Source organism: Carcharodon carcharias, chromosome 9, assembly GCF_017639515.1.
Source record: "Carcharodon carcharias isolate sCarCar2 chromosome 9, sCarCar2.pri, whole genome shotgun sequence".
In the NCBI taxonomy this organism is placed as follows: domain Eukaryota; kingdom Metazoa; phylum Chordata; class Chondrichthyes; order Lamniformes; family Lamnidae; genus Carcharodon; species Carcharodon carcharias.
Genome location: NC_054475.1, coordinates 19591099 through 19735277, shown reverse-complemented (window position 1 = coordinate 19735277; position 144179 = coordinate 19591099). Strand labels below are relative to the sequence as shown.

Below are 144179 nucleotides of genomic sequence, written 5' to 3'. Positions count from 1 at the left end.
CTTGCTTTGTCTGGTCTCGTTCTGTTCAGTCTCACTCTCAGATCATTACATTATAGAAGGAGGCCATTCAATCCATTGCCAACCCTCTCTAGAACAATCAAGTCGAGCAGTCCCATTCTCCCACTCTATCCCTGTAGACCCGCAAGTTTATTTCCTTCAAGTGTCGAACCAATTTCCTTTTGAAATCATTCAACATCTCCATGGCACCCACCTCATCTCCACTCCACCCACCTCATCTCCGCTCCAACCCCCTCATCACCACTCTAACCCCTCATCTCCACTTCACCCCATCATCTCCACTTCCACTACCGTCATCTCCACCACCCCCCTCATCTCCACTTCCACTACCCTCATCTCCACCACCCCCCTCATCTCCACTTCACTCCATCATCTCCACTTCCACTACCCTCATCTCCACTCCACCTCTTCATCTCCACTCCACCCCCTCATCTGCACTCCACCCCCCTCATTTCCACTCCACCCGCTTCATTTCTACTTTCAATCCCTCATCTCCACTCCACCCCTCAACTCCACCCTACCCCCTCATGTCAACCCCACTCTCCACTGCCCCCAACCCCCCCCCCCCCCCCCCCCCCCCCCCGCACTGCCCCATCTCTACTTCCACCCCCCTTATCTTTTTTTTAATTAATTCATGGGATATGGGCTGGGACGGCATTTATTGCCCATCCCTAGTTGCCCTTGAGAAGGCAGTGGTGAGCTGCCTTCTTGAACCGCTCCAGTCTATGTGGTGTAGGTATACCCTCAGTGCTATTAGGGAGGGAGTTCCAGGATTTTGACCCAGTGACAGTGAAGGAACGACGATATATTTCCAAGTCAGGCTGGTGAGTGACTTAGAGGGGAACCTCCAGGTGATGGTTTCCCATCTATCTGCTGCCCTTGTCCTTCTAGATGGTAGTGGTTATGGGTTTGGAAGATGCTATCTAAGGAGCCTTGGTGAGTTCCTGCAGTGCATCTTGTGGATGGTACACACTGCTGCTACTGTGAGTTGATGGTGGAGGGAGTGAATGTTTGTGGATGTGGTGCCAATCAAGTGAGCTCCTTTGTCACGGACAGAGTCAAGTTTCTTGACTGTTGTGGGAGCTGCACTTATCCAGGCAAGTGGGGAGTATTTCATTACACTCCTGACTTGTGTATGGATGGGGAGGCGGAGTGGAGATGAGAGATGGACAGGCTTCGGGGAAACAGGAGATGAGTTACTTGTCACATGATTCCTAGCCTTTGACCTGCTCCTGTAGAAACAGTGTTTATATGGCTAGTCCAGTTCAGTTTCTGGTCAATGGTAACCCCCCAGGATGTTGATAGTGGGGGATTCAGTGATAGTAATGCCATTATCAAGCAGCGATGGTTAGATTCTGTCTTGTTGGAGATGGTTATTGCCTGGCATTTGTGTGCTGTGAATGTTACTTGCCACTTGTCAACTCAAGCCTGGATATTGTCCAGGTCTTGCTGCATTTGGACATGGACTGCTTCAGTATCTGAGGATCATAAATGGTGCTGGACATTGTGCAATCATCAGCGAACATCCCCACTTCTGATCTTATGATAGAAGGAAGGTCATTGATGAAGCAGCTGAAAATGGTTGGGCTGAGGACACTACCCTGAGTAACTCCTGCAGGAAGCCCTGGAACTGAGATGACTGATCTCCAACAACCAAAACCATCTTCCTTTGTGCTAGGTATGACCCCAACCAGTGGAGAGTTTTACCTCTGATTCCTATTGACTCCAGTTTTGCTACAGCTCCTTGGTGCCACACTTAGTCAAATGATTCCTTGATGTCAAGGGCAGTCACTCTCACCTCACCTTAGGAGTTCAGCTCTTTGTCTATGTTTGAACCAAGGCTGTAATGAGGTCAGGAACTGAGTGGTTCTGGCAGAACCCAAACTGGGCGTCAGTGAGCAGGTTTATTGCTAAGAAAGTGCCGCTTGATAGCACTGTTGATGACCCCTTCCATCACTTTGCTAATGATTGAGAGTAGACTGATGGGGCGGTAATTGGCCGGGTTGGATTTGTCCTGCTTTTTGTATACAGGACATACCTGGGAAATTTTCCACATAGCCGGGTAGATATCAGTGTTTTAGCTGTACTGGAATACCTTGCCTAGGGGCGCGGCTCGTTCTGGAGCAAAAGTCTTCAGTACTATTGCCAGAATATTGTCAGGGCCTTTGCCATATCCAGTGCCTTCAGCTATTTCTTGATATCATGTGGAGTGAATCAAATTGGCTGAAGACTGGCATCTGTGATGCTGGGGCCCTCCAGAGGAGGCCGAGATGGGTCATCCACTCGGCCCTTCTGGCTGAAGATTGTAACAATTGCTCCAGTCTTATTTTTGCACTGATGTGCTGGGCTCCTCCATCGTTGAGGATGGGGATATTTGTGGAGCCTCCTCCTCAAGTGAGTTGCTTAATTGTCCACCAGATTCACGGCTGGATGTGACTGGACTGCAGAGCTTAGATCTGATCAGGTTGGTTATGGGATCGTTTAGCTCTGTCTATCACTATCTGCTTATGCTGTTTGGCATGCACGACAGAACTTGGTTCTTTGAAGGGTCATGAGGACTCGAAACGTCAACTCTTTTCTTCTCCGCCGATGCTGCCAGACCTGCTGAGTTTTTCCAGGTAATTCTGTTTTTGTTTTTGTATTATATCAGGCTGTTGGTTGACCAGTCTGTGAGACTAGAAAAGACGCACTGTTGGACCAGGTTCTTGGAAATGAGGTGGGCTATGTAGATCAAGTGTCGGGGTGGGGGGAGCCTTTAGGAGACAGTGATCATTGTATTTTACATTTTGGGATGATGATAGAAAAGAACCATAGGCAATCCAGGGTAAGAATAATTAACTGCAAAAGGGATGACTTCGATGGGGCAAGAATGGAGCTGGGCCAGATAGATTGGAATGAAAGATTGGCAGGAAAAATTATAGCTGAACAATGGGCTCCCTCAAACAAGAATTGGTTCGGGTACAGTTAAGGTATATTCTGTCGAAAGGGAAAGTTGGGCAAACAAATCCAGACTCCCTGGATGAAAAAGGAGATTGAAATTAGGATAAAGAATAAAAAGTGCACTTATGACAGGTGTCAGGTAGAAAATACAATTGAGAACTAAGAGGAATATAGAAGTTTCAGGGAGGAGATGATAACGCATATTAGAGAAGTGGTGAGGGATTATGGGAAAAGACTGGCAGCCAACATAAACGGGAATCCCAAAGTCTTCTATAGACATAAATAGTAAAAGGGTAGTCAAAGGAGTAAGGCCGATTAGGAACCTAAAAGGGAATTTACACGTGGACGAAGGGGCCATGGCTGAGGTATTAAATAAATACTTTGCATCCGTCTTTACCAAGAAAGTAGATGCTACTCTGACCATGGTGATAGATGAGGAAACTCTGTCACTAGAAGGGTTCATATCTTACAAGGAGGAAGTGTTGAATAGACTGTCAGTACTTAAAGTTGACAAGGCACTGGGACTGGATGAGATGCAATCAAGGATATTAAAGGAAGTGAGAATAGAAATTGCAGCAGCACTGGCCATAATCTTTCAGTCTTCCCTAGATGCAGGTGGTGCCAGAGGACTGGAGAATTGCAAACATTACACCCTTGTTCACAAAAGCTTGTAGGATAAGTCCAGCAAGGCTAGCCAGTTTAACTTCAGTGGTGGGCAATATTCTAGAAACAATTATTCGTGAGAGAATTAGTAGTGACATGGGAAATTATGGGTTGATAAGGAAGAGCCTACATGGATTTCTAAAGGGGAAATAGTGTTTAACTAACTTGCTGGAGCTTTTTGAAGAGATAACAGAAAAGGCTGATGAGGGTAACGCTGTTGATGTGGTGTGCATGACTTTCAAAAGGCACTTGATAGAGTGCCACACAACAGACTTCAGAAAAGTTATTGCTCATGGAATGAAAGGTACAGTAGGAACATGGATTCAAAATTAGCTGAATAATAGGAAGCAGAGAATAATGGTCAAAGGATATTTTTCTGGCTGGAGGAAGGTTTGTAGTGGAGTTCCCCAGGTGTTGATATTGGGACCCTTGCTTTTCCTGATATATATTAATGATCTAGATCTTGGTGTGCAGGGGACAATTTCAAAATTTGGGGATGATACGAAGCTTGGGAGTGTTGTGAACTGCGAGGAGGATGGTATGAAACTTCAAGCGGACATAGACAAGTTGGTGGAGTGGGCAGATAGTTGGCAGACGAAGCTCAATGTGGAAAAGTGTGAGGTGATGCATTTTGGTAGAAAGCACGTGGACAGACAGTATAAAATAAGGGGTGAAATTTTGATGGGGATGGAGGAGCAAAAAGACTTGGGTATATATGTGCATAGATTATTGAAGGGGACAGTACAGGTGGAGAGAGCAGTTAATAAAGCATATAGTATCCTGGCTTTACTAATAGGGGCATAGAGTACAAGATCGGGGAAGTTATGCTGAATTTATATAAGACACTCATTGGACCTCAGCTGGAATATTGTGCACAGTTCTGGGCATCATATTATAGGAAGGATGTTAACACATTGGAGAGAGTGCAGAAGAGGTTTACAAGAATGGTTCCAGGGTTGAGAACTTTGGCTATGTGGATAGACTGCAGAGGTTGGGACTGTTCTCCTTGGAGAGAAGTAGGCTAAGAGGAGATTTGATAGAGATGTTCAAAATCCTGAGGGGGCTGGACAGAGTAGATAGGGAGAAACTGTTCCTGCTTGTAAAAGGATCAAGAATGAGAGGGCACAGATTTAAAGATATTTGTAAAAGAAGCAAGTGTGATGTGAGAAAAGACTTTTTCACACAACGAATGGTTCGGGTTTGGAATGCACTGCCTGGAAGTGTAGTGGAGCCAGGTTCAATTGAGGCATTCAAGAGGGCATTGGGTGATTATTTAAATAGAAACAATGTGCAGGGTTATGGGGAAAAAGGTGGGAGATTGGCACTAAGTTGACACTCAGCGAGCCGGTGCAGACACAATGGGCTGTATGGCCTCCCTCTACACTAACAATTCTGTGTTGGCTTGGCTGGAATGTTTACACAAGTCACATTCCAGGAGGATGATGAGATAGATTTTGTCCATTGGAACATCTTCCAAAACTACCATCATGTGGTCAGTTGCAGCCATGTTATCAGTCCAGCCATTGTTCCATTTTTTTAAAAGTAATAAGTTTAATAAAGTAGCCATATAGATTTTGCTTCTTGTCTTCTGATCATGACACAAGAGATTGATATTGGGTAAACACTGCTAGAAATAAAGTATATTAACAAATGCTTAGAGACAGGTGGTGGTCTCATCAGGAAGCCGTCTTCTTCCTAGAATCAAAAAGTGATAGGCACAGAAAGAGGCAGGGAAAAGAGTTACTGGACTGTAGTTACTAGGAACATCCTTACACCCTCTCTTGAATGAGGATGTCATATTTGCCACTCTCCAATCCTCAGGCAGCTCTCCCATATTTGGGGTTGAATTGAAGATTATGACAAGCCCTTCTGCTATATTGACATCCACTTCCTTCAGCAACCTGGAATGCAAGACATCCAGACAAGGCAACCTATCCACCCTAAGTAGAGCCAGCCTTTCCAGTACATCCTGCCTCTTAGTTTTCACCCCATACTATTTCTGCTTCTACTAAGATTTTATCTGTAATAACGGCTGATGCAATGTATTCATTGGCTGGAATTTTTCTGCCCTCCCTGGGTAGGTTAGCAGCTGTGGTTTGTAAAAATGGGCATCCTGGCAAGGTGCTGTGCCTTCCACCTACCCACCCACCCCTAATCTGCTGGGATTTTGCCTGAGGTGGGTGAGGCTAGCATTAATTGTCCAGGTCACTAGGTGAAACCTGGCAAATCTTGTGGCTGGGCTAGGGTTGTTGCCTTCCAGTTGGGCATCCTGTGCCCATTGGAGACCCCCTACAACCCCCACCCTCATGTTTCCTTCCCTTGCCCTGTTGACCTCGCCCCCCGCCCAAACCCCATTGTCAGGGCTTGACAGATTATCAATCCAGGCTTCATGGCTGCTCGTCTTCCTCTGGGATCATGTGCAGTCCCACCAGTGGCCACCTCTCCTGGTGGTGCTGCTGGGTCAAGAGAACTGCCAGCCCTCCCTCTGATTGGCCTGCAGCTCCCTGAGGTGGGACTTCCTCTTGGAAGGAGGCAAAAGTCCTGCCTCAAGTTAAATAAATGCCTGACAGCAAAACACAGGTGGGTTTGCCACCAAATATTACACCGGAGAGTGGGGACCCTGGTCCAAGTGTAAAATTCAGCTATTACCTATTCCAGCCATGCCCTGCACATCTCTGTATATATCACCCTCTTTTCTCTGATAAATCCCACTCTGGCTCTTATTACTCTCTTACCATTTAAATGCTGATAGTATATTTTGGGGTTCCCTTTTATGTTAACTGCCATTCTATTTTCATATTGTCTTTTGTCAGTCTCATTTTCCTCTCCACTTCCCCTCTCAACTAATTGTATTTGACCTGTTTCTCACTTGAAGAGTTCACCTGACATGTGTTTTTTCTATCTCCCTCGTCATCCAAAGAGTCCTGGCTTTGGTTCCCCTACCTTTCCCTCTTTCCCTCTGTCTGTGCTCACACTGTCCTACTCTGTCTGGTCTCACTCTGCCCAAAATCGCTCTGTCCAAGATTGCTTTGGCTGAGATCATTCTGTCCAGTCTCACTCCATTCAAAATTGCTCTGACTGGGCTCCCTCTGTCCACCTTGCTCTGGAGTGCTAACACCCATTACAACTAAATCCCATCACAAGTCAGCTCCTTCTAGGAAAGCTGAGATGACTGTTCAATCCTGAGAGGCATCACACATGGCCCATGTTCTCACCAAAGAGGCTCAAGCCTGTACTGTCTAGTAACGACACAGTGAATGGCCACTCTGAGTGCAAACATTGCCTGATCTTTCCCCTCTCTAGCCTAAAGGCATTGTGCCCAACTATATTGCACCAATCTGTGTCCTGGCAGAACACTGGCAAAGATTAAATTGGAGACTTTCCTAGTTAGTGTGGGCCTCAGCACTGGACCAGGTGGCACTGAATATCAGAGAAGCATGCCTAGAGCTTCAGGAGATTTATGACACAGCATTCTGGTGCTAACAATCCTGCAAAGTGGTCAAGGTGGAGTCCTGAGTTGCAATGCAGGTTTAGCTGGCATTTTGTGTAAGACACAATCTGGGTAAGGAGTTGAAGTGTACATTAGGAACAACTGAGCAGCAGTTACTGTTACTGAGCAGAAGGCATTAACATCACCTGTCTGCTGAGGACCCTGTGATGTTTAAAATGTAACCAAGAAATCCAGGGGCCTAAATTCATTTCCATGTCTTCACAGAATGGGCACCAGAGCACACTGGATCTCTGGGTCCTGGACTGTTCCCTGGAGGATGCTCTGCACCAGTGCTGGGATGGTGGGGGAGGCTGGAATGGTAAAGACCCTGTGCCATGGAGGGAACACAATCTGCTCGGGACAAGGAGGCGCTCTCTGTCCAGGGTCGGCGGTGGGGTGGGGTTGGGTGGGGTGGTGGGTGGGGTATTGTGAGCTGTGGCAGTGGAAATATTCTGCGCTTTGTGAGGTAGGAAACTGCCAGAACATCATGGAAGGGGTGTGGTGAGGGAAGACACTATGCCAGGGACAGACAATCTGTGCGAGGACACTGAAGGGGAGTGCAGTTGAAGGGGCTGGGGTGGGTTGCGACTGTGGCCAGTAGTAATCACCACAGGACACAAGTAATATTATCCTTTGAGTTCAAAGGTTTCCTTTGTTGCCTGTATTGTTCCTTATTGTTTGTGCTCCTCATAGGGACAATTTAGCTTGTTTTTGGTATCTCAGTGTGCTGTTGTGAATTCTTGTAGCTCCAGAGGGATAAAACTTCCAGCTCACTGATTGAGGTCAATCTTTGCCTGATTCTACTTTTCCCCTTTCTCTTCGTTTCTCACGCTTTCTGTTTATCTCTCTCACTCTTTCTGTTTGCCTTCACATTTACTCTTTGTGTCTCACTGTCTTACTGCTGCTCGCACCATCACTGATTGAACATTTCTCTGAAGCTGTGGGCAGAATTCTCCCTTTGGCGAGTGGGGGCGGGGCCCACTCGCCGACACATAAAATGACGCGGGGGTGACATTGGGTGGGCGTCCCGACCTCATTTAGATTTTCAGTTCGGTTCGGCTGCGCGCCCGCCGAACTGTTAAAATTCTATTAAGTTCTATTAAGGCCGGTTAATGAGCAATTAAAACAATCAACTGATTGTTCTGTCGAAGGGTAATGAGGACTCGAAACGTCAACTCTTTTCTTCTCCACCGATGCTGCCAGACCTGCTGAGTTTTTCCAGGTAATTCTGTTTTTGTTTTGGATTTCCAGCATCCGCAGTTTTTTTGTTTTTTTGTTTTTATCAACTGACCTGCCTGTCCAACCTTAAGGTCATCCACGGGCGGGAAGAGGTTTCATGAGGCTTTTAAAATTTGTATAAAATGTTTAAATAAAAGAAATTGACATGTCCCAGCTCATGTGACAATGTCACTTGAGGCGACATGTCAGGGATATTTTTTTTCTGCCTTTGATGAAATTTTGAATCTTGAGCTGATCTCTCTGAGGCAGCGCTTTGCCTCAGGGAGACCTGTGCGCTCTTTCATGCGCATCTGGGACCCGCCCGTTCGTGCCTGCTCCCACACAACCCCCCTGACAGGGGGGAAATGCTACCCTGTGCACACGCAGATATCCTGCTAACCCAGACTGAGTCACTATGTGATGTACCAGATTCAGCTGGAGTCTGGTTAGTAATAGCTAGCATGAGTCAGTGCCACAGTGAGCCACTGGCCTCCAATCAAAGATGCCGTACCTGGACACAAAATCAGAAACTACATTTTGCTCCTTACTGTCATCAGCTCAATCCCCTAGTCAAGTAAAATCAGAAAGCTGCCCTTTGGTTTGCAGCTGGTGTTAGAGTACTTCCACATTTACTGCTCCCAATCAGGTGGTATATTCAGCATCAGCCTAACCTCTTCTCTATTTTAAGAAACCCCAGATTGCATGCAGCTCCCATTGTTCTATTGATTTTTGAAGATTCTAACATTTCAGATCAATCTGATTGTGAATTTGGACAAAAATTCTGTCGACACCAAAGTTATTTTTGATTAATGTTTCCAGAATCCCTGTGGGAATCTTTAAGAAACTAAGATTAGGAATCAGGAAGGACTGATACTCCCTTTATTCACATCAGCACACTTGTACTGATCCACAGCTAACTCTTTATTCACATCATGTTATGATCCCAGTTGAGGTTACCCCTGGACAAGCCTGATCCCCAGAGTGGAACCCGGCTTGGTAGATCCTAACTTTTATTTGTTTGTTTAGATACATGGAGAGTAGCTACTGAACAGAGTCACCGGAGACAGCTGATAAGCTTTAACAAAAGAATAAAACATTTATTAAACAAGATAAGATGAACTATATTACAATACTCATTCACCCACAACTATACCTTCACAAATATATACAGATTTGTAAGGATAACACAAGTTATAAAAGCTACCTTATACTTTAATGTTCACAGTAAATACACAGTCCATGTAAACCTATGGCACTCTGTGGTCAGACACACCACATTCTAAAACCAAGTGATAGATGTCACTTCAAACAGGTACTATGGTTCTCTCCTTAACTCCCCCTCACGGCTTGTCACGCCATGAGCCAACCAGTCTCACTGAATTTGTCCTTCACATGAGGGATTCTAATCTCCACTCTCCAAGACCTCGCCTTGGAATCTTTTCCCAAACTGATGTTTTTGCTGAGACAACTTCCACAAGGGTTCACCTCCTTCTGATGTTCCTCTCCCTTGGGTCACCACATGCATTCAAGCTGTCTTCCATGCACTCTCTCTCACCAACTCACCCTTAACAGTACTCCACTGCTTCATAGCAAAGAATTACAGACCTTCAGCTGTCTCTTTGAACCTTCTTGCTTCTTGCAAGCTGTACTCATTTTAAATCTGAAGCTTGGAGCCTTTCTCTCTGCTCTTCACTCTTAATTTCACTTAACAGGACCTTTTCCAAGGTTCCTGTCCTTCCTTTGACTACAAAGTCTTCTTTGGACTTCCCCTCTTCCACTCTCTTGGATTTTTGAGGTTTTTCCTCACTTGGGACCTTTTTGTTCTTTTGGGAAATCTACAGTTCCCTCTCCCAGTGTCCAGTCTCTCTGGGGTCCTGACTTCAATTGAATTTAAAACTGCTGTTTCTTTAGTTGTGTGTCTAAGTGAGGAACCTGCCTATCTGGCCCCTCTGTTGCTAGGCAATAGCACTATTCTTTCTACTCATGTGTTTACTTTATAGGGGTCGTAAACTCATTAGAAATGCAAGCCGCCTTTTAAAGCGAAACAAAAACTTAATTTGACCTTTCTTAACACACAGATACAGAAATAGAAATCAAACTTAAACTTTAAAAATAAAACCCATTCCTAACACCCACAAATACAAATATAACATACTTAAACTATCTCTATTTCCTAACAATCAGCACACTCATACATACACAGCTAATTCTTCACCCTTGGGAGCCTTCCTGATGGCTAATTCATTAGGGAAACTGAAACAGACAGAGAGGCAAGGACAGCTCAGGGTTGATTCAAGGTCTCAAATGAGTTAACTCCTTTTAGCTGCAGTGTTTCTGTCCAGAGTTGTGAGGGAATCAGTCCCAATTCCTGTCATGATTGCTGGACCATTGAGTGGGAATGGAGATTGGGATGATTCATTATTCCTTCCTCGCTTGGGCCTGAAACTTTGTGCAGCTGGAGAGGCAGGAGAAGGAATGGGGTTGGATTTTAAATGGTACATCCATGATTCCTGGTGGTAGTTGCCTATATAAATCAACAGTTGCCTCCATTCATGTGTGATTTTAGTGAGATGGGTGCCTGCAACACAAAGGTTGGACCTGATAGGAGCAGATCTGAACCTTGTGGATTCATCTGGATAGCTAGGTTACCCCTCTGGAGAGATAAAGTACATCTTTGGATATGGTCCTGGGAGAACTTTGGGAGAGGGAAGACACTCTTTGTGGTAGGTCAAGTGCCCTTTGGAGTTTTTAAAAGTAGGTATGATTGTGCTTAAAATGCATGTGTACTCGCTGGAACTGTCAAGCTGTCAAAGAAATGTCAAAGCTCATTGGAACTGTCAAAGTTGTCATGGGATTTCACTCTGCTGGGCTTTAAAGTTTTAAAAGAATGTGTGAAGTTTTAAAAAAAAGTGCCTGACGTTTTACTTTGTCTGTTGACACAAGCCCAAAGTTTAGCATTATAGGATTTGTGCTATAAGACTGATTTCACAACCTAACATTATCACAGTGGGGTGCCTGTTAAGTTAGGAGTTAGATTGACAATTGGTTATACAATAGAAATGTTTGTTTTCATTAGAGATTAGTTGAAGCAGTTTATTTTTAATTAATTATGTTTTTATTTATGAAAGTTCTTTTTAAAAATACTGACATCAATAGACATATTATTTTATGTCAGCTTGGCTCTTGAGGTTTGCCCATGGTAGATACTGGTTGTATTGGCATGGGAGGAGTAAGGGTAAAGGGTGTTGGGTGGGAGTATGAGATGACATGAGTTGGCATTAAGTTGGCATTTAAAGGACCATGGGGGTGAGTGGGTCATGGATTGGCATGGGGGTATGAGGAGTCATGAGGAACTTGGTAGAGGGGCATAGGGTGGTATGGAGAGTATGAGGGGTTATGGGGGTATGAGGAGGGGCACGAGGAGGCATGGATTGGCAAGATTGAGCATGGGGAGTGTGTGGGGATGTGAGAGGTGAGGGCTGTTTTTTGTTCTGATCATTTTTTTAACTTCAACGAAGTGGTGGAGCAGGCCTTCCATCCAGGCCTTCTTCTCAGGCCTTCTGCCCAGACTTTCTGCCCAGGCTTTCTATCTAGACCTTCCATCCAGGCCTTGTGTCCATACCTTCTGCCTAGGCTTCTGCTCAGACCTTGTGCCGAGGCTTTGTGTCCAGACCCTCCATCCAGGCTTCTGCTCAGGCCTTGTGCCCAGGACTTCTGCCCAGGCCTCCTGCCCAGGCCTCCCACTCAGGCCTTCCGCCATCCTGTCTTTGCACCTGAAAGCCTCTGCAGGTGTTCTAGCCCTGACGGAAAAAACAGTTCGGCTCAGTATTCTTATTTCCCAGTTTTTCCTGTTTTTTTTCCTTCTTGCAGGGGTGGGGGTGGTGGCAGGAGGTCTGACTTCTAATGCAGCCAGTCCACTCCCAAAATGAAAATCCAATTTTCTGGGCCTCTTTTTCCCAGGTTGGGTTCACCGAGTTGAGAAAAGACCTGACTCTGTGCACCCGACTTGGGAGAAAAATCTGGGCCTCAGTATCTCCGCACAGGAAGAATGGCTGCTCAGGTGAGGTAGAGGAGTGCATCCTTTGAGGGTGACATGAGTTGAGGAGCGTGAGGGAGGGGCCGTGTTTCGGTGTGGCTGGTAGCGCAGTTGGAGGACAGGGGCCGGCCATACAGTTCGGGATGGGGTGGGGAGGAGGGTGGGGGCGGGGTTTGGGCAGTGAGGGATAGGTGGGGCACCCAGATTTTGGAAGAGGATGCGGGGGCACTGGTGCAGGTTGCCTGGGTTAACATTCCACCAGGCCCAGATATAAGAGCCCCTATTTATATTCATGAATGAGGTTCCTGCTCATCAAACATAATTACCAACACAGCAAAAACGATAGCTTGTAGAAACATTGCCAGCCCATTTCCCTCGCTCCCCCCCACAACCCTGCTGCCCTGCCCCCTCCCCCAGCGCTCGCCCCAACCTGCTGCTCCTGCCTCTCGGAGAGAGTTCAGATTTTCCTTTTAATGTTCCTCAGTGGTTTTTAGCTCTGGCCAAATCCTATTGAAGCTGAGGCTTCTTACTGCTGCAATATATGGCACTGGCAATTCACTGCCACCCACAGGTCACATGCTGCTGCCTGGAGCCACAACTTTATTTTTAGATTGCCGGTTTCTCAGTAATTTAGAGGTGGTTTGCATGGCGTCTTGGAACAGTGTGAGATCTGTTTCTCAGAATAAGCTGTCCATTATTCACTTCAGATAAAATAAGCTATGCATTCAAACTGTTTTCTGGAACATGTGATGAGTAGCTATCACAAAAGAGATACAAATCAGTGAGCCTATTCAGTCCATTTAAGGCCATCCTTGCAGAGCATAAGAAAAAGTGACAAACCCTCAATGCACGCTCGAACTTTCTCTGAAACGAATTTGGGACTTTGACCTTCATGAACTTATCTGAAGATATCCCGAGTGTTGAGGCTTCTTTATATAAAGTTATTCCTGACATTTCTCCTAAACTATCCTTTCACCACATTTAACTAATGCTTCCTGTTCAGTACTTAATCAAGATTGAAGTAGTGTTCCAGATGAATCTTATCTGCATCATTTAGTATCTTCTGCTTCTCTTCAAGGTCCCATCAGTCACACCCTCTCAAGACTTATGCTTACCAGTTTCTCCAATCAGTCCCATACCCTGAAATCAGAGAGAACCATGCTGACTATTCTTGAAACCTCCTCTGGGAATTAAATCTGTCTCTTATGCTGCTGGGACTACAACTGAACACAATACACAGGCACCACCCAGCCAATACCAGACCTTTAGTTCTTCACAACTGCTCGCTAGAAATTTCCATCCCGATAGTTTTAGAAGAAGAGGAGAGAAAAGGGAGAAGGGAAAAAGCATTCAACTAACACCCAGAATGCTCAGTGTTGGGATGATTGTAATGCACAGTATATAAATATATAATTGTGACTTGATTAAAGGGGTCACAATACCAAAATTTGTAGATAATACAAAAATAGAAAATATGGTTAATCATGAAAAGGGCTGTAAGCAGTTTCAGGAGGGCATGGAGAGGTTTAATTGGCTAAATAGATGCCAGATGTAGTTTAAGGCAGAGAATGTGAGGTGGAACATTTGGGAGGAAGAATAAGAGAGGACTTTGTATTCACCACGCAGTAAAACTTTGAAAGGAGGTGAGGAGAGAGATATGGATATGGATACAGGAAGTGGGTAAATGTGAAAAGTAATGGTTATCTCAGTTTTGTAAACGGGGGTATAGAGCAAAGAGGTGACACTAAACCTGTGCAAATCAGTGCTAAGGCCACTGCTAGAATATTGTACTAGGGAGGATGCTAAGGCCATTAGATGATCTCAGGGATCAGAGGACAGAGCAGACAAACTGGGATAAATATCATTGAAGCAGGAATGATCAAAAGGAGAAATGAAAGAAGGGCTCAAAATGACGAGCGGCTTTGAGAAGAAAGTTCAGGAAAAATCATTTCCATTGTGCAATGAATCAGTAACTAGAGAGTAAAATTGAAATTGCTATTAAAAGAATAAAGCAGTTTACAATGAGAATGTTTGCACAGATAGTTCTTAAAACAAGGGGGTTTATTTTAGCCAAAGGGTGATAACAAGACATGCATGTTTGAAAATCTGGATTTAGCTCACAATTTTGAGCCTAATTACAGATTGCCATTATCTGAAGTTGTGTGGAAACATCAAAGCAGAAACCTGCAATATTGGGGAGCAGAAAATGTGGGTCCCTCGCATTCACTTCCACTGAAGGTGCAGGGTGCTCTGGCTCACTCACAGCAACATAATGCAAGATAACTCAGGGACCATGGGAGAGGGCACAGAGGGGAGAAGGAGACCATCTTACACCTCCCCCACCCCCACCACCCCATCCCTCTCCCCTGCATCAGCTGGTCCTGCTTTGCCTGGCTTCATGTCCTCCTCCCATTCCTAATCCAGAGTAAGGGGGACCATATTGACTCTATTAAGGTGAATTTCAGCAATAATGTTTGCTTGGGTATAGGTGAAGCCTCGACAAAGTGTCACAGAAAATCTCCTGATGTGTTTCAGAAAGTCCACTCCCCAGATCCAGCTACAATGAGTATGAAATGGTGAATAACCTTTTAAGAACATAAGAAATAGGAACAGGAGTAGACCACTCAGCCCCTCGAGCCTTCTCCGCCATTCATTAAGATCATAGCTGATCTGTTTGTATTTCGATTTCCACGTTCCCATCTAACCCTGATAACCTTTGATTCCCATGTCTAACAAGCCTTAACAACCTCTGCTTTAAAAATATTCAATGACCCCGCCTCCACCACCTTCTGAGGCAGAGAGTTCCAAAGTCGCGCAACCCTCTGAGAGAAAAAATTTCTCCTCATCTCTGTCCTAAACGAGCGAGCCCTAATTTTAAACAGTGCCCCCTAGTCCTGGACTCACCCACAAGAGGAAACATCCTTTCGATGTCCATCTTGTCAAGGCCATTCAGGATCTTGTAAATTTCAATCAAGTCACCCCTCACTCTTCTAAACTCCAGTGGGAACAAGCCAACTCTGTCCAACCTTTCCTCATAAGACAACCCACTCATTCCATTCAAGGTATCAATCTAGCAAACCTCCTCTGAACCACCTCCAATGTTTTTACACCCTTCCTTAAATGAGGAGACCAAAACTGTACACAATATTCGAGGTGCAGTCTCACCAATGCCCTGTATAACTGAAGCATAACATTCTTAACTTTTATAAAAGCAAAATATTGTGGATGCTGGAAATCTGAAACAAAAACAAAATGCCGGACAAACTCAGCGGGTCTAACAGCATCTGTGGAGAGAAAAAAGCAGAGTTAACATTTCAGGTCCTTCTGACTCTTCTTCAGATTCTTACTTTTATGTTCGATCCCTTTCATAATAAAGGATAACATTCCATTAGCCTTCTTAATTACTTGCTGTATCTGCACACTAACTTTTTGTGACTCATGTATTAGAACACCTAGATCCCTCTGCACCTCAGAATTATGCAGTTGTTCTCCATTTAAGTAATACTCTGTTCTGCCTGCCAAAGTGAACAACTTCACATTTTCCCACATTAAACTCCATTTGCCAGATTTTTTACCGCTCACTCAACCTATCTATATCCATCTGCAACGTCCTCATGTCCTCTTCACAACATACTTTCCTACTTATCTTTGTGTCATCTGCAAATTTAGCTGCCATGTCTTCACTCCCCTCATCTATGTCATTGATGTCAATTGTAAACATTGAGGCCCCAGTGGAGACCCCTGTGGGACTCCACTCGACACATCCTGCCAATCAGAAAAGGACCCATTTATGCATACTTTCTGCCAGCCAGCCAAGGAAGCCAAGGGTGGGGCAGGGGGATGGAGTCCAAGGGTGGAGGAGGGGGAAGGAGGCTGAGAGTGGAGCAGGGGGAAGGAGGCTGAGAGTGGAGCAGGGGGAAGGAGGCCAAGGGTGGAGCAGGGGGATGAAGGGTGGGATGGGAGTGGGGGAAGGAGGGTGGGAGGGGAATGGGGGAAGCTGGGTGAGAGTGGAGCAGGGGGAAGGAGGGTGGGGGAAGGTGGTCGAGAGTGGAGCAGGGGGAAGGAGGCTGAGGGTGGGGCAGGATGAAGGAGACCAAGAGTGGAGCAGGGGGAAGGAGAGCAAGAGTGGAGCAGGGGTAAGGAGCATGCGAGTGGAGCAGGGGGAAGGAGGGCGAGAGTGGAGCAGGGTGAAGGAGGGTGAGGATGGAGGAGGATGAAGGAGGGCGAGGGTGGAGCAGGGTGAAGGAGGGTGAGGATGGAGGAGGATGAAGGAGGGTGAGGGTGGAGCAGGGGGAAGGAGGCTGAGAATGGGGCAGGGGGGAGGATGGCGAGAGTGAAGGAGGACGAGGGTGGAGCAGGGTGAAGGAGGGCGGGGGTAGAACAGAGAGAAGAAGGCCAAGAGTGGGGCAGGGTGAAGGGGGTGCGGGCAGGTTAAGTGATTGGGAAAAAACATGGCAGATGGAGTATATTGTGGGAAAGTGTGAGGTTATGCACTTTGGCAGGAAGAATAGAGGAGCTGAATATTACTTAAATGGAGAAAGACTGAAGAAACCTGCAGCACAGAGGGATTTGAGGGTCCTCGTGCATGAATCCTGAAAAGCTAACATACAAGTTCAGCAGGTAATATGGAAGGCAAATTGGATGTTGGCTTTTGTTTCAAAGGGAATGGAGTATAAAAACACGAAAGACCTGCTAAAACTATACAAGTCACTAGTTAGACCATACCCAAAATACTGTGAACAGTTTTGGTCCCCTTATCTAAGGAAGGATACACTGGCATTGGAGACAGTCCGGAGAAAGTTCACTAGTTTGATCCCGTATAGGGAGGGATTTTCTTATGAGAGGTTGAGCAGGTTGAGTTTGTACTCATTGGAGTTTAGAAGCATGAGAGGCGACCTTATTGAAACATATAAGATTCTTAGGGGGCTTGACAGGGTAGATGTTGAGAGGTTGTTTCCCCTTGTGGGAGAGTCTAGGACCAGAGGGCATAATCTCAGAGTAAGGGGTCACCCATTTAAAACAGAGATGAGGAGGAATGTCTTTTATCAGAAGATAGTGAATCTGTGGAATTCTTCACTGCAAAGGGCTGGAGAGGCTGGGTTGTTAGTCAAGGCTGAGAGAGACAGATTTTAGTAAGGGAATCAAGGGTTATGGGGAAAAAGCAGGAAAGTGGAGTTGAGGATTATCAGGTCAGCCATGATCTCATTGGATGGCAGAGCAGACTTGATGAGCCGAATGGCCTATTACTGCTCTTACATCTTATAGTCTTATGGTGGAGCACGAGGAAGGAGGACAGGAGTGGAGCAAGGGAAAGGAGGGCAAGAGTGGATCAGGGGGAAAGAGAGCGAGGGTGGGATAGAGGGAAGGGGGGCGAAGGTGGGGCAGGGGGAAGGAGGGTGAGGGTGGAGGAAGGGGAAGGAGGGTGAGGGTGGAGGAAGAGGAAGGAGGGTGAGTGTGGAGGAAGGTGAAGGAAGGTTAGAGTGGGGCAGGGGGAAGGAGGGCGAAGGTGGGGCAGGGGGAAGGAGGGTGAGGGCGGAGGAAGGGGAAGGAGGGTGAGTGTGGAGCAGGGTAAAGGAGGGTGAGGGTGGAGGAAGAGGAAGGAGGGTGAGTGTGGAGGAAGGTGAAGGAAGGTTAGAGTAGGGCAGGGGGAAGGAAGGCGAGGGTGGGGCAGGATGAAGGAGGCCGAGGGTGGGGTAGAGGGGATGAGGGCAAGGGTGGAGCAGTGGGATCAAGGGCAGGCCTGGAGCAGGATGAAGGAGGGCAGGAGTGGAGCAAGGGGAAGGAGTCTGAGGGTGGAGCAGGGGGAAGGAGGGTGAGGGAGCAGGGTGGAGTTGGGCTAGAGTGGGGCAGAGCAAAGAAGGCGAAGGGGGAAGGAGGGCCTATTAATTATGGTTTTATTTAGTGTGTAATCTACCTTTAAGAATAATGCTTATTTGAAAAATCACATGATCTGTGGTAACCAATAGGAGAGTAGCTTGTGCTACCTCAGCAGTTATTGTAGAGATAGAGTTGGAGTTGAAAGCACATGTGTAGTTGCTGCTCAGTATATTGTAAATAAACTTACTGTTTCCACCCAAGAAGTGTCTGCAGATCAACTCTATCATTAATAGCATTACTCCACCAGCCTAGAACAAACTGGCAATGAGGATAAAACAGGATTGAACAGAAAAAATTCTGTTAGAAAGAAATTGGCACTGTACCTCACCCAGTGATTGTAAGTAGCAAGCTCTGTTCGAATTGAAGATGTTATCCTCTCTCAGAATGCCACAGTTTGGGAGAATTGATCCTTTTGAACCAGCCTCAGATGATTGGTCTTAATACATAGAATGCCTCACGTTCTTTTTTCAAGTGAATGAGATTACGGGGAAGAGAAGTGGCAAGCAATCCTCTTGAGTGCTTGTGGGAGCAAAACCTACAGTCTGATTCGAAGTTTAACAGCACCCAGTGCCCCAGAGTCAAAAACATTTCGATGAATTGGTGGACCCCGTGAAGGTTCATTTTCAATCAAAGCCCTCAGTCACGATGCAGATGTTCCGGTTTAATTCGCGAAATAGAGCCCCGGGTGAGACAATTGTGTGCTACGTGGCAAATTTGAAGGAGCTAATAGAACATTGTGAGTTCAGTACGACTCTGAACAATATGCTCAGAGATTGTTTAGTGTGTGGTGTGAAAGAGGACACTATTCAGAAAAGATTATTGTCCAAAGTGAGTCTGGATTTCAAGAAGACACTGGAGATAGTGTTGGCCATGGAAAGCACTGTAAGAGATTCAAAAGCAATACAGGGTTCTCAAAATGGCACCGTCCCCCACATTGGGCAGAAACCTCAGCCGAAAGAGGCACGAAAAAGCGAAATTCCGCCGAGAAGCGGGAAATAGTCCCCGCAAGCAGAAGAATAAGGAAAAATAGCCTAGCAGCAAAATCAAAGAATCATTTTAATAGGAGTGGAAACAATCAGTCTTTTAGCGATTGGCAATTTAAAAAAATTGAATGCTAAGTGTTGCCACAGAAACGGACATATGATGAGGCAGTGCAAGGAAAGATTCAAGCAGGCTTGTAAACAAAAGAAGAAGCCCAATGAAATCTACAATGTAGAAGAGCCCTAAACAACAAATTCAGACATTTACTTGTTGGTTAATCAGACAGAACCAATGTTTGTCACAGTGAAAGTAAATGGCAAACCTGTTAGAATGGAAGTGGACACAGGAGCTTCCACTACAATAATTGGGGAACATACTTTCAGATATTTGATTAATGGTGAACTTTAGTTAAGTTTACAAGAAACAGCTGCCAAGCTAAAAACATATACAGGCGAAGACATTCAAGTAAAAGACATAAGCAGCATAACTGTCCATTATGGAAGCTAATCAGCACAGCTACCCGTGATGGTGGTAGCAGGTGAAGGGCCAAACCTATGCTCGGGCGAAATTGGTTAAAGGAGGTCAGGTTAGAATGGTCTGAAATTTTCCAGTTGAGAGCAAGTGGGCTACCAGAGCTACTTAGAAAGTACGCCACCATCTTCAAGGACAAACTGGGGAAAATCTAGGGCCTGCAGGCCAAGATTCATGTGAATCTGGAAGCAACCCCTCGCTTCATGGAGGCGAGAACAGTACCGTATGCCCTCCGTGAAAAAGTTGACATTGAACTAAACAAACTAGAGAAACTGGGTGTTATACAGCCTGTTCAGTTCTCAGAATGAGCAGCACCCATAGTCCCCATCCTTAAACCCGACCAAAGTGTCTGAATTTCTGGAGATTACAAACTGCCGGCTAATAAAGTAACTAAGCTGGACAGGCACCGCGATCCAAAAATCAAAGACCTGTATGCCAAGATGCGAGGAGGGACAATGTACACAAAGCTTGGCATGTGTCATGCTTATCAACAACTAGATTTGGATAATGCCTCCTGGGAATTTGTCACAATTAATACCCACAAAAGGTTGTACCAATATACACAATTGCCTTTCGGTGTCTCCTCAGCTTGAGTCATCTTTCAGAGAACAATGGAAACCTTACTGCAGGGACTGTCCCAGGTTGCAGTCTATTTAGACAATGTATTGGTGACAGGATTCATTGAAAAAGAGCATTTTGCAAACTTAGAAGCTTTAAATGTTTCTTGCAACTTAGATTAAAGGGGCTTCCACAATGTTGAGGAGAAAGTGAGAGCCATAAGAGAGGCACCTGTGCCAAAGAAATCCTTAGAGGTCAAATGTGCTGGGACCATTGTTGTTTGTTGTCTGTATCAATGATCTGGATGATAATGTGGTAAATTGGATCAGCAAGTTTGCTGATGACACTAAGATTGGAGGCGTTGTGGACAGCAAGGAAGGCTTTCAAAGCTTGCAGAGGGATCTGGACCAACTGGAAAAATGGGCCAGAAAATGGCAGATGGAATTTAATGCAGAAAAATGTGAGGTGTTGCATTTTGGAAGGACAAACCAAGGTAGGACATACACAGTAAATGGTAGGGCACTGAGGAATGCGGAGGAACAAAGGGATCTGGGAGTTCAGATACATAATTCCCTGAAAGTGGCGTCACAGGTAGACAGGGTTGTAAAGAAAGCTTTTGGCATACTGGCCTTCATAAATCAAAGTATTGAGTATAGGAGTTGGGATGTTATGGTGAGGTTATATAAGACATTGGTGAGGCCAACTTTGGAGTATTGTGTGCAGTTCTGGTCGCCTAACTACAGGAAGGATATCAATAAGATTGAAAGATTTACTAGGATGTTGCCGGGTCTTCAGGAGTTGAGTTACAGGGAAAGATTAAACTGGTTAGGCCTTTATTTCATGGAGCGTAGAAGAATGAGGGGAGATTTGATAGAAGTTTACAAAATTATGAGGGGTATAGATGGAGTAAATGCGTGTAGGCTCTTTCCACTTAGATTAGGAGAGATAAACACGAGAGGACATGGCTTTAGGGTGAAAGGGGAAAGGTTTAGGGGGAACATTAGGGGGAACTTCTTCACTCAGAGAGTGGTGAGAGTGTGGAACGAGCTGCCATCTGATGTGGTAAATGCAGGTTTACTCTTAAGTTTTAAGAATAAATTGGATAGATACATGGATGGGAGAGGTCTGGAGGGTTATGGACTGGGTGCAGGTCAGTGGGACGAGCGGAATAATATTTTGGCACAGACCAGAAGGGCCGAATGGCTTGTTTCTCAGTGCTGTAGTGTTCTATGGTTCTATGGTTCTAAATCATTCCTAGGAATGATCAATTATTATGGGCAGTTCTTATCCAATTTGTCTACAGTGCTGGCCCCCCTGCATTCTTTACTCAAAAACAACCAACGTTGGTCTTGGAAGGTGCCCCAGAAAGAATCTTTCATAAAGTGAAACAATTGTTGCATTTGTCCAATCTATTAGTGCATTATGATCAGATGAAAGAATTGGTGCTGACATGTGAAGCATCTCCTTACGGAGTGGGAGCAATGCTTTCTCATCGTTTGGACGAAGGCACGGAATGGTCAATGGGTTACGTATCAAGAACGATCACCACAGCGGAAAAGGGATAGTTGCAGATAGAGAAGGAAGGCCTGTCCATCATCTTTGGTGTCAAGAAATTTCACCAGTACCATATACAACTACCATTTTGCAATTGTTTCAGACCACAAACCATTGCTAGGATTGTTTAGTGAGAACAAGGCTATACCACTCATAGCCTCAGCAAGAATACAACGATGGGTTTTAATGCTGGCAGCATACGAACATGGGCCTGGTTATCAAATCGCAAATGCTGACGCCTTTAGATGTTTGCCTTTACAAGAAAATGATGAGCACATGCCAGTTCCTCAGGAACTTGTTTTATTGTTAAATTTCTTAGATTCCTTGCCAGTATGTACTCGACAGATCGGAGACTGGACAAGTCAGGACCCAGTCCTATCTCAGGTACAAGAACAAATGCTCTATGGTTGGTCACAGGAGTCCGTATCTGATGAAATGAAACTGTAATTCAACAGTCAGGATGGCATCTTATTGTGGGGAGCACAAGTGATCGTTCCTCCAAAGGAAAGGGAGCCACTTTTAATTGAACCACACAGTGCCCATCCAGGAATTTCCCGAATGAAGACCATAGCTCACAGTTACCTATGGCAGCCTGGGATGGATAGAGAAATAGAGAGTTTAGTAAAGCACTGTATGCAACATCAGCAACTGCAAATGTGGCCAGTGACAGCTCTGTTACACCCATGGGAGTGACCAGGTAGACCCTGGGTGTGGTTACACATTGACTTCGTTGAACCTTTCCTGGGAACAATGTTTTTGCTTGTTATCGATGCCCATTCAAAATGGTTGGACATATATGAGGTGAAGTCACCAACGTTGGCCGCTACAATTGAGAAACTACATCAGAGTTTGCCATTCACAGACTACTACAAGTAGTCGTTTCCGATAATGGCACGACATTTACGAGTGCTGGTAAACACACTAGCCGAAAGGGCGGTTCAAATGTTCAAGACAGGCATGAAAAAGCTGGCGATACCTTGACAACCAAGCTAGCGTTTTCTTTTTCATTATAGGACGACTCCTCACACAACAACAGGTGTCACACGAGATTGAGATTAATAGCGCCAAATTTAGGGGGGAAGGTGGAAATGAGTCAGGGAAGGCAGAAAACTAGACACAACTGGCATAGTCGTGAGGAGATTTACCGTGGGAGAGCCGGTATATGTGAAAAACTTCGGGGAGGGACCAAAGTGGTTACCGGGTGAAATAAGTGCGGTGTCTATCTTACCATGTGGAGGTGAAAGGCTGGATCATTCGTAAACATGTGGACCATTTAAGGAAGAGAGAGACAAATCACTGAGATGAGGTTCCACCAGTGATCTTGACCGGGTCTGCATTTCCTGCTGAGGGTACACAACCCAGGACTGACACGTCTGATGTTCCTGTAAGAGTTGAAGATACAGAACTGCAAGTGCCCAAAAAGCACCTCAGGTTCAGACAACTCTGGAAAAGGAGGTTCCTGTTTGTTAGTGATTAGTTGTGAACATTTCCATTTCATTCACTCTGCCATTAAAGGAATTTAAAAAATGTCCATTGCAGGCCTTAACCAGCCTTAGTTTAACATGTTTCAATATTATTTAATACAGATAAGAATGTTTTGAATGATTCAGGTAAAGTGATAAATCACCCTCCCAGCTCAACCCCTTGCCTGTTCAAGTATGGCACAATCTTAGCATGTGGAATCACATCCAGGGATACTGTTTGCATATTGATGGTTGCCATGACAATGCATGGAATCATACAGGCAGCTGACTTAACCCGTGAGAACTGAAAGCCCTTCTCAGCTTCTATAATTCAGCTGTGGGGGTCAGAATGTTCTGGCTTTGTTTCTTTCTGTACAATCTTCAATCCAGCTGTGAAAATGCTCCAAGTCAGCTCAGCATCTTAACTTGTGGCGGAGAACATTCCAATCATTGTTCTCTGAACCCTGCTGCCTATTTGGGGTTTGTATTTTATCGCAGTAACCCGCTCAACCTTTTACTCTGGTTAATTTACAATGAATGGTTAACAGCACTGCTAAAACAAGGGTGAGAGAAATTTCAGACAAATATTAAGCATTCGTTGCCTGGGATCCCACAGAGTTAGTTCAGGGTTTTATCACAAAGAACTGTTACTGGGTGAAGGTATGAACACGTTTGTTATCATTTGATTGTAAATGAGGAGAGCTGAGAGATATGTTTTTATTAATTTGTGGAATGTAATTGTTGGCAAGGCCAGCATTTATTGCCCATCCCTATTTTTCCTTGAGAGGGTGGAGCTGATAATTAAGAGGAAGAAGGATAAAAAGCAAAGTATAAACAGCAATTGAAAACATTGAGAGAGATATAAACCAAGGATGTTGGTTTCTGATAGTGTTCTGGTGCCTGTTTGTGTGTTAATGGTGTAGGGGGTGGAGGGGTAGACAGATTGTTTAGAGGGGACAGAGGGAGAGAGGGGCAATGAAGTTGGATATTGAGTGCATTAGCTGGAGCACTGATCAAGTGAACTGCTGTGCCAGAGATTGATGAACATTCATCACTGTGCTGCATTGTGATGGTGGAGGTGCCCATTGCACAGGAACCAGTCTCTGAGTCTGCACAATAGACACAGTGACTGGTCCAGTACAGGTTTTGCTCAGTCAGCACTGAGGCCAGATTGGCTCCCTCCCAATAGACCAGGATTAAACTGGAACTTGCCAGCTGGGTCACTGAGCTACATTGAGCTTAGCAGCTGGAGCCCAAGATGTGGCTGCACCTTCCCTAATTGTGAAGCAGGAATATCTCTGGATGTGCAATATGTGGATGATGTGATGTTAAATATTCACCATCCCTTCTTTTGATTCTCGCCCCCATTTGAAGGATGAAAAGATAAAAATTTGCATATCATATTAGAACATCACTCATACCTCATACAGTGAGCTACTTTCTCAGGCAATTTATTGCTAAATATTCAAAGCAAGACACCACAAACAGCAATGCGATGATTGGCTTTTGCTGGCATTGCTTAGGGGAGGAATGTTGACCAGTTGAGAGGAGAATGTCTCCCTCATCAGATTGGGCCATTAGAGTTTTAATATCCTTGTTAATCACTGGAGTAGCATCTCAACTGAAAGACATTTTGAACAATGCATCAGCACTGGCACTCGAACACACAACCACTTACTCAGAGGCAAGTGTTTTACAGACTGAGCCAAGCTGGGCCTTGGAAACTGGTTTCATCAAAGTGGTATGGCTCCATCCTCAGATGGGGTGTAAGGAAGGGGTATCACCTCTCCCAGGTGGGCTCTGCGCATACTTTGGAGTGGCTGAACCTATATTTGCCCTCACCTTCACTCAGCTCTCACCTGTGGCTCCAAGTGGTTGTTGACAGTGATCACACCCCAGTAAACCGCTTCCACGGGTGGGTCAAACCAGGTGAGGGGAGCTGTCAGGTCTCCTATCTGCAGCAACTGAAGGGTTTGTCTCCCCTGGTGTGTGAAGACTGATTCCAGCAGACTGGGTAGATGAGAGCAATCCAAGGTCCAATGGTCTAGAAGTTGGGTCAGCACTGTGCTGTGAAATGTGTTGAGCTCAACAAGATACAGGAGACGTCCTGTCACCCACTGCATCTGAATTCATCTCCAATCGTCTAGGCTCATCTTGTCACTGGACTATGATAGATCAGGATGACAGAGTGAGACTGACAATGCACAACTCCCCCTCACCATAATCCAATTCACATGCAAGTCATGTTCATCACCTTCCTATCGTCTGTCATCCAGCATCCATCTTCACAAGTCCTGTGGCGATGGACAAGTGATGCAGCAACAGGTGTGATTTCACTAGGAGCTGCGGCCTCAAACCTGACACTGGGTGGCTCAGGCCGCAGGGCTGTCTTTCACTGGAATGAAGCAGAAGTGGAACTTGGTTGCTCCCTGAGCAACTGAGCAGCTCTTTTCAGGGCCACACTGCTCAGCTCCTTAGTATGAGGAAGGGGTTAGAAAAGGTGCCCCCAGCACTGTCTGCCCCACCACCCTGGCCAGCAGGCCACAGCAGATCCCATAGGGATCCCATCAACACGGTTGTAAGTCAATCGCTAAAAAGAAAGTAAAAGTGACACCGGTCACCATTGGCACAGGGAATGTGTCGCACCCTCATGAACAACTTCACAGCTGACAGACCTGAGAGAAATGCTGCTCTCGTTGGTAGAGAGCTGACCAGGTACAACATCCAGATCACTGTCCCCAGCGAGACTCGGCTACCTGAGGAGTGTCAGCTCAAGGAAATCGGTGCAGTTGAATTTCAGTGTCAGTGTGATGCTAGGTATGTAGGCCGTACGTCCCAAAGACTAGTGGCTCGTATATAACAGCATGTTCCAGCTGCTGTTCATGATGGACAGGGTACAGACCGTATCTAACTAGCCTATGCTTGCAAAACTCAGAACGCAGTGTTCAACATTAGATGTGATCCTGTGGTTGGATAACATTTGCTAAATAATGCTCAGTGTGTAAGAATTACACTGACATCCAATTTAAGATTGTCAGTCAGGCTCTCGGTGTGGTGCGTTTGCGAGTACTGGAAGCTACATATATTAATACACAGGGCCCTGTTCTGTGCAGACAGAAAGAACATGTACACACATTGCGCCTATTTCAGCTAAACAAAATAAGTGACTGGTTCATTCACTGATTCATTCCCCAGAACAATGCCTTAACCAATCAGGGTCAAGCTGCCTGATTTATATTTCAAACAATGCTTGTCAATTAACTGTCAGTCACCATCAGTGGTGCATTGCTGCACTGCCAGAGGGTCAATACTGATAGAGCATTGCATTGTAGAGGGACAGTACTGAGGGAACACAGCATGGCCATTGGATCTGTGATACTGACCCTCCAACAGTGCAGTGCTCCTTCATTACTGATCCTTAGACTGTGCAGCACTCCGTCAGTACAGATCCAATGACCATGCTGTGTTCCCCCAGTACTGTCCCTCTACAATGCAATGTTCCATCAGTATTTACCCTCTGGCAGTGCAGCAGTCCCTCAATGCTAACCCTCTGACAGTGCAGCATCCCCTCAGTGCTGACCCTCCAACAGAGCAGCACTCCCTCACTACTGCTCCTCCAACAGAGCAGCACTCATTTAGTACTGACCCTCCGACAGTGCAGCACTCCCTCAGTACTGACCCTCCAACAGCACAGCACTCCCTCAATGCTTATCCTCTGACAATGCAGCACTCCCTCAGTGCTGACCCTCTGACAGTGCAGCACCCCCTTGGTGCTGACCCTCCAACAGAGTAACACTCCCTTACTACTGCCCCTCCAATAGAGCAGCACTGTCTCAGTACTGCCCCTCTGAGAGTGCGGCACTCCCTCAGTGCAGCATTGGGATGACACTTTAAATCTTGTACTCAAGTCTTATGTTAGATTTCAAAGCAGTATTTACTGACACAAAGGTGGGAGTTCTGCCAATTTAGCAAAACTGCCACCAGAAGGACCTAGGTTTGATTACTGGTCCTTGCTGGGTTGATCGGGTTGCTTCAGATTGTTACAAGGATGGTGGACCTGATCTCAGCAGCTCTGTTCAAAGGAGAGGAAAAATCAAACAGGCTTCTTGTTTCTGATTGGTGGTCAGTTATCCCAGCTGTAAGATAGTCATGGGCACATAAGACTGTGCTCACTGTGATGCACTCTGTGGTTGCATACCTTGATGCCATTCACAGAAGAACAGCCACTTGGAGGCTGTGTTGGTTCTCAGATACTGCACTCAGAGTTAGTGCTCATAGGAGAGACTGAACAGAATGCCTTTTAAATCCAGATCTTATTTACAAGGGTGAGTGTAACACAGTGAAAATGCGCTTCAGTCCTTATCGATATAAATACAGCAGGAGAAATGGGGAAGCTGTGGAGAAGTCAAGGTGATCCTGCTGTCAGAGAGGCAGGGTATAGTCCCCAGGGGGCAGTGACGTCAACCAAGTTTCCATTGCCGTCTGTTTAGAGTCATGTGACTGCTGAGGTCATATCACAATATGTGTGGTTGGTTTGTTACGAGCTCGAGAGACAGAGATCCAGTCTGTTTGTGAAATAGCACTGTACATGAATGAGAAATGTATCCAATCATCCAAGAATTTTCAAAGCTTGTTTCATATAATCATTCAGCCTACTCTCCTCTTAAAGGGGCACCCTATTCAAGAGGAAATGTTTGCTATCTCCCCATAGGTCAATTGTAACACTTTGTGGTACCAATCATGGGACCTGAAGGTCACCGGATCAGTCCTGCTTGCACACACCCCAAGTGTCAGCCTAGAGAGTGAACATCAATGAGCTGTAAGATGTGACCAGCGCCATAACTCGAATCCTGTCCTGATTTACTACAAATCATAATGCTGATTATTGAAGGAAATTGCTGTAGTAACTATTCTGGTAACCCTACCCTGTAAGAACTCTATTAATAGGCTCTACCTAGGGAATACTACTGATCAGTGGATTCAGCAGACTGCTGTAAGCAAACCTGACATCTTCTCTCTGTGTCTCAGTGGTACATTGGGAGGGGAATATATTCATAAATCATCAGAGTTGAAAACCTTTCTCTCCCTCAGACTAACACCAAACTGGGCAATTGATTTAACACCTGTGAGTTTATCAACAGCACAGAGATTGTGATACAAAGTTAACCTGCAGCCATTGCTTCTAATATAGGCAGCATGCAAACTTTGTGGTGGCTGCTATTTTAAATGATTGAAGTGTGCAGCCTGCACGACGCAAACTGTTGAATGGCTTAATGCCTGGGCTTTGTGGGAGCCTAGCACAAGTTAAAACTAGCCATAAAGCACACCTTAAAGGCATGATGCATTCTGGCTGGAAGAGCTGTTGAGAGGAATTCTAATCTAGAAAAACAGATAGATGCCACACCTTGCAGTGAGTGAGTGTGCTCTAGGATTTTACCACACTGCCATTGGAAGCCTTGGTACTGGAGATGGGGAGGTGGAGCAAGATCATTTATCCATAGCTACAGCGCCAAAAGAAGTTCAATGACCTCACATGAATGGCCAAGGTCAGTGAATGCATCTTCAAATGCCACATCCCAGCATGTGCAGCACTAGCCTCATACACTGATCCACGCACCAGACCCCCATCACTCACCTACCAACTATCACTATCAGGCCTCAAACCTCACAGTTATATCTTCAACTCACATTTACACACTTAGCATTGATGCAAGCCTCACATCCACAGCTGCCAGCTATTCACCCACGACAGCCACATCTCTGAAACACATTGCACACATTAATTCACTTCTCTCTCTCTTCCAGGACAAGGTGGCACACAATTGGAGGCTCAACCACAGGAGACAGGCATGGCTGCATGCCCAAACCCCAAATTTAGACACCATTCCTTTGGTCCTTTCATCCAAGTCATTTACATAAATTGTAAAAAGTTGAGGCCCCAGCACTGATCCTTGTGGCACACCACTCATTACATCCTGCCAACCAGAAAAAGACCCATTTATTCAAACTCTGTTTCCTGTTAGCCAGCCAATCTTCTATCCTTGCCAATATGTTACCCCCTACACCATAAGCTTTTATTTTCTGTAATAACCTTTGATATGGCACCTTATCAAACACCCACTGGAAATCTAAGTACAGCCTATCCACCGGTTCCCCTTTATCCACAGCACATGTGACTCCTTCAAAAAACGCCAATAAATTGGTGAAACATGATTTCCCTTTCACAAAACCATGTTGACTCTGCCTGGTTGCCTTGAATTTTTCTAGGTGCCCTGCTACAACATCTTTAATAATAGCTTCTAAAACTTTCCCTATGACAAATGTTAGGCTGAAAGGCCTATAGTTTCCTGCTTTCTGTCTCCCTCCCTCTTTGGATGAAGGAGTTATATTTACTATTTTCCCTAGATTCGGGGAAGGTTCCATTAGACTAATACCAGGAATGGTCAGGTTGTCTTATGAAGAGAGGGTGGAAGGTTAGACTTGTATCCATTGGAATTTAGAAGAGTAAGAGGCGACTTAATTGAAACCTTTAAGATCCTGAGGGGCCTTGAAAGGATGGATGTGGAGACGATGCTTCCTCATGGGAGAATCTAGAACTAGGGGTCACTGTTTAAAAATAAGGGGTCACTTATTTAAGACAGAGATGAGGAGAACTTTTTTCTCTGAGGGTGCTGAGTCTTTGGAACTCTCTTCCTCAAAGGTGGTGGAAACAGAGTCTTTGAATATTTTTAAGGCAGAGCTAGATAGATTCTTAATTAACAAGGGGGTGAAAGGTTATTGGGGGTAGGCAGGAATGTGGGGTGAGATTACATTCAGATCAGTCATGATCTTATTGAATAGTGGAACAGGCTCGAGGGGCTGAGTGGCCTACTCCAGCTCCTAATTAGTATGTTCCATATGAAATGGAGGAGACAGTGCTGCCCAAAGCTGGACTGGCCATGATTGAGGCTGTGGCCAGTGGTTGGGCTGAAACTTGATGATGACATCCTCATAACTATTCCCCCTTCTCAAATCACACTTCAACCTCAGCCCACATTCTCTTCTGATATAAAAGCTGCTGATAGCCTAACCATGAACATCTTACTTTCCCCACACCTCCTCCCCTCACCACAAACCTCCCCTTAGGTCCTTCTCCTTTCAGATGCCCAAGAACTGCCACCTGGCCAAGCCATGTAGGAGTACAGAAAGGTGAAAAGGCAGGAAGATAGTGATGAAGAAACACCGTTACTCGTTTGCAGCCTCCAGCTCAGATACTGGCACTGCATGGACATTTGAGGATTGTTTCAGGGAGGGGGGTAGATCTGAGCTGTGTGACAACGTTGGCTGTGATTTCAGTCAAACAGGTTTCCCTAACTCTGTCTCTATTCCACATTTTTTTAGCACAGCTCACAAGGGCTAGTAATGATCTTCAAAGGCTGAAATGCATTCTCAAATTGCATCTGTCTTCAAAACTTTCTTTTAGGAAACGCAGGTATTTTTTTTTCCTTTATTGGAATGTAGGCATCACTGGCAAGGCGAGAAGTTATTACCCATCCCTAACTGCTCTTGAACTGAGTGGCTTGCTAGGCTATTTCAGGGGACAATTAAAGGTCTAGACTCAAATATAGGCCAGATTTCCTTCCCTAAAGGGCATTAGTGAACTACATGGATTTTTACAGCAATCGGTGGTTGTTGTCATGGTCGCCATTACTGATTCTAACTTTCAATCCTAGATTTATTCATTGAATGTGAATTCCACCAGCTACCATGGTGGGATTTGAATCCATGTCCCCAGAGCATTAGGCTGGGCATCTAGATTATTATTGCAGTGGCATGACCATGAGGCAACCATCTCCCCCAGTAAACACAAGACTTCCTGCTCTCTGTGGTATTTAGATTTCTGAATTGGCCATTTTTGTTTGTTGGAGTAAAATCTGTGCAACATATAGAAAGTGAATCAAAGAACCTTCCATATTGTCAATGACTTTAATCATTTGTGGTAAAACAGCGAACAGTTAATGAAAGGAACAGCATGCACCTTATAAACCTGGCATGTTTCCCATGCACCCTCCCCACACCAACATTTCATAGCAAGAATGCTGAACCTAGAAACATCTCTGATTGTAGAAAATGGTAGTAACTCTAAATAGGAGCTTCCTGCAGCTACCCAATTGGCAAGTGCTCTGTCTAATGTGGTACTGAGGTACTCAGAAGAATTACCAATCTGTCCTAAATTAGCTGAATTCAGCTTCAGGCTGACACCCGGTAATGGCCTTAGGCTGGGAAACATCGGCTATACTTCTTGATGCTAGTCGATATTCAGTGGCCTCAACTGAAATGTGTATGAACGGACTGGGTGAAGGCTGGTTCCAGTGTAATGCTCCCAACATTGAACAATCTCTGTACTCACGGCTCAAACATGATGAACATATGGGGTCTCGAAGGGTAGATGACAACCTTAAATCATGGTGCAACTTGAAATTGCACTATCTGTCTGTCTATCTCTCTACCTGTCTGTCTGTCTGTCTATCTATCTATCCATCTGCCTATCTGTCTGTCTGTCTGCCTGTCTGTGTGTCTGCCTGTTTGTCTATCTGTCTGTCTCTCTATCTCTGTCCATTTGCCTGTCTGTCTCTCTATCTCTCTGGCTGTAATATGTCTGTCTATCTATCATACGTTGATGGTTGATCATTGCTAACTTAAAATCTGAGATTGATGGATTTTTAAAAAGCATTACAGTATCTAAGGCAAAGATAGATATATGAATTGTCATCTGCAGTATAAAGACTGCTGCAAAACTTTGATTTCAGCACTCTGGAGAGCTCCCTGAAGCCAGCTGAAACACAATCAATGGACTGTTACAGACTAGTTACACTGTAGTGTGTCGTGATATGGAGGAGTCTCGGCTTTGAACCAATATAAAATATTTGAGCAAATAAGTGGCTAAATCATCTTTCACACATTTGACAAGGGGTGTGAGGAAATCTTCAGGAAATTGCCCCATTTTGTGTGTCCACTGCAGTATGACTACAAAAACTAAATGTAGAAAGTTATCATTGTGCCAACATTCAAAGTTAGCACCATTTGGTGAATGGAGTGTGTGCAGAGATCCACTTTTCCCAGATAAGTATCAATAGAGTTCTCGTAGTAAAACTCACATCACTCACAGCAGGTACTGATCTCAAAGTGCTGACTCTAGAATTATGAAGTCATGTGCTCCCTGAGAGATGACATGGGAGTATTTATCAGAAACTGTCTAAAAGAAGCAGCCCAGGCCGGTCAATAATGAAACATGCACTCTCATTTTATATCATTTTATACTTAAGTCATCCATCTATTAAAGACCTATTGAGTATTGGGAGAGGGATCTTATGCTTTTCAGATAAGCAATAAACAACCAGAACCACAAAATCAACCAAGTCCTGAAACAACTCTCAGCTAGTCCAAATAGCTGAAAGTCTGATATGAATGTCAGCAAGTTACAGCTACAGCTGGCCTGTTGGATCACTTCATGCTTCACTTCATCATAATGGAGATGGACTATGAGCTATAAACTAATTATAAATTATTGCAAAACACAGGGACACAAATCAAAATAAAATATTTATTTTACACAAAGGGTGATAAAGATGTGGAATAAGATACAAGAGGAGAAGCCTTAATTACAACCCAATGTGTTTCTGGAGCGACAAGTTTTCAGAGATACAGCAAGAAAGTGGGCAGGTGAAAATGTTTATGAATATTCTGGTGTTTTTACAAACCTGCTAAATTGTCACCAAACCGCACTTGTCAACTCTCATTTGTAAATAGCTATTTATATTATTTTATGAAGTTAGAGAGAAACTGTTCACTCTTGAGCCAGAGAGTGGAGATTCCAGAACAAGAGGGAGTAAGCTTAAAATGAGAGCCAGGCCATTCAGAGGTGATGCCAGGAAGCTTCACACAAAGGAGAGCGGAAATCTGGAATTCTTTCCCCAAAATGCAGTTGAAGCTAGGTGTCAATTGAAAATGTCAAAACTGAGTTTGATAGATTTTTATTAGACAAGAATAATAAGGTTTAGGGAACTAAGACAGGAAGATAGAATTAAGATAAAGATAAACCATAATCTAGTTGAATGACAGAAAAAAAACTTGAAAGGCTGAATGGCCTCCTCCTTCATTTTACAAAAGAAATGACTGAACATTAATCTCTGTGTACCTCACCAAGATTGCACTTCACCAGGTGTAGAACATGGACTGGATAAAGAAGTTACTAAGGGCAAAAAAACTAAAGGAAACCGGGTCAGGATCACTCAAGGGCATGTTTGGATGGCTCTTTATTATAAAGGATGACTGGCGCCTGACACACTGGACATTAAGAAGCACCTGGAACATTGAGATCAAAGGGACTGAAGGATGTGTTCATCGAATGATCCCATAGAAAGGATATTATCTGAGGGACCTGTTGAATTCTCACTGAGTCAAACAAATGAGTTATGCACTGTGCCGTGCAAATAGGAACATTTCCTCACATTGTGTATGTACAGATGTTCAGACACTGACATCTCCTGCTCTAAAAGTACATAGATTTGCCTTCTGGTTCAGTCTCTACAGGATGATGAGATTGCTACCTGTGCTGTGATATTCATTAGTATTTTGGATATTACTTATGAAGCAATAGATCAAGACTTCTCACTAACAAACCACTGAGATTTAAAAACCAGCAGCATCACAAGGAATAGATTTTTTTTTAGGGACCAGCTACTTGGGGAAACAGCACTCCAGCTCCTCTCTCAAATCTCACTGCTCCTTGCACTATTTCTTTCTGTCCTTCATACATTCTGTCCTTCCCACCACTCTCTTATACACAATCTTACCTGCTCCCTCTCTCACACACTCTCCCTCTTCTCTCTCTCTCTCTCTCTCTCACACACACACGTTCTCCAATCACTATCTAATCTCATGTGAACCACTGCCTGGATAGTTTTCCATGACAACCCTGAATCACATGACAGCCTTTCCTCAAAGGTGAAATTGAATGTGGTTTATTTTATACTTGTGATGTAATTTCAGAAATAAACTGTGAAATGAAACATTAGAAATCAATTTAAAATTCAATAAAACACAAATATATATAAATAACCAGGAAACACTGCACCATTGAGCTAAAATAGGTGAATGTAGATGGGGAAGGGAACAGCAGCAGCTATCATACAATAGTGACCTGATGTATAGGAAAGTCTCAGAGATCCTTGAAGGGCAGGAAGGAGAATAACAACAGATAGCAGGAATGATTGAGGTGAAGAGAAATGAAATAATAAAAGAGATGTTCTTCAAGGAGCTTTGAACAACTAAGAGAGGTAAAAGGTGTGTTAGTTTGTGAGAGGGCTTCTAGTGTATTTGGATTTCCAAAAGTTTATGTTATTAAGCTTTTATGTTTAGTAACAGAAAAGGTTACTGCACAAAATAAGAGCTCATAGTGTTAGGAGTAATATATTAGCATGCATAGAGGATTGGTTACTAATGGAAACAGAGTTGAGATAAATGAGTCATTTTCAGATTGGCAAACTGTAAGTAGTGGAGTGTGTCATAGGGATCGGCACTGGGGCCTCAACTATTTACGATCTATTTAATATTAATGACTAATGATGAAGGCACAGGCTGTAATGTAGCCAAATCTGCTAATGATACAAGGATAGGTAGGAAGGCAAGTTGTAAAGGGGATACAAACAGTCGGCAAAGGGATATGGATAGGTTAAGTGAGTGGCCAAAATTTTGGCAAATGGAGTATAATGTGGGAAATGTGAACTTGTCCAGTTTGGTGGGAAGAACAGAAAAGCAGAATATTATTTAAAAGGAGAGAGATTGCAAAATGCTGCAGTCCACAGGGATCGGGGTGTCCTGTTACATGAACCATAAATAGGTAATATGCAGGTAAGGCAGGTAGTTATGAAGGCAAATGGAATGTTGACCTTTACTGCAAGGGGAATGAAATAGAAAAGTAGGGAAGTCTTGCTACGACGAACTCGCCAAATTTTTTGCAACTTACCATCTTGGGATTTGAACCCATCTGCTTTTGGATTGCCTGTCCAGTACCATATCACTTGGGGCTGTACTCCTGTGTTAATTTACTATTAATACAGGTATGGGTATGAATTGATTATGTGATATTTATGGTCCTAGAGTCATGAGACCATGAGTTTAAATCCTACCTGGGCAAATTGTGAAATTTCAATAAATCTGTTCATTTATAGGTTGGAACCAGGAAAATGACCATGAAGCTGTGGTTGTAAAAAGCCAACTTCCTTCCGAAAAAAGGAATCTACAACCCTTGCTCTGCATGTGGTTCCAGTCTCACACCATGTGATAACTCTTGCTGCCCATTGTGATGTTCTAAAAAACTATTTAGTTGTAAAACCAATTCCTGGAGGAGCAAGTCCATCATCTTTCAGGGCATTTAGCGATGGGAAATAAATTAATGGGGCTGAAAACTGATAAATTCCCAGGGCTGGATAATCTACATCCCAGGGTACTAAAGGAGGTGGCCGTGGAAATAGTGGATGTGTCAGTTGTCATCTTCCAAAATTCAGTAGATTCTAAAACAGTCCCGGCAGATTGAGGGTGGCAAATGTAACCCCAATATTTAAGAAGGGAAGGAGAAAACAGCAATTTACTGACTGGTTAGCCTAACATCAGTAGTAGGGAAAATGCCAGAGTCTGTTATAAAGGATGTGATAACAGGACACATAGGAAATACCATTGGGATTAGACAAAGTCAACATGGATTTATGAAAGGAAAATCATGTTTGACAAACCTATTGGAGTTTTTTGAGGATGTAACTAGCAGGATAGATAAGGGAGAACTGATGGATGTGGTGTATTTGGATTTTTAGGAAGCTTTTGATAAAGTCCCACATAAGAGGTTAGTGTGTAAAGTTAAAACAGATGGGATTGGGGGTAATATGTTGGCATGGATTGAGAATTTGCTAGCAGGCAGGAAAGAGAGAGTAGGAATAAATGGGTCTTTTTTGGAGTGGCAGGTGTTAACTAGTGGGGTACCGCAGGGATCAGTCCTTCAGCCCCAGCTATTCACAATATACATCAGTGATTTGGATGAGGGAACCAAATGTAATATTTCCAAGTTTGCTGATGGCACAAAACTAGCTGTGAGCAATCAAGAGGGTGTTAAGAGGCTTCAAAGTGATTTAGACAAATTGAGTAAGTGGGCAAATACATAGCACGTGCAGTATAATGTGGATAATTGTGAAGTTATCCATTTTGGTAGGAAAAACAGAATGGCAAAGTATTATTTAAATGGTGATAGATTGGGAAATATTGATATACAAAGGGAACTGGGTGGCCTTGTACACCAGCCACTGAAAGCAAGCATGCAGGTGCAGCAACCAGCTAAGAAGGCAAATGGTATGTTGGCCTTCATTGCAAAAGGACCTGAGTACAGGAGCAAGGATGTCTTACTGCAGCTGTACAAGGCTGTGGTGAGCCCGCACCTGGAATATTGTGTGCAGTTTTGGTCTCCTTACCTGAGAAAGGATATACTTGCCACAGAGGGAGTTCAGCGAAGGTTGACCAAACTGATTCCTGGGATGGCAGGACTGTCGTATGACGAGAGATTAGACTAACTAGGCCTGTATTCACTGGAGTTTAGAAGAATGAGAGGGATCTCAGTGAAACATATAAAATTCTGACAGGGCTGGACAGACTGGATGCAGGCAGGATGTTTCCTCTGGCTGGGGGGTCTAGAACAAGGGGTCACAGTTTCAAGATATGGGGTAGGCCATTTAGGACTGAGATGAGGAGAAACCTCTTCACTCAGAGGGTGGTGAACCTGCGGAATTCTCTACCACAGAGGACTGTGGAGGCCAAGTCACTGAATATATTTAAGAAGGAATTAGATAGATTTCTAGACTCTAAAGGCGTCAAGAGGTGTGGAGGAATATGATGTTGTGATAGAAGATCAGCTATGATCATTTTGAATGGTGGAGCATTCAAGGGCTAAATGACCTACTCCTGCTCCTATTTTCTACATTTCTATGCCTCTTTGCCCATATCCTAAAAACTAATAATTAAATTGAGATAATGAAAATATCTCTCTCTTCAAAGTTTGCAAGTTTTAGGACAGCTACACAGATTTCAGAGGATGTGGTTAGTCAATTTCAGGAGGCAGCACTGAATGTGTCAGAGTGGCAGAATGAGTGGGAGCAGGAAGTGCTCACACTTATGCCATGGGCCTCAGTGCTTTCGGAATGTAGCCAACAAACTTCTGTCAATATTCAGTGGGGATGGAAACTTGACAATCATCTGTTTAATAAATATATGGACAGCACATTTACGGATGCCACAGTGCCAGTCCAGAAGGAATTGAAAGCAGGGAGGGGTGAAGGTCATAGTGGCCTTGACTGTAACTGGCACTCCTACCACTGTACTGCAGTTGTCTTCAAGTCTTCTTGCAACAGCTGATACTTTATGCAGCTGCCTCCGCCCTGACCCAGAGCCTGCAGCGGCATATCCCATCAGCCAGGATTAAGTCAATGTGCCAGGCATGTAGAACAATTATAGGTGAAAGCTGCAGAGCTCTGAACCAAATTGATCTCAAAATTTTAGTTCATCTAGTACCATTTCACCCCGAGAATACTGCAATCAGAATATTTTCTAATATGTCTGTCTGTAGCTGGTGGTTTGATGTCTTGCCACTCCCAGAGTTGAGTGAATTGCAACAGAATCTCTTATCAAATCTCCTATCCTCTCCACCCCCTTGTTCTTTGAACTTTGCTAAATAATTTTGTTACTGTTGGCATTACTAGTGATTTTTGCAGGTGGCATTTACCTGGTCTGTTCCTTTAGAATTATTCCCTTGTCTGCTAAGGTTAAAAAAGATCAAAATGAAGCAGCAAAGAGATGTGGTAAAAATAGCAGACAAGGTCCTGCCCACTAGTGTACACAGCTTGCTGTCACCCAGTGCAGTTGGGCAAATAGAGCTCCAGACTGGAAAATCATGCCAGGGCCTAGTTACATATTTTACCATATATTATAATATATATTTAATTCAGCATTTTGTGCAAGAGTACTTTATTACAGAATAATACAACACAGAAGGAGGCCACTTGGCCATCATGCCTAAGCTGGTTTTTATAGTTGTCCAATCAGTCAGTTGGAAGATTGTGCTGTGTTAAATGGACAGGGATCCAATGAAGAAGTGCTGCTCATTCTGATCTCACAAGCTAGAAAGTTCTTGTAGCTGTATAGCTGTGCCTGGCTGCTTCTTGCATTTTATCCAAATGTTATTCAGCTGTAATATTCATCATTATTTGTTTAGTTGATGCAACATAATGTGGCCTCTAAGTTGTGTTTAAGGTATTTTCTGGTTTCTCGCCTCGTCCAAAAGGTCGCGTGATTTCAGGTGGAGTGTGGAGTGGATATATTGTGATATACAAGGTCCCATGATTGTGCTGTCAGGTGGGATGGACCAGAGGGTGTTTTGCCATCGGTCATTGTTTGCATGATTGTATCATTGGTAACTGATATGCAAAACTATGGAACCCAGGACGTATAGGCCATGGATGTGGCCTCTGTCATTACAGGATGCTCTGATTGAAAGCAGAATAGCAAAGCAGCTTATCAAGGCTAGGAAAAGAGTAGCTCTCAGTCTTCCTTCACCATCTGTCAGTGACTGGGAGCCCAGCATCCAGCAAGAGATCTACAGATATGAGAGTTCAACAGGCTGCAAGCCTTCTCCACTAGAATGAAAAATGGCCTTGTTCCATGCTTGACATTTCTCTCATTTACAGAACATTAACCCTTTGAGAGCTAAAATTTCTAATTAAGTTCCAATATCTGTCATATCAATAATGAGCCTTTGCTGTGCCAGTAAATCAACACATTTTATAATAAATTCCCGGTTTAGACATTGCTGTAGTTACTCTGAATTGGATGAAATTAAAGCAGACAGTCAGGTTTGGAGGAGGATCTTAGATCTTACCTTTCTACAATCCTAGCTGTCCTGTTTCCCATTTGCATCAAGTGTTTCTTCAATTATTCTAAGAGTCTGATCTCAAACATTTCCCATATAACAATCCCCCCTCACCACCCCAAATCTCACCGTGGAACCCAGTCAAACCACTAACTGCCTCATGTAGAACTTTCCCATCCCAGATAAATACTCCTAACTTCCATCTATCACGGTCTCTCTGATGAGGAAATTGTAAAATGATGGGAACTTTTATGTTACCATAAGTAAGGAGTACCATCTGTGTTCAGAGACATACAGAAATTTCTTGAATTAGTGCCCATTCTGGGCAGATTTTCAAGCCCGGGTTTCATAGCATCAGATTTCTGTATTTGTGGACAGGTTATTTCTGTTGCTGTAAATGTATTTTGCAATGGCAGTACCGTGTGACTTTCCATTCACATGTTAAGGCTGTGTATTCCCAGGAATGCCAGACTCCCAGATAGAAATATTTTCAAATCACTGATTTAATGTATTTGACATAACTTAACTATCTCTCCTTCCTTGTGTTGCCTGCCCTCTACCTCTGGCCTTTGGTAGGCACGCACAATCAGTGGGCCCGGGAGTGGCTGGGAAATGGACTGCCGACCATCAGCCAGCAGGAAACGCACACTGAAAAGCTCAGCGCTGCCGGGGTGGGAGTGGGAAGAGGGTGGGCGATGATGTCACTGTGGGTGCAGGTGAGCGCTGCAAGAGAGCTCCCTGAAGGCAGACAGCTGCCTCAGGGAGCTGCAGACCTGCAAATGATGAAATAAAAGTTCAAAAAGCTGCAAAAATATGTCAATGCATCACAATCAAGCACCTAAAAATGTATCTCATAAAAATGCTGTCCATAGATAATTATCTTTGTTTTATTTCATAATGGAGATTTCATCCCGCCCTTGGATGAGGTTTGATGAAAAATGCAAAGGCCGCCTGGCTGATTCACCCGTCCACTAACTGTAAAGTTGGATGGGCCATGAAAAATCAGAGACAATTTCACCGTTAACGGGCTTAATTGCCCTCTTAATTGTTGGCAGGCGCTCTTCCGACTCTTGCGCCCGCCTGCTGAGTGAAATATCATGTGACTGTGCGATGACATCGGGGCGCACGCCCAACGTCCTCTTGGATGATTTTACGCCCGATTGGGTCGAGCACACACCCACCCATGGGATGTAAAATTTTGCCCTTAATGATTAAAGAGGTTTAGAGAATAAATATTTTTAAATCACTGAATTAATGTATCTGACATTTAGGATTCTATCAGCCCACTCAAATTTCCGCCACCCATGCTATGGTGGTAGTTGGAAGCTGGGCCTTTAAGGCCTATTGCTCTGGATGGTCCTTCCCTTAATAGAAAGTAATTAAAACTAACCTGTAAATTGGGTGATGATGCCCTTAAATAGCACTGGTGGTTGGGGGTGGTGGGGGTGGTGGGGGGGCAGTCCCTCTTACTGCTGAATTTAGGAGAGGACCTTAACAAGAGGGATGAGGTTGAAAATGGCAGATTGGGTGTCAAATTGATGTTCGATGCGGATTGATATCACAACCTGCCTCCTCTGCATCCTTCTGGCACATGGACGCACTACTCATGCTAACACCCACACCAAGATAGAATTTGGTGTGGGTCACACCAAAAGTGTGATTGGTGCAGAAGCCATGGTACCAAATCAATGCCCATAGTGCCAAATGTATGGGCACTACGAAGCAGAATTTTCCAGCTGGTTGTTTTCAGGAGTTCAAGGAATTCAGCCTCAGGACATCCTGAGTTCCTCCTTCAAACCAAAGATTCATACTCAGGTCACCTCAAACAAAGGAAAACCTAATTACCTTGTCTTGACTTTCAACAGCACCACAAATCAACAACATGGCGTTTGGCATGGGCCTCACTGGAAGGGTTGGGAATGGTACAAACCAAATCTTTCACCAAAAATAGCACCCATAGCACTGAATTTTCTTGCCCAATGGAGCTGAAATTTGTGGGCATTATGTGGTATCACCATTCAATTAGTAAATGTCAAATCCCAGTAAAATTGTGGACAATGCATCAATCCATTTATTAACCATTACTAACCAACTTATTCACCCACTTATTAACCTGTTTATTAACTGGCCCAACTATGGTACTGGGTTTGTAACCCCAAGACCAAGAGTTCAAATCTCACACTGGCAAACTATGAAACAATGTAACTTCATCTGAAACAGATGGAAAGGGTTTGTACTTGAAAGAGTTACAGGCTTATTAACCCATTTATTAATCATATTACCTTCCCACTTGTTAACCTAGTAATCTCACCAATTTATTAAACATATCCTCCACTCGTGTAATAGGACAGTGTTAAATATTGGACCTGAATTTCCCTAGTCAGAAAGCATAACTGAAAATATTTTACTCAGGCCGATAAACACACCCTCTAAATGCTGTAAACGCGATTACCATCCGCCTCTCCCCACTTCCATCCAAACTAGCCCCTCCATCCAACCCAGCACCCCAATCTAACCCATCACCCACCCACGCCCATCCAAGCCGTCCCCGCACTATCCATCTAACCTTGCATCCCCATCCAACCCAGGCCCCCTCCATCCAACCCGCACCCCCTCCATCCAACCCAGCCCTCCCCCCACCTGCTCCACAATCAGTCTCAGGACCATTGCTGACGTCATTCCTATTAACTCAATCGTGCGTCAATCTCTTGGTTTGGACAAAGATTGTTTTTCTTTACTATCAGATCACAATGCACGGCCAATTTACACAGCTTTCTGCATGAAATAGTGACGCACTCACATACTGCAGGTTCTAAGGCAGCTTGGTACAGTGTTCTCAAACTCAACCCCTCCCTTCTTATAAATTCCCATTTTTTTCCTCCTTCACAGGGAGTTCTATTCTTAGTCCCAGATGATGTTCTGCTGGCGTCAATGCGTGAGGACGTGTACTCGGATTTTTATTTGGGATTGTTATTTGTTTGCTTTTTTTTATCTTCACACCGAAATCCTTTGCCTCTTCCTGTAAATTAATTTCTGGTCCAGTTCCGCCTCCTCTCCCTGGGTTTCATCTAACGCTTATCATTCGGCGGTAAGTTCCAGAATTGTCTGTTTACTGAGTCTCGGGTTTTTTCTTTCACTTTGCACCTTCATTATATAGGAACCTCGATAAGAGATTCAACCGGTTCCTTACAGAAATAGCGAATAAATAACCCTAAATCTGCCGAGCAGAAATAGCAAATGCTTGAATTATTGATGGTGCTGCTGTCTGAGCGAGGCGCTGGATGGAAGGTTAGTGAATGCTTCATAACTGCCAGTTCTATTTGGCTGAAAGTGGGTTAACTTTATTTGTGTATCACTTTCGAGATTAACATGTTTGAATCATTTACTGGGCATCAGATTCGGGTTTTGGAAAACACGCTGGTCATCAAAATATTTCAAATTGTTGTATGTGTTGGAATTAACCCCGAACATCAATGTGAGTCTGGGCGGGAGGGGGACCGACTCTCCAGTTCGTTAATTTTCGCATTTTAATTTCCGTTTGTTTGGAGAGATGGGGTTTAGATTGGAATGGTGATTTTTTTTTTCTCTGAAGGGCAGACGGTGACTTTCGACTCCAGTGAATGAGGCTCAGAGACTGGAGTCTTCTTATCTAAACTGGCGAGGTGGGGTGGGGGGGTGTTGAGAGCAGAGGAGATTAAAGCGAATTCCGTGTTACATTTATCCCCTGCCCTGAGTGAACGGAACTCGGAAAGGTCACCCCAACACCCGCTGCGCCTTTAGGGCACAGTCTGTCTCGGAAGATACGAAAGGGACATTTCTACTTCGGATTCGATTTCATTTCACAATTCTGGCCATGTCCAGACTCACTTCCGTTGTCTGCAACAATCAACAGACAATGTTGGGAATGGTCGGTAAGTCTGGGAGCAGCGGTGGAGAGAAAGAGAGTTAACGTTTCAGTCTGTGACCATTAACCATCAGTCATTATTATTCTTCAGTGAAGTTTCCAGTTGGTTCTAGTATACCGAATAGACTGGTTTATCAGTGACTGCCAGAACTTTTCCATTTAAAAGACAGGGTTTTTTTATATTCAAACTGGAATTACTGATGGTAAAACAATTCTCACTTTGCATCAATGTGAGAAATCCCAGATGTTGAGTGTTTCATATCCAACTGTTAATCAACCTAAATATAACAGATCCAACTGTTTATCAACCCAAATATAACAGATCCCCCTTTCCCCAGCTCCCCCCCTTTCCCCAGGTCCCCCCACCCTTTCCCCATCTCCCTCCCCTTTCCCCATTCACCATGATGAGTGACTTGGAGGGGAATTTCCAGTTGGTGCTGTTCCCATCTATCTGCTGCCCTTGTCCTTCTAGGTGATAGTGGTCATGGGTTTGGAAGGTGCTGTCTAAGGAGTCTTGGTGAGTTTCAGGCTGGTCCAGTTCAGTTTCTGGTCAATGGTAACCTCTAGGATGTTGATAGTGGGGGATTCAGCGATAGTAATGCCATTGAATGTCAAGGGGCAATGGTTAGATTCTCTCTTGTTGGAGATGTCCATTGCCTGCCACTTGTCAGTCCAAGCCTGGATATTGTCCAGGTCTTGCTGCATTTGGACATGAACTGTTTCAGTATCTGAGGAGTCATGAATAGTGCTGAACATTGTGCAATCATCAGTGAACATCCCCACTTCTGACCTTAGAATGGGAGGAAGGTCATTGATGCAGCTGAAGATGGTTGGGCTGAGGACACTACCCTGAGGAACTCCTGCAGTGAAACCCTGGAACTGAGATGATTGACCTCCAACAGCCCCACAACCTTCTTCCTTTGTGCAAGGCGTAACTCCAACCACTGGATAGTTTTCCCCCTGATTCCATTAGCTCCAATTTTGCTAGGGCTCTTTTAACCGCACTCAGTCAAACGTGGCCTTGATGTTAAGGGCGGTCACTCTCACCTCTGGAGTTAATCATCCATCCTCATCCTAATCCCATTCAACCCTCACACCATCATCATTTGCCATCCAGCCCCCACCCTACCCCACCCCACCCACCCCACACTACACCACAACTCACACCACACCACCACCATCGTCCCTTCCATCCCCCATTTGCCCATCCCACCCCCATCCCCTTCCTTCCCGATCCCCTTCCCTTCCCATCCACACGTCTGCCCTATTCCCCATCCACCCAAACGTCAACTCTTTTCTTCTCTGCCGATGCTGCCAGACCTATTATAGAGCACCTTATCGAGGCCTTTTGAAAGTCCAAATAAATTACATCTACTACATTATCATTTTCTACTCTCCCTGTTACCTCCTCCAAATATTCAGTGAGGTTGGTCAGAAAAGATTTTGCAGCCTTAGGCAGGTAAACACACTCTGCTGAGAGAGTTGAGTAGTTAATTAACTAACTGGTTGAATCTGTTTTTTTCAGCCCCAGTTCAGTTTTCCATGAATTCTGAGTTCTTTAGTGCAGCTGAGGATCTAAATGCATGCCTGTGAGTTTGGTGAGTGGGGGAGTTCAGTGAGGTGGGGGAAAGAAGTGTTTGTTTCCCTTTGCTTTTTCTACCTTTCTCAACCTGTAGGAATTGGTTCTTACTCTACGACAGGGAAAGGAGTTTGGTGAGTACCTGGTAAGTGGTTATAGTCTGCTTCAATCCTAAGGTTTAAAATAGCTGACAAACTGGTGGTAAAGTTATTAAAATATATAAAAAAGCAACATAAATAAATGAATAACATAATTAAGTAATTAATTAAAACACATTAAAGATGGCAGTACAGGCGATGTATCATGGCTTGCAGCATGTGGGAGCTTCTGGATACCAGTGTCATCCAGGGCAAGCACATCTGTAATAAGTGTCTGCGGCTTGAGGAGTAATTGACCTGGAGGCTGAGCTGCGGACACTGTGCCACATCCGCGAGGGGGAAAGGGAGGCGGTCATACCTGTTAAGGTAGGGTCTTCTGATTTGGAAGGTGGTCAGGGGCAGAAGGGTCAGACTGTTGCTGAGGCAGATGAGGGGATCCAGAGGGCAGGAGTGTGAGCCTCTACAATTGTCCAAAAGGTTTGAGGTTCAACAAAAACAGAAAATGATGGAAAAACTCAGCAGGTCTAACAGCATCTGTGGAGAGAAAAACAGACATAATGTTTCGAGTCTATATGACTCTTCTTCTGGTTTGAAGTTCTCTCAGCTTGTTTGGATGAGAATGGGGGCTGCAGGGTGGGAGAACAAACTGGCAATGGTAATGTGGTTGAAGAAGCCATTCAAGTGGGGGGAGTAAAAAGGAACGTAGTGTTAGTAGGGGGCAGTATAGTGAGGGGGATTGAAATTCTTCTCTTTAGCAAAGACTGAGAGTCCAGACAGCTGTGTTGCCTGCCCAGTTCCAGGGTATGGGACATCTGCTCTGGCTGGAGAGGAACTTGCAGTGGGAGAGGGAGGATTCAGTTGTCATGGCCCATGTAGATACCAATGGCATAGGTAGAACTAGGAACAGGTTCTGAATAGAGATTGAGGAGCTAGTTACTAAATTAAAAAGCAGAACCTCAAAGGTTATAAGCTCTATTATTACCTGAACCATGTGCAAATTGGCATAGGGTGCATAAAATTAGAGAGGTGAATACATAGCTTAAAGACTGGCGTGGGAGAAGCGGGTTCCGGTTTGTGGGGCATTGGCACCAGTACTGGGGAAAGTGAGATCTGTACCATTGGCACGGTCTACACCTGAACCATGCTGGGACCAGTGTTCTTGTGAACTGCATGGCTAGAGAAGTAGAATAGGTCTTAAGATAAATAGTAGGGGCAAGGGCTCAAATGTGGGCAGATGTGGTATATCAAAGAGTAGAACCAAGGGAAGAGAGGGAGGTATTGACATGGGAAATGATAAACAGACCGTGACAGAGGGTACATGTCTCAGACTAAATCAACAGATAAGGCTAGAGGTTACAAAATTGATAAAAGGACAAAACTTAAGGCTTTGTATCTGAATGAATGTAGCATTTGAAACAAAACAGATGAACTGATAGATCGCACTTATTAATCTCTATTTGCACTAAAAGCTATTACAGAGACATGGCTGCAGAATGGCATAGATTGGGGCCTGAATATTGAAGGGTACATGACATTTAGGAATGATAGAAAGTTACGAAAGGGTGGATGGGTGGTTCTGTTAATCAAATATGACATTAATGACGTAAGTTCAGGAAACCAGGATATAGAAGCAGTTTGGGTAGAGATGGGGAATGATAAAGGCAAGAAGTCACTTGTGGGAGTGGTGTACGGGCTCCCTGACAGTAACCACATGGTAGGACAGGGTATAAAGGAAGAAATAGAGGGAGCTTGTCAGAAAGATATGGCAATTATCATGGGGATTTTAATCTACATATAGACTGGAATAGCCAAATGGGCAAAGGTAGAGTAGATGAGGAATTCGTAGAATGTTTTTGGGATACTTTCTTAGATCAGCACATTCTGGAGCCAACCAGGGAGCAGGTTATACTAGACCTGGTATTGTGCAATGAAATAGGACTAATTGATAACCTCATAGTGAAGGCACCGCTAGGTAGCAGTCATCATAATATGATTGTATTTTACATTCTGTTTGAGGGAGAGAGGAGCGGGTCTAAGTTTAAAACATTAATCTTAAATAAGGACAATTATGAGGGCATGAAAGCACAGATAGCTAAAGTGAACTGGCAAATGAGATTAAGGGATAGATTAATAGAGCTGCAGTAGTGGACATCTAAGGGGATATTTCAGAATACACAGAATAAATATATTCCAACAAGAAAGAAAGATTCCAAGGGAAAGACGCACCATCTGTGGTTAACTAAAAATTTAAAGATATTATCAAACTTAAAGAAAAAGCATATAATTATGCAAAAAGGTGATAGGTCAAAAAGTTATACTGAATATAAAAAAAAGCAAAGAATGACTAAAAGATAAGGAGGAAAGAATTAGAGTACAAGAGAAAGCTAGCTAGAAATGTAAAGGCAGATAGTATGAGTTTCTATAGATATTTTAAAAAGAAAATGTAACAAAGTGAGCATTGATCCTATAGAAAGTGAGTCTGGGAAGTGATAATGAAAAATAAGGAGATGACAGATGAATTGAACAGGTATTTTGCATTGATTTGCACTATAGAGGATACAAGTAACTTCCCAGAAATTGTAAATCAGGAATTGGAAGGGAAGGAGGAACTCAGGAAAATTACAATCACCAGAGAAGTGGTACTGAGTAAATTGTTGGAGCTGTGGGCTGACAAGTGCCTGGGTCCTGATCAACTTCATCCTAGGGTCCTGAAAGAAGTGACTAGTGAAATGCATTGGTTTTAATTTTCCAAAATTCCCCAGATTTGGGAAGGTTCCATTAGATTTGAAAATAGCAAATGTAACTGCTCGATTCAAAAAGGGAGGGAAACACAAGGCAGGAAACTGCAGGCCAGTTAGCTTAACATCTGTCATAGGGAAAATGTTAAAATTATTATTAAGAACGTTATAGCAGGTCATTTAGAAAAATTCAAGGTAATTGGGCAGAGTAATTGGTTTTTTGAAAGGGAGATCATGTTTAACCATTTTATTAGAGTTCTTTGAAGAAGTAGCAGATGCTTGATAAAGGGGATCTAGTGGATGTACTGTACTTAGATTTTCAGAAAGCATTTGATAAGGTACCTTATTAAAGGTTATTGCACAAAATAAAAGCTCATGGTAGGGGGGTAACATATTGGCAAGAATAGAAGGTCGACTGTCTAACAGGTAACTGGCAGTAGGCATAAAAGGATCATTTCTGGTTGATGGGATGTGATGACTGGTGTATCACAGGGATCAGTGCTGGGACTTCAACTCTTTACAATTTATATAAATGATTTGGATCAAGGGACAAAAGGTATGGTTACTAAATTCGCTGATGACACAAAGATAGGAAGGAAAGTAAGTTGTGAAGAGGCATAAGGAGGCTACAAAGGGATATAGATAGGTGAGTGGGCAAAGACTTGGCAAATTAAATATAATGTGGGGAAAATGTGAAATTGTTCATTTTGGCAGGATGAGTAAAAAAGTAGTATATTATGGAAATGATAAAAAACTGCAGAGCTCTGAGATTCAGAGGGACCTGGGTGTCCTAGTGCATGAATCACAAAAGGTTAGTATGCAGGTGCAGCAAGTAATTAGGAAAGCTAATAGAATGTTATCATTTATTGCAAGGGGAACTGAATACAAGAGTAGGGAGGTCATACTTCAGTTGTACAGGGCTTTGGTGAGATCTGGAGTACTATGTACAGTACTGTTCTCCTTATTTAAGTGAAGATGTAAATGCATTAGAAGCAGTTCAGATAAGGTTTACTAGATTAATACTTGGAATGGATGGGTTGTCTTATGAGGAAAGGTTGGGCAAGTTAGGCTTGTATCTAAACTACTGGAATTTAGAAGAGTAAGAGGCAACTTGATTGAAACATTCAATCAAGATCCTGTGGGGTGTTGCCAGGGTGGATGTGGAAAGGATGTTTCCTCTTGAGGGAGAATCTAGAACTAGGGGTCACTGTTTAATATAAGGGCTCGCTCATTTGAGGCCGGAGTGAGGAGGATTTTTTTCTCTGAGGGTCATGAGTTTTTGGAACTCTTTCTCAAAAGTTGGTTGAGGCAGATTCTTTAAAACAGAAGTAGATAGGTCCTTGATAAGCAAGGGAGTGAAAGGTTCTCAGAGGTAGGCAGGAATATGAAGTTGAGGTTAAAATTAGATCAGCCATGATCTTATTCAATGGTGGAGCAGGCTCGAGGGGCCAAGTGGCCCACTCCTGCTCCTAATTCATATGTGCGCATGTAAATCCATGCTGACTATTGATTATTATATTTTTCTTTCCTAGATGTTTTTCTTTTCTCTCTTTTAGTAAGGATTCAATGACTTTTCCTACCACTGATGTTAAATTGACTGATCTATGATTCTGTGGACATATTCTGTCACCCTTCTTGAGTACAACTATGCACCCATCCTCTGGCACTACATCTTTTGTCTAACAAATGATTAAATTTTGAGTAGTAATGCCCCTGCTAACTCTTCCCTAGATTCTTTTAAAATATGTGAATGCAACAGCCTTTATCCTTTTTGATTTTGATTAGTTTACTCAATATATCCCCTTAATGAGATCATTGCTCATCTCATCACTCAATGTCTTGTTGACCTGTTCTAGCTCCCAGGTGAATACCAAAGCAAAATAATTACTTAATATTTCTGTCATCTACCTATCATGTGATTTGTTATAAACTGCACCATCAATTCAGGAAGGGCAGAGGTCACATTGGAACTTACTTCAGACAGGACCTTTACTTCAAAAAATACCAAATTATATACCTCATAAAAATATAAATTAAGGTTTCTGCTGACTCAGTTGGGAGAACTATGATGTCTGAGTCAGGTGGTGGTGGTTTGGAGCCCTGCTCCGGGGTGAACACGAAATCCTAGTTGACACTTTTGTGCTGGAGATGCTGCCTTTCAGATGCGATGTTAAAACCAAAGGCCGTGTCTACCCACTCAGGTTGATGTAAAAGTTTCCCTGACACTATTTGAGGAGGGAGCAGGGGTGTTCACCCCAGCAGTCAGGCCAATATTTACCCTCAATCAATATCACCAAAACAAAATGATTCATCTCATTGCTCTTGGTGGGAGAAATTTGTGTGCAGAAATTTCTAAAGGGGCCATGCATCCAAAGCACTTAATTGACTGTTGGGCTTTGGAATGTCCTGAGATCATGAAAGGCCCTATAAGAATGTAAGTCTTTTTCTTTATGGCATATCATGAATGAATTACAAGCTGAAATCTAATCATGGATTTATATTTTTTTTATTCATTCATGGGATTTGGGCTTCGCTGGCTGGGCCAGCATTTATTGCCCATCCTTAATTGCCCTTGAGAAGGTGGTGGTGGTGAGCTGCCTTCTTGAACCACTGCAGTCCATATGGTGTAGAAACGCCCACAATGCTATTAAGAAAGGAGTTCCAGGATGTTGACCCAGCAACAGTGAAGGAACGGCCGATATATTTCCAAGTCAGAATGGTGAGTGGCTTGGAGGGGAACTTCCAAATGGTGGTGTTTCCATCTATCTGCTGCCCTTGTCCTTGTAAATTATAGAAGTCAGGGGTTTGGAAGGTGCTGCCTAAGAAGCCTTGGTGGGTTGCTGCAGTGCATCTTGAAGATGGTACACACTGTTGCTAATGTGCGTCAGTGTTGGAGTGAGTGAATGTTTGTGGATGTGGTGCCAATCAAGCAGGCTGCTTTGTCCATGAGGATGCCAAGCTTCTTGAGTGTTGTTGGAGCTGCACTCATCCAGGCAAGTGGGGAGTATTCCATCTCACTCTTGACTTGTGCCTTGTAGATGGTGTATAGGCTTTGGGGAGTCAGGAGGTGAGTTACTCATCGCAGGATTCCTAGCCTCTGACCTGCTCATGTAACCACAGTATTTATGTGGCTAGTCCAGTTTAGTTTCTGGTCAATGGGAACCCCCAAGTTTTGATAGTGACTAGGGAGGTAGGAATTGCTGAATGAAAATAGACCAGGACCATCAGATTCTCCTTCCACAACCCTACTGGCCATATGATACAATAATAATGGAGTTTACAACAGCCCCAGATATGAGGTGAGGAAAACCCCCAGTCAGGCAGAGCTTTGGGAACAATAGGCCCAAAGTCACCTGTTCGTCCCGAGCACATTACACTCACTGTACGTCATGTCTGAAATTATTAACATACTGAATTCCAAAAATACTCCACATGAGCAGTTTGAGACCTAGCAATACGAGTTTCAGGCTGAAATCTAATTGAGGGATTCGAGGGGTTTATAAATCAGTGATTCATAGAAACTTGCAGCAACTTCTTTGAGAGAGCTGACATGCTTAGTTCCACCCACCCTGCCAACCATACCCCCCACCACGTACCCACCCACCTTCCCAACCCCACCTCCCCAAACCCCTTCAGCCACACCCCGCAACCACCCACCGCCCACCTCCCCAACTACCCCAACCACCCACTGCCACATCCCCAACACCCTGAGCCATGCCCCCCCAACCACCCACCACCCACCTCCCCAACCCTCCCAACCACCCACTGCCCACCTCCCCAACATCCCGAACCATGCCCCCCCAACTACCCACCACCCACCTCCCCAACCCTCCCAACCACCCACCGCCCACCTCCCCAACCACCCACCGCCCACCTCCCCAACACCCCCAACCATGCCTGCCCCCCCCCAACCACCCACCTCCCCAACACCCCCAGGCACTCACCGCCACCTCTCCAACACCCCCAACCACACCCCCCACCACCCACCACCCACCTCCCCAACACCCCCAACCACCCACTGCCCATGTCCCCAACCACCCACTGCCCACCTCCCCAACACCCCAACCATGCCCCCCCAACCACCCACCTCCCCAACCCCCCCCAACCAACCACCGCCTACCTCCCCAACCCCCCCAGCCACCCACTGCCCACCTCCCCAACAATGCCCCCCAACCACCCATCTCTCCAACCCCCCCCAACCACCCACCGCCCACCTCCCCAACCCCCCCAACCACCCACCACCCACCTCCCCAACCCCCCACTGCCCACCTCACAACCACGCCCCTCAACCACCCATCATCCACCTCCCCAACCCTCCCAGCCACACACCCCTCACCTCCCCAACCCCCCAACCACCCACCACCACCTCCCCAACTCCCCCAACCATCCACCACCCACCTCCCCAACCCTCCACTGCCCCTCACAACCACGCCCCTCAACCACCCACCATCCACTTCCTCAACCACCCACCTCCCCAACCCCCCCAACCAGACACTCCTCACCTCCCCAATCCCCCAACCACCCACCACCCACTTCCCCAACCCCCCGAACTACCCACCGCCCACCTCCCCAAACCCTCAACCACACCCCCCACCTCCCCAACCACACCCACCGCCCACCTCCCCAACCCCCCAACTACACCCCCCCAACCACCCACCCCCTAACCACCTACCACCCACCCCTTAACCGCCCCACCTTCCCAACCTCCCGCCCACATTTTATCTGTGAACCTGTAATGTTCTCATCCTCAAGTTCCTGTTCAACTCCCTCGAATTTATGAAGTTCCAAGCATTAATTCTTTGATGCTCTGCCTCTATTTATAAATTCTAGCAACCTGTATGCTGTTTAAATCACCTTGTCCTGCCCAGAACAGATACCTAGGAGTGATTAAAAGACTGGACTGTAATTGAGGGGTTTGGGGAGAAGGGTGATGTTTATGTATCAAATAACTGACACCACCTGGGATTGAATTACAGGCTGGAGTCTAATCAAGGGGTTTAAGGTTTTTAAATATGGAATAATGTGATATCTTTGCCCTTTGTTATTAAAGTTGTCTCCTGTCATGCTGATAATCGTGAGTTAATTATATATTGTGCTCTCAGTGCTACTGGTAAAATCCACGCCCATCATATAAGTTTGCATAATTAACCATTAACCTTGGGGTATAAATTTTCAATTATGCCATGTGGTGGCTCAGTTAGTAGCACTCTTGTCTTTGAATTCCACTGGGCTTAAGTCCCATTCCAGGGTTTGGGTAGAAAAATCAAAAAGCTAGTGCTTCAGTGCAGTACTGAGGGAGTGCTACACTGTTGGAGTTGCGTTCTTTTACTGTGTGACTGAGCGATCTAAGGTGCTGGACTAAGGCTCTGGAGGCATGGGTTTGAGTCCTGCCCTTGCCAGAATTTGCATTAATGAAGTGTCCCAAAACATTAATTGTTTATGGGTTCTTCAAAAGAGGTATAATTCAGGGAGTAAAAAACATTGCAATTCAGATAACCCTAAATTCAAAGTGAAAAACTGTTGAAATGGTAAGAACAGTAATGAGCTTTCCATGAAGAACAGAGCAATAAAACAATAATAACTTGCATTTATAATAGTGCTTCACAGGATACAAGGAGCTATTACAACAGCTAACCACAAGCTTGGTCAAAGAGATAGATTAAGGAGGTGCTTTCAATGTCACTGTCTATGCCTGACGACCAGACATAGCGTCGCCCAAGCATTTTCATCTTCGGTATGCCTGGATGTGCACTGTGAAGCTCTTCTCTACTTTGTGAAGGGACAACGACTCTTGATCCCCACAACAAGATTCCATCTTGACAACTTAACTCTGTTTTATGGGAATGAAATGGTCTTATCTCTTCCGACACTGATGAGTTCGACCATCCTTGCAATACCTGGTCTCGGACTTTTGACAAAATTGGATCCCTGTTTGTCCAATTTCTTATTTGCTTTGCACAGACTGGTAAAGAGCCCAAGAAATTCAGCACAAGTACAACTTCTTGTGGCACTGGAGCATGTACAATGCCATCTGGCCATGGAAGATGACTGAGTGTGTCTGAATTGGCAATATGCACACCCGGATGGTGCATAAACATGTAATCATACGCCAATAAAATCAAAGCCCAACATTGGCTGAGGGTATTGGTAGCATGGCATTATCTTCACTAAATAAACCCATTATGGTCTGACACTATGGTGGAATGTCGTCCATGCAGGTACTGATGGAACTTCTTCAATTCAAATATTACTGACCAATCTTCCTTTTCAAGTTGTTAAGGAATTACCCTTCTTGGCTGCAGAGAGATTCTGGAGACATAACATATTGTCCTGTTGGAACCATCTTCCATATTGTGTCATAATGTACTAGGAGACTTGATGAGTGTAAAAGCTTCTTGACCTTCACAAATGCTTCTCCCTGTTGCGCCTTCCATGACCAACAATGGTTCTTTTTCAATAGTAAGTGTAAAGGTGCTAATGCTGTTGACAAGTTTGGCAAGAAGCGGCTATAATAAGTTATCATGCCCAAAAAAGACTTGAGTTCAGTGACACTGGAAGGAGAGGGCACTTCTTTGATTGTCCTGACTCTCTCCTCTACTCGATTCAACCCTTTGGAAGATTGCACAGGCAGATGATACACCAAATGGTAGGTGTGAATATTGATACAGACCCTTGTGCGTGTTGATGGTTACATATCCTCTAGCTGTTGGTATGTATGGCTCATGTCCAGTTTGGTGTAGGATTTTCCTCCAGCTAGCTTAGATCTTCTAGCCTTGGGATTACATATTTATCTAATCTGGCAGCTTTGTTCACAGTTAATTTGTAGTCTCCACAGATGCGAATAGTTTGATCTGGTTTCATTACAGGGATTATGGGCATTGCTTATTCTGAAATTTGGACTGGTTGGACAATGCCCAGCTTCTCTAAGTGGTACAATTTTGTATCCACCTTCTCCTTTAGGGCATAAGGCATAGGTCTGGCCTTAAAGAACCAAGGTGTTACCTCCGAGTCTACATATCTTTTTGCTTGTCGGCCTTTTATCTTTCCCAATTCATCACAAAATATGCTGTCATACTTGGTCAACAGCTCAGGAATTCCTCCTGTTCTCACTTGAAATACTTCTGACCAGTTGAGCTTAATTTTTTGTAACCAGTCGCAGAAGGGCCCAGAAGACTAGGCCCTTCACATGTTACAATGGTCACTGGAATCTGGGCTGTTTGTTGCTTACTGGACACAGGTACTGTGATGATGTCCTTTACCTGTATTGACTCTCCAGTGTAGGCCTACAGCCGAGCAGTGGTTTGCTCCGGATTCAGTGGCCGAGTACCTTCATTTAGGTATTTTAATGTGTGTTCTCCTACCTCTGTGGTTGAGGCTCCCAAGACTAGAGGTTTCACATTCACTTGAAGGGTGACAGTGATTGGTTCAGCTTTTACTGCTTTGACATTGAATAGGGAGTAGATATCAGTATCAGCAACTTCCGGATCAGTTATGTTGTACACTTCAATCATCTTGGTCTGCTGTCTGATTGGCTGTCTCGATTTTGCCCTGCATTGCTTTATTATATGCTCTTTATTGTGGCAGTAATGGCATTCTGCCTCCTTAAAACTGCAAGTTTCCGGTATATGGACACCCCCTCATCGTTACCAGATTAATTTTTGAATTGCTGCAGTGATGCTTCCACTATGCCTTTTCGTTTTTCGAGCAGCAGAGACTGTCTCCTGCTTCGCGGCTGTCTCTCTGGTTTTCACACCACACCTGGCAGTAGGTTCCTGCCCCAACTGAAGAACAGCGATGTGTTGCACACTCTGTAAAGCCTGCGAGTCCGTCTCAGCACTCTCCATTTCTAGCGCTATTTCCATGTCGCGCTTCAAATCAGTGTTAATTTCTGCAAGTAAGCGATGCTGGATGGTGTCATCATGAATGCCACAAGCCAACCAGTCCTGCAATGTGTCATTGAGAATATCTCTGAAATCGCAGTGCTTAGTTAACTGCTTCAACGTCGCTATGTAAGTTGCAATGAACTCTCCCGCAGCCCTCACGCTGGAGTTATACTTAAATCTCTGTGTAATTACCGATGGCTTCGGCTGAAAATGCGTCTTCACCAATTCGTTAAATGATTTAGAATTGGGCACATTTGGGACTGTCAGACTGTGGATGAGGTTATATGTCTTGCTATGCCAGACACTTAAAAGAATTGCTTTCTGCTTCTCCTCCACTGTTATTCCATTCACCACAAAATAAAAACCTCTATATACTGACTCCAGTCTTCCATGGACAAGTCATTATGCTTGATTCTGCCAAAAAGCGACAAGACTGGTGAGCATATTTTTCTTCCTTTCTTTAGGAATTGATGTACTCACATTCACAAAGTGAGGTGCAGCATCGGGGCTATTTGTCCTCGTCGACAAATGTAATGCATTTGATGTAGTGGACAGATTTCTCACTTGAAACAGATAACTTTATTACAGAGCTCTTTTAAATGCTACGTGCTAAGACCAGGTTCACGAGTTAAAAGCTCTGCTTCTAAGCTTACCTGTGCTGAGGGGACATTCGTTAGTACAATCACGAGACCCCTAAAGACAGTAGGAAATGCTACACCTGCAATCACTACAGCTGTGTAAAACAAAAAAGCTTCTCCTTGTATGATTTTTCTTCTTTTACTAATTACTTTAAATCTGTGCCCTCTCATTCTTGATCCTTTCATGACTGGGAACAGTTTCTCCCTCTCTACTCTGTCCAGACCTCTCATGATTTTGATTACCTTTACCAAATCTCCTCTCAGCCTTCTCTTCTCTAAGGAAAATAATCTCAACTTCTCCAATCTGTCTTCATAACTGAAGTTCCTCATCTCCAGGACTATTCTAGTGGATCTTTTCTGCACTCTCTCCAATGCCTTCACGTCCCTCTTAAAGTGCGGTACCCAGAACTGGACAGAATACTCCAGCTGAGGCAGAACTTACGCACGTTCAACATGACCTCCTTGCTCTTGTACTCTATGACCCTATTAATAAAACCTAGGACACTGTATGCATTGTTAACTGCCCTGTCAACCTCTCCTGTCACCTTCAATGACTTAAATACACACACACACGGGCCACTCTGCTCCTGCATTCCTTTTAGGGTTGGGGCCTCTGTTGTATACTGTCTTTCCATGTTCTTCCTACCAAAATAAACCACTTCACATTTCTCTATATTGAACTTCAACTGCCACCTGTCTGTCCATGTCTGTGTCCTTTTGAAGTTCTACGCTGTCCTCCTCATGGTTCACAATGCTTCCAAGCTTTGTATCATTTGCAAATTTTAAAATTGTGCCCTGTACACCAAGATCTAGCTCATTAATATATATTAGGAAAAGCAAGGGTTCCAAGACTGATCCCTGGGGAACTCCACTGCAAATCTTCCTCCAGCCCGAAAAACATAAGTTAACCAATGCTCTCTGTTTCCTGTCGCTCAGTCAATTCCATACCCATGTTGCTACTGCCTCTTTTGTTCCATGAATCAGAACTTTGCTCACAAGTCTGTTGTGCAGCACTGTATCTAATGCCTTTTGGAAGTCCATGTACACCACACCAGCAGCATTGCCCTCATCAACCATCTCCGTTACCTCTTCAAAAACTCAAGCAGGTCAGTTAAACATGATTTTCCCTTCAGAAATCAGTGCTGGCTTTTCTTAGTTAACCTGCATGCCATTATTTATTTTGTCCTGAATTATTGTTTCTAGAACTTTTCCCATCACTGACGTTAAACTGGCCAGCCTGTAGTTGCTGTGTTTACCTTTACACCTTTTTTGAACAAGGATGTAACGTTTGTAATTCTCTAGTCCTCGGGTACCACCCCTGAGTCTAAGGAAAACTGAAAAATTATGGCAGTGCCTTTGCAGTTTCCACTCTCACTTCCCTCAGTATCCTTGGATGCCTCCTATCTGGTCCCGATGCCTTATTAAGTATAAGTACAGATAACTTATCCAATACTTCCTCCTTTTCAATTTTAAACCCATAGTGTCTTAATTACCTCCCCTGTCACCATGGCCTGGATAGCATCATCTTCCTTGGTAAAGACGGATGCAAGTATTCAGTTAGTACCTTAACCCATACCCCTTGCCTTCACATGTAAATTCCCTTTTTGGTCCTTCATTGGCCCTATTCCTTGTTTTACCATCCTTTTACTATTTATGTGCCTATAGAAGACTTTGGGATTCCCTTTTATGTTATCTGCTAGTCTCTTTTTGTGCTCCCTCTTTGCTTCTCTTATTTGCTTCTTCACCTCTCCTCTGGACCTTCTATATTCAGCTTGTATTTTCTGATTGACATCTGTCATAAGCACACTTTTTCTTATTTATGTTAATTTCTACCTCCTTTGCATTGCGGGAACTCTGGATTTGTTTACCCTACCTTTCTCTTTTGAGGGAATATACCTTGTCTGTGCTCAAATCATCACTTTTTTGAAGGTAGCCCATTGATCAGCTATCATTTTTGCTGCCAACCTTTGACTTGAATTTATTTGGCCCAGGTCATTTCTTACCTCATTGAAGTTGACTTTCCCGCAGTTAATAATTCTTATCTTGACTGTCCTTTGTCCTTTTCTGTAGTCAACCTAAAACATATGATACAATGATCACTGTCCCCTGAATATTTCCCTACTGACACTTGATCTACTTGGCCCACTTCAGTCCCAAGAACAAGGTCTAGCAGTGCGTCCTTCCTTATTGGACTGGAAACATACATGCTCTAGGAACTCTTCCCCTCCCTATCCTTTAGAGTACTCTTATTCTAGGCTATATTTGGATAAAGTCCCACATTATGAGTACTCTCTAATTTTTGCAACTCTCTGTAATTTCTTTGCAAATTTGTTCCTCCACATCCTTCCCACTAGTTGGTGGCCTTAACACTACACTAATCAGTGTAACTGTACCTTTTTTGCTCCTTAGTTCTAGCCAAATAGATTGTGTCTTTGACCCCCTCTGGGACATCCCCTTTCTCTAGTACTGCACCATCAATGCCACCACCCCTCCCTTTTTTCTTCCTTTCCTATCTTTCCTGAACACCTCGTATCCAGGAATATTTAACACCCAGTCCTGCCCTTCTTTGAGCCAGTTCTCTGTTATCGCCACAACATCATATTTCCCCATGACAATCCACACCTGTAACTTCCTAATCTTATTTACCACACTCTATGCATTCACATGCACAGTAACCCTGATTTAGACTCTATTACTGTCTCTTTTACTCTGACTCTGCCTATTAAACTTATTATTCCCTACTCTAGTGCTAGCTGTCGCTCTTAGTATTCTGTGTACCTTGGTATTTCTCGCTAATGTTATCTTCTGGTTCCTACACCCCTGACGAGTTAGTTTAACCCTCCCCGACAGCCTGGCAAAACCCTTCACTTAGATATACAACAGTGAAAAATCTAACTTTTTATTCAATAAGAAAGCTAAAGAACCTATTAAGGATTGGAGACATTATGAATCAACTAGTGATTTACTGGGATTGCTTTTAGGGCAAAAGGAGTTTCCTGAGGTGGAAAGTTGAGAATGCAGCATTATAAGAGTGGGTGCATTGTAGAAATGGAGGGAACAGGATGTGGATGTAGTTAGCCGATCAGATTACTGGGCTATGATGAAACACCAAAACTTGAAAAGAAAAGTAGGAAATTCCCAAACTGGAAAATGACCTTGGGTTGGGCTGAGGATGTGTTCACTTTGTCATTTCCAGAAGCTATCAAGATGAATAATGAAGCAGTAAGTAGTGTTTGACTGACTCTTGATATATGGCTGATATATTCTGGCAGCATTGCTGGAAATATTTTAGAAAACAATTTAAGTTACTGAAGAGAAGCACTTTGGACTCTATACTTAGAGATCTAATGGAAGCATTATATTGCATGTCGATATGAGCACGCAGACTCATTAATGTGTGGGCAGATACACATGCACGCACTTGCAATAAATCTTGGGGCTCAAGTTTACAAAGGTATTTGGGGTCCTGCTGGTGAGGCTGAAAGTAAGGGGTTGACTCCATTTCAGTGGGCACTGGGACCCAGGGTGCATTTGACAGCAGCAAATAAACTCCTACCTCCAGGAGTTGCTGGCCAATCAGAGGACTGGTAGCTCAGCACTGCCACCAGGTGTGATGGCTGCTGCTTGAGATGCACCTGTAGGATAATGGAGCATTGATGGCCATGCAGCCTCAGTCAGGTAACTGAATCTGGGGCACCGGCGTCAATCAAGCAGGCCCTGGCGAGTGTGGGGGGAGGTGGATCGCTGACAGCAGCCAGTGCAGTTGCCGTGGGGGGTAGCCATTGCTTCTGGGAGGCTTTTCTGTAGGCCATGGAGTGTCCTGTGTGGTACAGGGCAATTTCCTCCCTACCCCTCTCCCCTCTCCTCCCCACAGCTGGTAAAATGTCAGCAGCAGTGGAAAGAGGCTTGTAATTGGCCACTTAAGTGGCTCAGTTGGGCTTTGGGCTGTCTGGCACCCTGTCTGCTGCTGGCAAACCATCATGAGGGCAGAAATATGTTGGACACACCACGTGACTTCCTACCAGATAAAGTTTAGCCTTGGTCACAGAGTGTGGCTTTGACAAGCTGTTTGTTTTCTTTGACTAGTCTCTATTCACTGATGTACTTGTGTTGTCTGTGAATCAGATGCTTATTGCTCTGTCTTCACCCTATTCGAATGAGATTGGATCTGCTCTGGAAACTCCTTGTGCCAAACAGTTTGACAAACATATAGATAAAAACAAAAAACAGCGGATGCTGGAAATCCAAAACAAAAACAGAATTACCTAGAAAAACTCAGCAAGTCTGGCAGCATCGGCGGAGAAGAAAAGAGTTGACGTTTCGAGTCCTCATGACCCTTCAACAGAACTGGGTGAATCCAAGGAGAGGGGTGAAATATAAGCTGGTTTAAGGTGGGGTCGGGGGTGGGGGTTGGGGGGTGGGTTGGGTGGGGGGAGAGAAGTGGAAGGGGGTGGTGTTGTTGTAGGGACAAGCAAGCAATGATAGGAGCAGATAATCAAAGGATGTCACAGACAAAAGAACAAAGAACACAGAGGTGTTGAAGTTGGTGATATTATCTAAACGAATGTGCTAATTAAGAATGGATTGTACGGCACTCAAGGTACAGCTCTAGTGGGGGTGGGGGGGGCATAAAAGATTTAAAAATAATGGAAATAGGTGGGAAAAGAAAAATCTATATAAATTATTGGAAGAAACAAAAGGAAGGGGGAAGAAACAGAAAGGGGGTGGGGATGGTGGAGGGAGTTCAAGACCTAAAGTTGTTGAATTCAATATTCAGTCCGGAAGGCTGGAAAGTGCCTAGTCGGAAGATGAGGTGTTGTTCCTCCAGTTTGCGTTGGGCTTCACTGGAACAATGCAGCAAGCCAAGGACAGACATGTGGGCAAGAGAGGGTGGAGTGTTAAAATGGCAAGCGACAGGGAGGTTTGGGTCATTCTTGCGGACAGACCGCAGGTGTTCTGCGAAGCGGTCGCCCAGTTTATGTTTGGTCTCTCCAATGTAGAAGAGACCACATTGGGAGCAACGAATGCAGTAGACTAAGTTGGGGGAAATGCAAGTGAAATGCTACTTCACTTGAAAGGAGTGTTTGTGCCCTTGGACGGTGAGGAGAGAGGAAGTGAAGGTGTAGGTGTTGCATCTTTTGCATGGGCATGTGGAGGTGCCATAGGTGGGGGTTGAGGAGTAGGGGGTGATGGAGGAGTGGACTAGGGTGTACCGGAGGGAACGATCCCTACGGAATGCCGCCAGAGGGGTGAAGGGAAGATGTGTTTGGTGGTGGCATCATGCTGGAGTTGGCGGAAATGACGGAACCTCCGTATTCAAAGGATCATCCTTCACCATTTCCTCCAACTCCAGCATGATGCCACCACCAAACACATCTTCCCTTCACCCCCCCCGGCGGCATTCCATAGGGATCGTTCCCTCCGGGACACCCTGGTCCACTCCTCTATCATCCCCTACTCCTCAACCCCCACCATGGCACCTCCACATGCAAACGCAAAATATGCAACTCCTGCCCCTTCACTTCCTCTCTCCTCACTGTCCAAGGGCCCAAACACTCCTTTCAAGTGAAGCAGCATTTCACTTGCATTTCCCCCAACTTAGTCTACTGCATTCGTTGCTCCCAGAGGTGTTGAAGTTGGTGATATTATCTAAATGAAAGTGCTAATTAAGAATGGATGGTACGGCACTCAAGGTACAGCTCTAGTGGGGGTGGGGGCGCATAAAAGATTTAAAAATAATGGAATTAGGTGGGAAAAGAAAAATCTATATAAATGCTGGGGAACTAGGAAGAAACATGCTGCAGTGTTTAAGTCAATGATAATCTCTACAATCAATGACTACCAGAAAACCAACCAGTAACATTCGCTTGCCCTCACCAAATTATTCCACTCCTTCTCGTCACACTAGTTCAGTGGGTCAATGTGCCACCCATGTGATCCTGAGTTGACAGACTTGCTGTGGGGTGGGGGTTGGGGGGGGTGGGGTGGTGGGTGTGGTGGAGGCTGCTGCTGACCACTCTCACTGTGCTGAGTTTTGTCATATCAAACATGTGGCTGGACCCATTGAACAGATAGGTTCAACTGTTTCGGTTTACAGTGCATTAATTCCATTAGAAAAGTGTCCATGCGTGTCTGTGTACTTGTGTCTGCCCATGTGCAGGTCTTCCTGTGTCTGTGTGCATGTCTGCACATGTCAGTGTGTGTGTGCACGCATGATTTCCAAGTGGGTGCCGTGTGTGTGTGGGTGTGTGTGTTTGTGTGTGTGTGGTGTGTGAAGGGGGGCGGCGCGTAGTGTGTGTGAAGGGGGCGGCGCGTAGTGTGCATGAAGGGGTGCGGTGCGTAGTGTGTGTGAAGGGGGCGGCGCGTAGTGTGTGTGAAGGGGGCGGCGCGTAGTGTGTGTGAAGGGGGCGGCGCGTAGTGTGTGTGAAGGGGGCGGCGCGTAGTGTGTGTGAAGGGGGCGACGTGTAGTGTGTGTGAAGGGGGCGGTGCGTAGTGTGTGTGAAGGGGGCGGCGTGTAGTGTGTGTGAAGGGGACGGCGCGTAGTGTGTGTGAAGGGGGCGGCGCGTAGTGTGTGTGAAGGGGGCGACGTGTAGTGTGTGTGAAGGGGGCGGTGCGTAGTGTGTGTGAAGGGGGCGGCGTGTAGTGTGTGTGAAGGGGACGGCGCGTAGTGTGTGTGAAGGGGGTGGTGCGTAGTGTGTGTGAAGGGGGCGGCGCGTTGTGTGTGTGAAGGGGGCGGCGCATAGTGTGTGTGAAGGGGACGGCGCGTAGTGTGCGTGAAGGGGGCGACGTGTAGTGTGTGTGAAGGGGGTGGTGCGTAGTGTGTGTGAAGGGGGCGGCGTGTAGTGTGTGTGAAGGGGGTGGCATGTAGTGTGTGAGAAGGGTGTGGCGCATAGTGTGTGTGAAGGGGGCGGCGTGTAGTGTGTGTGAAGGGGGCGGCGCGTAGTGTGTGTGAAGGGGGCGGCGCGTAGTGTGTGTGAAGGGGGCGGCGCGTAGTGTGTGTGAAGGGGGTGGCGTGTAGTGTGTGTGAAGGGGGCGGCGCATAGTGTGTGTGAAGGGGGTGGCGTGTAGTGTGTGTGAAGGGGGCGGCACGTAATGTGTGTGAAGGGGCAGCGTTTAGTGTGTGAGATGGGGGTGGCGTGTAGTGTGTGTGAACGGGGCAGCGTTTAGTGTGTGAGAAGGGGGCGGCGTGTAGTGTGTGTGAAGGGGGCAGTGTTTAGTGTGTGAGAAGGGGGCGGCGCGTAGTGTGTGAGAAGGGGGTGGCGCGTAGTGTGTGTGAAGGGGGCAGCGTTTAGTGTGTGTGAAGGGGCGGCACGTAGTGTGTGAGAAGGGGGCAGCGTTTAGTGTGTGTGAAGGGGGCAGCGTTTAGTGTGTGTGAAGGGGGCGGCGCGTAGTGTGTGAGAAGGGGGCAGCGTTTAGTGTGTGTGAAGGGGGCGGCGCGTAGTGTGTGTGAAGGGGGCAGCTTTTAGTGTGTGTGAAGGGGGCGGCGCGTAGTGTGTGTGAAGGGGGCGGCGCGTAGTGTGTGTGAAGGGGGTGGCGTGTGTGAGATGAACAGATGAAAACAGGACTGAGCGCAGCTGCTGTGTGTACCACTACAACCAGCATTCAGTTCAGTCATGGAGAAAAGGTCCCTGTTCATAAGAGGTTGGAGCCAGTGCAGTGTTAGCTGGCGCCAGGAATGTATTTATAACAAAGAATAAAAAAGACAATAAGCCTGGTCCGGTTCTTTCTCTCAGATTATCCTCCCACACCCCACCCTCCGCCATTCCAGAGATAGAGGGTGGGTGGAGCAGAATTTGCTACAACTCAAAAGCGAATGTTGCATAGCTTCAGTACAGCACCTGCTGATGTTAGCGTTGCACAGCCTGCACTGTTTGTGTGTCTGTAATGGAGAGAAATCTGTGGTTGTCACAGCCTTGTCCCAGCAGACTGGCCCTTCAGAATCCTCTTTAGTGGAATGTCAGATGATTGCATTGACAGGAGGTCACCTTCACTCACTTGGCTGTGATGGAGTGAAAATTATCAACTCTCACTGTGTCTCTCACCGTCTGCCTTCTTCAACTCTCAGTTCAGAAACAATCTCTCAAGGTGAAACAGAATAATGTTCCACTTTTTTAGAATCAAACACCCCCAGGACAGGTACAGCACAGGGTTAGAGAGAGGGTAAATCTCTCTCTACACTGTCCCCATCAAACACTCCCAGGGTAGGTACAGCGGGGGATTAGATTCAGAGTAAAACTCCCTTGACACTGTCTCCATCAAACACTCCTAGGGCAGGTACAGCACGGGATTAGATGCAGAGTAAAGCTTCCTCTACACTGTCCCCATCAAACACTCATCCCCAATCTGCAGTTACGTACACGCTCACCCATGCTTTGTGGAACCAGAATCCCGATCAGCAGTGTTGCTGTTCGAGGCTTGCCAAAATCCCATGTAAACTCATGCATTGCCATTTCATGGTGCAGTGCTGTCTCTCAATACAAACCACTTCTTATGCACTGGATGATTCTCAGCTTTCTCTTTGTTTGGTTTTCTGAATTACTGGCTGACCTCACACATTCATGATAATCAGAATGAAATATTGCAGAGCTTTGGAAACAGGGGCATTAAATTCAATAACAAGGATGGCTTGCTGAAACCTTTACAAATTTCTGGTTAGGTCTCAGCTGGAATATTGTGCCTAACTTTGGACACCACACTTGGGAAAGGTTTGAAGGGCTTGGACAGGGAGCAGAGTATTTTACCCCAATTGTACCAGGGACAAGGGACTTCAGTGATGTGGAGAGATTGGAAAAGATGGGCTTGTTCTCCTTAGAGCAGAGTTAGAGTTAATGGGATATTTAACTGAGGGGTTCAAAATTATGAAGGGTTTTGATAAGAAGTAACATACATGTGGATTGCAATTTTTGTGTAAATTTTTGAGAATGTGAGCTCTTGGCAGGAGCTTTACAACTTGGAATGCATTTCCGAAGTTATTTGCATGTTTCACACACCTCCTGTTCTTGGGAAACCCCAGGGATTCCAGCTGCCTGTTCCCAGTGTAATCTCCCAATAGCTCTGGCTCCAGGTCAGGGGCTCAGTTTGGGAAGTTTCATCCCCAGTCTGCACACCAACAGGCTCAGTGAAAGCAAAATCCTGGACAGCCGAAGGAAAGGAATAAATGACAAGTGGCAAAACGACTGACAATCGAAAACAAAGGGAATGGATTAAGGAGATGGATAAGAACAATGATTAATTTGGGTAGATTGAGGAAAACTGCTTTGAGAAAATGTCAGAGATTTTGAACTCACCTCCGCCAACATTTTTAACATGTTATTTGATTGGACGTCAAGACAATGACACATGCAGGAAATTCTGAGGAGATAAGAAACCAATGGACTGTATTGTGTTTCTAAAGCAGGATTCCGTTTACAGAGCTTTTGCCTGATTGATGTAATATTTTCAGTGAATGGCTCTAACACAAAGTCTTCAACATTGTCCCACAGCTGGGAGACCTGCTTTTTTCCAGCTGTTTAGTCAGAGATGAGATTAAAACCCCCATAAGGGGAAATGTCCTGTTATTCTGCAGCAATGGCATAAGCATTTCACCCTAGGATTTGTTAAGAATATTTAATGTAAATTAACTTCAATGTGAATATTTGTCAATTTTCTGGTGGAGGGTTTCCATGTTTGAGGAGCTCTTTTTTTCTGATTCACTGTCAAATTCCTTACAAGCATCTACTAGTTCTGCTGTTCCACAATGTATCTGTATTAGGGCATGAGGAAAGCATTGTAGTCTAAAAGCCCATTCTCGTACCCCGACTTTCCTTTGATCCCTATCCTGTTATCCCACTCTCCATTGATCCCCATCCCTATACCCCAACTTCCCATCAGTCCCTATCCCTGTTTCCCCACTGCCTATCAATTTTCATCACTGTACCCTGTCTCCTCATCGAATCCTATCCCTGTGTCCCCACTCCCCATCCCTGTACCCTGACTTTCCATCGATCCCATCCCTGTGCCCTGATTTCCCATTGATCCCCATCCCTGTGCCCCCACTCACCATCCCTGTACCCTGGCTCTCCATCAATCCCCATCCCTGTGCCCCTACTCACCATTTCTGGACCCTGACTTTCCATCGATCCCCATCCCTGTGGCTCCACTCCCCATCCCTGTTCCCTGACTCTCCATTGATCACAATCCCTGTGCCCCGATTCCCCATCATTCCCCATCCCTGTACCTCCACTCCCCGTCATACCCCACCCCTTTACTCTGCCCAATTCTGGACCCCATCCCTTTACCTCCAAACACCATTGAGCCTCATTCCTCTACTCTCCCAACAATGCCCATTACAGGAAATATTCAGACATGAATATTCCTTTTGGAATGCAGATTGGGTGTTTATAGTGGAGTGCGTGTTAGTATTTGTGGGATTCTTGAGATTCTCTGGGATCTTCTGGAGGCAGCATGGGATGCTCTGGGGAGAAGCTGGGATCCACTGGGGAGCAGTGTGGGATCCTCTGGGGGATGTGTGGGACCTTCTGGGGGAAGCGTGGAATTTGTGTTCATCATTAGTTCTAACTTGTAAATATTTTTTGCAATTAGGATTATCCAGCTGAAGACAGTTACTGATTAGAGCAATATCGGGAGGCCCGGAATATTCCAGAACCTCGGCATCCGCCTCTGCTTCTCATTTATGAAGTTTGGCCTGTAGGTCTGCCCAATGCCGAAAAATAGTAAAGTTACGCAGAGAGAGCACAGCAATGACCCGGTCACAGAATCTGTTGCCGACCTACTCGCTGGGGAAGAACCTGTTGACTACAAACACAGTGTACTGAATGTAGGAGGAGTCCCAGTGACGAAGGACAAGGATGGAGAGAAAGCAATAGAGAGTGACGATCGGCCAGTCTGGAACAATAAGCTACAGTACATCCTGGCACAGATTGGCTACTCGGTGGGCCTGGGAAATGTCTGGCGTTTCCCCTACCTGTGTCAGAAAAATGGTGGAGGTAAGGAGAAGATTCTGGAATCCATACACCTTCTGAGGGTTTTTAACTGGAGCCAAGGGCCACAATTCCACACATCGTGGAAATGGAAAGAAGGTTGGGTCAGACTGGGAATAAAAATCTCTGAGCTGGTGTGGGAGGCTGAGGGCGAAGGGAGGTGAGGCTGAGGGAGGTGGGAGGGGACGCTGATAGAGGTGAGGGGGAGATAGGAGGAGGCTGAGGGAGGTGGGAGGAGAGGGGGAAGGGAGGCTGAGGGAGGTGGGAAGGAAGGCAGATGGAGTTGGGAGGAGAGTTGGGAGGGGAGGCTGAGGGAGTTGGGAGGGGAGGCTGAGGGGGGTGGGGAGGAGACTGAGGGAGGTGGAGTCTCCCATGACTTAGAGTCCTAGAGAATGGTTTAGTCTTGGGAGCAATGCAATGAGTCAATTTGAATGAAGTGGGGGAGGTGGAGGGAGGGAGTGTGTTGCCCAGGGGCAGAAAGGGAAGAATTGTGGCTTGAAGAAATAAGAGGAAATTTTGGAGAAGGAATGGTCATAATAATATTGATAAAATAGAGATGCTAGTAAAGAACGAAAGAAGCTGGATCTACGGAGGGTTGTCCATTAGAATGTTGTTAGTTACTATCCACATACGGCTAATTGGTAATCTAGATGTGGCTGATTGCATTTTAATTAGTAAACAAAAATGAGTCATTGTGCTGGTCATTTGATCTCAAAACTCATCTCTCAGTATCTGTGTTTATTGGTAAAATGTTACAGCAATAAATCGGCTGTGGATGTTTTTCATCATCTGTGCTTTACTTACTAGGTTATAGTTTTAGTCATTTGCTAAAATAGTGTGTAACATGGGTGCAAATACTTGACTTAGCTCCATAGAGTCATCAGCAACATTGTCTGGATAGGGTGCCTGTCCTGATCAGCACGCACAATTGAATAACTGCTCCACGACTGCAGAGGAAAGCAAGGTCAACCAATAATGACCAGTTCCAACAGGGCAAAGGGCAAGCAACATCCAGGTACATTTTGTGGGTATGTTTTTGGGTGAGGGGGTGGCAGTGGCATTGGAGAAGGGAAGGAAGCAATGTGTGTTTGGGATGCATTAGTGGGGTATTTTTTTAATGATGGGTGAAACTTGTTGGTCTGGAATAAGCCTTTTCAGTTCTGGGCAGTGACTGCTGAGTTAAATTTCACATTGGATTGCTGCTCAACTCCAGACAAAGAGGGCAAGATTTTTCTGTGAACTTTCGTTAGGATCAGTTGGGGATTAAGAAGGTAGTGTGTGGGGAACATCACTCACCTGTGATTGTCCCTGAATTAACCAACCAAGGATAGTGGCAGGCTCTCAAAATTGGAAGCCTCCTATTGGAAGTAGCCCCAGGTTGTCATAGCAGGTGGGAGAGAGAGGGCACTCCAAGATGAAGTCACCCTCTCCCTCCAACTTATTTCAAATTTAAGATTGAAGAAAACATTCTGGGGGTTGGTGGAGGATGAGCTGGGAGTCCTCTACGGAGCAACCTGCAGCTGTCCTGAACCCAGATGAGCAAGCAGGGCCTCTAACTCTGCCTGGAGTGCTGGGCCCTGGCCTATCACCACCAGGCAGCTGCCCTGTCCCCCTTGTTAGTGGAGACCTGGAGAATGACTGAAAAATCCCAGTTTCTGACAACGCACCTTAATCAGCCCTTAAGCAGCTCAGTTGGCTACCTGCAACTTGTGGGCAGGTAACCCTGCTGCCCCCTCCACCCACACACACCCCCCCGCCCCGCCCATGCACATGGCTACAAATTACTACTATAATAACTTTTTAACAAATCCCCAAATTAATCACCACCATCACTAAGTGGTTAATCTCCACTAAGGCAACAGTAACCCATAGACTTTAAATAGACACGAGGCAAAGCACCTTTGACCTTATGAATTCCAAATGAGGTTTTTTTGCAAATTGGTTGGAGGCTGGTTAGGTCTCAAATGCCCCTACCTTACACACACAAACTCCTTTCTTTATATACCTAGCTTTCCCTTTGAATGTAAATTTTCCATTGCATCACTAGGTCTTGTAAACTTCAGCTCTTCTAACAATAAAACCCCTTTCATAGCACCAATTTTATTAGTAAGCTGAGAAAATAAGCACATTGTTTGGCTTCTTCTAGCAGGTGCAAGATTATACCCGCAGTCTCGAATAGTTTATTCAACAAATGCATATGTACACTTTATCTTACTCTTCTCCTTACTGTTCGCCCAGTTAACATCTCAAAACTACTAAACATCAAACACCCAGACTAAAATAAAAATACCTGGAAAAACTCAGCAGGTCTGACAGAGTTAACATTTCGAGTCTGTATGACTCTTCAACAGAACTAAGTAAAAATAGAAAAGAGGTGAAATATAAGCTGGTTTAAGGTGGGGGGGTGGGGGTGGGGGTAGACCTGGATAGAGGGCCAGTGATAGGTGGAGATTGCCAAAAGATGTCATAGACAAAAGGACAAAGAGGTGTTGAAGGTGGTGATATTATCTAAGGAATGTGCTAATTAAGGGTAGAAAGCAGGACAAGCAAGGTACAGATAGCCCTAGTAGGTGTAGGTGGGGTGTAGGGAAGGGATCGAAATAGGCTAAAAGGTAGAGATAAAACAATGGATAGAAATACATTTAAAAATAATGGAAATTGGTGGGAAAAGAAAAATCTATATAAATTATTGGAAAAGAAAAGGGGAGGATCGGAAAGGGGGTGGGGATGGTGGAGAGAGTTCATGATCTAAAATTGTTGAACTGGATATTCAGTCCGGAAGGCTGTAAAGTGCCTAGTCGGAGGATGAGGTGCTGTTCCTCCAGTTTGCGTTGAGCTTCACTGGAACAATGCAGCAGGCCAAGGATGGACATGTGGGTATGAGAGCAGGGTGGAGTGTTGAAATGGCAAGTGACAGGGAGGTCTGGGTAATGCTTGCGAAGAGACCGAAGGTGTTCTGCAAAGTGGTCACCCAGTCTGCGTTTGGTCTCTCCAATGTATAGGAAACCACATTGGGAGCAACAAATGCAGTAGACTAAATTGAGGGAAGTGCAAGTGAAATGCTGCTTAACTTGAGAGGAGTGTTTGGGCCCTTGGACGGTGAGGAGAGGGGAAGTAAAGGGGCAGGTGTTGCACCTTCTGAAGTTGCATGGGAAGGTGCTATGAGAGGGGGTTGAGGTGTAGGGGGTGATGGAGGAGTGGACCAGGATGTCTCGGAGGGAACGATCCCTGTGGAATGCCGCCCGGGGGTGGTGAAGGGAAGATGTGTTTGGTGGTGGCATCGTGCTGGAGTTGGCGGAAATGGTGGAGGATGATCCTTTGAATGCGGAGGCTGGTGGGGTGATAAGTGAGGACAAGGGGGACCCTATCATGTTTCTGGGAGGGAGAGGAAGGTGTGAGAGCGGATGCGTGGGAGATGGGCCGGACACGGTTGAGGGCCCTGTCAACCACTGTGGGTGGAAAACCTCAGCTAAGGAAGAAGGAAGACATGTCAGAGGAACTGTTTTTGAAAGTGGCATCATCAGAACAGATGCGACAGAGGCAAAGGAACTGAGAGAATGGGATGGAGTCCTTACAGGAAGCGGGGTGTGAGGAGCTGTAGTCGAGGTAGCTGTGGGAGTCTGTGGGATTCGGTAGGCTTGTAATGAATATTGGTGGACAGTCTATCACCAGAAATTGAGACAGAGAGGTCAAGGAAGGGAAGGGAAGTGTCAGAGATGGACCATGTGAAAATGATGGAGGGGTGGAGATTGGAAGCAAAATTAATAAATTTTTCCAGGTCCAGATGAGAGCATGAAGCGGCACCGAAGTAATCATCGATGTACCGGAGAAAGAGTTGTGGGAGGGGGCTGGAGTAGGACTGGAACAAGCAATGTTCCACATACCCCATAAACAGCCAGACTAGCTGGCTTTAATCCAATTAAGACAGACACAGACACGCACCTTAGACACAGATTCCCACTAGAATTCTATTTTAAAAAATAATTTCCAATAACATTATACACATTAATATCTTTACGACACAGCCAGTGGTGTGAAATTCTACATCCACTCACCTGTGTTCCCATACCTGACTCTTAAAATTCCAAGATACTGCGGATGCTGGAGATCTGAAACAAAAACAAAAATAGTTGGAAAAACTCAGCAGGTTTGACAGCATCTGCGGAGAGGGATACAGTTAATGTTTCGAGTCCGTATGACTCTTCATCAGAACTAAGGAAATATAGAAATCAGGTAAAATATAAGCTGGTTGAGGGGGGTGGGGCAGGTAGAGCTGGATAAAGGGCCAGTGATAGGGCAGGGAAAGGTGCACCTTCAAATGGACCCAGCGCTGGCTGGAACTTTGAGGTGATTAGTTTCCGCTACTGGGACAAAGCCCTTGAATCCAGATTCACTGATGAGTCATCGACACAAATAGGCCCTTTGGAGACTGATGCTGACTCATGCCTGTTTCTCACTGATAATCTTTTAAATGAAAACCAAATCAACAAAATTGGGATAAATCAGGCACAGCCCCTAATTCAGGTCAGCTGTAAAACCAAGGACAAAAATTTAAAGGAACCTTACAAACTTAAAATCAAAATGTGATTAAAGGGGTCAACAAAACACCCCAGTCCCCGCGGTGCCCACCGAGCACGGAAGGCCTCGATAGTGCCAGCAGACACCGCGTGCTCCCTCTCCAGGGACATCCGGCAGTGAACATAGCCGCGGAAGAGGGACAAACAATCGGGCGGGACTCCCCTGTCGATCGCCCGCTGCCTGGACCTGTTAATGGCCAACTTGGCCAGGCCCAGGAGCAGGTTCACGAGGAGGTCCTCCTCCTTTGTTCCTCACTGATGCTGCAGACAGGAGCCCAACAGGAAATTGGAGTCTGGATTTATTGCTGCTGCTACAGGCAGGATAGAAGAAGGGGAAGATTGCGATGGAGGCCCCAGGCTCGCCAAAGGGAGGAGCTAAACCCTCAAAACTGGGGCTCCCTGCAGACACACAGGATGAGGTGCACAGAGATGTCGTGTGTAGGTGCCTTACAAGACCAAGGGTGTACAGAAATGACATGTCTTATGTGCAGATGAGTGAGAGATAGTGTCAATGATGCCTCTGTATGTCCGGGGATCTGGTGATTCAAATTTGCCACATTCTCCAGGAATTGGTGCCACTTGGACTGGGGGTTGGGTTGGGGGGGGTGGGGGGGGTGGGGTGGGGTGGGGGGGGGGGAGGTGGGGTTGGGGTGGGGTGGGGCGGTGGTGGGGGGTCCATTGCCAGTGGCTGTGAAAGTAACGGCTGCTCTGAATTTCTACGCCAGTGGCTCTTCCTGGGCTCCATTTGGGATTTCTGTTTGTTCTCTCAAGTGTCCACACACAAATGCATTCATGAGGTCACAAACATTATTTTTACCAAGGCCCACAATTATGTCAACTTTGACAAAGATCAAGCAAGCCAGGGCGCTTGGCGCTGGGCTTTGCTGAGATTTCCGAATTCCCCCGGATGCAGGGTGCCATCGACTGCACTCTTGTGGCTATAAAAGCTCTCTGGCAACAGGAATTCTAATACATCAACAGGAAAGGCTTCCACTCACTCAATGTACAGCCGGTCTGTGACCATAAGAAACTGATCCAGCAGTTTTCTGCCAGATATCCAGGAAGCATCCATGACTCATACACCTTGAGTAGATCACAGATCCCAGACATCTTCAAGGGCCCACACAGGATCCAGGGCTGGCTCCTCAGTGACAAAGCGTACCCACAAAGGACATGGCTGATGATGTCCATGCGGCAAACTCAGAATTCTGCTACCCGAGCATTGGTGGAGCAGACCATTGGCATCTTAAAGATGCAATTCCGATGTCTGCACAGATGTGGTGGAGCACTCCATTACAGTCCCCGGAGGATCTCACGCATCATCCTGTCTCACTGTGCATTGCACAACCTGGCACTGCAAAGTGGGGAGGACTTGCCAGATGCCAACATGGAGGAGCTGCACGTCTCCTCCAATGAAGAGCACGTTGGAGGCAATGAAGGTGATGAGCTCAAGGAAGCCGAGACAGGAGCAGAAGAGGCCATTGCACAGGCCAGGCGAGGCAGGTATGCACGTGGGGCCCTGATAGCCACCAGATTCCATGAGGAGGATGACGGGTTGCATGAGTACCTTCTTGGACCAGAGCACTCCGTCATGGGCCAGTGTGAGCACCAGCATTGCCATTCATCTCATTCCACCCAGGCACTTCAATCTGAGAGTGAGTAATTACACATCAAGCCCACATTTTCCTGATCCTTTGAATAATGATGAAGCCTTGGGAGCGTGTGTCCTTGATGAGATGAGGCACTAACTAGAGTAGGGAGTCTTGGCTTCAAACGTCAAAAGGTCCTCCCTCTTCAAGTGTCTCTTCAACATCTCAGATTTAGCTCCTGGCAGCCTACAAGAGCCAGGAGCTAAAACAAAAAATGCTGTAAAAATTCAGCAGGTCTGACAGCATCTGTGGAGAGAAAGACAGAGTTAACGTTTCGAGTACGTATGACTCTTCTTCAGAACTAAAGGGAAGTAGAAATGTGGTGAAACAGCCAGGAGCTGTTCCACTATCCTCAGTGGGCTCATAGCTATTTGCCTTCAGCCTGACAAAGCCCCTCAAGGAGACCCGTCTCCAGCAATGGAACAACACATTCTGTGTAATCACGATGGTGAAACTGATCGGTGACGCTTGGGCCAAGGCAGCCGAGGGTGGTCCGCAGTTGTGGATCTAATCAGAGATGACTCAGCCCTCTGTGTCACCACCTTCTCCATCACATTAACATCCGGCACTGTCAGTTAGGGAAGCAGGCCTGTGTGGCCACAGTACAAACAATTACAGGATGAGAAACAATCAAGGTTGTAGATTCGAGCACCAGGGCAATACTTTGGCCGAGAGGGTCGGAGCTTCGGCACCTTGAGGTGGCAGGGTCCTCCCACTTATGGTCAGCTTAGCTTGGAAATGCAGTTGGCAGACAGGCGAGTACATGAGCTCTGAGTGTGGGCTCAAGGCATGAAAACCCTGCTGGAAGACAGAGAGCACACGGAGTTGCACGATATATGACCCTTCTCCATGCTTTAACACATCTCTCCTTGTACACTACACTGTCACCTTTCAAGAATGCAGATGAGATGGGAGAATACCTCACTCTCACACAGACCAGAATAAACATGACATGACCCTGCGAAGCATGTGAAGATGTTCCTTCCACAAGCACACTCAACACAGATCATCATAAAAAGGAGGCATACACAAGAGGAGATGTGAAATGGGAGTGATTCTGTTTACACTTGTGAACATTATATACATGTTGTGAACATCCATGCCACCATTGTGCTCCTAAACTTTCTTGATCTTCCTAGCTCTATCGCTACATCTGTGTGCATCCCCGACATCTGCAGCTGTTGTCTGTGATGACTTTGGCAGGCGTCCGCTGGAGCGCCAAGACCTGGAGGGCCTTAGCCTGCTTTGGATGTCCTGCTGTGGGGCCTTTGGACCTGGAGGTAATGGGGTCACAGGAAGAGGGTATTGGGATCGGCTGGGGACTCCTGGAGTCACCTGTGTGGATGGCCCCGGGATGTCCAGCTGCTGGTCCTCCTCCCTCTGGGTCCCCGAGGGCCCCTGGCTGACCCCTGGCTTGAGGAGAAGGGGCAGCTGGAGTGAGATCTAGGTGTCCTGCCTCTCTCTTGCATGACCACTGATGGATGTCACCAAGGGCCTCAATGGAGTGCAGCTACAGGACTGATGTCCTGGACCCTTTGGTGGTTATGGTGGCCGCCAACCTGCCAGTGTTCACCTCGGTGCTATCGATGTCGACACTATCACCTCAGACTGAACACAGAAAGACTCATTCGAAATAGGAGCAGGAGTAGGCCATTCGGCCCTTCGAGCCTGCTCTGCCATTCAATAAGATCATGGCTGATCTGTTTGTGTTTCGATTTCCACATTCCCATCTACTCCCGATAACCATTGATTCCCTTACCTAACAAGGATCTATGTACCTCCCCCTGCCTCCATCATCTGTTGCAATCTGAGGAAAGCAGCTGATATCCCTTCCTGATGTTCCTGTGATTGTGCTGCAGCTCCACCAACTGAATTAGGACCGAGTCAGGAATCAAGTCATCTGACTCAGACTCAGTAGAATCCTGGCTGGTGACCTCAGATGTCCCTGCCTCCACTGACTGTGGACCAAATTGTGTGCTGTGCTCACCAGCTTGTGACCCTGGTCCTACTCTGGAACCAGGTCCCACCAAGGTGTGTGTCTGCACTGGTGGAGCGTGTGGGTGAGCGCTGTGACGCATCTGCTGTCCTCAGGATTCTCATCTGTGGTATCAGCAGGGCTCGAGGTAAGAGTCTGGCTGGCTGAGGCTATTGGGTGTTCGGCTGAGGCTCCTACGAAAGAAAATAGATAAATAATGCATAGCAGGCGACTCTAAAACAGAGCAATGCACTCACAGTTTGGCTGAGGGATGAGCTGGTGCAGGATCCCCACTTGGGTGTTTGCCGCCAACCTCACCATTGCCACAGGCACGGTCCACGACCTCTGGCCAGCTCAATGGCTCGGTTATCGAACTGAGAGAGGGCCTTGAGCTCCGGCATTCCACCCCCAGTCTGGGATCTCTCCCTACGATTGTGTGCCATCCTGTCCTGCGTGAAGACAGATGAGGAGAGTGGGAGCAAGACACATGCCAGGGCAGGTAGAAAGAGGGATGAGGTCCTGCAACAAGAATTTAGGGAGCTAGGTAGCAGATTAAAAAGTAGGACCTCAAAGGTTGTAATCTCTGGATTACTCCCTGTGCCACATGCTAGTGAGTATAGGAATAGGAGGATAGAGAGGATGAATGCGTGGCTGAAGAGATGGTGCAGGAGGGAGAGCTTTAGTTTCCTGGATCATTGGATCAGTTTCTGGCGAAGGTGGGGCCTGTACAAGTCGGACGGGTTGCACCTGAACCAGAACAGGACCAACGTCCTTGCAGGTAGGTTTTGCTAGTGCTGTTAAGGGGGGGTTTAAACTAATTTGGCAAGGGGATGGGATACAGAGTGGAGGTACAGTAGTGGGTGATGCACAGCCAAATATAGAAGAGAAACTAAGTCAGTCTGGAAGGCAGAGCAAATATAGACCTGTTAAGGCACAAGGGAATAATGCAAGACTGGATTGCATCTATTTTGACACAAGGAGCCTGACAAGTCAGGCAGATGAATTAAATATGTTGATTAACACATGGGAATATGATATTGTTGGTTTCACAGAATCATGGTTGAGGGAAGGGCAGGACTGGCAGCTCAATATTCCAGGGTATAGAATCTTAAAGCATGATGGGTCGGTGGGGGTGGGGGGATGTAATAGAGGAGGTGTCATTGCACTATTGATCAAGAAGTCAATTACTGCAGCAAAGAGGGATGGTATCTTAGAAGGTTCCTCAAATGAAACCATATGGGTAGAATTTAACAACAAAAAGGGATCAATCACTTTGCTGGGAGTGTACAATAGGCCTTCAAACAGTCAGGGGAGATAAAGGAGCAGATATGTAGTCAAATCTCAGAGAAGTGTAAAAATAATAGGGTAATAATAGTAGGGGATTTCAACTTCCCCAATATTAATTGGGATAGTCTTAGTTTGAAAGGTTTAGAGGGGGTGCAATTCTTAAAGTGCATCCAGGAGAGCTTTTTGAGCCATCACGTAGAAAGTCCTACAAGAGAAGGGGCGGTACTTGACCTAATCTTACAGAATTAAGTGGTAGAAATGTCAGTGGGAGAGCATTTGGGGGATAGTGACCATAACTCTGTAAGATTTAAGGTAGTTATGGAAAAGAACAAAAATGGACTGGAAATAAAGGTCCTGAATTGGGGGACTGCCGATTTCAATACGATAAGACAGGATCTGGCCAAAGTGGACAGGGAGCTGCTACTTGTAGGAAAGTCTACATCAGAAGTCATTCAAAAAGGAAATAGTGAGAGTTCAGGGCCGACATGTTCCCATAAAGGTGAAGGGTAAGACCAACAAGTCCAGGGAATGCTGGACGTCAAGGGATATAGAGGATTGGATAAGGTAAAAAAAGGACACTTATGGCAGATACAGAGGGCTGAAAACAGCGGAAGCCCTCGAGGAGTATAGAAAGTGTAGGGGGGCACTTAAAAAAGCAATTAGGAGAGCGAAGAGGGGCATGATAAAACACTGGCGGGCAAGATAAAGGAAAATGCCAAGGCATTTTATAAATATATTAAGGGCAAGAGGATAACCAGGGAAAGAGTAGGACCCATTAGGAACCAAAGTGGCAATCTGTGCGTGGAGCCGGAGGACGAAGGTGAGGTTTTGAATGATTACTTTTCATCTGTGTTCACTATGGAGAAGGATGATGTAGGTATAGAAATCAGGGAGGGGATCTGTGATATACTTGAACAAATTAGCATTGAAAGGGAGGAAGTTTTAGCGGGCTTAAAAATGGATAAATCTCCAGACTCAGACTCAGGCTGCTATGTGAGGCAAGGGAGGAGATTGCAGGGGCTCTGACACTAATTTGCAAATCCTCTCTGGCAGATAGTCAGCATGGCTTTGTCAGGGGGAGATCATTCCTAACAAATTTGATTGAATTTTTCAGGAAGATGACTAGTTGTGTAGATGAGGGTAGTGCACTTGAGGTAGTCTACATGGACTTCAGTAAGGCTAATGACACAGTCCCGCATGGGAGAATGGTCAAGAAGGTAAGAGCCCATGGGATCCAGGGCAATTTGGCAAATTGGATCCAAAATTGGCTTAGTGGTAGGAGATAGAAGGTGATGGTCGAAGGTTGTTTTTTGCAATTGGAAGCCTGTGTCGAGTGGTGTACCGCAGGAATCGGTGCTTTCTGTTTGTAGTGTACATTAATTATTTAGATGTGAATGTATGAGGTGTGATTAGTAAGTTTGCAGATGACACGAAAATTGGTGGTGTTGTAAATAGTGAGGAGGAAAGCCTTAGATTACAGGAGAATATAGATGGGCTAGTAAGAATGGCAGAGCAGTGGCAAATGGAATTTAATCCTGAGAAATGATGTATTTCGGGAGGACTAACATGGCAAGGGTATACACAATAAATGGTAGGACCCTAGGAAGTACAAAGGATCAGAGGGACTGTGGTGCACAGATCCCTGAACGCAGCAGCACAGGTAGATAAAGTGGTTAAGAAGGCATATGGGATTCTTTCCTTTATTAGCCGAAGCATAGAATATAAGAGCAGGGAGGTTATGCTGGAGCTGTATAAAATGATAGTTAGACCACAGCTGGAGTACTTGTGTGCGGTTCTGGTCGCCACACTATAGAAAAGATATGATTGCACTGGAGAGGGTACAGTGGAGATTCACCAAGTTGTTGCCTGGGCTGGAGCGTTTCAGCTATGAAGAGAGACTGCATTGTGTGCCTGACCTCTTTTGTGCAGTTTTGGTACTGACCACTGCTGCCACCATCTCCCAAGCTTGATTGCTGAGCTTGCTGGACCTCCTGCGGCCAGAGTGGGGGTAAAGGACATTGTGGCGGGCCTCAACTGCGTCCAGCAGGTGTTCCGGTGAGGGCTGCCGTCTACTTGGCTTTTGGGGCCACGTCTTCAGTGGAGCAGTCCTGGGTGACAGACATTGAGAACGTTGTGCACTTTTTCAATCCCGCCCTACTGGGTTCTCCAGCCAATGGCTGTGCATTGTTTAATGGGGATTGAGGAAACCAAGAGAGCAGATATAGAAAATAAAGGGGAAAATGACAAGGATTCCATAGCTGGGTCAGCTTAATGTCCCAATGCAGCCTGTTTACCCAGCATTGTACCTTGTTCATCACTGTCCCTAACATACAAAGTTGACAGGTCAGCATCTATCTATCCAAGGGTAGGAATCTCATATTGTTCATTTCTTTCGATCTCAGGATGTGAGTGACATGGGCAAGATTGGCATTTATTTAGATTTTTGGTCTGTCAGGGAATCGAAGGATTATGGGGAATGGGCAAGGAAATGGAGTTAAGATCTTGGGCTGGATTTCAGGATCCTGTTGCCGAGCTGAATTCTGGCTCATGCACCAGACTCCCAGCAGCAGGACCCTGGAAGCGATTTTTGAAGAGCTGACCAATTAAGTGTTCACCTGCAGGAGCTCAGTCTGATTAAGCACGGCGGGTGTGCTCCAGAGGCTGGAGGGCCAATAGGAGGCCCATTAATATCGACACATTGGTAGCTCCACTGTCAAAAGGTGAGAGCTGTCAATGTAGGTAAGTGAAAGAGAGAGCACTTTAAAATGGAGCACCCTCTGAAGACTTTTCAAAAGTTTAAGTTACAAAGAGCTCACAGCTTCCAAACCGTTAGCATATAGGGGGAAATGCCTCCACTGGACTGTCAATGGCTGCAGCAGTCACTTCTAGTTTTCATGGGTGTGAGAGGTGGGTGGTGTCTCCAGCTGGACGGATGACTACCCTTGTCCATGTTTCAGCCTCAACAGAGGGCCCGCACACTGACTGGAAAACTCCAATTGGCATTGGCAGAGTGGCTTTGATATTCCCTTTAACTGTCCGTATTGGGTCCTTGCTGCCTGAGGACAGGTAGCCATCACCCCTCCTCCCACCCCGAACCTGCCTTCATAAAAACAGCCAGGAGGCAGGACCATGGTGGCAAACTGGCATGCCGAGCAGTCGTGAGAAAATGTCGTTTTATCCATGTTCAGCCTGCCTTCTGCTGCTGCAGCCGAATGAAAGATTCAAATACACAATTCTCTCAACGCTGATTCAGTGCTTGAATGGGAAAACATTTTCAGGTCAATGGGGATAGAGATTAATTGCATAACTAAAGAGCTGGCCCAGGAAAGACAGGCAATTCTATGAAAATGCAGACGTTAGAAGATCAAACCATGAAAAGGTAAACAGCATTTTGAACTTTTTGTTGAATACCAATAAACAGGCAACGATGAATTGATATAAGGCAAAAGCAATACTGCGGATGCTGGAAATCTAAAATAAAAACAGAAGATGCTGGAAAAACTCAGCAGGTCTGACAGCATTTATGAAGAGAGAAACAGATTTAACGTTTCAAGTCCGTATGACTCTTCAGAGCTGGAGCTGAAGAGGAGTCATACAGACTTGAAACATTAACTCTGTTTCTCGCTCCATAGATGCTGTCAGATCTGCTGAGTTTTTCCATAATTGATATAAGACATTGGCCAGGCACTTGGAATTTCAGTTTTGAGCCCGTGATAGGAAGGACGTGAGCCAGAGAGTGGACAGTGTAGATTCACCAGGGTGATGCCAGGCAATAGAAAACCAGAATTATGAGGAGACATTGGAAACACAAGGGCTATTTCTACTAGAACAAGCAAGAGTGAGGAGATTTAGTTGAGGTGTTAAAATTATGAAGGGTTTCGATAAAGTGAATAGGGATAAAGTATTTTTCTGGGTGGGGATCAGTGACGAGGGCATTAATTTAAAATTATCATTGAGTGAGGAGACAGCGAGTCAGAAAAATGTTTCTACTCTTCTACTCAAAGATATGAAATTCTTTGTTAGAGGGAAAGGTTGAGACAGAGATGAATGGAACTTTTTACTAGAATATTGAATAAATACCTGAAGCAGCACAAGAAACAGGGCTATGGGAGAGTGGGACAGTGGGATAACTTTGAAGTTTACAGGGCAATGGGGAGACGGTAAAAAGAGGGGAAGATTTTAGTAGGAGATGATTGTGGGAGTTGTTCACCATTTTGCCGTTCCTTCCTTTGTTCTCTATTGCAGCTGCTACTACTCTCGTTAAACTAGGTCAACTTCTCATCATATGCTTTTCTGCAACCTGCAATCTGAAACTGAGATTTCCTCACTGTCGGGTGTCTGAAATAATTTCCTAACCTTCTGGAAACAATTTGTGCCCTAGTTGTTCTGCAGCAATACTGTTGAAAGGTTTTGTGCTGATTTCTGTCACTCATCTGTTTGCATGCTCTTGTTGGGGCTGTATTTGCAGCATTACCAGGCTGAAATGTGTGCTCCTGTTCCACTGAATTTAGCTACAGGTGCTCTCTCCCCATATCCTTCCCTATTCTTCATTTTTCTATATTTATCCTGTTCCACTTTTAACTGATGTCACATTTAATAATCACAGATGGAATTTAATCCAGCTCATTGAGTCAGGAAACATGGCACCCAACCCACTTAATGACAGGAGAAGCGCTGCATCAATCTGCCAATGGCAGGTGACTCTCCCACAATTAATTTGGATTAATAATGAATTTAAAGGATCTCACCCTGACGCTGCTGGTATTAACCCAATGGTAGGTGGGGCACTTGCCATGTGAGAGCATGACAGCAGAACCTGGCGTATTTGCTTGTGGGCTCTTGGGTTTGGGAGAGGGGGTGGAGGTGGCGCATCCCTTGTTCAAAGATACTGAGTGCCTGATCAAAGAACCAGGCATCGGGATGGTGGGCCCTTTGAGAGGCAACCACCTGCTAGTGACCCACTTCACTCCCCTTCTTTGTGACCACCACCCTGTGAGACCCCTCCCACCATCACTCACCTGTGCCTGGGTCTCTCCTCAGTTGGAATTCTCTGGTGAGAGTAATGCCAACAGTAGCCACCAGCTGCCCAGAGCAGTGGCAGTGCTGAGTACAGAGGAGCTGTTGGTCTCTTGATTTGCCAGCAGCTCCTGGTAGGCGGGACTTCAGCCCCCAGAGCCCTTGATCCCAGGATGAAGCCTGCCGCTGGCCTGTTAAACGCCTGAGAAGCACAAGATGTGGCAGGCCTTCCTGGAGAGAGGCAATGCAGGGGTCGTGCCAGTGGCGGAGATTCCTGTCGTCCCCGTGAGATTCTGCCCAAGGACACAGGCTGAAGATGAGCAAAGAAGTTAGAAGATGCTCTTAATCCATAAGGGCTATTATTAATAAGGGGAATATTTTACAACATGTGGGCCTGGATTTAATGTGGGCAGTGGTGGGTGGAGTCTCACCCACTGGTTAGGGAACTGATGGGATCCCTACATCGTTTCTGTGGGGGAGGTCCAATCAAATTATGTACCTGTCAGGTGCTTAACTGACGGCGTCTGGCCTTTCCCAGAATTTAGGACCCTGGGGGTGGAAATCCCGCCCATAGTGTTGCCAGCCAATCAGAGACCAGCAGCTCTCCATTGCCAGCAGCGCCACTGGGAGTGGTGGCTGCTATTGGTAATGCTCCAGAGATCTCATCAGGGAACCTCGCTGGATTCCTGGACATGTGTGAGTGAGCACAGGGTGGGATTTGTGGGGAGGGAGTTGTGGATGGGCATCAGAGGCAAAGGCTGGAGTGTGGCTTTCAGTGCCCCCCCCCCCCTTTTCAAAGCATGATCCCTTGATTGGGCACAGAGTGCCTGACTACATGGGACCTCAACCCTCCAAGGGCACAGGCAAACCTGATAGGGGGGCATGGGAGAGCCTTGCAACTCCCATTTAATACCTGAGCCACCACTAACTTCCTGTGGGCTCAGGGATAATTGGTGTCAATTGGCTCATTGAGGAGCCTATTTGACATCCCTCTATGAGGGGGTGAATTTCTCATATTTGCATCAGTTGCCCACTTAAGGGCCTCAATTGGCAGCGTGGTGGGAAGGCTGCCCCGGGCCTTCCCACCCTGGACTTGATCAGGGTGGAGGTGGGAAGGTAACGGTCTCCCCGCCTGCCGCCATCCTGCACAATTAAATGGCCACCAGCCGCCAAACCTAGACTCATAGACGTTTACAGCACAGAAGGAGGCCATTCAGCCCATCGTGGCCGTGCCAGTCAACAAAGATCTGACTACACTAATCCAATTTTCCAGCACTTGGTCCATAGCCCTGGAGGCTACGGCAACATAAGTGAATATCCAAATACTTCTTAAATGTTACGAGAGTTTCTGAGACTTGCCTTGGCGGTGGGCACAGGTTTTCACCCTTTCCTGATTCACCAAGCACTGGAATTAATTTCGCAATGTACTCCTCCTCTACTGGTTCTGTGCCACACTCCGTGCTGTAGTCGTCCAGCACACCCGAAACAGACTGACCATGCAGATCGAGATCCTAATGCCGATTTAGGTCCAGTCACAAAATTGGGCATCTGCCTTGTCAGCTGTGGTCAGTTTTCTGACTGTAGAGCGATCAAAGCAGCAACAGTCATTAAGAGCTGGATTGAGCCTGAGGACAGCTTATCTGAATGTTGAGCCAGAAGAAACAGGCTTAGATTTTACTTTGAACATTTTATCCTAGTGTTGCTGCTCTCAGTCTTGGTGCTCTGTCACTTGGAGCTAATGAACAACTATTAATTTGAACACTAACCTGCTTCATGCTTGTCTGACTTTCTGTTTTAGTGACTCTTTTGCAGTGCCAACAGAAATTGATTTAAATTCGTAAGTTCAAGCACCCCGGCCTCCTGGTTAAGACAGCGGATAATGAAATCCGAGAAATCCTGGATGCACCTGTGTTTGATCCCTGGCCTGTGAATGAGCTAGTCTTCACCTTGGGCCTCATAGTTAGTTCCTGGACCACTTGTTTGGGAAAGGGAAAATTGGACATCATTCCTGCTCCTGAGGCTGTTCAGTAACCCTGGATGAGTGGGTTGTCAGATGAGGGCTGCGCTGATCTTTTCACCTACCTCCCCCTGGACCATGACCGCAACACTGAACATCAAGCCATTGTTTTCAGGACTGTCACTGTCCTCATCTCCTCTGGAGATCTTCCCTCCATGGCTTCCAACCTCATAGTCTCCCAACCTCGGACTTCTACCTCCCACCCAAAATCCACAAAATGGCTGTCCTGGCAGACTGATTGTGTCAGCCTGTTCCTGCCCCATGGAACTCATTTCTTGCTATCTTGACTCCATTCTCTCTCTCCCCTTGTCCAGTCTCTTCCCACTTACATCTGTGATTCCTCTGGTGCCCTACATCATATCAACAATATCCAGTTCCCTGGCCCCAATCGCCTCCTCTTCAGCATGGACGTCGAATCCCTCTATACCTCCATCCCCCACCAGGATGGTCTGAGGGCTCTCCGCTTCTTCATTGAACTGAGGCCCGAACAATCCCCATCCACCATCACTCTCCTCCGTCTGGCTGAACTTGTTCTCACACTAGACAACTTCTCCTTAAACTTGTCTCACTTCTTTCAAATAAAAGGTGTGGCCATGGGTACCCACATGGGCCCCAGTTATGCCTGTCTCTTTATGGAGTATGTGGAACATTCCTTGTTCCAGTCCTACTCAGACCCCTTCCCACCACCCTTTCTCCGTTATATCAATGACTGTTTTGGTGCTGCTTCATGCTCTCGCCTGGACCTGGAAAAATTTGTTAACTTTGCTTCTGATTTCCACCCCTCCATCATTTTCACATGGTCCATCACTGGCACTTCCCTTCCCTTCATTGACCTCTCTGTCTCAATTTCTGGTGATAGGCTATCTACCAATTTTCATTACAAGCCTACCGACTCCCACAGCTACCTCGGCTACAGCTCCTCACACCCCGCTTCCTGTAAGGACTCCATTCCATTCTCTCAGTTCCTTCACCTCCATTGCATCTTCCGATTATGCCACTTTGCAAAACAGTTCTTCTGACATGTTTTCCTTCTTCCTTAACTGAAATTTTCCACCCACGGTGGTTGACAAGGTACTCAACCGTTTCCAGCCCATCTCCCGCGCATCCGCCCTCACAACTTCCTCTCCCTCCCAGAAACATGATAGGGTCCCCCTTGTCCTCATTTATCACCCCACCAGCCTCCGCATTCAAAGGACCATCCTCTGTCATTTCCACCAACTCCAGCATGATGCCACACCAGACACATCTTCCCTTCACTCCCCCTGTCGGCATTCCGTAGGGACCGTTCCCTCTGGTCCACACCTCCATCACTCCCTACACCTCAACCTCCTCCCACGGCACCTTCCTATGCAACTGCAGAAGGTGCAACACCTGCCTCTTTACTTCGCCCCTCCTCACCATCCAAGGGCCCAAACACTCCTTTCAAGTGAAGCAGCACTTGCACTTGCCTCAGTTTAGTCTACTGCATTCGCTGCTCCCAATGCAGTCTCCTCTACATTGCGAGACCAACTGCAGACTGGGTGACGGCTTTGTGGAACACCTTCAGTCTGTCCGCAAGCATGACCCAGACCTCCCTGTTGCTTGCCATTTCAACACACCACCCTGCTCTCATGCCCACATGTCTGTCCTTGGCCGGCTGTAATGTTCCAGTGAAGCTCAATGCAAACGGGAGGAACAGCACCTCATCTTCTGATTAGGCACTTTAAAGCCTTCCGGACTGAATATTGAGTTGAACAACTTCAGATCATGAACTCTCTCCTCCATCCTCACCCCCTTTTTGATCCCCTTTTTTCTAATAATTATTTATATATATTTTTTCTTTTCCCACCTATTTCTATTATTATTTTAAAAACTTATTTCCACCCATTGTTTTATCTCCACCTTTTAGCCTATTTCAATCCCTTCGTCCCACCCCACCCCTTGCTTGTCCTGCCTTCTATCCTTAATGTCACCATTAGCACATCCTTTAGTCCCTATCGTTACCGTCAACGCTCCTTTGTCCTTTTGGCAATCTCTCCTTTGCCTCCACCTATCACTGGCCCTCTATCCAGCTCCATCTGTCCAATACCCCCCCTCCCTTAAACAGCTTATATTTCATCACATTTCTATTCCTCTTTCGTTCTGATGAAGAGTCATATGGACTCGAAAGGTTAACTCTGTCTTCCTCTTCACAGACGCTGTCAAACCTGCTGAGTTTTTCCAGCAATTTTTGTTTTTGTTTTTGCTCTGATCTTTTCACCGATCTCTTTGCTGCTAGTTATTTGCAGCAGTTTGTGTATTCCAAATCTGTCTCAATGAAATGCCAACTGCTTATTGCAGAGTCCTGACCTTATACACTTGTCATGAAAGAACATTCTTTTAAATACTGTTATGCAATGATAATCATTAACAGTCCATTATCATCAACAGGGGAATCTTGGGCTTCTGGAATTGTTTAATGTTCCACTAGGTAGGAATTCTGTTTTGGATTTCCATTAATCAGAGTGAATGAATATCCAACATTGCTAACACCAAAACAAAAACAGAATTACCTGGAAAAACTCAGCAGGTCTGGCAGCATCGGCGGAGAAGAAAAGAGTTGACGTTTCGAGTCCTCATGACCCTTCGACAGAACTTGAGTTCGAGTCCAGGAAAGAGCTGAAATATAAGACATATTATATTTCAGCTCTTTCCTGAACTCGAACTCAAGTTCTGTCGAAGGGTCATGAGGACTCGAAACGTCAACTCTTTTCTTCTCCGCCGATGCTGCCAGACCTGCTGATTTTTTCCAGGTAATTCTGTTTTTGTTTTGGATTTCCAGCATCCGCAGTTTTTTTTGTTTTTATTGCTAACACCAACCCCAGGAGCTCCCTATGAAAGGATCAGTGACAGTGTTAAATGTTAACACTGAGGGCAATTACCCTTCAAAAGAATTCAACTTATCCTACTAATTTAGGGATGTTTGGGTCCATTTAAATAATTAAATACTGAACAATTTGGCAATAAAGTACATCAATAATAAATTAGCATCAATTTGCTACTCCAGGATGGAGGAAGCAGAGAGTGTTTGATGCAACTTAAAGCAGCAAGGGGTTAATATTCTAAGGAGGGGAGGATGGGCTGGTGAATTCTGTGAAACAAAGAAGAGGGGAAGGCTGTCAGTCTGGGAGCCCGACAGCTTAATGTGACCTCAGACTATTGGTGCTAGGATTCATTTTAAATCAGTTCTGCCTCCGAGCTCCTGATGTGGAGGGCAAGTGCTTCAGTGAAACTACACAGCCCCCTCTCTACTGGGAAACTACACAGCCTCCTCCAACTATGGGGAAATTACACTGTGCCCTTCCCCACAGGGAAATTACACCCTCCTCCATGGGGAAATTACACTGTACCCTTCCCCACAGGGATGTTACACCAACCCCCCCCCCCCACAATGGGGAAATTACACTGTACCCTTCCCCACAGGGATGGTACACCACCCCCCCCCCATGGGGAAATTACACTGTACCCTTCCCCAAAGGGAAATTACACCCTCTCCATGGGGAAATTACACTGTGCCCTTCCCCCTGGGGAAATTGCACAATCCCTACCCTGGGGAAATTACACAGCCCCCTCCCACTTTGGGGAAATTACACTGTGCCCTTCCCCCACAGGGAAATTACAGCCCCTACCATGGGGAAATTACACAGCTCCCCCACCATGATAAATCACACAACCCATCTCCACACCGCCCCCCCCCCCCCACCCCCGCCACCGCACTACAGGGAAATTTCACGCCCAACTCCCCCTTCATGGGGAAATTTCACAACCCCTCCTCCTCCCCTCCTGGATAGTACTGCTCAAGCTGTTCATTTCTAGATGAATGTGAAGTGCTCAGTTCGTCCCTGCATATACAGAGGTCCAGGCGCTCCTTCACCACATCTCCACAGAATCACAGAATCCTAACGGCACACAAGGAGGCCATTCGGCTCATTGTGTCAGCACCGGCTCTTGAAAAGAGCATTATGACCTCCTGCTAATGCCCTGCCTCTTCCTTGTACCCCTGTACTTTGTTTCCATTCAAATAATCATCTAATGCCCTCTTGAATGCTTCGACTGAACCTGCCTCCACCACACTTCCAGGCAGTGCATTCCAGACCTGAACCGCTCGTTGTGTGAAAATCTTCTTTTCTCTGCCATGTTGTTGAATTTTCCCTCCACCATCTTCGCCTGATCCAGTGTAACCTTTGTTGGGAACACCACCACCTGGAAGTTCCCCTCCAAGCCATCCTCACTTGGAAATACGTCATCGTTCCTTCACTGTCGCTGGGTCAAAATCCTGGAACTCCCTTCCTAACAGCACTGTGGGTGTACCTACACCACATGGACTGCAGCGGTTCAAGAAGGCAGCTCACCACCACCTTCTCAAGGGCAATTAGGCATGGGCAATAAATGCTGGCCTAGCCAGCAAAGTCCACATTCTGTGAATGAATTAAAAAAGAGCCAAGTCACATTTACACATTTAGAGACTGTGGCTAAACGTACTGAATAAATACAGAGATTAAATCAAACCCGTTAATCTTCCTCTCACTGTTATCAAGCGTAAGGTGCCTGATTAACTTACTGAATCACGGGCAGTGTGATGACTGTCACTTTAAGATCAGTTCAGCTGAGTAGGGGGGTCACGTGATTTGTTCAGCCACTGTGTGGCTAGCATGGGGGGAATAAATTCGAGGGAGGGATTCCCTAGGAAAAGACGGCTGTCTGAGGGGCTGGCTGGATACAAGCAGTCACGGAAGCTCTCGTATAAATAAAGTTTGTTTTGTTTGACTAACAACCCTCCCTGAGTGTGTTTCTACAATTGGCAATGAGGAAAAAACTATCCTGGCGCTGTCTCTCGCCTACGTCTGTAAGTATTGTGTTTACTCAACGACTGTGAGTAGGAAATTATATTACTGAGGTGCTGCTTTTCAGCCGGATGGACCCATGTGACTCCTCTGCAGAGGAATGGGGTCATTTGTAACTGGAACCTCCAGTCGTAATGCAATGCCTTAAGTTTAGTTTGCAAGTGAGAGACCCGGGGTAGTCGATTGCGACGTAAGTTGTGAACTCAAACAATTGTCAGAGCTTTGCAGTTTTGGTATGACCCTGAGTGATATGCTGCAGGATTGATTAGTCTGTGGCGTGTGCAATGATACCATACAATGTCGGTTGTTAGTGGAAGTTGATATCAATTTCAAATGCGTGATGGAGATTGCACTCGCTATGGAAAGCGTTGAGGCAGGTGCATTGGAGCTGCAGGGTGTGCAAAGTGGAGCCGTACACCAATTAGGGCAGGAACCGGCAGCCAAATCGGCCGAAGCCACTAGAAAAAAGAAAGCGGTTCCTGTCAGCTATAGAACTAAAAGATACAGCGGAGGTAGTCCAGTAGTGATTCCTAAGGTCTAATGTTATCGATGTGGGAGTAGCCACACTCCTGAATCTTATTGATTTTAAGGAGCTGAACGTTATTATTGTGGGGAAAAAAAACTCTTGAGACAATGCAGGGTGAGGTCCGAACTGGCAGCCAAATAGCCAATCCAACAAGATGTTACAAGTACACAGTGTGGAAGACCCTGGTACCAGTAAGTCTGATATTTACCCTTTTTGCAACCTCAAGGATGTTAAGCCAGACCCAATCACCATAACACTCTGTGTAAATGGGAAACCTCTAAATATGCAAGTAGATACGGGTGCATCAGTCACTGTGATGGGTGAGCACACATTCCAGTATTTGAGAGGGAGTGCTCACCCTTTAAATTTAGAGGACACTTCAGCCAAACTGAAAATGTACCCTGGAGAAGAAGTAAAGGTGAGGGGTACCACCATTAAACCTGTAGGCTATGGACAACAGTCTGCCCAGCTACCTATCATAGTACTAATGGGTAAAGGACCAAGCTTTCTAGGCCGTGACTGGTTCCAGAAAATAAAGTTAAATTGGGCTGACGTTTTCCAGATGAGGACAGGGGAATTGTCAGGATTGTTAAGATATGACAATGTCTTCAGGGACGAGTTAAGCAACATTAAGGGCTACAAGCCAAAACCTACATGAATCCGAAAGCAGCCTCATGATTTTTCAGAGCAAGACCCGTACATATGCCCTGCGTGAGAAAGTGGAGGCTAAACTAAAGAGGCTAGAAGAACTAGGTATTATCCAGCCGGTTCAATTTTTGGAATAGGCTGTACTCATCGTCCCCATCTTGAAGCCCGATAAAGTATCCGCATTTGCGGTGATTGCAAACAAACCATCAATCAGGCTGTAAAGCTGAACATGTATCCCCTTCCATGAATCGAAGATCTTTATGCAAAACTGGCTGGGAACCAGTCATACACCAAGATGTACATGAGTCACGCTTATCAACAGCTTGAGTTGGATGACAGTTCCTGAGGATATGTCACAATAAACACCCACAAAGGGCATTTTCAGTACACGCACCTGCCTTTTGGTGTCTCGTCGGCATGTGCAATATTCCAACGCACAATGGAGAGCCGGCTACAGGGGTTACCCCAGGTTGTGGTATACCTCAATGATATACTCATCACAGAGGCCACAGAGGCTGAACATATGACAAATTTAGAAGAGGTGTTAATAAGATTTCAGGAGGCCGGAATTCGTCTCAAGAAAGAAAAAGTGCACTTTTCAAGCCAGGGAGGTGACTTACCTGCATCCCAGGATCAATGCTCAAGGGTTACTTCCTGTCAAAGAGAAAGGGCTGAAAAAGAAGCACCTTCCCCCACTAACATGTCTGAATTTAAATTGTTTCTAGGATTGGTCAATTATTACGGGCGGTTTTTGCCAAGTCTATCCACTGTGCTGGCCCCTTTACACACCCTGCTAAAGAAGCACCTCTGCTGGCCTTGGGGAACTCCTCGAAACAACTTTCAACAAGGTGAAGCAATTGCTGCAGCCTTCAGGCCTACTTGTATACCCCGACCTATCATAGGAACTAATACTGACGTGTGCTGCCGATCCACGTGGTGTTGGGGCAATGTTGTCCCATGAAATGGCTGATGGCTCAAAGGCTGATAGTTTTCTTGACACATATCCTATCAAGGGGCTGAAAGGGGCTATTCACAAATCAAAAAAGAGGGCCTATCAATAGCTTGCAGTGTCAAAACTTTCCATCAATATCTACATGGGAGACATTTCACTTTTGTTTATGACCACAAGCCGCTGTTGGGTCTTTTTCAGGAGAACAAGGCCAATAGCCTCTGTGAGGATCCAGAGGTGAGCATTGAGCCTGGCCACATACGACTATATCTTCGAACACTGACCGGGGGTTGTATTGTGAATGTGGAAGCCCTGAGTCGCCTGCCCTTGAGAGAAAGTATTACATGTGCACCTATTACTCAAGAGAAAGTATTACATGTGCACCTATTACTCAAGAAATTGTCTTGGCCTTAAACTTTTTGGATACACTACCATTCTGTGTGAAACAAATCAAAACTTGGACCAGTCGGGATCCATTGTTATCCAGAGTATGAGATAAAACCCTTACAGGATGGGGAAATGAGGCAGTTTCAGAGGACATGAAACCCCACTCCATCCATAAACATGAACTTAGTTGACAAGATGATATTGTGCTATGGGGAACATGAGTGGTCGTTCCTGTGCGGGGCAGGGAGCTACTCCTGATGGAACTACAGTGGCCATCCTGGTATCTCAAATGAAAATGTTAGCCAGGAGTTAGTACGGTGGCCCGGAATCGACATTGATATTGAGAACATGGTAAGGCACTGCCAACAGTGCCAGTTGCAGCAAAACCTGCCAACCACAGCTCCATTCCACCCTTGGGAATGGCCTGGGTGGTCATGGGTCCGCTTCCCTGTCGATTTTATGTAGGACTATTTATGGGTATGATGTTCCGCCTCATAATTAATGCACACTCTAAGTGGATAGAAATTTGAGGTGAAGACACCGACATCAATGGAGACGATCAAATCTGCGGCACTGTTTTGCAACTCATGGCTTGCCTGAAGTAATCGTGTCCGATAATGGGGCAGTGCTCACAAGTGCGGAGTTTCAAAACTTCACCGCAAGATGGTGGCAGATCATGTCAGTGCAATGAAGTGCACGAGCTGAAGAGTTTAGTACAGAAGAAAGAAGAGGCTGAGAAGCAGCTGAATGGCTTGAAAATAGAGCTTTTTGAAAATGCTAATGCAGTACCCAAACTGCAACAGCAGGTGGCTGTGTGGAGTGAACAGATGGCTTTGAACGAATGGAAGCTATCTGAGAACCCAGAAGAATCCTAGGGGCAGAATTTTGCCTTCGGGCTTGGCGAAGGCGAACGGTAATGGCTGCAAAACAGACCGCTGCCCGCGATTGGATTGTGACCGTGATTTCACGCGGACCAATTAAGGCCCACTGAGCGCCAACGCTGGCTGCAGAATGTTCAAGAAGGTGTGGGTGGCGGGGGGGGGGTGTGGGGGGTGCCTGTTGGCCATTGGGTCCAAAGGTGACCTGGCGGCTGGCTCAAAAGCGGCACAGGTAGCCCTAGGGAGGCTGCCCACGTCGGAGTTGCCGCAAGGACATAGCTGCCAGGCGGGAGGTGAAGTCGGCTGGGCACTTGGCCCCCTGTTTTTTGGATGAGTGCCTCGCCTACTCTCCTGGAGGTGTCCAGAAGGGACACCCTTGTCCCCAGAAATAGGAAGAGCAGGCCACCACACCTCACAAAGAGGGCATGGGAGGAGGTAGCAACCTGGTGAGTAGCCATAACATGGTGTGGTGCACCTGAGTGCAGTGCCAGAAGAGGTTTAGTGACCTGCACTCAAGAAGAATAAATACTGTGTGTTAAGGCTTGGTCATTCCCCCCACCCCTACCCCTGGAGCTCACTTAATGTGAGTGCCAATTGTCAGTCACACTGGAACTGGCTAAGGGGGTGAGCCCTGGTACTTGGACTGGGTGCCTTGCGACTAGAGGGCCACAACTCTAATGTGCCCTGCAAGGTGCTCCTCAAGTGGGGTTGGCTAGGCTGCAAGGGCGCTGCAGGTAGGGAGTGGACTAATCAATGCTCCTCTCTCCTATCTGAAGACGTCTCATAACAACATTGCGAGGTCATGGACTGGCAGAGGAACCCCTTGCCATCTCACCCTCTCTCGGTAAGAGTAGGAGGCTTTGGAGCTGGAGAAGCACCATGCACATCGGTCAACCGGCCGCGGAGAGGCTGGGTGTCAGGTGGAGGTAAGAGTGTAGTGTACTGAGGTGAGTTTCAGATGGTGCAAACAATCTTGTGTAGTGTCTTCATTGATGAGAGTCTCAAAACTGGATTTCCCATTGATCATTGAAAGACAATGGCACCATGATGCAGATCTCCATTGTCTCACCAGGGTGCCTGGCATGCACAGTGACAATGTGATGACTTCAAATAATGACATGTCCTTCTTCTCCCTTAGACCTGCCACCAAACAGCCAATCTTAGGGCCTCCAAGAGTTACCCCTGACACCGGAGGACCACCAGGCTCCAGAAGCACTTGCGTCACACCCACTCTCTTAACCAGGCACCAGTGCAAATACCAGCACCACGGTGGGCATTAGATCGGAGGCTAATATCTCGGTGCACATTTATGAGGGCCCTTCACACTCGCTTGAGGAGCAGGCAGAGGTAGAGAGTGCCCAGGACACCGGCAGTCGGTGGACTGCTCAGGACCAGGACGATGTTCAGTCGAAGGCTGATGATGGGCTTCTGGAATCGTCCATTAGGCGGCATTTGCTGGATGTCCAACTGAGTGTACGGGAGGATCTGGCGGGGAAACATGAGGGAATAAGTGCCATGTTCTCTGTTGTGGAGGAATACCTGTGGAGCATGACCACTGTGTTGACCCTCATGGCTGAGCGTACTGCCTCCTCCATGGAGAGAGTGGCGACTCTGATGAAGAGGCTGCTCCCGGGACAGAATGAGAGGTTCCTGGGGTTGTGCTCGGACTGCAAGCCCTCACACAGGCAATAACCTCAGGTGGTCAGTGTCCGTGTGTGAGATGGATGGGGCAACTAGATGCCCGTCCATCAATGGTGAGCAGGGAGGTCCAAACTAACCTCATGTTGGCGCATGAGCTGCTTCTCATCTCTCTGGGCTCCTCTCAGGGCGCTCTGGATGACGGCAGCAGCCCCTCTGCCCCTCTGCCAGTGACTGTGGCATCTGAGGAGGCTGCGGCGAATGGGGAGGGGCCAGCCGTGGCACTGGCTGCTCCCTCCCAGGCAGGGTCAGCACAGGCTCCACAGCCTGGTGTGACCATCAACACTTGACATTGTTCTGTTCATAATCTGAGTGTGCTAACATTATATTACATTTGCTTTTGTGTTATTGGCCTGAGTATGCTTCATTTATTTTGTAGCTGCAGGGTAGGCCAATATATAATGCTGGACGTGGATGGCTCGAAATTTTATTGCTCAGGCACTGAGTGTATCTTGGGTGCCAAGGAAAGGGTCATTTTTGCGATCCAGGATGGAGGTGACAGCCCTGGCATGAGGTGATGGTTCTTATTTGGCAGCCTAGCTGAAGGAGTGTTGGATCATGGTGCCCCTGCCTCCCTGGAGGTTAATGAGTTCTGGCTCCACGCCCTCAGTGTTCTCCTCACCCTGCTCCTCTTCTGACTCACTACTGGATTCATCATCTGTGGCCAGTGCAGCTGTGTCAAGATCCTCTTCCTCCAGTGGGTCCCCCCCTTGACAGTGCCAGATTGTGGAGAGCACATCATGCAACCACTATCAGTGACACCCGCTCCGAGGAATATTGTACTGCGCCCCCTGAATGGTCCAGGCATTGGAAGCGCATCTTGAGAAGACCTATGGTTCTCTTTCCCACTGCCCTTGTAGAGGCATGGCTCCTATTGTACTACTGCTCGGCCTCTGTTCTTGGGTGGAGAAGAGACATCATGAGCCACCTTTTCAACGAATAGTCCTTGTCATCCAGCAGTCATCCATCCAGCTGGGCTGGAGCACTGAAGAGCCTCGGCACCTTGGAGTATCTCAGGATGTATGCGTCATGGAAACTGCCTGGGTGCCTTGCACCGACTTGCAGAATCACCATCCTGTGATCACACACTATCTGCACGTTCATGGAGTGGAATCCCTTCCTGTTAATGAAGGCACCTAGCTGAGCCGCTGGCGCCTTGATGGCCACGTGTGCAGTCGATGGCACCCTGGCTATGGGGGAACCCAACAATCGCTGCAAAGCCTCTGGCTTGCTGTGCCTGGCTGGCCTTGTCCATGCAGTAGTGAATGAAGTTCAGTACCCACCTGAACAGAGCGTCTGTCACCAGCTTGATGCAACTGTGGACAGCTGATTGGGAGACTCCACAAAAGTCCCCCACTGAACCCTGGAAAGAACCGGAGGCATAGAAGTTGAGGGCCACTGTGACCTTCAGAGCCACTGGCATGGGGTGATCGCCCACATAGTCAGATCTCAGACATTACACCTCGGACATATTGAGGTAGCTGCATCGCTGCCTGTAAACCCTGGCAGCAGGATAGTGGCATCTTCTGTGGCTCTTTCTGCCTTGGACTTCCTGCTGGCCCTGCGCCCCTGGTGCCTGCACCTCTCCTCCCACAGGTCCCTCCCCTGGAAGCTGCATTGGGACACCTAGCCTCCTCTCCCTTCAGAGAGGAACATAGTTAACATTTCGAGTCTGTATGACTCTTCATCAGAACCAAGAGTCATACGGACTCGAAACGTTAACTGTATTCCTCTCAGCAGATGCTGTCAGACCTGCTGAGTTTTTCCAGCTATTTTTGTTTTTGTTTTGGATCCAATGTGCCACTTTGCCTTGGATTCCATGGGCTCTTGCTTCCTTGACTAGTCTGCCATGAGGGACCTTACCAAAAGCCTTGCTAAGGTCCATGTAGACCACATCAAATGCATTACCCTCATCAACACTCCTGGTTACCTCCTCAAAAAAAATTCGATCAAATTTGTCAATCATGATCTTCCCTTAACAAATCCATGCTGACCATCCCTAATTAATCCGTATCTCTCCAAGTGCAGATATATTCTGTCCCTCAGAATTTTTTCTAGTAACTTCCCCACCACCGAATTAGACTGACTGCCCTGTAATTTCCTGGTCTGTCCCTTCCTCCCTGTTTTAATAATGGGACAACGTTACCAGCCCTCCAGTCCTCTGGCACCTCACCTGTGGCCAGAGAGGATCTGAAAATGAATGCCAGGGCCCCTGCTATTTCTTCCCTTGCCTCCCTCAACAGCCTAGTATGCATCTCATTGGGGCCTGCGGACTTATCCATTTTTAAGACCGCTAAACCTGCCAGTGCCACCACTTCCGCTCCCGCTCTCGCTCTCGCTCTCACTCTCGCTCTCTCTTAATTTCCTCTAATACTACACAGTCCTCCACCATGATGTCTATATCTGCGTTGTCCTTTTCCATTGTGAACACCAATGCAAAATATTCATTGAGGACTGTACCCACATCTCCTGGGTCCACGTACAGATTACCTCTATGGTCCCTAATTGGCCCTACTCTTTCCCTAGTTATTCTCTTGCTCTTTACATATTTTAAAAAACCCCTTCGGGTTTCCTTTTATTCTAACTGTCCTGCTTTCTCATGCACTCTCTTAGCTTTCCTAATTTCCTTTTTCATTTTCCCCCCTACACTCCTTATACTCTCCTAAGGACTCTGCCCTATTGAGCCCTCAGTGTCTGCCATAAGCTTCTCTTTTTATCTTGATCCTAACCTTTATGTCCCTTGACATCCAGGGTTCTCCGGACTTGGTCCCCCCCCCTTTGTCTTTACAGGAACATATTTGCCCTGCTTCTTACTATTTCCTTCTTGAATGCCTCCCACTGCCCTGACACAGTTTTATCTGCTCCCAGTCCACTTGGGCCAAATCGTATCTCATCTTAGTAAAATTGGTCTTTTCCCAGTTTAGAACTTTTATTCCCAGTCTAACCTTATCCTTTTCCATAACTATCCTAAATTTAACAGAGTTATGGTCACTATCTCCAAAATGCTCCCCTACTGATACTCCCTCCACCTGCCCAGACTCATTTCCAAATATTAAGTCCAGAACTGCCCCCTCCCTTGTGGGGCTTTCTACGTACTGGCTAAAAAATTTCTCCTGGATGCAACTTAAGAATTTTGCTCCCTCACTACCTTGCACACTAAAACTGTCCCAATTAATACTTGGGTAGTTAAAATCCCCTATTACTGTCCTATTATTCTTACACTTCTCTGAAATCTGATTACATATTTGATCTTCTATCTCTCCCTGACTGTTTGGGGGTCTATAGTACATACCCAATAGTGTGTTTGCCCCTTGTGTTTCTTCACTCCTACCCATATGGCCTTGTTTGATGATGCTTCCAAGATATCATCCGTCCTCACTGCTATAATTGATTCCTTGATCAATATTGCAAACGCGCCCCTCCCCCCTTCCTCTTCTATCCCCCTCTCTATCTTGTCTGAATACCCTATAACCAGGAATGTTGAGCGGCAAATCCTGCCCTTTTAGCCAAGCCTCGGTCATTGCTATGAGATCATACTCCCATGTGTCTGTTTGTGCCCTCAGCTCATCTGTCTTATTCCTCAGACTCCTTGCATTAAAAGATATTCCATTTAGCCTTGCTAAACTCACTTCTTTCTTATCTAGCCTGTTCCCTTTGCCTTCCAGACTCACTCACTAGCATTTTAACTTCTAATTCCATCTCTGCTTCTCTCCCACTGAACTACTTTTTAGGATCCCACCCCCCTGCCAATTTATTTTAAATCCACCCCAACAGCATTAGCAAACCTCCCCACGAGGATTTTGATGTAACCCATCCAACTTGTACCGGTCCCACCTCCCCCAGAAATGGTCCCAATGCCCCAGGAATCTGAAGCCCTCCCTCCTGCACCACCTTTCCAGCCACACATTCACCTGCTCTATCCTTCTGTTCCTATACTTTCTACTGCGTAGCACCGGGAGTAATCCGGAGATTACTATCTTTGAAGACCTGCTTTTCAATTTCCTACCTAACTCCCTAAAATCTGCTTGCAGAACCTTATTTCTCTTTTTTCTATGTCATTGTTCCCAACATGGACCACAAACTCTGGCTGTTCACCCTCCCCCTTCAGAATGCCCTGCAGTCGTTCCGTGACATCCTTGACCCTGGCACCCAGGAGGCAACATACCATCCTGGAGAGACATGTACGGCCACAGAAGCGCCTGTCTACTCTCCTGAAAAATGACTCCCCTACCACTATTGCCCTTCCTTAGTCCTTCCTCCCCCCTGAGCAACTGGACCACCCACGGTGCCATGGTCTTGGCTCTGGTTGGCCTGGACAGAGGAACCGTCACTCTCACCGTTTTCCAAGGCAGAAGAGTGGCTTGCGAGCGAGATGCACTCGGGGGGATTCCCTCACTACCTGCCTGGTCCCCTTCTTCTGTCTGGCAGTCACCCATTCCCTCTCTGTTGCACTTCCTTAAGCTGCGGGGTGACCACACCCTGAAACGTGCTATCCACGAACCTCTCAGCCTCATGAATGCACCGCAGGGCCCTCACCTGCTGTTCAAGCTCCAAACCCCGGAGCTCGAGTTGCTCCAGTCAGAGGCACCTCCTGCACACATGGTCATCCAGACCGCCAGGAGAGTCTAGGGTTTCATGCATAGCGCAGGATGTGCAAATCACGGGACTGAGCTCCCCCAGACACATCTTAACTGAATAGAATACAGACCCTTGCTTTTATTTTACCCTTACTCCTACTTGAGTTTAGACTAGAGCTAGACCCTCGAGATAAACTAGATCCTTTAGGTGCTGCTGACTGCCTGTCCCAGGGTGGTCTTCTCGCACTCTCCTTGGAGTCTTGTTGAATGACGGGAAAGCTCAAGATGAAGCAATTGCGCTCCACAAAGGAAAGAAAAACCTGTTGAAGGATCTTCACATGTTACAAGGATCCCTCAAGTCAAAGTTTGTTCCTCAGGAAAATTATAAAGAGAAGGAAAGTAAATTTTCTGTCACCGACCGTACTGAAGAACCACTTGGCAGAGAAGACTCAGCAATATTCTACATTCCAGGAACAAGCCAACAGGTACAAAGAAACTGAAGAGCTAAAGGACCAGCTGAATGGTAAAGAGGAGGCATTGAAAGGAAAAGTCATGGAACTTTCCAAGCTGTGAGTGGATAATGAAGCCATGAGTAGCATGGTTACAGAACTGAAACAAGTTGAGAGTTCACCATAGACCTACCTGGCTAGCAGTGAAACTAAAATGAAGGACAAGGACAAAGTTCTGCAGACAGAGAAAGAAAAGACAGAAACAAGATTGGGAAATGTAAATCCAATGCTGATGCGCAAGGAACTAGAAGAAAAAGCACTGGATGCCTTAAACTTAATGAGAACCTTTGAATTGTTGAAAAATGAAATGGCTGAAATTGTGAAACAAGTGGAAGTGAAAGTTCCATTTTTGAAATATCAATATCCAGAAAGAACATGGCAGATCCCACAGAAGAAGAAAATCCAAGTCCACTCTAGGAATGAACAGAGTGAATATCCCCTTCGAAGGAATAGGACAAACACACAGTGTCCGAATGAATCAGACAGGCTGTCGATAAAGAGAAATGCAACTTGAAGGAGCACAAAAAGTGAATCAAATGAGACAACCAAGTACCAGAAACACAGTACTACAATTTCAGTACCAAACTGACAAAGTCAACTCTAAGCGACTGAGATTACCATTCCTCCAAACGTGACAGAACAAGATCTGGAAGAATTGTCAAGCCTCAAGATTGACTTTATAAATTCAGACAGACTTGAGGGGGGAAGAAAGGTTATCATATAAAGTAAGGATTGTTATGTAAATGTTTTTGGATAAGGACTTGGTGAGAGGTGTTCTGCTAACCACCCTTGTTCTACAAGGGTTAATGTGGGACTAGAGAACAGTACCACTCACGGTATGATGTAGAGAGTCACATGATGATATCACATGATGTAGAGGAGTCTGGAAGGAGCCAGCATGGAGACAGCTCCCATACGGGGCTGTACCTTTGAGATGTATGGTTGTGGGTTACCAATAAACAATTTATGTTCAACCTTCAAGCCTTCAGACCTCTCCATGAAACACCAAAAAACCTTTACAACAGCTCTTTGACCAAGCGTTGGTCACCTGTCCTAATATCTCCTTATGTGGCTCAATGTCAAATTCTGTTTGATAATGTTCTTGCAAATTGTTTTGGGAAATGTAACTATGTTAAAAATGCCAATCAATGCAAGTTGCTAATCCTTGAATGAATTCCAATATCTTTGTGTATAATAAAGCTGAACCATTCTACCTGGAGATTCAGATTTTCTGCTTTAAAGCAAAGCTTTTTGAGGAGCCCTGGAGACAGACAGCTGAAACCATGAGCAGTGTATTATTATGGTCTGTGCCTGCTGATTCCTCACCCTATCTAGTGCAACAAATAAAAATCTAGAGACATGCGTAAGGATTGTGGAAGGCAAGAGAGATTAAGGCAGGTTAGGGAATGGGCAGTGCTCTTAGGAATGGGGAGTCTGCAGCAGGATCAGGGCAGGAGTTGGGTTCAAGGGTCGGGCAGTTGGATCTTGGTGTTGCCCAGCATGGGTATTGGATCGGGGTAAGGAATGAGGCATTTGACCTGGGATCAGAAGAGCAGGGGAGGAGTTGGGGTTGGGGTTAGGAGGCAGGGTTTTGAGATCTAGAGAAGGGTCAGGGTTCAGGGGAGCAGGATGATACAAGCCTGTAGATTACAGAGCGAAGTGAAAGCTGAGGCGAAACCGTAAAACTGTAAAATAGGGGATTAGGGATGTGAAAATGGTGCATCTGATTGGGATTGATGTGAAGCCTGTAGTAGTCAGCCTGCCAATATTAGGCTAATGGAATGGACACTTGAGTAAGGAACTTTGAATTGATGCTTTGAGGAAAGAGAGAGTAGACTGCGAGAAACATTTTGGTGTTTAGCCCCTGTGATGTGGAAGCTGGATGAAGCCGTCTGTTAGAAATTCTGGAGGAAGCAAAGAGCTTAACTTTGATCACACTTGCCCTTCAAACACAGAATCAATTGCAAGGAACAGAGAATTCACAGACTGTCATCAACCTGAGAACATTTCACCTGAATGTTACAAGCACGGTGTGTAATGTACTTTGATGGATTTTAAAATGTATTTTAATTCGTGTTAAATCTCTGTCTTATTTGCAGGTGCTTACCTCGTTCCCTACCTCATCCTGCTTCTCATCATTGGAATTCCTTTGTTTTTCCTGGAACTTGCAGTGGGCCAGAGAATAAGGCGTGGGAGCATTGGTGTTTGGAACTACGTCTGCCCCAGGCTAGGAGGCATTGGATTTGCAAGTTGTGTTGTAAGTACCATTGCTGAGCTTAGTGGTTGAGAAGCTGTTAAAAAAGCAAGTGGGATCAGCGGAGGTGTTGTGCACAAAAGCATGGAAGTTATGTTAAACATTTATACATCATTGTTAGGCCTCAGCTGGATTATTGTGTCCAATTCTGGGTACCACACTTCAGGAAGGATGTGAAGACCTTGGAAAGGGTGCAGAAGGGATTTACCAAAATGATTCCAGGGATGAGGGACTTCAATTATGTAGAGAGGCTGGAGAAGCTGGGATTGTTGTATCAGAGCAGAGAAGGTTAAGAGGAGATTTAAAGGAGATGTTAAAAATGATGAAGGGTTTTGATTGTGGAGATAGGGAGGAACTGTTTCAACTGAGAGGAGAGTCTATGACTAGAGGCCATATACTTAAGATAATTGGTAACTGAACCCAGGGGAGAGTTGAGAGTTTTTTTAACATGACACCTTGTTCTGATCTGGAATGTGCTGCCTGAGTGGGCAGTAGAAGCAGAATTAATAGTAACTTTCAAAAGGGAATTGGATAAATACTTGAAAAGGGAAAATCTGCAGGACTGTGGGGAAAGAGCAGGGGAATGGGGCTAATTGTATAGCATGATGGTGCAAATGACTTTCTTGTTGTAAGGGTTTGTGAGTAGGTCTCACAAAGAAGTTCAGAGGCTCATGATGTTGAACTGTAGAGTTTAGTGGTGACACATAACTATTTACATATGTACAAAGTATAGCCCAAACTAGGAGCTAAATCTATGCTGACTTCTCCTTGATTTGCTTCATGTAACTCTGTCTACATTCTCCTGCCATGTGTCTCTCTACCGTGGGAGGTACTGTTGTTCAGTCCCACATGAACCCTTGCTACACTGAACACCCTTATTGTACATCTCCACCACCAAGTCTTTATCCAACACATTTACAATATAATATTTCTTTAAGTGCTACCCACTTTTCCCCATTCAAGTCTCTGACTTTATAAATTCAGACAGCCTGGAGGCTTGACAATTCTTCCATACTCATTCTGGTCAAATTTGGAGGAGTGGTGGGCTCAGTGCTTTGAGCAGACCTTGTTGGTCCGGAGTTGAAATTGTAGCATTTCGTGTTTCTGGCATTTGGTGGTCTCAATCTGATTCGCTTAAATTTATAGTGGGAGTTTTCCCTCCAGGGATGCGAAGGAGACTCCTCCTGTTCTGCCTGATCATGCCTGTCAGGGTGTGTATCATGTATGACCTTGGCTGATCATCATCTCTCCAGAAAATGAAGCTCTCTCTCACTTTCAGGGTCCATGATCTGAACCCTGTCCCCTTTGTGTAACTGGGGCAGGTTTGTAGTGTAGCACTCTCTATTGTAAGCAGAAGCCTGCTTCTGCCTGTAGGATGGTTCTCGATCCTGTCTGTTACAATATTCCTTGACTGCTGACCTTGGGATTAGTTTCTCTGGCAGCATTGCGAGTTGAATGCAAAGTTTTCTGCCCGTCAGGAGCTATGATGGAGCCGATTCAAATTGTAGTGGGGTGGATCTATATGTTCAAAGTGCTTTGGGAAGTATTCGGTTTTTCTCAAAAGGTTTTAATGGTGCGAGTGCCCATTTCTACCTCACTGTTCAATTATAGATATTTTGGGGAGCTGGTATGGTGTTGAAAGCTATAACTGATGGCAAACTGGGTGAAGTGCTCATTTACAGAGCACCACCCTGGTCCATGCTATGGTTCGCAGACATTTTAGATTATCCCTTGGGGGAAGTAGGCAACCATAATGAGGAAGGACCTGCCACTAAAGATGAATAAAGTGATTTTGAACCGTTGCCATGGCCTGACAGGGAGCTGTGTGGGGATGAGGGTCTCTCTCTGGTCCAGCACACAGCTGGCAGTTTGAGATCATTTCTTCAATGGCCCTTGATATGCCCGGTCACCCAGTCACCAGACTGCAGGCTGGGCCCATACACCGTGCTGCAGGCTGGGCCCGGACGTCACACTGCAGGCTGGGCGTGGGTGTCGCGTTGCAGGCTGGGCCCATGCACCGTGCTGCAGGCTGGGCCCAGACACCGCGCTGCAGGCTGGGCCCATGCACCGTGCTGCAGGCTGGGCCCAGACACCGCGCTGCAGGCTGGGCCCATGCACCGTGCTGCAGGCTGGGCCCATGCACCATGCTGCAGGCTAGGCCCATGCACCGTGCTGCAGGCTGGGCCCATGCACCATGCTGTAGGCTGGGCCCATGCATCGTGCTGCAGGCTGGGCCCATGCACCGTGCTGCAGGCTAGGCCCATGCACCATGCTGCAGGCTAGGCCCATGCACCGCGCTGCAGGCTGGGCCCATGCACCGTGCTGGAGGCTGGGCCCGGGCGTCACACTGCAGGCTGGGCCATGCCCTGTGCTGCAGGCTGGGCCCAGACACCACGTTTCAGGCTAGGCCCATGCACTGCACTGCAGGCTGGGCCCAGGCGCCGCGTTGCAGGCTGGGCCCGAGTGTCACACTGCAGGCTGGGCCCATGCACCGTGCTGCAGTCTGGGCCTATGCACCGCGCTGCAGACTGGGCCCATGCACCGTGCTGCAGGCTGGGCAGAGACACTGTGCTGCAGGCTGGGCCCAGATACTGTGCTGCAGGCTGGGCCCATACACCATGCTGCAGGCTGGGCCAGGGTGCCGCGCTGCAGGCTGGGTCCATGCTCTGCATTTTGTAATGTCCAGGTGGCCTTGGTGAATTTTTTTTGGAGATTCTCCAGCCAAAGGGAGACCGGAATGACCAACTGCTCTGCTATTCAAACCAAATTCTCGTGACCCTGCTGCCTGCCTCTGATGTGACCACCCTTGTTGACAGTAATGGTGCATAGGGACACAGCCTTCAGCTTGCATCTGCTCCTGGCAGATTTGCTGAAGATTCCCTGTGGTAGCCGGCAGTTGTCTCCTCTCCGGTTGGGAATAGGACTTGAGTCCCTCAGCCAGGTTGACGTCATGTGTCGCAGGAAGGTCGACCGTAGTCCTGGTTAGTGGTTTGTAGTCGTTTGATGATTCCCTTGAACATACACCATCTCAGATGTGAATCTCATGAGACCCAAAGGGAACATCTGAATTCTGGGGTGCATCTTCACAAGTTCCTGCCCATCTAACAGTGAGACCAATGATCCATTTCGATTGTGACTTTCAGGCTGATAATATATTCAGAGAACTTCTCGCAAGCCCATGCGACTTTGAAAGCTTCCTTTTCAACAACAGCGCACCATACCTCTGTAATAAAAACAGAAAATGCTGGAAAAACCTAGCAGATCTGGCAACACCTGTGGAGTGAGAAACAGAGTTAGTGTTTCGAGTCCAATATGACATCTTCGTAACTGAAAGGTAGAAATGTGGTGGGTTTTATGCTATTGAGGAGGGGGGTAGTGGTGTGGCATGGGGGCAGTGTGGGGAGGTCAGGAGAGATTAAATAATAAGGATGTCATGGTCACAGGACAAGGGAGTGGTAATAGTATTAAAGACTAAAGCAGGTGTTAATAGTGGCATAAAGGTCAGCCCTGTCTGAAAGATAGTAGAATGTGTTAATAGGTCAGTGTTTTCTGAAAACAAAACATGAGAACAGGTTAGAGACTGGCTCTCTGGTTGTGGTGGGGGGTGGGGGGTGGTGGTGGGTAGGGGGGCTATGATGGGTTTGCGGAGGTTGGAGGGGTGGTTACAGTGGTTCGGGGGGATTGTGGGAGTGGGGTGTGGAAAAAAAATCAAAAATCAAAGAGAGTTCATGGCCTGAAGTTGTTGACTCAATGTTAAGTCTGGAAGGCTGTGAAGTGCCTAATCGGAAGATGAGATGCTATTTCTCCAGTTTGTGCTGGGCTTCACTGGAACATTGCAGCAGGTCAAGGATGGACATGTGGACATGAGGGTAAGGTGGTGAAGTGAAATGGCAAGCTACTGAAAAATTGGGGTTATGCTTGTGGACTGAGCGAAGGTGTTCTGCAAAATGGTCACCCAGTCTGCGTTCATATTCCACATGTAAAGGAGAGCACATTGAGAGCAGCGAATGCGATCGACCACATTGAAAGAAATGCAAGTGATGATCTACTTCACCTGAAAGGAGTATTTCGAGTGTTGGATGGTGAGGAGGGAGAAGATAGAGGGGCAGGTGTTATACCTCCTGCGATTGCATGGGAAGGTGCCGTGGGAAGGGGATGAGGTGTTGGGAGTTATAGAGGAGTGGAGCAGGGTGTCATGGTAGGAACTGTCCCTTCAGAATGCTGACAGCAGGGGTGAAGGTATCTCTGCCTGATGGTGCTCTAGATGTGTAATACACTGGTTGGTGACACCCATTAAGTTGATCCTTGAATAAAACTGCCCCTAGTCCTGTGGAGGAGGCATCTGCTGCTATTGTAGTGGGCAGGGGTGGCTTGTGAGGATATCAGATGAGATCAGCATGGATTTGATGTGACTGAATGCTTACTCTTGGCACGTGTCCCAGCACCAGGGCCTGGCCCTTTTTTTGAGAAGGTGCTGAAGGGGCTCTGTGACCTGTGCCAGGTTGGGCAGAAATTTTACCAACTGGTTCACCATGTGAGGAGTCTTTGGAGGTCTGAATTGGATAATGGGGTTGGGAACTTGCTGATTGTCTTTGTTTTTTGTGGGCCTGCCATGATGGCTTTGGTACTGTTCAGTGTGTTCTCAGAACTGAACAGAGGTTTTGGAAAACTCTTGTTTCTCATTCGGTGCCAGCCCTGTTTCCTGTAAGTGCACTAGGACAGCGTGAGCATCCTGTTGTGTTCCTCCACAGCTGTGCCATGGACCAAAACATCATCCATATGGCAGATAACACCCTCCGATCCTTGTAAAATGGACGACATCAAGTGTTGAAATATCTCAGATGCTGGGGTAATGCTGAATGGCAAAGGGTTGAAACAGAATCTGCCAAAGGGGTGATAAATGTGGTCAGCAATTTGGATTTCTCAACTAGTGGAAGCTGCCAGAAGCTGCTGTTAGCATTGAGCTTTAAAAACACTCTGCTTTTGGAGAGCTTGGCCAGGCTGTCATCCATTGAGGACATTGGGTCAACTTCTCTCCCCACTGCCTTGTTAAGTTGTGCTTCTTCCCACACGCTCATCAGGTTTTGGCGAGCTCCTCATGACGAGCGTGAACCTGACCTAGATTTCTTGCAGCAAATTTTTAATCAAAGATTTGGGCCCTTTAGAATGTTTTCTGGGTATTTTTGTGCGATTAAAAGACATTCCAGCTTTGGTTGAGTTTTTATACGCTTTTTTTTAATGGAGCTCAGTCACCACGTGGTATGGTACTGACTGGGCCGGCCACGGTGAATTAAGAAATGGGCTGTTCTGGCTGATTAATGGCCTGAAACCACACGATGTTCTGACGGCTAGATCAGCCTTAGAAATGAATTTTAGCCCACCCTGCTAGGCCCCTTGACTCTGCAATTGATGGGGATTCACAATGAACCTCCATCTGCTTTGGCGGAGCCCCTTAGCTGCACAGTGAGTTTTTCTTCTGCCCTTCAGCCTCCACATCGGCAATGAAGCTTCTTTTTAGGTGACGTCCAGCTGTGTCAGTTCAGGCGCGCTCCAGTCAGGTCAGGATGCTGTTCCATTAGTTTTTCAGATCCTGGGTCCATCATTAGCTTCTTCAGTTCTGGGTTCGTACATGAACTGCCACTATGTTGTAAGGCTCCCTAATTGTAACTACACGGTAGGACAGAGTATGAAAGAAGTGATCATGGGAGCTTGGCAGAAAGGTACAGCAATAATCATGGAGGATTTTAATCCGCACATAGACTGGAACAATCAGATGGGCAAGGGTAACGTAGATGAGTTCATAGAATGTTTTTGGGATAGTTTCTTAGAACAGTGCATTCCAGAGCCAACCAGAGAGCAGGCTTTAGTGTTGAGGTGTTGAGCAATGAGATAGGGTTAATTGATAACCTCCTAGTGTGAAGACAACCCTAGATAGCAGTGATCATAATATGATTGAATTGTACATTTATTCTGAGGGAGAAACAAGTGTGTCCAAAACAAGTATCTTAAACTTGAAGAGGGTCAAATATAAGGGCACGAAAGCAGAGCTAGCTAAATGAACTGGCAAATGAGGTTAAGGAATATGTCAGTAGAAGTTCAAATGGCAGACATTTAAAGGGATATTTCAGAATACACAGAATATATACATCCCAATGGGAAAGGAAAATTCCAAGGGGAGGGCCCACCGTCTATGGTTAACTAAACAAGTTAAAGACAGTATCAAACTTAAAGAAAAAGCATATAATTATGCAAAGATGGGTGGCAGGTCAGAGGATTGGAAAGAATATAAAGAACAGCAAAGAATGACAAAAAAGATTAATAAGGAGGGAAAAATTAGAGTATGGGAGAAAACTGGCCAGTAATATAAAGGCAGACAGTATGAGTTTCTATATATATACTTAAATAAGAAAAGAGTTAACAAAATGAGCATTGGTCCTATATAGAATGTGCCTGAGGAATTGATAATGGAAAGTATGAAGATAGCAGATGAATTAAACAGTTATTTTGCTTCAGTCTTCACTATAGAGGACACAAGTAACATCCTGAAATTGCTGTAAATCAGGAAATAGGACAGAGGAATTTCGGGAAAATTACAACCACAAAGGAAGTGGTATTGAGCAAATATTGGGGCTGGTGGAGGACAAATCCCCAAGGCCAGATGGACTTCACTCTAAGGTCTTGAAAGAAGTGGCTAGTGAGATAGTTGATGCACTGGTTTTAATTTTCAAGATTCCCTAGATTCCAGGAAGATTCCATTAGATTGGAAAATAGCAAATATAACTGGTTTATTCAAAAAGGGCGGGAGATAGAAAGCAGGAAACTACAGGCTAGTTAAGCCTAGCATCTGTCATTGGGAAAATGTTAGCCATTATTAAAGATGTTATAGCAGGGCACTTAGAAAAATTCAAGGCAATCAGGCAGAGTCAACATGGTTTCATAAAAGGGAAATCATGTTTAACCAATATATTGGAGATTTTTGAATGAATCACATATGCTTTGGATAAAGGGGAACTGGTGGATGTACTGTACTTAGATTTCCAGAAGGCATTTGCTAAAGCGCCACATCAAAGGTCATTGCAGAAAAGAAAAGCTCATGGTGTAGGGGGTAACATATTGGCATGGATAGAAGGTTGGCTAGCTAACAGGAAGCGGAGAGTTGGCATAAATGCGTATTTTTCTGGTTAGCAGGATGAGACGAGTGATGTACCACAGGGATCAGTGCTGGAGTCTCAACTTTTTACAATTTATATAAACAATTTGAATGAAGGGAGAGAAGGAATGGTGGCTAAATTTACTGATGACACAAAGATAGGTTGGAAATTAAATTGTGAAGAGGACATAAGGAGGCTATAAAGCAATATAGGTTAAGTAAGAGGGCAAAGATCTGGCAAATGTGAAATTGTCCATTTTAGTAGGAAGAATAAAAAATAAGAATAAAAAAATATGTAAATGGTGAGAGATTGCAGAGCTCTGAGATTCAGAGGAATCTGGGTGTCCTAATGCATGAATCACAAAAAGTTAGTATGCAGGTACAGCAAGTAATTAGGAAAGCTCATAAAATGTTATCATTTATTGTGAGGGGAATGGATTACAAAAGTAGGGAGGCTATGTTTCAGTTGTACAGGGCATTGGTGAGACCACATCTGGAGTGCTGTGTACAGTCCTGGTCTCTTTATTTAAAGAAAGATGTAAATGCGTTAGAAGCAGTTCAGAGAAGGTTTACTAGACTAATACCAGGAATGGGTGGGTTGTCTTATGAGGAAAGGTTGGACAGGTTAGGCTTGTATCCACTGGAATTTAGAAGAGTAAGAGGCGACTTAATGGAAACGTTTAAGATCCTGAGGGACCTTGACAGGGTGGTTGTGGAGAGGATGTTTCCACGTATGGGAGAATAGAGAACTAGGGGTCACGGTTTAAAAATAAGGAGTTGCTCATTTAAGACAGGTGAGGAGAATTTTTTTTCTCTGAGGGTTGTGAGTCTTTGGAATTCTCTTCCTCAAAAGGTGATGGAAACATGGTTTTTGAATATTTTTAAGGCAGAGCTAGATAGATTCCTGACTAACAAGGGGGTGCAAGGTTATTGGGGGTAGGCAGGAATGTGGGGTTGAGCTTACATTCAGATCAGCCATGATCTTATTGAATGACGGAACAGGCTCAAGGGGCCAAGTGGCCTACTCCTGCTCCTAATTCATATGGTCATATGTTCTCCAGCTCCCTCTTTTCCTAATATCCTCCTGCCATCACCTTTGTTAACAGATTCAAGCTGGATGGTGAAGTACAAAACAAGACTCCAGTCTTAGGTTTATTCGTAGGCTGCAGCATTACAGATCTCTGCCTACTGACGATCTCCTCAGTGTCTCAGCAGACTCTCCTTATATGTGCTCTCAGTTCTTAATCAAACAATACCCATCATCAGTGTACCTTTAGCCACATAATCAACCAACCATTAACAACCCTCTCCAACCCAATAACCCCTCCCTCTTCTCCCTTTTGCTTTCCCCCTCCCTCCTTCCCAACCCCCCAGTTAACCCTTCTCCTTTGCTCTTCTTCCCTCCTCAATTCTTGATGCCCTGTCTGTTATTCAGTTAGAGCTTTCTGTTCTCTCTCCCTAGGTTTGTTTCTTCGTTGGACTTTATTACAATGTCATCATTGGTTGGAGTATTTTTTATTTTTTTAAATCGTTTCAGTCTCCCCTCCCATGGAGTGAATGTCCTCTGATCACCAATGGCACTGTTACCAGTAAGTAAGATATTTGATTCTGGGGAGGGCTTGCTCCCAACCTTTAACATGATTCCATAGCCCTTATTCCTGTCTCTTCCATTTCTTTCTCCTCTTGTAAATGTTGAGTTTCCAGGTGAGGCTCTCACTCTGTGTGATTAATTGAGCTTGGATCAATGGTGCAGCAATGGGATAGTTTTGTCTAAGGTAAAAACGTATGAAAATATTTGAATTATTGTTATGGTTTCCTGATCACTGCCACTGATGCCCAAAGCAAAATGAGAGCGGGAGTCAGACCTTGCATTGGCAGGGAGAGCCTCATCCAGTTTCGTTTTTGCTGAACTTGAGATTCTCATGTCTCTGTGCCCTTTGCTGTCTCAGAACTTGGGGACAAATCTTGAAAGAACAGTGTGTCCCATGTTCTGTATTTGCAAAGCTGCTTTCTTTCTGCACTTAGGTGATGACAAGAAGCTGTGGCTTGAGGGAGGAGATGTGTTAGTCTCTTGATTCAGGGCCATTTGGTCAACTCATGTTTCTTATGAGGAATGAAAGAACAAAATCAGTTAATGAACAAACAGGAGAGAGGGTTTCCCAGAAGTTGGATGTACTTTGACCTTTTGGTGTTCTTATAACATCTTCCTTAACATCAACCAGAGAAGTGTTACTAATAACGGGGTTTGTCCCCCTCCAACAGGGTCTCTGTCCTTCCCACCCGTCCTGTCCCCAATGGAGCCCACCCCCCCACCCCCAACACCGTTCACAGGGTCTCCCCGGCCAGACCAGATCCCACCGAGTGCTAATGGACGCCAGTGCTGCACAATGGCAGACATACTCCCTCCAGTGCACACTGTGCTTTTATGCCCGCATATATCTGCGCAAACTGAGCCACACCAACATTTGACAATAAAACTGTCTCAATAAAGTTGATGATGACACTAACTATGAATGTGTCTCACTCCAGTTGTGGAGCCAGAATGTGAAAAGAGTTCAGCCACAACCTACTTCTGGTACAGAGAAACTCTGAATATTGCAAATAACATCAATGAAGGAGGAGGCCTGAATTGGAAGATGACTCTGTGTCTGTTGTCTGCCTGGTTTCTCGTAGGATTGTGTACAATCAAAGGCATCCAGTCATCAGGCAAAGTAAGTACATTAGTTTGATTTGGAAAGGGTGGAGGAAGATTTATTCTGTATCTAACCCTGTGCTGTACCTGTCCTGAGAGTGTTTGATTGGGGCAGTGTAGAGGGAGCTTTACTCTGTGTGCAGCAGTCCAATTCTGAAATAAAAACAAAGCTCTGGAAAAACTCAAGCAGGTTCCTTTGGAACTGAAAAAGCTGACATGTTGGATCTGAAACATTAAACTGTTTCTCTCTCCATAGATGCTGCTAGACCTGTTGACTTTTTCCAACACTTCCTGTTTTTATTTCAGAGTTCCAGAACTTGGAGTATTTTGCTTTTATTTTAGATTCTGAAACTGGATGAACTATTTTTTTTGGGTTGAATGAAATATTGTTTTGATAATACCTCTGGTAGTTTGCAGTGATCAAGGTAATTGTGCTTGTAACTCAGTAGATTTGATTCCATATTTTTTTTAATCCTTTTCAGGTGATGTACTTCAGTTCTCTATTTCCATATGTCGTTCTGATATGTTTTCTGATTCGAAGCCTACTCCTGAGAGGCTCGATTGATGGAATACTTCACATGTTTACTCCTAAGGTACTCTGGCTCTTACATTATGCTCTGTAATTCACTTTAGGAAGTAAATGGGCATTACTGGGTGAAGGGTCAGGATGGGCGGTGGGGGGAGCTGAGACTGGGATGGAGGGCGGGAGTTCGGGAGGGGGAGGCTGGGGGTGTCAGAGGCTGCCCGAGGGGGGTGGGGTTGGGCTAAGGGGGAGAGGCTGGGGGCTGGGCAGTCCTGATGACAGTGACGGGAAGAAATTCCTTTCAGTTCATCATTTTGTAAATTTAACTAAGTTTAAATTTAAAAATAACTTTTGTTCCATTCGCAGAATTGTTTGTTGCTGAGGTACAGTAGCATTGTCACTGGGCTAGTAACCCAGAGGCCTGGGCTAATGCTCTGGGGACATGGGTTTAAATCCCACCATGGCAGCTGTGGGACTTTAAATTTAATTAAGTAAATCTGGTATATAAAGCTAGTCTCAGTAATGGTTCACTAATGTACTTTAGGGAAGGAAATCTGCCGCCCTTACCCTGTCTGGTCTACGTGACTCCAGACCCACAGCAATGTGGTTGACTCTTAACTGCCCTCTGAAATGGCCGAGCAAGCCTCTCCGTTCAAGGGCAATTAAGGATGCTGGTCTCGCCAGCAACGCCCACATCCCATGAATCATTTTTTTTTTAAAAAGGTTCTGGTATTGGTAAAATTGATTCTTTAAAAAGGGAAATGTATCAATTTCTGTAGCAGCAATGAGTGAAGGGGTTCAGACTTGGGTTACTAAATTGAAGTTAACAACGGCCAGATTGGGTCCTGCTATGGGATTGACGCCTTGGGCAGAATCTTGTTGACGCACCAGGAGACTCACCTGCTGGGAGCTGAAGCTGGAGAGAGAGCCGCGCTGGTGCTGGAGGGAGAGCCACACTGGTGCTGGTGAGAGAGCCGCGCTGGTGCTGGTGAGAGAGCCGCGCTGGTGAGAGAGCCGCGCTGGCGCTGGCGAGAGAGCCGTGCTGGCGCTGGCGAGAGAGCAGTGCTGGAGAGAGAGCCGCGCTGGCGCTGGCGAGAGAGCCGCACTGGAGCTGGCTAGAGAGCCGCGCTGGTGCAGGAGGGAGAGCGGTGCTGGAGAGAGAGCCGTGCTGGTGCTGGCGAGAGAGCGGTGCTGGAGAGAGAGCCGCGCTGGCGCTGGCGAGAGAGCCGCGCTGGTGCTGGAGGGAGAGCCGCGCTGGTGCTGGTGAGAGAGCCGCGCTGGTGCTGGTGAAAGAGCGGTGCTGGAGAGAGAGCCACGCTGGAGCTGGCTAGAGAGCCGCGCTGGTGCTGGAGGGAGAGCCGCGCTGGTGCTGGTGAGAGAGCCGCGCTGGTGCTGGTGAGAGAGCGGTGCTGGAGAGAGAGCCGTGCTGGAGCTGGCTAGAGAGCCGCGCTGGTGCTGGTGAGAGAGCCGCGCTGGTGCTGGTGAGAGAGCCGCGCTGGTGCTGGCGAGAGAGCCGCGCTGGTGGTGGCGAGAGAGCCGCGCTGGTGGTGGCGAGAGAGCCGCGCTGGTGAGAGAGCCGCGCTGGTGCTGGCGAGAGAGCCACGCTGGTGAGAGAGCCGCGCTGGTGCTGGCGAGAGAGCCGTGCTGGTGAGAGAGCCGCGCTGGTGCTGGCGAGAGAGCCACGCAGGCGAGAGAGCCGCGCTGCCACTGGAGAGAGAGCCGCGCTGGCGAGAGAGCCGTGCTGGTGAGAGAGCCGCGCTGGTGCTGGCGAGAGAGCCGCGCTGGCACTGGAGAGAGAGCCGCGCCTGGTGAGAGAGCCGCGCTGGCGAGAGAGCCGCACTGGTGCTGGTGAGAGAGCCGCGCCTGGTGAGAGAGCCGCGCTGGTGAGAGAGCCGCGCTGGTGCTGGCGCGAGAGCCGCACTGGTGCTGGTGAGAGAGCCGCGCTGGCGAGAGAGCCGCGCTGGCGAGAGAGCCGCGCTGGTGAGAGAGCCGCACTGGTGCTGGTGAGAGAGCTGCGCTGGCGAGAGAGCCGCACTGGTGCTGGTGAGAGAGCCACGCTGGCGCTGGTGAGAGAGCCACGCTGGAGCTGGCGAGAGAGCCGCGCTGGCGCTCGTGAGAGAGCCGCACTGGAGCTGGCGAGAGAGTCGCGCTCTAGCTGGCGAGAGAGCCACGCTGGTGCTGGCGAGAGAACCGCACTGGCGCTGGTGAGAGAGCAGTGCTGGCGAGAGAGCGGCGCTGCCTTTTTTCCAAAAAGCCCACTGACCCATCCACCAATCAGGCAGCAGTGAGGCCAGCAGTTGGCCTTCCCCTAAAATCAAGACCCCAGGGGGGCAAAAGAACTCGCCAGTCAGCGGTCAGCAGCTCTTGTGCTCAGCAGCACCAGAGGGGAAGTCGCGGTTGCTGCCGGAAGGACTGGCAACTGGCGCCCCAGGATCGTGGAGTGACCAGGCCACAGGTGAGTAATATGGCGGAGGGAGTGATAGTGAGAGAGGCATGGGGGCATCAGCAGCAAGGGCAGAGGATAGCTCTCAGCATGTCTCTCTTTTCCAAGGTCAAGTCCCCCGATGAAGTACTGAATGCCTTTGATTAAGGGAATGCCTGCAGCGCCCTCCACACCCCCCCTCCCCACCACCCCCACTCCTCCACCATACCCCAGGGGTGACAAGCAGCCTGCACAGTTTTGCATGTCTTGCATGCTGCATGGTGACAGGCCTGTCTGCCGCTGGCTTAATATCAGTGGTGGGAGGCTGAAGCCCTTAAGTGGTCATTAATTGGTCCCTTATTGGCCTCAGTTGGCAGTGGGATGGAAAGGTCGAGCAGAACATAATTCGGGCCGAGGCGGGAAGGCAGTGGGATTCCGGTCGGCCGCCATCCTACCTGATTACATCCCCCTTCCCACCTCCAAACTCACCACCAGTGATCCTGCCCCTTGCGTGGGAATGGCTGGTGCAGCCAGGTGAAGTCAATGCCCTATATGATTTTATTTCTTTGGAATATTTTCTCCTTTTTGCATCTGTTCTCTCCTGGATCAGTTTGAAACAAACAGGAGCATGTTTCCTGACCTCTCTCAGGTTTCACCGTGTGGAGCTGGTAAATGTGCAAACACTTTCCCACGTGGGTCAACGAATGGGCATTCAGTTCAGGGACCCCATGCAATCATCTCCCCTTTCCTGCTTTGACTGGTCGTAAAGTCCAAGCTGCTATCTTACTAAGATCAGTTAACTCAGCACCAAGTGAACCTGCAACTTTGACCTATCTAGTTGCAGGCCCTGACCTTGCCCATTGCCATGGAGAGTGAGGCTGCCTTGTTTTTAACCTGAAGATGCCCATTCTGTATGTTGTTGGTTTTGTTTTTCTAACAGCTGGAGAAGATGATGGAATCCCAGGTATGGAGGGAAGCTGCGACACAAGTCTTCTTCGCTCTCGGCCTTGGCTTTGGGGGAGTCATCGCATTCTCGAGTTACAACAAGAAAGACAACAACTGTCACTTTGATGCAGCCCTGGTCGCTTTCATTAATTTCTTCACCTCTGTCCTGGCGACACTTGTGGTGTTTGCAGTCCTGGGATTCAAAGCTAACGTGATGAATGAGAAATGTGTCATAACGTAAGTTTGTCAGAATTTTACTGAATAGTCTGTGCGTAGAAGAACAGAATGAAAACCTAGAACAATGATGATGTCCAGAGTTTTTTGACCTGGTGCGAATCACACGTGTTCCCATGAGCACCCGTTAGTGACGTGGGCATGAGGAGTGAGGGCAGGCAATATACAAGTGGGTTCAAGGTCAGTTTGGGGATGGAGGTATGGTTGGGGCTTGTGGTGTAAGTACAGCATAAACAGAGCTGAGATCATTGAGAACTTCCAAATGTTTGCTGGTGGAGCAAGTGTTCAGATTGACAGATTGAAAAGCCAGTGTAAGTAGCACTATACTGGCAACAAAAACCTGAGTTTCTCTTGATGTGACTGTATTTTATTGCCGTTCTTTAGAGGGTATTAATGACTTGACTACAATTACTGAAAAGAATAAATCTTTGTAAATTGATGACACTGGAGTTGCAGGATAAAGGAATCTGACTGCTCAACCATGGTTAGACCATCATCAGCCAATGAGGGATGGACTCTTTGTGTTGAATAACATCTTTCTACCTTAAAAATTCTGATGTTCAGGAATCTATCTTCCATTCCATTCACTCCCTCCACCACCAACGCACAGTAGCAGCAGTGTATACCATCTACAAGATGCACTGCAGGAATTCAACAAGGCTCCTTAGACAGCACCTTCCAAATCCATAACCACTACCATCTAGAAGGACAAGGGCAGCAGATAGATAGGAACACCACCACCTGGAGGTTCCCCTGCAAGTCACTCGCCATCCTGACTTGGAAATATATCGCCATTCCTTCACTGTCACTGGGTTAAAATCCTGGAACTCCCTCCCTAACAGCACTGTGGGTGTGTTTACACCACATGGACAGCAGCGGCTCAAGAACGCAGCTCACCACCACCTTCTCAAGGGCAACTACGGATGGGCAATAAATGCTGGGCCAGCCAGCAAAGCCCACATCCCGTGAATGAATTTAAAAAAAAAAATGCAGCAAGCAATTGGGAAGGCAACTGGCATGTTGGGCTTTATTGAACTGGAGGCAGTACAGCAATGAATCACTGAATTGGTCCCTGGATGAGGGGGTCATCCTAGGATGAGAGGCTGAGTAAATTGGACCTACATTCCTTGGAGTTCAGAGGAATGAGGAGCAAACTCTATGAAATGTGTAAGATTCTGAAGGGGCTTGATAGGGTGGATGCTGAGAGGTTGTGTCCGCTGGTTGGGTAATTTAAAACACCGGGGTACAGTCTTGGGATAAAGGGCCAATCATTTCGGACTGGGATGAGGGGAAATTATTTCACTCAAAGGGATGTGAATCTTTGGAATTCCCTACCTGAGGGGGCCGTGGGTGCTCTATCACTGATTCAAGGCTGGGATAGACAGATTTTCAGCCTTGCAGGGAATTAAGGGATATGGGGAGCAGGTGGGGAATTGGAGTTGAAGCACAAGTTCAGCCATAGTCATATTGAATGGTGGAGCATGTTCCACAGGCCGTGTGGTCTTCTCTTATTTCTTGTTACATATGAATTTGGAACAGGAGTAGGCCGCTCGGCCCCTCGAGCCTGCTCCACTATTCAATAAGATCAGTGGCTGATCTGATTGTGGCCTCAGGTCCACATTCTCCTACTCCCGATAACCTATCACCCCCTTGTTAATCAAGAATTTATCGCCCTCTGCCTTTAAAAATATTCATTGGCCCTGCCAACCCACTCTCTTGAGGAAGGGAGTTCCAACGATTCATGACCCTTTGAAAGAAAAAATTTCTCAATCCATCTTAAATGGAGACCCCTTACTTTTAAACAGTGTCCCCTAGTTCTGGTCTTACATCGTGTTCTTGCTTAAAGGGATCATGCTCTCTGAGATCTGATTGGTTGCACTTAGGGGATGTGGTTGAAGTGTGGTATATTATAAAATTGATTCTATTGTGATTGACTTCATGTGGTTGGGTATCTTACTGATCTTTGAGAGTGAGATACGGACAGTGCTCTTCACCAGTGCCTTGTCTTGTCACTGACCTGTGTTTGACCCCACAAGATATGATTTAGATCTTTCTCTATTTATCTGTTGGCAGAAATTCTGAAAAGATTATTGGATACTTGAATTCCAAAGTCCTGAGCCATGATCTGATTCCACCACACATCAACTTCTCGCATCTCACAGCTTCTGATTACTCAGAGATGTACAGTGTCATAAAGACAGTAAAGGAAGATCATTTCAGTGAACTCGGGTTGGACACATGTCAGCTGGAGGATGAGCTGAATAAGGTGAGTCTTTGGGAATCCATTAGTGGAATGTGGAAACAATGAGGCAATTGAGGATGAATAGTGAGGTGGAGATGAAGAATGAATCTTTGATATGGATTGTTACTGATATTCTATTTTACTCTTCTTAATTTGCCTGATGGAAGGGTTAAGATTAATTATGATTTGTACAATGTCCTGTTGCTTCCACTAATATCACTGATTCTAATGGGCTGTGAGGAGAGCTTTTACCTTTTGTACATTTAAAGTTTTAAACAATGGAATATTAAAATAAATTGTTGCAGTAAATTTAAAAGTGGAGAAAGTTGCCAAACTGAAAAGGAAAAATTAGTTCCGTGTCTGGTTCACCTCCAGTCTTGGGTTTCTCACTCACCCTCCCCCCAACACACCAACACATACACACACACACTCATCTGCTCACACAGTGGGGGCACCCTGAGACTGGGAGTGAGCCAGACACAGACACACTCACCCTCTAATGGTCATCATTTTTAACTACCCATTTTATAAAATTATTAATTTAGTGCTTTAATATTGCGCTTTCTTTTTGCTCAGCAAGTTGTTTCTTTTCTTCGGACCTCAGCTTTATTTTGAAATTCACGTTTGATGTTGTGCCAAATCCTATCTTTCCAAAATTTGTTCATCGGCCTCTTGACCAAGACAGAAGTTGAAATGGTTGGACAAGCCTGGTTTAGATATATCGAGAAGAAATATTTAACACAATTAAAATAAATAAAAATTCTAAAATGTTGCCAGTTTTGCTGGTTCTTTAAAGAGTTTCTGTTTAGTAATATGCAAATAGGTTTTGAGCAGAAACTTGAGTTTAAAATAAAGTCATTTTGCAGTCAAAGTGGAAACTTTGACTAGGTTTTTAATATTTGATTGATGATGCTCTGATATTAACATGTCATTTAGTAACTGGCTGCAGTAATGATTTTTAAATTTCTGCCATTCTTTTGATCTCTTGCAGTCGGTACAAGGCACAGGCTTAGCGTTTATTGCCTTCACAGAGGCAATGACCCATTTCCCGGCGTCTCCTTTCTGGTCCGTACTCTTCTTCCTGATGCTCATTAACCTGGGATTGGGCAGCATGATGGGAACCATGGAAGGGATCATCTCACCAATCGTTGACACTTTTAAAATTCGCAAAGAGTTCTTGACAAGTAAGAGTCTCCACCAGTGCATTTCTGGGACATTGCCAATTACATGTCGGAGTAAAGACTAATTGTCCAGAATCAGAATTTTGTACTACTCAACTTATCTTTGTGAATATTTATGCTTGTAAAATTGAAAGAGGACCAGTATTGTCATGTGGTATCAGTATGAAATACAAAAATCAGGGATTAGATATAGGAAAGAATGACTTACATTTATATAACGCCTTTCATGACCACAGGACATCACAAAGTACCCTGCCAATGAACTATTTTTGAAAAAGTAATCACTGTTTTAATGTAGAAAATGAGACAACCAATGAGCAAATAACGTATTTTTGTGATGTTGATTGAACGATTAATATTGGGCGTTGCTGAAAAAAGAGATGTGTTGAAGCTTTTCATCTCACACTCATCAGGACACTCCATATGACTACCAATATGAGGGGAAAAGAACAATTTATACTGTATGTGAAGAGAGTTGGTTGGCAAGCTTCAACATGTCTCTTTTTTCAGCAATACTCAAGTTCTGTACTACCAAACGACTATTTGTATGCCTGAGACAGAGGTATAACAAAGATAAATATTGGCCCGGACACCAAGAAGACCCCCCCTGCTGCTTTCTGAAACAGTGCCATGGCATCTCTTACACCCACCACAGAGAGAAGACAGGGTCTCAATTCAACATCTCATCTGAAAGATGACACTTCTGATAGCACCCCCTCACTACTGCATCAGAATGTCAATTGGAAGTTTTGCTCAAGGTTTTTTTATTCGTTCATGGGATATGGGAATTGCTGGCTAAGCCAGCATTTGTTGCCCCACCCCTAATTGCCTCTGAGGGGTCGTGGTGCCCCATCTCCTTTAACCGATGCAGTCCATGTGGTGTAGGTACACCCACAGTGCTGTTAGGGAGGGAGTTCCAGGACTTTGACCCAGCAACAGTGAAGGAATGGTGATATATTTCCAAGTCAGGATGGTGAGTGGCTTGGAGGGGAACTTGCAGGTGGTGTTCCCATCTGTCTGCTGCCCTTATCCTTCTAGGTGGTACTGGTCATGGGTTTGGTAGGTGCTGCCTAATGAGCCTTGATGAAATTCTGCAGATCTTGTAGATGGTACACACTGCTGCCACTGTTTGTCGGTGGTGAAGGGAGTGAATGCTTCTGGGTGAGGTGTCGATCAAGTGAGCTCCTTTGTCCTGGATGGTGTCCAGCTTCTTGAGTGTTGTGGGAGCTGCACTCATCCAAGTAAGTGGACAGTTTTCCACCACCCTCCTGACGTGTGCCTTGTAGATGGTGGACAAGCTTTAGGGATTCATGAGGTGAGTTACTCATCACTGGATCCTTAGCCTCTGACCTGCTCTTGTAGCCACAGCATTTATATGGCTAGTCCAGTTCAGTTTCTGGTTAATGATAATCCCCAGGATGTTGATAGTAGGGGATTCAGTGATGGTAATGCCATTGAACATCAAGGGCCGATGGTTAGCTTCTCTCTTGTGCCAGGCAATGACCATCTCCAACTTGTGTGGTGCAAAAGATACATGCCACTTGTCAGCCCAAGCCTAGACACTGTCCAGGTCTTGCTGCATTTGAGGAGCATCTGAGGAGTCGCGAATGGTGCTGAATATTGTGCAATCATCAGCGAACATCCCCACTTCTGAACTTATGATGAAAGGAAGGTCATTGATGAAGCAGCTGAAGATGATTGGGCCGAGGACTCTAGCCTGAGGAACTCTTGCAGTGATGTCCTGGGACTGAAATGACTGACCTCCAACAACTACAACCATCTTCCTGTGTGCTAGGTATGACTCTGACCAGTAGAAAGTCCCCCCCACACACACACACACACAGCCCCCCACCACCCCACCCCCGATTCCCATTGACTTCAGTTTCACTAGGGCTCCTTGATGCCACACTTGGTCAAATGCTGCATTGAAGTCAAGGGCAGTCACTCTCACCTCACCTCTGGAGTTCAACTCTGTTGTCCATGTTTGAACCAAGGCTGCATTGAGGTTAGGAACTGAGTGGCCCTGGCAGAACCCAAACTGAGTGTCAGTGAGCAAGTTATTGCTAAGCAAGTGCCACTTGATACCAATGTTGATGACCCCTGCTATTACTTTACTGATGATCGAGAGTAGACTGATGGGGCGGTAATTCACCGGGTTTAAGTTGTGCTGCTTTTTGTGTACAGGATATACTTGGGCAATTTTCCACATAGCTGGGTGGATGCCAGAGTTGTAGCTGTACTTGAACAGCTTGGCTAGGGGTGTGGCAAGTCCTGGAGCACAAGTCTTCAGTGCTATTGCTGGAATATTGTCAGGGCCCATAGCCTTTGCACTATTCAGTGCCTTCAGCCATTTCTTGATATGACGTGGAGTGAATCGAATTGGCTGAAGATTGGCATCTGTGATGCTGGGGACTTCCGGAGAAGGCTGAGATGGATCATCCACCCGGCACTTCTGTCTGAAGATTGTAGCAAATGCTCCAGCCTTGCCTTTTGCACTGATGTGCTGGAATCCCCTATCTTTGAGGATGGGGATATTTGTTAAGCCTCCTCTTCCAGTTAGTCCAGGAATAGAACTGAACACATAATCTTCTGACTCAGGATCAGGAGATGCTAACAACTGAGCCATGACTGATACAGAATGAAGTTCCCTATGTACTGTCCAATCAGAACACAAGAGCATAAGAAATGGAAACAGTACTGGAACAGTACTAGACCCTATGATCCATCAAGCCTGCCCTGCCATTCAGTGTGATCATGGCTGATCTTGGGCTTCAGATCAACTTCCCTGCTGATTCCTCATATCCCTTGATTCCCTGAGATTCCAAAAATCTGTCTCTCCCAGCTTTCAATATATTCAATGATGGAGCATCTACAACCTTCTGGGGTAGAGAATTCCCAAGATTCACAACCCTTTGAGTAAAGTAATTTCTACTCATCTTGGTCCTAAATAATCAACCCTTTATCCTGAGACTGGGATCCCGGGTTCTAGATTCCCTGACCAGTGGCAATAATCTCTCAAGTATCTAAAACAAAAGCAGAATACTGCGTCTGTTGGAAATCTGAAATAAAAACAGAAAATGCTGTAAAACCTCAGCAGGTTTGGCAGCATCTGTGGAGAGAGAAACAGAGTTAACGTTCTGTGATAATGCTGACCTTAATTCTGCGATCAACACCACCTTTAGTCTTTAATACTATCATTACCATTTCCTTTGCCTTGTCTTCCGTAACATCTTTGTCATTTAATTTCCCTCACCTTCTAACCTATCCCTGACTTCTATTTTGCTCCACCTGCCCCCCCCGCCACCTTTTCAACAGCATAAAACCCATCACATTTCTACCTCTCTCCTGTTGCGAACAAGAGTCATATGCGACTTGAAATATTAACTCTGTTTCTCTCTCCACAGATGCTGCCAGACCTGCTGAGTTTTTGCAGCACTTTCTGTTTTTATCTCTCAAGTATCTACTCTGTCAAGCCCCTACGGAATCTTAAAACAGAAAATGGAAAATCTCAGCAGGTCTGGCAGCATCTGTGGAGAGAGAAACAGTTAACGTTTTGAGTCCAATATGACTCTTCTTTGGAATCCGAACTTAGGATCTCCAGTAACTGCAGTATTTTGCAAATATTCTCTTCAGAATCTTGTGTGATTCAATGAGATCACTCCCCCATTCTTCCAAACTCCAGAGAATATAGACCATCAAACACTCCAAGGGCAGCTATAGCACGGAGCTTGTGTGGAGGGTAAACCAATTGGACTGGTGGGTCTGAATAGCCTGTTGTGTTGGGTGAGTGCAGCTCCAACAACATTCAAGAAGGTTGACACCATTCAGGACAAAGCAGCCCGCTTGATTGACACCTGATCCACCATCTTAAGCATTCACTCTATCTACCACTGACACACAGTGCCAGTAGTGTGTCTATGAGATGTGCTGCAATGGTTCAGGAAGGCAGCACACCACCACCTTCTCAAGTGTAACTGGTGATGGGCAATAAATGCTGACTTTGCCAGTGATGGCCACATCCTGTGAACGAATAATAAAAAATTTTGATAGAATCTTCAGTATAATCTCATTGATTGGATTGCCTCCACACCATGTGTTATATATTAGGACTGTTCAGGATGGTTAAAAAATTGTAAAGTAGCTATAAATGTCTAGAATATTTGAAAAATATACTGCCAGGGACTTCACAATGCACTGAGAGGTGGGGTTTAATGGGAGAACTTGAGTGAAACAGAGACTGTCAAAGATCTGAACTATCCATGCTTCTGAGGCTGTTTACAAAAAGTTGGTCTGTTAATTATAGTGAATATTTCTGATTCATTTGAATTTCTGTTCTTGATGCTTCTGATTAACTTGCTCTTTTCCCACAGTCGGCTGCACAATCCTCGCTTTCTCAGTCGGACTCATCTTCGTCCAACGATCCGGAAACTATTTTGTCACAATGTTTGATGACTATTCCGCCACATTACCCCTCACAATTGTGGTCATTTTGGAAAACATCTCAGTTTCATGGGTTTATGGGACAAAAAAGTAAGTTTCCTCTGACTCTCTACTCCTGGAAGTCCCATGAAATTATGAACAAAGACAAATCCCAGGTGCATGTCCATGTATTTGATTCCCATTAAACCCTTTACTCTACCTGCCCTGGCCATTCCTCTTGGTACAGCCCTAATCTCCGCTTGCTAAAGTCCAAGGAACATAGGAACCGGAGGAGGTCATTTAGCCACTCAAGCCTCTTCTGCCAGTTTATGAGATCATGGCTGATCTACAACCAAACTCCGTAAACTCGCCTTTGTCCTTTTTAATAACTTTGGATGATAAAAATCAATCAATCTCAGATCTAAAGGTTATAGTTGATCATCAATTATCATTTCTGGTAGAGAATTCCAAACTTCCACCTTCTTTAATACACAAAAAAACTCATTAAAACCAACTTCCTTGAACAAGCTTTTGGTCATAGGATCATGAAAAATAGCAGGAGTAGACCATTGGGCCCATCAAACCTGCTCCACCATTTCATAAGATCGTGGCTGATCTGATTGTGGCCTTAACTCCACATCCTGTCTTTCCCCCGTATCCCTCGACTCCCTGTCTAACTCAGCCTTGAATATATTTAATGACCTAACCTTCACTGCTCTCTATGGAAGAGAATTCCAAAGACTCTGAGAGAAGACATTTCTCATCACCTTCATGTTAAGTGGGAGACCCCTTATTTTTAAACTGTGCCCCCGGTTATAAATTAGCCCACAAGGGAACCATCCTTCCAGTGTCTACCCTGTCAAGCCGCCGCAGAATCTTAAATGTTTCAGTAAGATCACCTCTCATTCTTCTAAACTCCAATGAGAGATAAGACAAACTCTTTCATCCCAGGAGGCTAGTGAACTCCTTCCAATCCAAGTATATTCCTCCATAAGTAAAGAGAGCAAAATTTAAAAAAATTTCTTCATGGGATGAGGTCATTTCTGGCAAGGCCAGCATTTGTTGTCCATATCTAATTGCCATTGAACTGAGTGGCTTGCCAGGACATTTCAGAGGGCAGTTAAGTGTCAACCACATTGCTGTGGGCAGGGGTCACATGTCGGCCAGACCAGGTAAGGACAGCAGATTTCCTTCCCTAAAGGGCATTAGTGAACCAGATGGGTTTTTATGACAATCAATGATCACCATTACTGAGACTAACTTTATATTCCAGATTTATTTATTGAATTTAAATTTCACCAGCTGCTGTCGTGGGATTTGAACCCGTGTCCCCAGGGCATTAATCTCAGTTTCTGGTTTTCCGGTCCAGTGACATTACCAATATCCCACCGTCTCCCCTACTCTACTGTATACAGTACTCAGATGTGGTCTCACTAGTGCCCTGTACAATTGTAGCAAGACTTCCCTACTTTCATACTCCTTCCTTTCCTAATTACTTGCTGTACAACCATGCTAACATTTTGTGATTCATGAATAAGGATACCCAGATTCCTCTGTCCTGCAACATTCTGCAGTCTCTCTACATTTAAATAATTTTCTGCTTTTATATTCTTCCTGTCAAAATGGACAACCTCACATTTCACATTATACATGTTTCACATTATACATGTTTCACATTATACTCCATCTGTCAATTTTTTTCCCACTCACTTAACCTATCCATACCCCTTTGCAGACTCTTTTGTAACCTCCTCACAACTTGCTCTCCTACCTATCTTTATAATGTCAGCAAATTTAGTTACAAAACAGTCAGTCCCTTCATCCAAATCATTAATATAGATTGTAAATAGTCGACGTCCCAGCACTGATCCTGCAGTTACAGTTTGCCAATCTGAAAATGACCCACTTACCCTGACTCCCTGCTTCCTGTTTGTTGGCCATTCATCTATCCATGCCAATATATCACTCCCAACACCTCACCTTACACAATAACCTTTTATGTGGCACTTTATCGAATGCCTTTGGGAAACTCATCCACATCTACTGATTCTCCTTTATTCACCCTGCTTGTTACATCCTCACAGAATTCTAATAAATTTGTCAAAGACAATCTCCCTTTCACAAAACCATTTTGACTCTACCTGATCGTACTGTGATTTTCTAAATGTTCCTCTATTATCTCCTTAATAATGGATCCTAGCTTTTTCCCGCTGACAGATGTTAGGCTAACAGGTCTATAGTTTCCTACTTTCTATCTCCCTCCATCCTTGAACAGAAGTGCTACAATTATGGTTTTCCAATCCATTGGAACTTTTCCAGAATCTAGGGGATTTTGGAAGGTTGCAACCAATGCATCCACAATCTCTGCAGCCACTTCTTTTAAGACCCTACGATGCAGACCAACAAGTACGGGGACTTGTCAGCTTTTAGTCCCATTAGTAATCCCAGTACTTTTTCTCCAGTGATGGTGGTTGTTTTAAGTTCCTCCCTTCCTTTTGCCTTTGATTTTCAATGATATTCAGGATGCTTTTTGTGTTTTCTACTGTGAAGACAGATACAAAACACTTGTCAAAGTCTCTGCTATTTCCTTGTTTCCCATAATTAATTCTCCAGTCTCACTCTCTCAGGGACCAATGCTGACTGTAGCTGCTCGTTTCCTTTTTATATACTTGTAGAAGATTTTACCGTCTGCTTTCATAATTCTTGCGAATTTACTCTCATACTCCAATTTCTCCCTTTTTTTTTCAGTCATCGTTTGCTGGCTTCTAATTTTTTCCCAGTCTTCTGGCCTATCACTAATCTTCGCAGCACTGTGTAGCTTTCCTTTCAATTTAATACCATTGTTAACTTGCTTAGTTACCTATGGATTGTGCATCCTTCTTGTAATGTTTTTCCTCAATTGCAATATCTTTGTTAAGACTTATGAAATATTTCTTTGCACACTGCTTCTCTGTCATCTTACCTTTTTAATATATTTTCCAAGTCCACTTTAAATAAGTCTTCATTTTTTAAATCATTTATGGGACGTGGGTGTCGCTGGCTAGACCAGCATTTATTGCCCATCTCTAATTGCCCTTGAAGGTGGTGGTGAGCTGCTGCCTTCAGCTGCTGCAGTCCATATGGTGTAGGTACACCCACAGTGCTGTTAGGGAGGGAATTCCAGGATTTTGACCCAGTGACATATTTCCGAGTCAGTATGATGAGTGGCTTGGAGGGGAACTTGCAGGTGGTGGTGTTCCCATGTGTCTGCTGCCCTTGTTCTTCTAGATGGTCGTGGATTTGGAAGGTGCTGTCTAAGGAACTTGGTGAGTTTTTGCAGTGCATCTTGTAGATGGTACACACTGCAGCTACTGTGCATCGGTGGTGGAGGGAGTGAATGTTTGTGGAAGGGGTGCCAATCAAGCAGTCTGCTTTGTCCTGGATGGTGTCAAGCTCCTTGAGTGTTGTTGGAGCTGCACTCATCCAGGCAAATGGAGAATATTCCATCACACTCCTGACTTGTGCCTTGTAGATGGTGGACAGGCTTTGGGGAGTCAGGTAGTGAGTTACTCGCCACAGGATGCCTAGCCTCTGACCTGTTCTTGTAGCCACAGTATTTATATGGCTAGTCCAGTTCAGTTTCTGGTCAATGGTAACCCTCAGGATGTTGATAATAGGGGATTCAGTGATGGTATTGCCATAGAATGTCAAGGGGCGATGGTTTGATTCTTCTTGTTGGAGATGGTCATTACCTGGCAATTGTGTGGTGCGAATGTTACTTGCCACTTGTCAGCCCAAGCCTGGATTTTGACCAGGTCTTGCTGCATTTGGACATGGACTGCTTCGGTATCTGGGGACAGATTTTCACATTTTCACATGGTCCATCTCTGACACTTCCCTTCCCTTCCTTGACCTCTCTGTCTCAATTTCTGGTGATAGATTGTCCACCACTATTCATTACAAACCTACTGACTCCCACAGCTACCTTGACTACAGCTCCTCACACCCCGCTTCTTGTAAGGAGTCCATCCCATTCTCTCAGTTTCTTCGCCTCCGTCACATCAGTTCTGATGATGCCACTTTCAAACACAGTTCCTCTGACATGTCTTCCTTCTTCCATAACTGAGGTTTTCCACCCATGCTGGTTGACAGGATCTTCAATCGTGTCCAGCCCATCTCCTGTGCATCCGCCCTCGGACCTTCCTCTCCCTCCCAGAACCATGAAATGGTCCCCCTTGTCCTTACTTATCACCCCACCAGCCTCCGCATTCAAAGGATCATCCTCCACCATTTCCGCCAACTCCAGCATGATGCCACCACCAAACACATCTTCCTTTCACCCCCCCCAGCGGCATTCCGTAGGGATCGTTCCCTCCGGGACACCCTGGTCCACTCTTCCATCACCCCCTAAACCTCAGCCCCTCCCATGGCACCTTTCCGTGCAACCGTAGAAGGTGCAACACCTGCTGCTTTACTTCCCCTCTCCTCACCGTCCAAGGGCCCAAGCACTCCTTTCAAGTGAAGCAGCATTTCACTTGCACTTCCCTCAGTTTATTCTACTGCATTCGCTGCTCCCAGTGCGGTTTCCTCTACACTGGAGAGACCAAACGCAGACTGGGTGACCACTTTGCGGAACACCTTTGGTCTGTCCGCAAGCATGACCCAGACCTCCCTGTCACTTGCCATTTCAACACTCCACCCTGCTCTCATGCCCACATGTCTGTCCTTGGCCTGCTGCAACGTTCCAGTGAAGCTCAACGCCAACTGGAGGAACAGCACCTCATCTTCCGGCTAGGCACTTTACAGCCTTCCAGACTGAATATTGAGTACAACAATTTTTATTTGTGTTTTGCTAATTTCAAGAAATGTAAATCCCAAAAATCAGCTGGCTACTCCAATACAACACTCATTATTGGAAAATTACGTTGCCAGTACCATTGCGAGGAAGCTCATAACAGTCAGGTTTTTGCTGGCACTGTTTCTCCTGGTTTTCTGCACATGTGTGGACAAGTGCGCATGCACAGACAGATATCAACGGCCACCTTGCCAGGCCATCATCTGTTGACAAGAAACTATTTTAAAGCAAGCTTTCTGGCAGACTGGGCATGGCAGAGTGACACCTGCACAGGCCAGTGCGCATGCACAGATGGCCATTTTGCATTGGCAGGAAACACAGGGCTGAAAAATACTCTCTGGCATGGGGGTGGTACCCGCACGCAGAAGTAGGCAGCCTACCGACTTCCAGAGCCACCTCCAAACTCGCTGCTAATTGACTCAATTGAGAGCGGCAGGCGGGTTTGAGGCCTATAAGCAGTGGGTTGGAAGGCGGGATGTCTGACCTCCAAGGTCATCAGCTGTGACCTGGAACAAGGTCACGGCCAGTAATTTAAAGGGTGCGCTGGCATGGGGACCCAGCAAATGTCTGCACTGAGGAGAGTTCTGCAGCATTTTTGAACAGGAGATATTTGTGGGCCTTTAAGGTAAGTGTGCATCTGTGCAATATCTGATGTGTCCAAAATTTGCCAATTAGCAGCTGTGGCTTTCATTTTGAACCAGGACAAGTTTTCCACATCTTAACATAAAGAAGTTGTCTCCTTGTTGCATATTCCCCTCCAGAGATGTCAGAGCCATTGGAGCGAGGGGAAAGGCAGAGGAGAAGGGCCAAACCAGACCCTCAATTTAACGATGACTCCCTGTGAGCCCTCCTGTGTGCTGTTTCAAACCGACGGGAGCAACCAATGTCACCCATGCGATCACGTCCAGGGCCTTCCACATGAACGGCGCCGTGTTCCGTCACCTTGTCCTTGCCATCACCCTCAGATAAATGGCCCTATTTGCCATGCCCATTTCCCCAAGGGCATCCCCTCGCTGAATAGTGAGGTTATGGAGGGCACAGCAGACCATGACTATGATGGAGCGTGCTGCAATGTCCATCCTGATCTGTCAAGGCACCTGAACCCCTGATGCTGGCCCTGGTGCTTCCATGGCTGTCATTGTATCTCCTCTCCGCATCAATTCTGGGCGCCCTCACTGGCGTTATGAGCCATCTCTTCAATGGGTAACCCCGTCCCCCAGAAGCCACCGATCCATGGCTTTAGGGCTGCTGAATCGGTCCGGCACCTGTGAGTTTGGATGAACAAAGGAGTTGTGGCTGCTGCCCAGGTACCTGGCATGTACCTGCCTGATCCACCGATGATGATCACAGTCCAGTGGACATTCAGCGAGTGGAAGTCCTTCCCGTTGACGAAGGTGCAAGGCTGTCCAGCAGGGGCCTTTATGGTGATGTGAGTACAATCAATGGCTCCCTGTACCGTGGGGAAATCTGCAATTGCCGCAAACCCTCAGGCTTTTTCGAGTTGACTCTGGTCATCCAATGTGAAGGAGATGTAACAGCCTGCCCTTCGAAACATAGAATCAGTGAAGACGCTGATCCAGTGGTGTGCAGCAGGCTGTATTATGCACATACTGCCTGAATGGAGCCTGTTGTGAAGAAGCTGAACATGGAGCTACAGGCATTGAGTGCCCCCCAACGCAGGTGGCGATATGCCCTGCGTGCATGTGACTGTGGCTCTTATCCTGAGCCCTCTCTTGCATTGAATCTCTGACATTTGCAGATAGCTCAGTCTCTGCCTGCAGGCTTTAGGGGCTGCATAAGACCTTCTGCGCCTCTGCTGAGGATGTCTGAGGCCCTCATGACCCTTTGGCCTGGCACAGCTCTGGCCCCTTCTTGCACCACCAGTGTATCCTGGACCTCCTATTCTGACTCTCACTCTCCTCCTCCTCCTCCACCTTACCCTCCTCTCCTCCTCACTGTTGTGTCTCCCATGGAGACCTCAATGCCCATCTCTCTCTGATACTTTATAGCCCTGGGAGATGGCCAGAAACAAAATATGGCACTCAGCAGACCAATCAGCAGCCGGGGAAAGACCTCTAACTCATATGATTTTAAAGTGGATACTCTGCTGATTCACATAAGCACTCCTAGCAGTTACACATCTACTAACTGCTAAGTGGAGACTCTGTGTTCAGTTGTAGCTTTTAAACTCAACCTAACAAGCTTCCCCTGAAAAAACAGGAACCACACATGGGCCTGAATCTAACTCTAAAGGCAAATTATAGCATTCACACCATATTATGGCAGTCAATTGGGTCTTAAATACACAATCTTAAATACACCCTTAAATGACACTTACATAACATGGGGGGGGTTCCAACATGTAAGCCCGCCTGCTTTCCGCATCATTCAAATCTAGTGTGATGATGTCAGGAACGCCACACGACATCATCATGCCCAATAATACAACTCCAAAAGCAGGGGACGCTCCTGATTTGGGAGTGTATTACTCTTCCCACAGTGTTTGTTCCAAGAAACTCATGAATACATTCCATGAATCCATCTTTCAGGCTACTTTTGTCAGTTTTATTCATCCGATCTATATAAAGGGAATTAAAAGCTCCCATGATTATTGCAGTATCTTTCTTACAAACTCCCCATTATTTTTTTATTTGTATTCTGTCCTACTGTCCGGGGGTCTATAAGCCCTCCCACCAGTGACTCCTTTCCTTTGCTGTTTCTTATTTCCACCCAAACTGATTTTACACTTTGATCCTCTGAACTAAGATCATTTCTCGCTGTTGTACAGATCTCATCCTTTATTCAGAGAGCTACCACATGTCCTTTTCCTTCCTTCTTGTCCTTCCAAAACCTCAACCACTCTTGAATATTCAGTTTCCCGCTACAGTCACTTTGCAACTGTCTTTATAATGGTTTTCATACCACATTCATTTATTTCTATTTGTGCTTTCAATTCATACATCTTGTTATGAATGCTGTGTGCATTCAGATAAAGAGTCTTTAATTCTGTCTTTTTACCATTTTTTCCTCCTCTGACCTTATTTGCTGGTGTATCCTTATGTTAGTACATTCTGACTCTTTCTGTCACACTCTGGTTATCATTACCTGTACCGCTATCCTGGTCAGCATTACCTGTACTGCTATACTGTACCGCTATCCTGGTTATCATTACCTGTAGTGCTATCCTGGTTATCATTACCTGTACCACTATCCTGTTCCACTATCCTGGTTATCATTACCTGTACCGCCATCCTGGGCAGAATTACCTGTACCGCTATCCTGGGCAGTATTGCCTATACTGCTGTACTGTGCCGCTATCCAGGTCATCATTATCTGTGCCGCTATCCTGGTTAGCATTACCTATACTGCTGTACTGTGCTGCTGTCCTGGTTATCATTACCTGTACCGCTATCCTGTACCACTATCCTGGTTAGTATTACCTGTACTGCCATCCTGGTTAGCATTACCTCTACTGCTGTCCTGGTTATCATTACCTCTACCGCTACCCTATACCGCTATCCTGGTTATCATTACTTGTACCGTTATCTTGGTCATCATTACCTGCACCACTATCCTGGTTATCATTACCTATATCGCTATCCTGTACCGCTATCCTGGTTGCCCTTACCTGTACCGCTATCCTGGTCATGATTACCTGTACCACCATCCTGGGCAGCATTACCTGAACCGCCATCCTGGGCATCATTACCTGTACCGCCATCCTGGTTAGCATTACCTGTACCGCTATCCTGGTCATGATTACCTGCACCGCCATCCTGGGTATCATTACCTGTACCGCTATCCTGGTTAACATTACCTGTATAGCTATCCTGGTCATCATTACCTGTATCGCTATCCTGGTTAGCATTACCTGTACTGCTACCCTGGTTAGCATTACCGGTACTGCTATCCTGGTCATGATTACATGTACCGCTATCCTGGTCATGATTACCTGTACCGCTATCCTGGTAAGCATTACCTGTACCGCTATCCTGGTTAGCATTACCTCTATCGCTATCCTGGTTATCATTACCTATAATGCTATACTGTGTTGCTATCCTGGTTATCATTACCTGTACTGCTATCCTGTACCACCATCCAGGTCATCATTACCTGTATCGCCATCCAGGTCATCATTACCTGTACCACTATTCTGGGCAGCATTACCTGTACTGCTATCCTGCACTATTGCCTTGTCCTTTCCCTTTTACTTTCCAAATCTCTGCTCACATGAAATGTTCCTTGTCCCTCCCCCACCACTACTTAGTTTAAAGGCTTCCGTTCAGTCCTGTTTATACGATTCCCCAGGACCCTGGTCTCAGCACAGTTCAGGTGTAGACCATCCCAATGGTACAGCTCCCAATTTCCCCAGGACTAGTGCCAGTGCCCATGAATTGAACCTATTTCCCCCACACCAGGCTTTGAGCCTCACATTTAACTCTCTGATCTTATTTACCCTAGACCAATTTGCTTGAGGCTCATGAAATAATCCAGAGATTATTACCTATGTGGTTCTACTTTTTAATTTAGTCCTAAACTGCACATAATCCTTCAACAAAACTTCCTTCTTAGTCCTACCCAAATGGAACATGACAACTGGACCTTTCCCCTCCCACTTAACGTTCCTCTCCGGCCCTGAGGAAATATCCTTGGCCCTGGCACCAATAAGGCAACAAAGCCTTCAGGTCTCTCACTCTCGGCTGTATCTATCCCTTAGTTATACTGACCCGACTACATCAACATTCTTTTGTAGCTTCCTGCACCACAGTGCTGTGGTCAGTTTGCTTATCCTCCTTGCTCTCATCTACACAAGTTACAGGAACTTTGAATCTGTTGGACAATTGCAATGGTTGAGACTCTTCCATTTGGATCCCAATACTCTCAGTAACACCCTCCTGTCCCTGACCACAGACCAAAGCAGAAATATCTAGCCTAAGGGGTGTGACTGCCTCTTGGAACCAAGTGTCCAGGTAACTTTTTCCCTTCCAGATGCATCACAGTGTTGGAAGTTCAGACTCCCTTCATCAAATTGGAGCCAAACTTCCTTGAGGTGCAAACACTTAGACACTTAAACCACCTGCAGATGTGATTGCCATGGATCACACTGGTGTCCACTAGCACCCACATGCTACAGATGAAACACATCATCTACCCTCCAACTTTATTGTGTTTAATTTAACTAATTAAGTGTGAAACCTAGAAATATTACTCAACTGTTGTCTGTAGTTATACCAAGTAGTTTAACTAGTTAAGCTATAAATTTAATGCAAAACTTGTGTCTTACCAATACCAGTTTAAACTACTGCCACTATTTAGAGGGATAAAATCTTAAAAACTCATGAAACAATCACCTATTTGCTGATGTGATTAAAACCACAAACACTCACCAGCTTCTGGAGGCTGAAAAAAATATAAAAAGCATCACCTCCTCCCCACTCTGCACTGAATTCCCAAATTCCTAAGTTAGCATTTGTCTCCTGCCCTAATATCCTCCCATGTGGCTCAAGTTACATCTTGTTTTATAACGTTGCCGTGAAATGCCTTGAATTAGGAGCAGGAGTAGGCCACTCAGCCCCTTGTGCCTACTTCGCCATTCAATAAGATCATGGCTGATCTGATTGTAACCTCAACCCCACATTCCTGCCTACCCACCCCCGATAACATTTTACCCCCTTGCTTATCAGGAATCTATCTTAACATTGCCTTAAAAACATTCAAAAATTCTGCTTCCACCACCTTTTGAGAAGAGAGTTCCAAAGGCTCTCAACCCTCTGAGAGAAAAGATTTCGCCCCATCACTGTTTTAAATGGGTGACCCTTATCTTTAAACAGTGATCCCAAGTTCTAGCTTCTCCACGTGGGCGAGGTGGTAGTGTAGTGGTATTGTCCCTGGGCTAGTACTCCTGAGACCCAGGATAATGCTCTGGGGACCTGGGTTTGAATCCCACCATGGCACATGGTGAAATTTGAATTCCCACCTAGCTAGTATCCAATTGTTGTAAATATGACTCCAGACCCAACGTGGCTGATGCCCTCTGAAATGGCCACTCAGTTCTCAAGGTGAATTGGGGATGGGCAATAAATGCTGGTCCAGCTAGTGATGCCCACATCCTGTGAACAAATAAAAAGAACAACAGGAAACATCCCCTCCACATCCACCCTCAGGATCTTAAATGTTTCAATCAAGTTGCTTCTTACTCTCCTAAACTCCAGCGGATACAAGCCCAACCTGTCCAACCTTTCCTCATAAGACAACCTGCCCATTCCTGGTATTAGTCTAATAAACCTTCTCTAAACTGCTTCCAATGCATTTACATCCTTACTTAAATAAGGAGACCAGTACACATGTGATCTCACCAATGCTCTGTATAACTGAAGCATAACCTCCCTACTTTTCTATCCAATTCCCTTCACAATAAATGATAATTTTCCTAATTACCAGCTGTACCCACATACTAACTTTTTGTGATTCATGCACTAGGACACCTGGATCCCTCTACATCTGAGCTCTGCAATCTCTCACCATTTAGATAATAAAAGTCTTCTTTATTTTTCCCTGCCAAAATGGACAATGTCACATCTTCCCTCATTACACTCCATTTTCCAGATCTTTGCCCACTCAGTTGACCTATCTGTGTCCCTTTGTAGCCTCCTTATGTCCTCTTCACAACTTACTTTCCCATCTATCTATATGCCGTCAACAAATTTAGTCCTTTCATCCAAATTATTCATATAAACTGTGAAAAGTTGAGGCCCCAGCACTGATCCCTGTGGCACACCACTTGTCACATCTTGCCAACCAGAAAAAGGCCCATTTTTGCCTATTCCACTTTCGTGTTTTCCCTCCATAGCCCTTGACTCCCTTGTTTATCAAAAATCTATCTAACTCAGCCTTGGATAAACTCAATGACCCAGTCTTCACAGCTCCCTGGGAAAGAGACTAACAACCCTCTGGGAGTGAGAAGTTCTCCTCATCTCCATCTTAAAAGGGAGACCTTTTATTTTGAAACTATGCCCTTTAGTTCACCCCCCACCCTCCCCACAAGTGGAAACATCCTCCAGGTATCCAAACTGTATGTTTCAATAAGATCACCCCTCATTCTCCTAAACCCTATTGGATACAGGACCAACCTGTTCAACTTTCTTCATGAGATAACTCCTTTATCCTAGGGAAGAGCCATGTGAAACTTCCCTGAACTGTTTCTAATGCAGTTCTATCCATTTTCATTTAAGAAGACCAAAACTGTGCCAAGTCCGCCAGATGTGGTCCCAGCAAGGCTCCATACAGTTGCAGTAAAGCTTAAAAAATAAAACTGAAAACCATTCTCACCTTCAAGTCTATTCCCTCATTCAAGGGCAATCCCCACTCAACTACATTTACCTACTGGTCCAGGTGATTTATCCACCTTCAGACCTTTCAGTTTTCCTAGAACCTTCTCCTTGGTAATGGCCACCATACTTACTTCTGCCCCCCGACTCTCTTGAAGTTTGGGGATGTTACTCCTGTCTTCCACCGTGAAGACTGACGCAAAGTAGCTATTCAGTTCCTCCACCATTTCTTGTTCCTTGGCCTTTCAAACCCTATCCAACCACAATTTCATCCATCTCCGTCTTGTATGACCTTCGACCTGCAGCATCCACTGCCTCAGTTTCAAATTTCCTGTACCCTTTGCATAATTAAGGTGCTTCACTTTGAAATGTCCTTATTCTAATTATGCCCCCCCCCACCCCCAGCCTTGTTTTGAATTCCTCGTCCAGAGAATAGTTTCCCCCTGTCTCGATCCTATTGATTCCTTTCATGATTTTAAACACCTCATTCAGCTTCTGTCAACCTTTGAAACTTGCATCCAGCTATATTCAGCACAACCTCCAGCTTACAACCTGCTTGGCCAGTTATGTAATTCCAATATTGTCGCAGTGTTAAACTTTGGGGGGATGTTGTTTAGTTGTACATATTCTAATTGCTCCGTCACTACGTGTGTTGTCAGTTAACAGAGAGAGAGATGCAGGAACCTGAATATTGAGAGAGTTTTATGTGCTGTGTAACGTGTTTATGCTCTTTCCCAGATTCATGCAGGAATTGACAGAAATGTTGGGCTTCACTCCGTATAGATATTACTATTACACCTGGAAGTACATCTCCCCTCTGGCCATGGTAATCCTGATGTTGGCAAGCATTATTCAGATGGGCATTACACCACCTGGATACAATGCCTGGATAATGGAGGAGGTAAACAGAAAAAGAATATTTCTGACAGCAGGGTTCTTTAAGATGGGGCCGCGGTGGTTAAATTCAGGGGCTCGGTCAAGAGTTGCAATGAGAAGTGATTATTTTCCACAGAAGAGACTCTGGGTGAGAAGGGGCATGAACCATATCACTGTGATGTCATGGTGGGGGGAGTTGGTGGTGGTCAGTGAGCTGTCGGGGGGGCGGGTGGGGTCAATGAGGTGCCTTTGAGGGGAGACGGGTCAGTCAGTTAGAAGTCTTGTAGGTTGGGAGCAGTCTGGGTGGGGGGATTCAGGGAGGTTTTGATGGGGTTGGGGGTTGGGTGGTCAGTGAGTTGCCAGGGGGTGTCAGTGAGCTGTTAGGAGTCAATACCAGGCTATAATGGGGCAGAGGAATCCTATGGGCCAGCGCTATCAATGATTTCAGTTGGTTTGCCTCTGTTTTAAGATGTCACTGAGCTGTTGAGGGTTAGTAGACACTGCCCATATTCCTGAGATAATCCAGTTGCCTTTTGCTAAATGCATTGGTCAGTGAAATGGAGCCTCCTTTTCTTTGTTTAGGCAATGGAGAGGTACCTGATATTCCCAGGCTGGGCCCTTGGGTTGACCGTTACTCTGATTGTGCTGGGAGTCCTCCCCATTCCGATTGTCTTCATTGTCCGTCACTTCCATCTTGTGTCTGATGGGTCAAACACTTTATCCGTTTCGTACAAAAGAGGTCGAATGATGAAAGATATGTCCAATTTGGATGATCACGATGAGACCAGGTTCATCCTGAGTAAGGTTCCCAGTGAAACTCCTTCACCAATGCCCATCCATCGCTCCTATAATGGGCCTGATAGCACCTCACCAATGGAAATGACTGCTGCTAATGGGCGATATGGCATTGGTTACCTGTCAGCGGGCACTCCAGAATCGGAACTGTAAGGTGGATCAGAAGAGGAGAGTCAGTACCTAATGCAGTTGTAATATAAAGTGAAACAGTAAGAGGTGCAACGATTAATCAGCAGTTGTAATTGGAGAAAACAACCTGTAACTAGCGCCATCGATTGAAATCAGGTCAATCTGACATTGATCTCCAATGGTAAAAAAACTAATCCAAATTGTGTAAACTAGACAATGATAGGCTCGTCCAATACTGGACCTGGAGCAGTGCAGGCACTGCATATACAATGCTACCAATGGGAATCACTGTCTCCGATCTGGCTCTACATCAGCGGACACTGAATATACCACCCACGTCAACACAGACTCACATATACATATAATAGCACAAAAGCCACATATACCAGCCTTGTCTCATTGCAGATATTGTATATACTGATCTTTTATCTGCACATACACCACACATACTAAACCTGCATCAACGCATAAGTATACTAGCTCTGAATCAGGATAAACACTGAAGACTCTACCCCTGTAGCAGCAGATATGAATATACTGATTTTATATTAGTACAGACAATGCAAATACTGCACAGAAAATGCACATCCTGAACTGAATCAGCACAAATATCACACATATAGCCCTATATTATCACACTATTTCTACTAGACCCAATTTAGCACAAATACTTTATATATTAGGCCCAAATCTGCACATACATGCCAAATATTGCCACATATCAACACATGCACTGCATGTACTAGCCATGTGTCAGTACAGATGTTGTGTGTACCAGCTATGTGTCAGTATGGGTCTTGCATGTACTAGCCATGTGTCAGTACAGATGTTGCATCCATTCTGAACTTGTCTCTGTTTCCATTACTAATACTAAGGCTGTATTAATGGTCTTATAGTTTGTCTGGTGCCAGGCTTCTTATGGATTTATTACTGGCCCTGAGGTTGCGCATATGTGTTCTGATACTATCCTTGTATAAGGAACACCGCCTTTGAGCTCCCCAGAAAGCACACAGCCTTGGGAGATTAATTCCTATATTTTGGGCTCCAGCAACCAAGGATCTACAGCAAAGACCCTCAACCAAAGCACAAAGGCTGGTAGCACCTTGGCACATTCAGTAAATCATAAGAGCAGGTTGCTGAGAATTTGCAATGCCAAGAGCATCAAGTAATACTCGATACAGATTGCATTTTCTTAATGATTACTGTTCCCCTGAACACCTGACCTTGTTCCCCTTTGATTCCCCATTTCTGTCACATGGACAATCCATACTATAAACTTTGCAAATAACCTATAAAATGATATGTTGTGACTTGTTCAGAATACAGTTTGAAAGGAGGCCAGTCTGAATGTCAGTTAAGGCTGAGCAGTGTTGATGTTGCTGGACTAATAATCCAGAGAATTGGAGTTCAAATACCATCATGGTAGTTTTGAATTCAGTTTTATTAAAAAGCTGGTGTCGGTAAAAATGACGATGAAACTGTCAGATTGTCACAAAAACCTAACTGGGTTCATTAATGCCCTTTAGGGAAGGAAATCTGCTGTTCTTACCTGGTGTGGCCTATATGTGACTCCAGTCCCAAACCAACTGTTCTTTGAAGGAGCCTAGTGCATACTCGGTTGTTCTGCCTTGACTAGTAATAACGCGAAGTGAGCTGGTCAGGGCTTCAGCTCCCATTCCAGAGACTTGAGTCCATAACCTAAACTGACACATGAGTGCTGTGCTGAGAGTGCTGTACTGTCAAAGGTGCTGTCTATTGGATGGGACAGTAGATCGAGCACTATATCAGGTGCTTGTAAATAACTCCATGGCACAGTCCAAAGTGGATGTCTCCGAGCAAACATTTGTTTTCAAAAATTGAACTAGATACTTTTCCTATAGCTGTTTGATGTAGCACACTAGGAATGGGCAATGAATGGGACCTTGCTAATTTTGCCACAGAGATTGAACAGAAAAGCCTCCAACTTTGACCCCTTTACCCCATGAGCAGGGATTCCAGACCTCTGAAGCTCAAACTGTTCCTGGGCTTCTGCACTATTCACCTGTTTCCACTGTCTTTGTCTCAGGCTTGTTCAATCTCCACACGGCAATCCATCAGCCTCGAATCCACTCCCCTCCTTTCACCCACACTCTGTTCCCCTCTCCAATTAGCCTCCCCTCTCTCTTCTGTTCAACTGCCTTCCTCTCACCCACCCCTCCATTTACCCAACCTCCCCCTCCCCTTAACTCACCTCATTCTCCTGCTGTTCACCTCACTCACTCTGCCTTCACCCTCACCCTCCCTTCCCTGCCTCACACGCTACCTTTCATTCACCCTCTCTGTCTTTGCTCTCCTTTCTAGTTTTAATTAATTTCTATTCCCTGAAATATACATCCCATTGGCTCCCATAGCCAATTGGTGTGATATTCACCTTGTAGAGTGATTACTTGGGCTCCTGGTTTATGCTGAGTTAGTGCAGCAAGAGGTGTTACTCTGGCTGTCAGAGGGGAAGACTGATTAGAATTGGCTTCTGTTTGCTATTTAATATCTCCTGCATTTCCTCAGACACAACTATAATGCCATACATGGTGGAATAGCCAGCTGTCACTCAATGTCTAGACTGACACATGAATAGTGGCTCCTTGGGAATGTACCAGAAAAATAGTTATCGTTTTCAGGAGAAGATGGAAAACTAGGGTTGAGGGTCTGTTGGGGAAGATGTAATTCTCCAAGCTGAGATCGTGAGTTGATTTTGGCAGCAGTCATTCTGGTTCGTGCAAACCCAGAATGAATTCCCAGTCATGAAAACAAGCACAGAATCCATTCCAGACTTAAAATGTGATGTGAGCTGCCAGCTCTCATACAGATGTTCAAATTGAGTTTCATCCTGCCTTCGGCAGGAGGATACAGGCCACAGCTGGCTGATGAAAGTTCATTCCCTGCACTAGCCCATAACACAGTGCATCAACACGCAGTGCCAACATAGCCTAATGTGCCCCTGACAGCTTCTCAAACTTTGTCCATGTTGTTTAACAATTGACTTGTTGATGGCAGCTAGTCTCACCACCGCTGACTGATATCAGTGTTGGTTTACAAATTGCAGTATTAAAGCTCACAAAACATAGAATTAACAGCAATTCCAATAATTAAGCAGCAAATTTCTGGTGCTGAAGAATAATCGTTGCATTCTGTATAATGTCCAGAGATTGATGTAACTTGTGTTCGATGTCAGTAGTAAAAGTTCTGTGTATGTTGTTGGTACTTTAGGTAAAGCAGTATAAATGTGTATTTGGGGAGGGAGTTATTTTAGAGTTTCTGTGGAGCCCAGTTAATGTTTAGCACATGATGGTGAGCACAGTGGGAACATAACGTTGCTATTTCTCTCCATTTAGTGCAGTAAGATCCTGATTTTTTTCAGAGATCTATAGATTTCAGCTTTAAAGTGTTGATAAATTGTACAATCAGATGAATCAGATATCATCGTTCATTGCACTTTATTATTCCTAGAGGTGCAGCAATATACCCAGAGATAGAATCATATAGCACAAAGGGGGGCCATTCAGCCCATCATCTCTGTGCTGGCTCTTAGAGCAATCAAATTAATCTCACTCCTTTTGCACTTCCTCCATAGCCTTGCAAATTTTCTCTTTTCCAAGTATTTACTTTTACAAGTATTTGTCTTTGAAAGTTACTATTGAACCTGCTACCTGCTTCCAGATTAACACCTTTACACTTAAGACAATAGCATTAAAAGTTTGAAAATGTGAGGCAAAAGAGGGAAGTTGCTTGCAGTACCATCTTACAGTCCTAGGTGGGGCCTGTGGCTATTTAGACTCTGCATTGTTCAGTGTGTGGTGCTGGGGGCATCTACAGGTGGTTCGTGGTACTGCAGGCAGTTATCCAGTGCATGGCTGGTTAATCCAGTGGACACCTAGTGCACGGCTCGTTAACTAGACTTGCTAAACTTCAGGGACCGAGATGTTCAGACTGGGATCACCCAGCTGCTTTCAGTCAGGACTCTGGTAAAAACACATTGACCTGGAGAACCAGGTGTAAGTTAGGGGTTGCGGGATTCACGGAGTTCCTGCTCCTTCCCATAGTGACTTCTGTTGACCCTTATCACCTCACACACCAGAATGGCCGTTGGGGAAAGATCTGAGCGAGACCACTGACTTGTGCTAGTTACTAGTGTGGCTAGCCCTCAATTGGGATTACCACTTGCTTAAGAGGAGGAGGAAAAGGAGAAACAGGTTTCTGGAGCATCTGTTAATGTTAGCAGTTTAAAGTGAAGGTGTGGTTAATACTGCGGAAGTAATATCAAGCTCAGGCTGACGATCTATTCACACCCATCTGTGTGAAAAGGGAGTTGGGGTATTCCCAACCCCGATGCCAGTTCCAGAAAGTCAAAAGCCTCCAAAAACAGCCCCTAAACAGGGCAATCAGGAATAAAAGCAGAAAGTTCTGGAAAAATAAAGCTGGCTTGAATATAGCTGAAAGGGTTAAACCTGGAACAGGCGTCACCCATCAACTCTGACAAAGAGACTGTGAGACTGTCTCCAGGGTTTTCTGCGTTTGTCGAGGCTGCTGTCTAATTGCAGCATTTATGTACTGCAGGTTTTGATCTGTATAGATGGCTGATGTGAAAAATGGAAAACTTGGAGCTGTACACTAGATGGTGCAGTGTAGGGAAAAGATTACCTGCATTTAACTAGTGCTTTACATGGTAACCAATGCTTGAGATATAGTCACTGTGACAGCACTGACTACTCGCCCTCTCTCTATATAAATATTGATCAGGACAGGGACACCAGAGGAATCGGAGACAGCAGAGATGCAATTAGTTGGAGCTACCAGCACTCCAGTGTTAATCATCCTTTTTTTTCACACGGGATTCCCTGCTGTGGTCCTGGCAGCAGAACGCCATCAAACTCATGCAGCATTCCATTCGAACAGCTAGCAGGATGAGCTTATCTTTCAGCTGGTGCCCTGTATTTTCCTTTTGAATGACTGTGTCCATGTTTAGAATGGGAATTCTCCACGTAAACAGGTCACACTGGAATGATGTGTGATGCTGCAGCACCTTTACTGGGTGGATGGGAACGAACTATGAGAGAAGCTCACAGCACCTTCCAGTGCTAATAAGGAACGTGTAAAGAGAAAAGTTGACAGGCTTTGCAGATATGTGACTTTAACATAGATAGGTCAGACAAAATAATTATGTCAAACAAAATTTTAATGTGGAGAATTAAATGTGGGGAAACAGATTGAACAGGAGAAAATGAGCAGCACCAAGTAAAGTTTGTGAAATGTTTTATGAGTTATTTATTCCTTGCTTTCCCAGCGATTTATCTGCTCTGTATTCCTGTGTTTGGGGTCACAGTCATTCGGGGTGATTCGAGGTCACCGTAACTAAGGTTAGAACAAAGGAGCAACATGAGATGCACACAATTGTCAGGAGCTGCCAGCAGCCACAGGGTTAACTTCCCCTGTCATTTTAATCTTATCTGGGAGCAGATCCTCATCCTTGACACCTGATTCTCCCTGATCAAAATTTACCCACAATTGTTACACCTCTAGTCTTTACAGGTAGAATATTGGCCAACAATGAATTCTAATTTGGTATTTGTGTGACTTAGAGAACATAGTAATAGTCTAAAGATATTTATATTGTATATTGAAACTGTATATGTCTGTGTACATTCTGTTAAATTATGAAATTTACAAATGTTATGCTGAATATTTTCACGCTATAGTTGCTTTGTGGTGCTGTATATATTCATTGTATATTTAATATATGATTATATGGGAAGAGTTAGAATTTTCTTGTTTTTATATTGTTTGAAGGGGTCTCCTGTCTTTTTATGGTGGATCTGTGTTTATCATTTATCTACTATTTTGTCTCATTGGGGAGTAGGTGCTCGATTCTCCAGCTCCCGAGACTAGGGAGGGAGTTCATAGGAATAACTGCACACTGCCAAGAGTCCTGGTCCACAAATAAATTGTCCTCACTGGCCTGAGGGGGCAGAGTGTCCACTTGGCCTCTGGTGTCAGGTCCAGTCCAGCCCTGATGATGCTGATGTTAGTTTGAGTGTGGGAGTTGGAGAAGAATCCACAATGTTACATTTTAATGTCTGCGGCAGGAGGAATACTGAGGCTGCGGCCAGTTCTGAAGAAAGAAGTGGTCAAAGTGAGTTCGGTGAGTCAAATGGAATCATCAGTGAAGATCGATCAGCAGAAGTGGTGGGTTTAGAAGGTGCTATCGAGTTGCTGATGTGCATCTTGTGGTTGGTACACACTGCAGCCAATCTGGAGGGAGTCACTGTAAAAATTGAGGTATTTGAGTTTACAGAGTCACTTTTTGGATTATGTTCATGCTATGATTCTCTCTGTTCGATGACCAACGATTGGTACGTGATTAGGATCATCTCCACACTCCTACTAAAAGCCAGTTCCGGGCTGCTGTTTTCTAAATCCTTATTTCTTTCTGCTGCAAAATTTTGGAAGTATTACCATATAATGTAAATCTCCTTTCATTCTTTCTCTCAAGTGTTACCTCGTTTGTGTGCAATTGATTTAATCTGGGAACTTTTTACCCAATTTGTTCAGTTGTTTAAATCTTCTGGAATCATCACTCTTATTGATATAAATACTCCGATCCATATTCTCAATCTTGAGGTACTAAGAGAATTAAGAGATAGAGAGGTAGCGCAAGAAGGTGGAGTTGATGCCATGATCTTATTAAATGGTGGAACAGGCTTGAAGGGCTGGACGGCTCACTCCAGCTCTTATGTTGTTAAATCCTTATGACCTCACCAACTCATAGTCTAATTATTCTCAGGGCTTCAATCTCCAGTGAGACCAATCCTGGCAATTTTCTTGTCTCCTTCACAGTGTTATTTGTCTACCTCCTTCAACCCATTACCTGCTACATCTGAGGTTGGAAATACCTCTCCAAGAGAGAGAATAACTCTTGTAATGGGAGTAAAAATCCACAAACCACAATGGACCTGATGACCTGGATCCTAGGGTTCATGGCTACAGAGATAGTGGATCCATGAATTTCAATCTTCCAGGATTCCCTCGAATCTATAATAGTCGCCTCAGATTGGAAGGTGGCAAATGGAATCTTCCTACTCAAGGAAGGGGGAAGAGAGAAAATAGGGAATGGTAAAGCAGTTTAGCCCAACATCAGCAGCTAGGAAAATGCTAGAATCTATTACTAGTGATGTGATAACAAGGCACGTAGGAAATCATAAGTGATTAGGTAGAGTTGACACAAATTTCAGAAAGGGCAATTTCAGAAAGGTTTGATGAATCTGTTAGTTTTTTGAGTTTGTAACTGCTTGAGTAGATAAGAGGAAACCAGTGGGTGTAATATGAACATCTGAACATATAAATTAGGAAGAGTAGGCCATTCGGCCCCTCAAATCCGCTCCACCATTTGGTAAGAACATGGCTGATCTAATTACGAACAAGGAGCAGGAGTAGGCTATTCAGCCCCTCGAGCTTGCTCTGCCATTTAATAAG

At 45.7% G+C, this 144179-nt stretch overlaps 1 protein-coding gene across 1 annotated transcript; it reads left to right on the top strand.

The window, feature by feature from the left end:
- Positions 1-66814: 66814 nt before the first annotated feature.
- Positions 66815-136697, top strand: slc6a17 (solute carrier family 6 member 17). Its single transcript, XM_041195676.1, has 11 exons — positions 66815-67100; positions 100749-100906; positions 109516-109642; positions 110583-110764; positions 111228-111338; positions 114631-114872; positions 116943-117135; positions 118103-118295; positions 122663-122822; positions 135612-135774; positions 136332-136697. The coding sequence occupies exons 1-11, from the start codon at positions 66815-66817 to the stop codon at positions 136695-136697; spliced, it is 2181 nt and encodes a 726-aa protein (XP_041051610.1).
- Positions 136698-144179: the final 7482 nt, after the last annotated feature.

What these genes read in the sequence shown, in the direction of transcription:
- slc6a17 (XM_041195676.1), top strand. Translation starts at nt 66,815, where the DNA reads ATGCCGAAAAATAGTAAAGTTACGCAGAGAGAGCACAGCAATGACCCG. An exon ending in TTCACATGTTTACTCCTAAG is followed by an intron (nt 111,339 to 114,630) that starts GTACTCTGGCTC and finishes TTTTTCTAACAG; the next exon opens with CTGGAGAAGATGATGGAATC. An exon ending in ATGCCTGGATAATGGAGGAG is followed by an intron (nt 135,775 to 136,331) that starts GTAAACAGAAAA and finishes TTCTTTGTTTAG; the next exon opens with GCAATGGAGAGGTACCTGAT.